This window comes from Heterocephalus glaber, unplaced genomic scaffold (assembly GCF_053883595.1).
Source record: "Heterocephalus glaber isolate CG9 unplaced genomic scaffold, H.glaber_assembly_v1.0 deba00001773, whole genome shotgun sequence".
Classification (NCBI taxonomy): domain Eukaryota; kingdom Metazoa; phylum Chordata; class Mammalia; order Rodentia; family Bathyergidae; genus Heterocephalus; species Heterocephalus glaber.
Window position 1 is genome coordinate 12447880 of NW_028258463.1, and position 120082 is coordinate 12567961.

The window sequence follows — 120082 nt, forward strand, 5'->3', positions numbered from 1 at the left end:
ACATAGTGAGTTCAAGGCCAGCCTGGAGTACTTAGCGAGATCCTGTCTCAAAAAACAAAAGACACACGAGAAATACTACAAACTGGGACCTCATCTTAATAAAAAGTTTTTGCACAGCAAGAGAAACCACCAACAGAGTGAAGACACAGCCCACAGCATTGGAAAATTTTTTTATCAGGTATTCATCAGACAAAGGACTATTATCTAGACTATATAAAGAACTCAAAAAACCAGACCCCCTAAATTTAAAGACCCAATCCAAAAATGGGCATCTGAAATGAAAAGACACTTCTTAGATGAAGAATTAGAAACTGCAAATAAATATATGAAGGAATGTTCAACATCACTGGTAATTCTAGAGATGCAGATGAAAACAACACTGAGAGTCCACCTCACCCCAGAAAGAATGGCTGCTATCAAGAAATCAACCACTGGGCGGGGGATTTAGCTCAGTGGTTTCCACTGCCTGCTGCGCAAACACAAGGACCCGAGTTCATTCCCAGGTACCAAAAACAAACAAACAACAACAACAAAAAGAAATCAACTCATAACAAATGCTGGCAGGGCTGTGGGGAGAAAAGGATACTGCTCCACTGCTGGTGGGAGTGCAGACTGGGGCAACCACTGTGGAAATCTATGTGGAGATTCCACAAAAAACTAAAACTAGAGGTTCCATTTGACCCAGCTATACCTCTTCTTGGTATCTTCCTGAAAGAATTCAAAGCATCATATCACAGCAATGTATGCACACCCATGTTTATAGTGGCACAGTTTTTAGTAGCTAAATCTTGGCAACAGCCCAAATGCCCATCACCTGACGAGTGCATAAAGATGTGGGATTTTTTTTATATATACAATGGAGTACTACTCTGCCATAAGGAAGGGTGAACTTCAGACATTTATCGCTAAATGGACAGACCTTGAGACCATTCTCCTAAGTGAAATAAATCAGACACACATGTTTAAATACTGCACTGCTTCTCTGGTGTGAGAAACCTAAAGTGGAAATAAGGACTAAGATGTCTTACTGAATATTGGGAAATGGAAGAAAATGTTCAATTGAGAAAGGTATCAAGGGAGGAGGGAAGGAAAGGACAAGAAAAAAAGTAAAAATAGAAGGAAAAATGGAAACAAAGCTTCTGTACATAGGGAGGGAGGGGGCCTGAGGGGGGCAATGGGATAAAATAAAATTTATTTTAAAAGAAAAGAAAAAAGAAACAGGAAGTATGGCTGCTCATGTGAGGCTGCAGGCCCTGGGCCCCTGAGGCCTGTTGGGACAGTGAGGACAGGCATGTCACTGTCTGTTTCCCGGGTCCCCTGACCCCAGGTGCTCAAAGGAGGCAGAGTGGAAACGCTTCCCACCCGCACTGAGCTGCCACCTTAAACTGGGGCCAAACTTTGAGGTCTGGTCCAGAGCAGAAGTCAAGCATGGTAAGAGCAGGGGAGTCCACTTCGTCTATCAACTGGGAGGTCACGGCACGGTCAGGGCCAGCGTCCGAGGAGCAGCAGCACCTGGGTCAGAGCAGGACTTTGGAAGTGGTGGCTGCTCTCTGCAGGCACGTGGCTGTCAAGGGGAGCAGGAGGGGATGAGGGGTTGAGGGAGACTTTATATACAGGAGAGACATCAGTGTTGAGGAGAAGGAGCTGATGTGGAATGAACAGCTAAGGGTTAGTAGAGAAGGGTTAGTAGAGAAGGGTCCTGGTTACTTCTTTGTTGCTGGGACAAAATACCCAACAGCCACAAGTTAAAGTAGGAAAGGCTCATTTTGGTTCACAGTTTACAGAGGTTTCACTTCAGAGTCAGCTGGCTTCGTGTCAGGACAGCCTGGCAGAGGAGAAACGCTCATAGAATGGCAGGCAGGAGGCCACAGCCTTCGCTCTGCTTTCCCTTTTTATTCAGTCTGGGCCACAAGCCTTAGTTGGTGCCACCACACGAGGGTGAGTCTTTTGTCTTTAGTAATCCATTCAACCACACCCAACCATGCCAAGACAATCAGCGGACTAATCTAGGATCCCACACCCATGATCCAGTCACCCCAGAAGCCCCGCCTGGGAGCGCATGAGGCTTTGGGGGCACATCCAGATACGAGCTGGAACAGGGCTATCAGTGAAGCGAAGCTGCTGAGAAGGTGGGAGTAACATGATCACATGATCCTGCTCTGCCTGGCCACACCCAGGGGCTCTTGGAGTGCAGGAATTCAGTTTGAAGCCAGGACAGTGTGGACAAATGAGGTCGGCCAGGATGCAGAATATCTGGGCAGAAAAGCAGGTGAGGGGACCCAGCAGGGGGGACTGTGATGGAGCGCCCCTTTGGTGACTTCTGGCTGATCCATGAGGTAGGAGAGTGTCATGGCTGTGTCTAGATGTCCCCCAAAGCCTCATGTGCACATAGGTGGGGAGTTTCGAAGGTGGCTGAATTAGGGTACATGAGTGTGGATTAGGTGTGATGCTGGGATTAAGGGTGTGGATAATGGAAGCCCCACCCTGGGTGTGGGTGGCACCAATCCATAGGCTCACAGCCTGGATGGGATATAAAGGGGCAGAAAGAGGGCAGGCTCTGCCACTGCTGCTGCCTGCTACCTGCTGCCTGCCACACCGTGAACTGTTTCTCCTCTGCCAGGCTGCCCTACCTTGGAACCAGCTGACTATGGACTGAAACCTCTGCACACTGTGAGCTGAGATAAATCTTTCCTTCTTTAACTTTGAGTGATGGGTATTTTGTCTCAGCAACGAGGAAGTAACTGAGACAGAGCTGTCTCCATTCTCCACCTCCTGCCCTGGCTGAGCTCGGTAAGCACGGCTGGAAGAGCTGAATGGAGGAAAGGGGTGGGGGTTTGCAGGTCAGGCACTCTGGGCGAAGGCTGGGAAAGGAACTCAGGATGCAGGAGGGCTTGAGGAGGAAGCTCTGGGAGCCGCAACTGGAAGAGGAGGGACAGAGCTGGATGGGGCAGCGGGGGCGCGAGCTGAGAGCCTGGAAGCTGCAAGGGTACTTTGTCCTGAGCAGGGACCTCAGCCGGCCACAGCAGCAGAGTGCTGGGAAGGAGGCAGGACGATGAGCAAGGCAGCTCCCAGCTGTGGGCAGCAGCGACGCGGAGGACAGGCTCTGAAGTCCTGGGGAGACCTGGGTGCCACCTGCCAGGGCCATCGCAGGAGGAAGCACTGAGGTTGGAGGAGGGGCTCCAGGCAGGGAAGGCTGGTCAGAATGGGGAGAGCCACCCTTCCCTTTCCTGAGGGACCGCGCAGACTGTCAGGAGAGCTGTGCCCACAGTGGTAAGCCACGTGACTTCGGGCAACTTAGTTCCTCTCTGTGCCTCCATTTTCTTTTTTTTTGTACCGGAGATCGAACTCGGGACCTTGCGCTTTCGAGGCAGGTGCCAGAATCACTGAGCTAAATCCCTGGCCCGGTGCCTCCATTTTCTTACCAAAAAATAGGGTTGGCTATGTGAACTTCCTCGTGGGATTACTATGAAGCTTGAATGAATGAACGCATGCAAAATGCATTTATCCTTGAATGAATGAATGCAAAATGCACAGAGCAGTCCATCACGCAGATGCCGGTCTTATTGCTTAGCAGTTGGCAGAGGTGAGCACATATGCTGACCTCCAGCTCCAGAAGCCCCTGGACGAGGGGAGAGCCCCTCACCTCAGGGCCCCAAGGCTCAGCTTCAGCAACAACTCAGAATGCAGCCTGAGGCAGGTCCTGAGGGACACACACGTGTCACAAAATCTTTCCAAACACCGAAAAGTAAGAGTAATGCAAGCCCCACTTGCCCCAGCTCCCTGGAGCCCCTCGTTGGCGGTCAGTGACACCTTCCCCACCCTCAAATGCCACTGTGTCCTGGATGTCTCTCTGCTGTCCCTGGGGGCCCCTGGACTCTGGCGGCTTCTCATCCATCCCTGTGTGGAGCAGAGCAGAAGGGTGTGCAGGCCCTGGGATGTCCCCATGCTCCTACCCAGGTTGAAGGCTACCGAGCAGAGGTGGAGAATCCACAAAAGGACCAGAGGACCCAAGACTCCATTTCCTGGGTGCCCCATCCTAAGCCTGCCCGGGGCCCCACAGTCGTTTTGGGGTTATCAGGGTAGAAGAACAGCCTGGGTATCTTCATTTTCTTTATGATCGTCTCTGTCCCAGACATTGAAGTGCAAAGAACTTTAAGTCATGGGGCTCAGGAAACTTGGGTTACAATAAAACACATTGGATTTGTCCTCATAACATACAAAACCAGAACATGTCCTCATCTGCTGCCTTATAACACCCTGCAAGTAGATATTTTATTATCCAGCCCCAGGCCCATTTTGTAGATGTGAAAACCGAGGCTCAGAGAACTGAGATGTCTTTTCCTGATACACTGAGCATGCTCAGGACTTGGACTCCGTTCCTCTGTGTGTGTGCGTGTGTGTGTGTGTGTGCGTGTGTGCGTGTGTGTGTGGTGCTCAGGACAGGACCCAGTCCCCTGTGCATACTAGGCAAGTTCTGTACCATTGAGCTACCTTTTTAACATTTTGAGACAGATTCTTGCTAAGTTCTCCAGGCTGCTTGGAACTTGGGGTCCTCCTGCCTCAGCCTCCCAAGTAGCAGGCTTGTGCCAGCTTGAACTCAGGTCTTCTGCCTCCACTTCCTGTGTGTCAGCTGGGTCCTGCTGTCTCTGCCCTGGCGCAACCTGAGCCTCCTGGGCCTTAGTTTTTCCAGCCGTGTATGGGAGCTGCTTGCTCAGCGACTGATTTTCACTCCTGGCAGCCAGGGTGAATGGGTAGCACAGGGAAAACAGTGGGGCCGTTCTCCTCCAGCCCCCAGCTGCCGCCCTCAGAAACCTCCACCACCTTCCTGTGTGGACCTTTCACTTCCACTTTATTATCACCTCATTTGTAGGATTTTAAGGTTTGTTACCTGGAAAGGAGACAGGAGCTTACACTTCCGATTCCACTTCTCAAATATACCTTCCTCACTTGTGAAAATAACCTTATTAGCAGCATCTAAGCTGCTGCAGCTTTCTCTGAGGGGCACTCAGATGAATAAGTACAGGAAGAACCAGGGCAGAGGAACAACGTGGCTGGCTCAGGTAGTGAGGCTGCCAGGGTCCCAGGATGCTGTCTCAGGGTTGGCAGAACTGAGCAAGGGGCCTGAGCAGCCTTAAGCAGCCGGCCCCCTCCCATGGGCCTTTGGCCTGTCCAGGAAGCATCTCCCTTGGCCAGCCCAGCTCCCCATCGCCTGGCCCCTTCTCTGGATTGATTCTCTGGGCAGCTCCCCCTCCGAGCAACAAATGAAATATCGGTTACCAGGAGTGAGGCGGGAGCCAATTAACCCCCAGACCTCACCACAGCAGATGCAGCTGGAGGAAGCTAGAGGGAGCGCCACGCACACCTGCCTGGTCTCCCTTCGAAGTCATCCAATTAGGGCAGCCCCCAGCGGTGGCCCTGTGGCCTCTCTGGTCCCCATCACCCCGACGCCAGGGCAGCTCCCTCCTCACGTCCATCCTGGCAGGGACATTATTCACTCATTCACCACTTCTTAGGGGCCAAGCCACCAGGGGAGGCTTCTGTTTCCTTCCACCGTTCCTTTACCACCCCCGACCATGCCCCCTCTGCTCCTGGAGACTCCGGGCTGGATCAGGGAGCGAGTCTCTCCTTCAGGGAGTCCCCAGCCTGTCCCCTCCTCTCAGCAAGGCCCAGTTTAACAGGAATTGTGTCTCCTCCAAAGCACTCATGGGACCACGGATCCTACTCGGGGGAATCTTCAAGCCCTGCTGTACGGGGCACACAGGCTCCCGCCCCTCAGGGTACATGGCACAGCGGGAGCCACTGCTGCCTTGGAGGCCCTCGAAGGGTGGAGGAGACACAGCCTTGCCTTCAGGCAGCCTACAGCCCGATGGTGGGGACAGGTCTTGCCACCAGGTATCCCAAGTCCACGGAAAAGGCGGACTTGGCCCTTGGGAGGCCGCTGTGCAGGGTGGGGAGTCCTTTCCTTTGACCTCCTGAGGAACAAACAGCTGGCCCTGCAGGATACCCTGCAGCCCACAGGGGTGCACAGGGCTTTGGCTTCAGTCCCCACCCCAGCTGTGCCACAGCCTTCCCCCATGACCAGGAGCGAGTCACACATCTCCTGTGTATGAGTCCCTCATCTGCAAAATGGAGATTCTATCCCATCTCTCAAAACAACATGAGAATTGTCAAGTCACCAGGAAGAAGTGCAGGCAGCCAGCCACAGGCTTGGGCCGAAGGGAGTTACACGCACTGTATTGGGACAGCGGTCCTGGGCCAGGCCCTGGGGCCCGGCAGGGCGGGGGCCTCTGGGTGGTGGCCAGGTGGTTCTGGGCCAGTGTGACCATTAGAGAATTCACAGGGCACTGTGGGCAGTGCTGAGGGCCAGGAGTGGCTTCCAATCTAATCACTGCCCACGGAGCATCTAGTTCCAGCCAAGCCTGCCAGGGGTTTTATTGGGTTTGTGGGGACCCGCAGATTTCAATCTCCAGACCCCACAGGGAAGGAACAAGCATTAAGCTAATTTTATTAAATGGCCACAGCTGGCAGTGGGGGAAGTAGAGGAGAGAAGGGAGGATAAAGAAAGTCATTCAAGTCCGGCAGCCGTGACTAGGGTCCATACAAGGGTTCTGGGCAGGCGGGAGGCCACCGTCCTTCCTGTCCCTCCAGCTGAGCCACGCTGGGGAGCCAGAGGGGACGTTTCCTCCTGTGGAGCCTGGGGGTTCTCCCAGAGCTGCTCCACGGCTGCCACGCCAGGGCAGATGCCTCTAAACACATTAGGCTTCTGCGGGGCCGGGTGTGGGGCATCCAACGGCAGCCTCAGTTCTGCCCTGGCGACGCCAACTCTATGAAACGCAGCGCACTGGGGAAGAGCATGACCTTTGGGTCAGACATCGGCATCTGCTGTTCCTAGCTCAGTGGACTTGGCAACTCACGACCTCTCTGCACCTCTTTACTAAGAGCCGACAGAGCCACGGGCACACCAAGACACCTGTGTCCCAGCATGGGGAGGCTGGCGTGGAGAATTACTGGAGCCCAGGGGTTCAAGACCAGCCGGGGCAACATAGCAAGACCTTCGTCTCCAAATCAATGAATGTATAAAAAATTAAATGGACAAAACCGCCACGTCCACATTACAGGGCATGAGAGCATTTCCCACAAATCTGCTTCCCACCCACACAGGCACCCTTGAGAAAATGCCTGCAGGGTGCTTCCCCGGCATCCAGCTTCACTACACTTGGTCACCCAGGAAACCCTCACTGCGATGGGGAGACGTCGTATCATGGATTCAGTGCAGCCACAGAACTCAGCGACCACAGCACACGAAGCAAGCTCTTTATTCTCCCCAAAGATTGAAGTCCACCCATCCGACTACAGCAAATGCTGAAGTGGTGTATAAATAATAAGAGCTGTTTATTGAGCATGTCCACAACACCTCTTTTCAGCCTCCTCAGTCTGCATCTCACTGAGGAGAAAGTAGACCCAGGGGTGAAGCGCGTGGACCAAGGTCAAGCATCCCTGTGCAAAGCCTGTTCCTTTCTACGGCAAGCCCTGACCCGCAGTGGTGTCCCAGGGGGCTGATCGCCCAGCATCAGTGTCACAGGGACCAGAACCTAGGTGTCCCCCCTTAGACTGTCGCAGTGCAGCAGTGTGCACTGGAACTTTGCACCCCGGAGGGCGAGCTGGGGCGGGCTGCTTCCCACCAGGCTGCCCCTGCATGGAGAGCAGGCCGGTGCAGGGTCCCCGCTGCCCTCCCCAGGGCACAGACGATGGTGGGTGGAAAGGTTTTTATTATCGCTTTGGTCAGAGGGGGCGCAGCTGGGCCAGGGCTTGGGGTGCTGGGGTTGGGCAGCTTCTCGGGCACGGGCAGCTCAGCAGCCCAGGCTGAGGCGCCGGCGGTGGGTCACTGGGGACAGTGCCTCGGCCTCAGCTCCCTGGTCAGGGCCACACGCGGGCTCAGTCAGAGTAGATGATGAAGCCGGAGAAGGTGCTGTACTTGTTGCTGTTGCCGCCATGGGCTTTGCCGCCGTCCAGCTTGATGAAGACCTCGTCGCCCGCGTCCAGGTGCAGGATCACGCTGTTGCTGGCGTAGTCGTAGTTCTGGTCCGCGTCCTGGGCGATTGCACTGGCCCGCACCTGTGGGGGAGGGGCGTGAGGGCTCCCACCCTCGTCCCGGAGAGGCCCCTAGTGAGTGACGAGCCAGACACCACGGGTCCTCGAGGGGAGAACAGGACCTGGCTGGGGTTCAGCATTCGGGCTCAGAGCCTGCTGTCCCTTGGGGGGGCCCTGGCTCTAATCACAGCTACTGTGGGGTGTGCAGTGGGGACAGGACACCCCCAACACCGACCGCCTCTCTAACAGCCCAGGCAACCTGTGGCCTGAGCCTGAAGATGGGCCATAGAGGCAGACAGGAAGAGGCCAGGGGACCCGGCCTCTGGCAGGGCGGCGTCCCCTCAGCCCTCTCTCCTGCCCCTTCCTGGAAGGCAGCACTGCTCCAGCCCATCGCTCCCAGGCTGGTGAAGGCAGGGGAAGGGGCCTCCCCCTGCTCCCTGCAGGAGACAGCGGAGGTCTCAGCAGCAACTCTGCCTGCAGGAGAGGCCCTGCCCGCACACGGCCCTCTGCCACAGCCTGGTCTCCATCCTCCATCCTCCGTCCTCCGTCCTCCGTCCAACCCCTCTGCCCCGGCCTGGGAAAGAGCTACCCTCCAGGCTCAGCTGGGGAAACTCGGGTCTGGCTGAAGGTGGGCGGGACAAGAGGAGAAGGTACTGTCAGGAAGCTCCCTTCCCATCTCACTGCCATTCACCACAGCAGCTCTGATGGTACCGAGAAGAAAGGTAAATCTTGAGGGGCCTTGTGCTACATGGGAAGAGCTGAAAGCAAGCAGCCAACTTCTCTATGGTTCCCTGGGCCCTAATCCCAGTAGTATTTATTAGTACACATGCATTTCATTATCTTTGCTAATAAATTACTACCAATAACAATTATTTTTATTACTAGATTAATTTAGCCTTAACTCATTAGAACAGTGTGCTCCGTAATAGCCAAACCCATTAGAACCCCGTCATCTGTCATCAGGAATCTCCCAGTGACGTGACAGGCGTCAGAACTGTTCTGCTTGTGTTTATTCATCACCACGACTGTCGCTGTAATTGTCCTAATTATCTGCAGAGGCAAGGGGGATTGATGCCCTTCCGTCCTCGGATGCTGGGGGACCGTGGACGGAACCCCGGGGTCCTGGTTCTCTGCCGGGTTCTGGAAGCAGCCGAGGCTTCCAGCAGCTCCCGGGGGCCAGGAGTGTGGGACTGTCGCCGGGGAGGGAGGAAAGCAGTGTGTGCCTCGGCTCGAGGGGACAATGTCGAATTGTCCCTGCAAGGTCTGCCAGGAGGGGAAACCGGGCAGCGGTCTGGCCAGGAGAACTGGCTAAGGGGCCCCGGGAAGCCTGGCCCTGCCCCCTCAACACTGGGGCCCTGCAGAGCTGGGGTGGGTCTCAGTCTGGCCTGCAGGGGACGGTGGTTTTACCCTTCGGTGGGCAATGCTGTGCCAGGCTCTGTGCTGTGGGGGTGCTAGGGGCGGGTGGGCACCCTCCTGCCCCACGTGAAAGGTGACTCCAGCCTGGTCCACACCACACATGCAGCACCACTCCCGAGCAAGCCCTCGTCCACTGGGGAGCCTCACACCCCAAGTGGCTGTCCCGGGTGGGCAGCACACTGACCACCGCCCCTCTTTGTGTCCCACCCGGGTTCTCGGTATTGTGCCCTTCCCGCTGGGTCTGAACGTGGGGAGACACTGCAGGCATGGCCCAGGCCTCTCCGCAGGCTGCTGGCTTCCTGGGGATGGCTTGGAGCCCTCAGGGTGAGGGCGACCCCAGAGGGGCTGCAGCTGCTCCTCACTCCCGACCCTTCTTCCCCAGGGAAGGCCGGGAGCCCAGATTCCACTCTGCCTTCCCAGAGAAGTTCTGGAAGCTTCTGTAGGCAGCAGGCCAGGCAGGGCCAGCACAGGGCACAGGCAGCCCCAACCCTGAAGGCACAGGAGGCGCAAGCTCCTCCCTCCTGTCCCCACCCACTGCCCAGCCCTGCCATTTTCCGCTGCACACGTGAATGTCCTTGTGGCCCTCACCCTGGGGACCCGAGCTCGCCACTCTCCCCTAGCCAGAGCCAGGGCAGCCCCACATCGCTCCTCCCAGCTCACCCTCAACACAGTACTCACTGGGGGGTTACCTGCAACACTACAGCCCCCCCACCTCGTGGGCCACACAGACTGGGCCCCCTCCGGTTTTCACCAGGAGCTCAGCACCAACCCTGGAAGGACTGGTGAGATAACTGAGGTTCGTGGGCCATCAAGAGGGAGGAGCCTCAGGGGATCTGGGGTGTGGGCTGCGGAACCCACTGTGTCCTTGTGTTTTGGGGGTGCGTGGTCTGAGTGGCTGTTACAGTGCTGGGTCTTTGAAGACTCCTAGGCAAAGCCACCTCCTTTTTTCTAATACGCCGGGGTCCCCTCCCAGGAGCCTCCTCTGCCAGCCTCCTCCAGTACACCAAGGGCTTTGGGGACAGTTTCACACCAGGTGAGTAAGGCAAGTTCCTCAACCCCAACACCCACCCTTGCAGGCGGCACACAGTCTGGGTCCATGGTGGCCGAGCGGCTGCTTCTCCACCCCACCCTGAAGCCACAGCTTGGTGACAGCCCAAACTTTCTTTGGGAAGGAAGACACTGTCAGTGCAGGCCACACTGTGTCCCTGCTGGTGATTAAAACGGGAACTGTGGGCTGTCTGCAGAGGAGCCCTCACAGGGCGCCTGGCCTCTCGTTTGGTCTGGAACCAAGGACAAAGAGGAGAGAGACACCAGGAAACTAGAGAGACACAGTGATAAACAGAAAAGGGCTTGGACCCTCGGGACAGAGACCGGAAAGCTGAGGGGACACAGGGAAGAGATGGATGGGAGGCACAGAGAGAGGAGAGACAGGGTCAGGGACAGGCAGAAACCAGGGGGCAGAGGCACAGGCAGGGGACAGGGGAAGGGGACACACTTCCAGCACGACAGCTACCTGTAGGCCCTTCCCCTTCCCGACCCTAAGGCCAGCAGAGGCCAGGGTAGTGCTGCAGCAGGGTTCCAACCTGGTCTTGGTCTCCAACCAGGGGACCTTCCTTCCAACTCCCTCCAGCCAGGGGTCCCCTCCTTCCAGGAGAACTGGAGCCTGGCCATACCCGGGATCCCCAGGTCACCCTGCTGGGAACCTGGGAGGGAGGTGGGATCCGAGCTGGGGGGCCGTGTCCCTGGGGCGCAGTGGGACCCAGCGGTGCCAGGTGGGTGGTTCCACCTGCACCCGGCAGGGACGCTCCGGCACACTCTGGGTCCGCAGAGGGTTCCACCACCTGGGAGTCAGAAGTTGGACCTGGGAGGCTGCGGGGAAACTTTTCCCGGGAGGCGCCCGGCCTCCTAGCTGGGAAGGGACTGCGCATTTCTGGGCTTGCGAGGGTGAGGACCGCCGGAGGGGCTGCTGCGGCTCAGGCTGGCGCGGGTCCCTCCGCAGGGGCCGCCCGGAGCGCCTCGCCGGCGCCTGCCCATCCCGCCCGCCGGCCGCCCACCTGGCCGTTCTTGCACAGGTCCGCCCACATGCTCGTGCCGTCGCCGCCGCGCATCAGGACGTGGTAGGTGAAGAAGTAGGTACCCGGGATGCTGCACGTGAACTTGCCGCTGGCGGCGTCGTAGCTGTTGCCCAGGTTGGTGACCACGTCGTCGAACTTGAGCACCTCGTAGCCCTCGTGCGGGTTCTTGAGGCCGGCGTAGAAGGCCACGCGCGGCACCGTGGTGTAGGTGGCAGCGCTCACCGCGCCCGACGCCCCCGCTCCGGGCAGCCCCGCGGGGCCCGGCGGCCCCGGCTCGCCCCGCAGCCCTGGCGGCCCCGCAGGGCCCGGGGGGCCGGGCTCTCCGGGGGGACCAGGGGGGCCCGGCTTGCCCGCGCGGCCCGGCTTGCCCTGGGGGCCCTGGACCAGCGTGGAGGGCGGCGGCGCGCTCTGCTCGGTGCGGGCGTCTCCGGCGCGCGCGGGGTAGGGGTCACACACCATGCGACAGGTGCCCAGCATCTCGTAGTGGCCGTCCGGGCCACCCGAGCTCACCAGCATGGGGATCAGCACGACCAGCACGAGCAGCATCACCACGCCCGCCGCGGCCGCCAGGAGCGTCTTGCGGCCAGCGCGGAGCCGGGGCAGAGCCGGGCCGCCCGGCCGCGCCGTCGGGGCAATGGTGCCGGCGGGCGGGGGGCGCGCGGGGCGCCGCGCTCAGGGGCGGTCTGGCGGGGCTGCGGGCATGGGGCCGGGCGAGGCGCCGCTACGGCCTCGCGCCTCCCTCCCGCTGCGCCGCCGGACTGAGCCCCGCGCCCGCCGCTCGCACCTCCCGGAGCCGGCCCCGCCCCGCGGCCAACTCCGCCCCAGCCGAGCGGCTCGGGGACGCGAGAGGTGGGGCCGCGGGCGGGGCCGGCGTCTGATTGGGCGGTGGGCGGGGCCTGCGTGGGGGGAAGGGGCGGCCGAGAAGAGGCCGGCAAGGCCGGGAGGTGGGAGCGGCTTCGAGTCCGACCGCGGGCGGGTCTGGGCCGCTACAGCCCGCCCAGGGGAGAAGTGAGGGGCGCAGCCAGGTGCGGGGACGGCGGGCGCTGCCGGGGAGGGCGGGAGAGAGCTGCCTGAGTCTGGGGCCGGCTCCCCTCCTCGCCCTCCTCCCACAGGCCGCCCGGTTCCCCGCCCAGACTGGGTGGGCGCACGTGGCTTCCTGCGCCGGCCCGGGCGGCCCCTTTTCCACCGCCCTCGGGACTCCAGACCCCCCTGTCCTGGGCCCTCAGTCCTCGAGTCCGCGAGGCGCTGGGTGCGCCCGGAGAGGGGTCGGCCAGGCCCGACTGCTAAGGGACGGCGCCCTCCAGCGCGGAGAGAGGGGACACCCGCACCCCCAGAAGTGCAGAGGAGGCGGCAGGCGGCGTTGGATCGGGGCCGCGGTTGGGCTTTGCACCACGGACGGGGATGAGGGCGCTGCCACCTCCTCCCAGAGAGCGCAGCCAGGACTTGGGGACCGGGTCAGACCCGCCGAGGGGCCGTGGTGTGCGAGACCCGCCGTGCACGGGGTGGGGGCTCCTCAGCTCCGCCGCCGCCGCCTCGGGGTCATTCCGGGCACCCCGAGTCTTCCATTTCCCAGGCGGGGGCCCACTCCCTCCCTCCACCGCTCCTTGGGCGCCGCGCGGCGTCTCTGTCAGCCCAGCCGGATTCTCCCCGCTTCGCTGGAGTGGAAAATAACGGCTTCAAACTTTGCGTGGAGGAGCCCGAGCCAGCGCTTTAATTAAAAGCTCGCCCGGCCCGCAGCCCGGCCCGCCCAGGTCCCCAAAGAGGCCGCTGGCCGGCACACTGCGCCCCTTCCCGAGGGTGGGCCTGGCAGGCTGGGCCTGGGCTGCATGGTGGGGCTGAGCCTAGAACCCGGTGGAGTGGACGCTGGGCAGCGCTGCCCAGCCGGTCCACTCCCACACTCCCCATTCCCCACGTCTCCCCTGGAAGCCAAGAGCTGCACCCAGCCCCACCTGACCTGCGCCCCCAGGTCCTCTGAAAAAAGGAAGGTGGAGGGTTGAAGGAGATACGACCTGAGTAAAGCTCAGGATCTGACCTTATAATGCACTCAGCAAGCATTGGCCAATATAATGATCGACCCCAGCGAAGGAGCCCCCGTTCCAGCCCGCCTTCCTCCTGCAGTTTCCTGCAGATTGCTGCCGTTGGCACCAGGAGAGGGGGACAGGGGCCTGCACCCCTGGGCTCAGCCTAGACTGGTGGCCTCCAGGACCCTCCCCCGCTGTCCACTCAGGGAGGGAGGGGTGGCCCCTTCAGGGACAGTGGTCAGCACCCTTCCAGGAGTGCGATGAGGCTGGATGCTGGGTGTGTGGGGAGGACACAGGGAAGGGGTCTAAGGGTCTTCACTGACACACACCTGGGCTTAGGAAGGGGCACCTGCCAGCAGGTGTTTTGAGGGTCTCTGAATGAATTGATTGGGCATGGATGTGTACAGACTGTAGTGAGCTGGGCTGTGGCTTGACTCCCCACCAGCTGGAAAACTGCATTCATTTGTTTTTGCGTTTACTAAAACACCTTACCAGGGGCTGCAAGGTGGTCAGGGTGCTGGGTCCAAACGGAGGACCTTGGCAGTGTCCCCTGGAGCCACTGTTTGTCAGAGACACAGGTAGAAATTATTATTATTATTATTATTATTATTATTGGTACCCGGGATCGAACTCGGTACCTTGCGCTCTCAAGGCAGGTGGTGGAACCACTGAGCTAAATCCCCGGCCTTACAGGTAGAAATTATAAGGGCTCTGCTAATTTTTTTTTTTTTTTTGTACCGGGGGTCGAACTCGGGTCCTTGTGCTTGCCAGACAGGTGGCAGAACCAACAAGCTAAATCCCCAGCCCTCTGCTAATTATTATAGCGAATGTTTTGATTTGTTTTGTTTTGGTACCAGGGATTGAACTCAGGTCCTTGCGCTTTGCACAGCAGGCGGTGAAACCACTGAGCTAAATCCCCGGCCCTATTATAGCGAACATTTATTGAACACTAAGTGCAATGTCCCATTCTAAGTACCTTACATGGATTACCTCATTTAAACTTAACCTATTATCATGAATTTAAAATTATTACAGAGCTTATGCTCTTTAATAATAAAAAGTGTGCGACAGGCTTCCTCATTTCACAACTGAGGAATCTAAGGCTTGGGTAGAGATTTGTACTAGGTGTTAGGAAGCCCAGACAGAGTGGCCTTCCCAAGAGAAGCCCAGGGAGACCGAACAGAGGGGGTGTTGTGTTTCCATCTACCCACCTACTCATTCACCCGCCCAGCTGTCCATCCAGCCATCTATCCACTCATTTACCCACCCACCCCACATCCACCCACCCATCCACTCATCTGTCCATCCACCCATCATTCCACCTGTTCACCTGCCCATCTGTCCACCCACCTATCCGTCCATCCATCCACCCTTCCATCCATCTACACATCCTTCCATTTATCCATCTAGCCAGCCAGCCACCCACCCATCCACCCTTCCATCCATCTACCTTTCATCCATCCACCGGTCTGTCCACCCATCCGTCCGTCCGTCCACCCATCCGTCCGTCCGTCCTGTAAACCCATTTGAACTGACTGCTGCTTCAGGTCTTGTCACAGGACCTAATGAAGAGCAAGAAAGGCCCTGATGCCGTGTTTAGCATGTCTCAGGAAGCTGGTCTGTTAAAGAGTAGGTGCCAGCTGGCCTGCCAGTGTGCCACAGTGGTCGTGTGAGGGCTGTGGGAACATATGGTGCTGTCACCTGAATTTATGTGGAGTCTAGAGTACCTCAGAGCCTCCTGGAGGGGGTGGTGTTGCAGGAAGTTCTGACGAAAGGCTTTAGCAAGGTGAAGAAGGCAGAGAAGGAGGGAGGATGGGAAGAGAGAGCAGCAGCTGCTAAGGACCAGGCTCGGGGGCCCTTGTGGGCTGTGGCTAGGATTTGGAATTTATTCCGAGGATTAGGGGATGCTGAAGGGAGCCAGGCAGGGTGGCACACACCTATAATCCCAGCTCCTTGGGAGGCTGGGGCAGGAGGTTCCAAAGAGCAAGACCAGCCTCAAGACCTTGTCTCAGCATTAAAAAATAAAAAGGTCTAGGAGTGTAGCCAAGCACTCCCTGGGTTCAGTCCCCAGTACCACAATACAAACAACAACAAACCCCTCCTGAGGTTGAGGGGTGACATGAAGGGTTCTGCACGCTGGAATGGTTGCCCTGGTGCCTGGGGGAGGGAGGAGCCTGCGGAGGAGGAGTGGCTGCATCCACCAGGGCTCGCAGCTGTGGGTCTGGAGTCTGGCGCGGCCCCGCCTGCTGGGTAGACAGTTTCTGAAGGGTCTGGGAATGCCCACGGGGAGAATGGAGAATGAGTGGGTGCTGCTGCCCTTCCCTTGGCACCTGCAGGCTCTGTGCTCTGTGTGCTGGATCCTCCCAGGAAGCCAGGGCGCTTTTGCTAACCTGCCCGAATCCTGCTGCTGATTCAAGGAAGAGTCGGACTTGAACTTGGGACTGATGGCAGGGGCACCCCTGAGGCGAGGACGTGGACAGGCGTGTGTGGGCCAGGCCCAGGAGTGGGAGAGCAATGGCCCGGCTTGGCCAGGGTGGAGGCAGAGATGGCTGTCAAGGCCGTTAGGCCACCAGCCCACCCGGGTTCGGGATGTCTCCCCACTCCGAGGGCCGCCGCTTCTCCAGGGCTTGGTCATTGTAAGGGCCGGCTCCGAGGGGCTGTGAGTCTTCCGTTAAAGGCGTCTCCCAGGGGCCTCCACTGAAGATGTTAGAATCCACCGTGACATTTCCGGCAGACAATTCCTGACCCTTGGTGGAAGGCCCTCCGTTCTTCCTGCCCGGTGGAGAGGGGGCGTTTGATCTGAGTGTGGGAGCGGAGTTGCTGAGTGGTGACTTGGGGCTGGGGGAGCAGGCCCATCTGAGTGGTCCAGGGGCAGGTCTGGGGCGGTGAGGGGTCCTCCAGACCCCTGACCCCGCCCCAGCTCGGGAGGGAGGGATCCAGGAGCTGGGCCCCAGTCCTCAGGTTTCTTAGGCCTTTCTCAGCACGGAGGACGCTGGGCCTGGTGCCTGGGGTTCCAGTGACTCACTGGATGTCCGCCCCTCAGCTCTGCCCATCCGGGACCCAGCTCCAGCCTGGCAGCTGGGAAGGGCCCAGGCCGGGGCGGGCAGGAGGGGTGACTCCCTCAGCTGGTGGCTTCTCCAGGCTGCATGTGTAAGTGATGAGGTACTGCGGCCCCAACAGGAACCAATATAATGGCAGGTGCACAGGGTCAGCCTGAGGGACAGATAGAAGGGGTAGGAGTGACGGGCGGTATGGTTACTCAGAGCCTGGAGCCTGGGCCTGCCGCTGAGGCTCCCTTCCCCTCAGCCCTGCCCAGCCAGGCACGGGGAGCAGACCCGGGCTTCCTGGCTTCCCAGTCTGGGGCAGCAGCACCAGGAGAAGCCTGGCTCCCAGGTGGCTCCAGAAGGCGTTCTCTCTTGGAGCACAGAGGGAGCCTTCTCCCTCGCGGGCTACCCCAGGGCCATGGCTTTGGGCATGGAGAGGTCTGACACCCGAGGACAGACAGGGACCGGGGTCCAGCTTGCCAGGGGTTCAGAGCCAGGGAGGGAGCCCATGGCAGAGGCTGGGGTCAGGGCCCCATTTTAATCGGGTTGGGGTCACCCAGCCCTGCCGTGTCCAGAGAGGGATCTTGGAGCACTCTGTCTCCTTGTGTTTGAGGAGGGGTGCAGGTTATGCAGTGTGGGCGCCTGGTGAGCACGTGCCAAGAGCCCCTGAGCAGCTGGCTCTGCGACTTCCAGGGACTGAACTTGGCTTAATGCTCTGCTCTAACCACCTGGAAATTCTTAGCAGTGTTTGAACAACAGAACCCACATTTTCATTGCATACCAGGCCCTGCTGATTCCGATTATGTAGCTGGCCCTGGCCCAGAAACAGAAAAGGGCTTTGTTCCTGGAGGGCTCCCTGACCCCTCCTTGCGTCCCACAGACCCAGGGAAGCTGAGATCCGATGGGGGCCCCGCCCCTCAGTGGTGGCCACAGTGTGCGTTGGGGGACAAATGTGGGCCTGGGGCCCATGGGCTGGGCCTTGCGTGCAGCGCCTTCGCGTGGCCCCCACCCAGGCCAGGGTGCCCCCTGGGATTGGGGTGTTTAGGGGCTTCATTGGCAGCAGGCCGGGCAGGAGGCAGTCCCTGCTGTCAGTCTGCACCGGGAGAGGCAGGAGAGGCAGGAGAGGCCTGCCGGCTGGCTCGGGCTCTGGCTGGGCTCTTTCGGAATATTCTTAGCCCTTCTGTGCCACTGCCACTGTCAGACCCGGTGCAGCACATGGGCGGCTCCAGGCTCCCCTCCCTGTGCCTGGCAGCAGAGAAGGCCGCAGTTCCCGGGTGCTGGGAGTTGGCTTTTGCACAGGAAAACTCGCGCCCTAGGCTCGGCTTTGCCCTGCACCTTCTCCCTCTCCACCCAGCACGCTCTGGATGAGGAGCGGCCCTTGAGCAGCCCCAGACCTCTCTGGTCCCCAGCTTCAATGCCCCAGGGCTTCTCTTCCACCAAGGCCTCTGAGGGGTGCAGCCAGGGCCCCTCAGCCTCCTGGGGGCTCCCTCTGCCTCCCTTTCCTCTCCTCTCCCTCCAGCACCCGGGTTCCTGGACCAGGCTTTACCTGCCAAGGAAAGGGGCCCCACGGGGACCAGGCGGGCTCTGCGCTCTGCAGTCTGAACTTGTAGCAGAGATGGGAAGGGGGTGTCTCGCTTTATCCGGGTTCTGGGGCTCTTGCTGGCTTTCCTAAGGTGGGAAGCCCAGGACATTCGGGCCTTGCAGTGCCTTCTGCCACCATCGGGAGCTGGGGACACTCAGCTTGGGGACCCAGGCACAGGGCATGTGGTGCGCCAGACACCGTACTGGGCACGGGGATAGAGGATCCACGATCAATAATTGATCTCTACACCTGTGACCCTGGCACTCTTACAGGCTGAGGCAGGAGGATCTCAAGTGTGAGTCCAGCTGGGGCAACTGAGCAACTTAAACACTGTCTCACAATAGATAAAGGGAAAGAGTTGGGGATGGAGCTCAGTGCAAAGGCCCTGGGTTCAAATTACAGCACCACACACACAAAATACCAACAATCCGTCATCTCCCTGAGGCTGGTTCACGCGGACATCTGACCACCAGCCCGGACCCGTAGTGGTGGCTCAGGGCAGGCAAGTGTCCCACAGGGCGTGTAACTCTCCCCGCAGCCCCACAGCTGCCCAGTTCCACAAGTCCCTGGCCTGCCAGGGCAGAGGGAGTTCTTTTTTTCAGAGGCCTGGGCAGCACCTGGAACTGCACATCTGCCGACCTCCAATCCAGAAAGAGCCAGAGGGATTTATCAAGGGGTCTGGCACTCTTTTTTTTTTTTTTGGTACCAGAGATCGAACTCGGGACCTTGCACTTGGGAGGCAGGCGGCGGTACCACTGAGCTAAATCCCTAGCTCATTGGCCAGGGGCCCGGTGGATGATTTTGGGTTCAGGGAGATAGTAAACACCCTCCAGGGGTTCTTGGAGTATTTTGGGTCATTTACAAAGTAGGAAGACCTGACTTCCTGTGCCCCTAATTGGGGCCATGGATAGGAGGTGAAGGGTGCCCCTCCTTATGAGGTGAAGGGTGCCCCTCCTTGTGAGGTGGGGCGGGGCACCTCCCTGGGCTGTTGTGGGGGGGGGACAGCCTGGGGTGCAGGGACTCTGCAGAGCCAGGCGCTGATGGGTCCCGGGCACCCAGTCTCCCCACAGCCAGGTCCTCTAGCCCCTGCCACGGCTGCAGGCTGGGAGCCCCAGCTGGCGGAGGATGGCTGCTCCCTGGCAGCTGGGATTTGTAAATATTTATAGGAACACGAACAGATCAGTGGCTGACAGGGCCCGGCCACAGCTCAGCACCCCCTGCCTGGTTTGAGGGAGCCCAGGCGACAAGGAGGGGCAGTCACGCGGGGCGGAAGCGCCGGGCTCAGTGTCTGCAGCGAGTCACCCTCTCCGGCTCATCCGAGAGTCGACTGTCAAGGCCACCCTGACCCCTGCTCCACACGCATCCTGTGAGCTCTCGCACCTTCCCTGCCACACTCGAGTATATGGCTCTCGAACTCTCGGGCTCAAACCTTTGCACACATGAGTTCACACCGCAGGTCCCTGGCTGCCCGGGCCCTACCACAGCCACAGTTTTCACTCGGGTATTTCCTGAGACAGGGAGCGTGTGCACGCGTACGTGTGTGTGTGCATGGAAGGCCTGCAGGCAGAGTGAGGAGGAAGAGGAGGGTGCAGAGCAGGGTGGGTAGGCTGGGGTCCAAGGCTGGTGCCTGGCAGGGATCGATGGAGGGCAGGGCTGGGGACAGAGCCCCAGCCAGGAGCTGTCACTTTGCTGCTCCAGTGGCCTGTGAGACCAGCGTCACCCTCGGAGAGGGCCTCTCCCCCTGGACCTTGTCACTGCCGCTGTGCTTTGCTGCTTGGGCAGCCGGGAGTGGTGGTGAGCAGGGACAGGGCCCAGGGCGCCCGGCCCGCCTGCCAGCTCAGCTCACCGTCAGTGCCCATCTTGTCACCCCGGGCCCCGAGGAGACCGGGGCGGGCTGGCTGCCTGCACCTTGGGGGGTCACAGCTGGGGAGGGCAGCAAGGTGGGCAGTGCTAACCAGACCTGGCCGAGGGACCAGACCCCCCCAGGGGGGCGCTGGCCGGCAGCCGGGACCTCCAGACATGCGCACAAGGCAGAGGCTTGGAAACTCCTCACTTCATCTGCCTCACACTGCACACACCCCGTGCCCCAGGAGGTGTGTTTAATAATCGTCCTTTCCGCTGCTGGTCTGTCTCAGGTATTAGTTCTGGGGCATCAATCATCGATCTGTGAGGCAGTCTGTGAGCCACCATTTCTACAAAATCAGAAAGGCAAAAAAAGAACAATAATGAAGTCGGGAGAGTTGCGTCGCCTGCTGCCTTCCTGTTTTCCAATCGTCAGCGCAGCTCTCCGCCCGGGGTGTTGACGTCCTGATTGATTCGTGCCTTTGCGGGTTCATTCATGTCTTTCTCATCCGCGTGCCAGGCCCTGTGCCCAGCGCAGGCCCAGCAGCAGGGTTCTCGCGGCTGGTGTGGGGAGGTGAGCGAGGTGCCTCCTTGGGTGCTGGGAGCAGGGTTCCCGAGCCCAGCCGGGCACATGCTGTGCTTCCCGCTGACTGCTGGGACCCAGAGAGGGACCCAGAGTCCCTCTGGCCCGGGACCAGCACCACCTGCACCCTCCTGCAGGTCCCCTCCCTGGCAGCCAGGGTGGGCGTGGACCTGAATCTCACCTTGGGCACTCGCTGGCCAGATGGCCGTGCACGAATCACCTCATCTCTCTGTGTGCCAGTTTCCTTCTCTTAAAATGCAGTAACAGCCAGAAGCTGTGGTGATGCCTATCATTCCAGCTCTCTGGAGGCTGAGGCAGGAGGGTGGGACATTCAAATGCAGGCTGGGCAACTTGGCCAGACTCTATCTCTACGTTTTTTTTCAAAAGTTTTTAAAAGGGCTGAGTATGTGGCTCAGTGGTACAGTGCTTGCCCAGCATGTGTGAGGCCCTGGGTTAGAGCCCCAGCGTGGAGAGGACAGGTAGTGATTGATTTCCATCACTGGGGCACCATCGGCATCAAATATGCAAGCACCAGAGCCCTGCCTGGTGCATGGTAGGGCCTCAGCGAGTGCTGGCCCCTTTCCTGGCCCTTTGGCGCTGAGGCCAGTGAGGGCGACCTCTTTCCTGGATGGCAGGGGAAGAAGCTTGGGGGTAGTGGGTGCAGGAGGACGCCAACTGCTCTAAGGAGTCTCTCGCTCCTGGGCCCCCTGCATGCTCCCGTGCCCCACCATCTGCTCACTCGTGTTGACAGAAGCATGTGGTGTGTGCGGTCGCCAAGGGGTGGGGGTGACAGGCAGTGATGATGGTGACCGAAGAGACAGTGTGACGTGTCTGTCGGTGCTGCTGCAGGTGTCGGTGGTGCCGGTGTCAGTGGTGCTGGTGTCGGTGGTGCTGGTATTAGTGGTGGTGGTATTGGTGGTGCCGGTGTCAGTGGTGCTGGTATTGGTGGTGCCGGTGTCAGTGGTGCTGGTATTGGTGGTGCCGGTGTCGGTGGTGCCAGTGTCGGTGGTGGTATAGTAATTTTGGAAGTGCTGGTGCTGGTGCTGGTGCTGGTGGTGGGAGGGTTGTGGCAGTGGTAGAGATGGTGGAGGTGGTAATGGTGGTCCTGGGGACTTATTTCAGAACGCTATGCCCAACTTCTAGAGCTGGAAGAGAACCATTTTCAGCTCAGCCCTGAGGCCCTCACTTGGTTTTCACAGCAGTCTTCTGAGAGTATGCTCTCCTTCTTCAGATGGGGATACTGAGGCCAGAGATAACAAGTGAACTGCTGGAGGATGGGGAGAGATCTAAGCCCTGGCCCTTTGACTTCTTTCTCTGTGGGATCAATGAGCCACCCTCTCTTCACAGGAGGGGAATGGAGACCAGGGAACCTTGGCAATTTTCCCAAGACCACTCCCCAGTTAGAGGCAGAGCCTGGCCGTTTGTTTACATATCTAGGTCTCTGCAGCCCTCATGCGTCAGGGCTGGGTGCTGAGATGGACAGAAGGACCACAAGCGCAGCACATTGTGCTCCAGAGCCCTGGCAGCTCAGACCCCTGTGTGCCCCAGGGCAGACTTGGCCTCTGCTATGCAGACACTCTGCACTGTCAAGTGCAGTCTCCTCTCTAGCCTTAGAGTGAGAGTGACGGACAGCACAACTGCTGCCTGACCCGTTGATGGCACCTCCTCTCCCGTGTTGACGTGGGGCTCCCTGGCCTGGAGCACCATGCTGCCACAGCTCTGCTTGGTGCTGAGGGAGAGGGATGCATCTTGCCCCGATTCTTGTCCCTGTCTGAGCTCTGAGCTGCTGAGTGTAGGGACCCGTTCATCTTTTTTCCCGGATCCTTCCCTGGTCTTTGACTTTAGTTTCCTCTTCCAAATATAAATAGGGTAGCTCCACCTCAACGCAGCAGCTGTTAGTGAAAGGGGAGCAGAGAATTACCATGTTGCTGGGTTCACATTGTCCCCAGGCTGTCTACCCCAGGAAGCCTTCTGGGACTTGGCCTACCAGGTCCATCCCTCTGACCCTCTGCACTTCCCATCCATCTCACAGCTACGCCACTGGCCCGCATCTGGGGCATGGTGATGGTGATGATGGTGGTGGTCATGGTGATAGTAGTCATGGTGATGATGGTGATGAGGTGGTGATGGAGCTGTAGTCTTGGTTATGGCGACAGTGGTGATGCTAGAAACAATGATGGTGGCCTTTAGCTGGTCAGAGCAGGACCTCCAGGAGGGAGGAAGGTTGTCTGGTCACTTCCTTTAATAACAGCCAGGTATATTGAGAGTCACCCGTAGAACAGGTGATGTGCTAAGCACTCCTAATCCCTCAGTTAATACTTGACAGCCCAGTGGAGCAGGCACTCACATCTCAGCCGTGGGAGGTAGCTGAGCAGAGAGGCTAAGACCTTGCTGAAGTCACACAGCTCCAAATGGCAGGGCCGAGACTCGGCCTCAGCCGCGGCCTGCACAGAGCCTCAGCTCCTGCCCTCCTCTGCAGAGCCCCATCTAGGGAGGACCCCGGGAGCTCCAGTCTTGGGATTTCCATTCTGTCTTCCTGCCTCCTGGATGGAACCTTCAGCTCCGACAACAGGGTGGGGGGGGGCTGGGGGGGGCTGCAGTCCCCTGGGGTGAGCGCTGCCCTGCTCACCTCCAGCCCTGTCCTGAGTCTCCTCCCTGCCAGGCTCGTTATGACCCTAAGAGAAACTGACAGACACAATCTCTTACTCTGCAGATATAGTTTATTCTTTCAATAAAGCTGCTGCACAGGGGAATGTTTAAGCCCACTCTCCCCAGAGAGCCTCATTTGAATTTCTAAAGTCTTTAGCTGGCTCCTCCAATGGGGCTGCGGGAATGGAATCTCCACAGCCCTGAGAGGATTCATTTCCTGTCTGGTCCGCGGGCAGCAGCAGAGCTGGACAGGCCAGGGAGCTGTGGCTTCCCTGGGTCCTGGGGGCAGGGGGAGGGGCCAAGGTCAGGGCCCTCAGTGTGGCCTGTGCACCCAGGTGGCTGTGTCCAGCCCTTCCTGCTCAGGTCCCAGGGGGACAGTTCGCCCCAGGGTCCCTGGACCCGGCGTGGAGACTGCCCGGCGACCCCTCCCAGGGTCCCCATGTGGGGGGCGGGACGGCAGGTGCTCCCCTCAAGCCCCACCCTATCCCTGGGGACCCCCCCCCCAGTGTCTAATTAAGGGGCCGGCACGCCCCTCTGGGACTCATTAGGCCCGCTGTGTAGAGAACATTTAATCATTGCTCAGCACATCGATTGGAAAATCAATTTCTTTGTCTCTCCGCACGCAGCACTGGACGAGTGGGGAGCGCTGACCTCCTTCTGCTGCCATGTAAAGTGCTGCGCATTTAATCAGGGAACAGAAATCAATTAGCCACTTACGAGGCTGGCTTTAGGTACCGTGTGGCCAGGCCATGCCACAGCTCACTCTGACAGTGGCGAATCTCTCGCCTGGCCCCAGCTCCTGTCTCCGTGGGTCCCCTCCTGCTGTGCCCCGACACCCCCAAGAAGCCCCAGGAAGGTGCCCAGCTCCCGCTCACACCTGGACTTTGACAGGCTGGGGCCTGCGCCGTCTGGGAGGCCCCCGAACTCTGAGACACTTTGTGCCCGCTGTACTCATACCGTGTGACGCTTCCCACGACACTGGTGTGTGCTGGAAACTCAGAGGGGTTGCCTTGGATCCAATGAGAGAACGTGGAGCCGGCAGAGCACTGTCCTCACACCAGGGGACAGGCAACTGTGGGCCGGGCCTCTGCGCACCTCCTCAGGACAGGGACAGCGGGCCCAGGGCCTCTCCTCTCCCCTCTGCCCAGACCGTGGATCCTGCGTGCCACTGCGCCCTGGGCTGTGCCCTCCCTGTCCCTCCCGCCGCTCGGCAGTCCCAAGCAGTGTCCCACTCCAGAGAGTGCTCACAGCCCGCTGCCCGTCACACAGAACTTCCACAGCTGCGCCCGTGCCTCGGTGCCACACGTGTTGCACACCCTGCCTCTGCTCCATGCACACATCCTGGGCTCCAACCCAGCACGCACACGGCAGCACACACGTTTGCACACGCATGTTCGTGCACTGGGCTGTAATAATATTAGACATGCCATTTCTTTTGCGTGACAGTTCCAGTGGAGACGCACAGAGCTGTCACTCGGATGAAAAATAATGCATAATCCTGGTCTTCCTTCCTTCCCTTCCCTCTCCTTCTTCCCTGTTTAATGAGCTCCTAAAAATATTCCTTGGTGTCTCGCCGAGGAGGTGGGGCAAGTGTGAGTCAGGCCTCCAGTCCCCTCCCGCCCACTGCCTTCCCGGCACCTAAGGCCTCGCCCCGGCCGCCTGCCCCGGGTGCCACCGGTGCTGGGCCCCAGGGGCCAGGGAGGAGCCCAGGTGGGAGCAGAAGAAAGCAGACTTCACCCTGCTGCCGCCACTGGCTCCAGCCAGGGTCCTTTACCTGGGCGCCCACTTCATTCACCAGGCTCGGCGGAGGGCAGGGGGCAGCTGGGCCTCCCAGAGCCCCAGCATCTTCCCACACCCAGCCTGGCCTCCCTGGGGACACTGCCACAGCCGCAGCCTTTCCAGTTGGTCCCTTGTGCCCAGGTCCACGTCACCGCCTCCCTGACGCCTGCCTGGCTCACACGGGAGGCAGCTGGTCGCTGCACCCAGGGACACACTTTGGAGGCACTTTGGACTTGTACGTCATGCCCAGGGGTGCCTTCTCTGCGGGACTCTCCCCTGCGTGTGGCTCCTTGTCTTGGGGGTCACTTGCCAGTCAGATTGCTGGGCCCTGACCCCCAGCTCTGGCTGAGAGCTTGCATAGCGGGAGTGACCAGATAGGGGCTGGACAAGTAGGTGGAGGGCGGGAGGGAGGGAGGGAGGGAAGGAAGGGAGGAGATGCAGGCAAGGACCCCAGCTCAGGCTTCTGGCAATCTTCCCTGTGACTCGGGAAGGCCACGCCCACGCCTCGCTGGGCCTCGGTCTCTGCATCTGTGAAACGGAGAGCCGGGCCACTCTGCAGCCCTCACCCTGCCGCCTCCCAGCCAGTCTGCAGCCTCACTGGCCCCGCCGCGCTCACAGGCTGGGCAAGCCTGGTGCGGACAGGAGTCCGCCTGCTGCCCTGGCCTGCCCGGTCCCTCCCCAGCCGCTCCAGGCTCCTCCCGCCTCCCTGAGCTTCCCATCGCCTTTCCAGCTTTCCTGTGAGGAGCCGCGTGCCTCCCGCAGCTCCAGTCCCGAAAGGTTAAGCTAATAGCAGCTCCGCTCTCATCAGCTGCTCCTGTTTGCTCTCCATAATTGCAGGAGAGGGGCTGGGAGGGCAGGGGGCCTCCGTGCCTCGGGCAGCTGCAGCTGCGCAGCCGCAGGCACCGGAATGGGGTCCCGTGGCTCACAGAGGGGCTCACTGGACAGGAGGCGAGGCTCCAGGAGGCGACACTGCTGCTGCAGTCACAGTTGCTAAATGGTGACTTGAGAGGGGGCTGCCAGGGGTCAGGGCTGCAGGGACCCGAGAGGCCGTCAGGCCCACACCACCCGTGTCCTGAGGGATGGGGACAGGGGTGCTGCCGTCACCCGCGGTGTCCCCACCACGCTTGGGCTGGGGAGGGCCGAGCCCGTGGCCCTCTCCCGTGAGGTGAGGCTCTCGGATCATCAGGGTGGAGGTGTGGCAGGGCATGTCCACTGCAGGGCGAGCTCAGCCCTCTGGGGCTCCGTGCACTCCGCTGGGCATGGGGCCATCTCAGGTCGGGTCCCAGTCAGGACAGCTGCCCTTACCTTCCTCTTGAGTGGGGGCTCACTTGGGACGGGCCAGGGCGGCGCTCAGCCATCAGACTGGCCTCCCAGGGTGGGGTCCGGGCTCCCCAACCCGCTGCCCCCTCTGCTTCCTGAAGTGCCAGGCCTGGCTCTGTCCTGAGCCGCCCTCACCCCCACGCGGTGGCCCTGGCCCTTCCTGTCTTCACAAGGAGCCAGAGCCCCCGCCCTGGGACTGTCCTGCAGCCTCCCAGTGCTCCCTCAGCCGCCTGCCCGGCCAGGTGCCAACATGTGGGCCTCCGGCCTGAGTCTGCTCTGCAGCCCGGGCGCCTGCCCCTCCTGCTGGGCTCATCTGTATTCTGAGCTGTGTCATGTCCTCCGAGGAGCCATCTTCTCCCCCAGCGCCATCTTTCAAACTTTGTCCAAGGAGCATCAATAATGGGAATCGATTCATCAATGGGCCTCCTGCCTCCCCGCCCGGTGCCTGTGAGCTGCACGGGGTCCTGAATGCTTCAGCTCCCTACACTCTGCCCAGAGCCTGGCATCCAGGGCCCCACCCTGCCCCTGCCCACCCCTGCCCACCCCAGCAGCTTTGCTTTGGCCCAGCCAGGAGCAGAGCCTGGGGCGTGGAGGATGGGGCAGGAGCCAAGGCCGAGCTGGTGCTGCTGTGCCTTAGCCAGGGCCAGGTGGGGGCGCCCATGCCAGCCTCCAGGCCTGACTGCCCGACTGCCTGGCCTTCCGAGTCCCGCTCGCCCACTGACCCCTCGGCCACCGACACAGAAGGCCTGTGCCCACCCGCGGCCCGGCGTCCACCCGCTGCCCCGTAGCCCAACAGCAGGGCGCCAGTGCAGCTTCTCACCCTGGCTCGCCACAGCGTCTGTGCCGCCCAGACCCAGCAGGCCCTCACTGAGACCTGAGAACTCCCTGAGCTGCCGCTCCAGCCAGCGTCACTGACAGTCTTGCTCACTTTCTTTCTTTCTTTTGTTTTTTCTGGTACCAGGGATCGAACAACTTCGGACCTTGTGCTTGTGACACAGGCATGCCACCACTGATCTAAGTCCCCAGCTTTCAATCACTTTCTTGTTGCTGGGACCCAACACCCGACAGCCACAGCCGAAGGGAGGGGAGGTCGATTTTGGCTCTGCTTCAGGAGCTTCTGTCCATGCTCTGCTTAAACAGCGTGGTGGGCGGGCCTGGCAGAGGACGGCCCTTGCCAGGCAGGGGTGGGGCGTGGAGACAGGAAGTGAGCCGAGAAGGAAGGTGACCCCTTCCAGGTCAGGGCTCAGGGACCCCTCCTCCTCCGGCCAGAGCCCCCTCCTAATAGGAAGTGGGCGGCACTCACCTTCCCGGGTCCCGCCATGAGCACCCAAGCCCTTTGGGCACCGGTCTGGAGCTGCACACAACGCTGATGGTCACCTGGCGCTTTCCTCAGGCGGCTGCTGGCCCTGGACTGGCTACTCAGGACTCCAAGGGCCTGTCTGGCTGGCCCTGCCAAGCTGTGGGTTCTCCGTCCTGTCCCTGTTCTCAACGGCCCCACCAGCCAGCAGCTGCATAGTTGGGGTGGGGACACTCTCACTGCCCTGGGCTGTCCTTGAGCAGGCCAGCTGCTGCCCGAGACTCCTCCATCACCCCTGTTCCCCGAGCTAGTCACGAAGAGTGACGTCCCCGGCGAGCCACAGCTCTGCACTGAGATGAGCCCCAAGATCACCACCCTTGATGTGCGCCAACATGGGCAGAGGGGCCTCCCTGCCGGCCTGGGGAGCCAGGCTGGGGTGCAGGGTTCCAGGTGAAGCCATCGGGGAAGGGAAGGCTGGAGGAGTCTGCAAGGGCAGAGAGGGAGCAGGGGCCTGGGGCCGGGGAGCTGAGAAATGGCAAGGTGCATGGGGTGCACGCCTGTCATCCCAGCACTCTGGGAGGCTGAGGCAGGAGGTTCACAAATTCAAGCCCAGCCTGGGCAACTTAGTGACTTAGTGAGACCCTGTCTCAAAATAAAAATTTAAACAGGGCTGAGGGAACAGAAAAGAAAAGGCATAGGCAGAAAGGAGGATGAGGGGTGGGCAGGGCCTGGTTCTCTGCTGCCCACGGCCTGACCCTCTCGGCTCCGGGTTCACGGGCTCAGCAGCACAATGGCTCCTGGCCCCATCATCAAGGACTCGGCCCAGGGCCATTAATTAGAGGAGGGAGCAGCTGCTCTGGGCCCCGGGGCCAGGGACAGGAAATCGCTGCATCTTGGAGGGTCTGGCAGCCCTGGCCACAGGCCTGGGTTTGTCGATGCTCGGCCTCCACAGGGCCTGTCAGGGATCCACACGCCAGCTGTGACACCTGCCTGCTGCCAGCCCTGGACCCAGCCCAGATGATCCCGCGGGCAGAGAGGGCACTGGCTGCCTTTGTCCTATCCCCGCCCTGGCCTCAGTTTCCCGTCATCCCAGTGAGGAGGCATGGATCCTCCTCAGAGGGGCAGTGCCTGAGGCCGCTCCCTGCCGCTGTGCTTTGTCCTGAGTGGACAAGGGGCCCAGCCCAGTAGCCATGGCATTGCTGGATTCTGACCCTTTTCCTGCACTGTCGCCTGGTCCTCCGGACCCAGGGTCGGCACCACTTCCCTGGGGGCATGGCCAGAGGGGGTGGGCTTGGGAGCTCTGGCACTGTCCAGGCCCTTTCCCAGCTCCCTCCAGAGGGCGAGAGGGGCTCCTGGTGACTCGGGACTGTCCTTTCATGGCAGCTGTCTGAGCTGGCTGGGGAGCGTGAGGCCCGAGGTTCTTCCAGGTTCGGGAGTCTGGAAGGCTGAGTCTAAGACTGACCCGCCACAGCCATGGGCTGTAGGGTGGGGGAGAAGGCATGGGGTGCACACCTGTCATCCCAGCACTAGGGAGGCTGAGGCAGGATGACTGCAAATTCAAACCCAGCCTGGGCAATTTAGCAAATTAGTGAGACAGAGCTAAAAAATTAAAATTAAAACAGGTCTGTGGATGAAGCTCAGTGCAAAGGTCCTGGATTTTATCCCCTATGTCACACACACATGCACAAACCTGTGCCCCTGATGGCCAGGCACTTCCTGTCCAGTGCAGGTGGGACCCCTGTCCAGGAAACCACAGGAAGATGGCGTCCCCCAGCTGCAGTGTGGACACCCACACACCCTGTAGGAGGTGCTGCACAGTTGCCAGAGACCACAGGGCCTGGGGCGCTTGGCAACCTGGGAGGAAGCTGGCCGGCGGTGGCCTCGCTGGGGCGAGGTTGGGCTCTGACCTGATCTGTGCGCGGCCTGGCTGGGCACCTGAACACAGCACCCCGGGGCAGCAGGCACTGGGGTGGACCCTTTTCTCCTGGTTTTCCTCATCTCCTCCGACCCCAGCCATTTCCAGGAGCCCACATCGGAGGAGGAGGGGATCAGTCTGTAGAACACCAGGCCCTGGCCCCCCGGGGCTCTGGCCACTCCGCCCTTCCACCTGCCCAGGTAGAGTCCGCCTTCTGCCTGAAGGACGGAAATCAATGCACAGTTTGTCGCGGTTTGCTGCTATCTTCTCCCTGTGGCCCCAACTCCACTCTGGCCCTGCTCACCCTGCTTGGACAGATGGCCTGGCAGCGTCCCTGGCCATGGGGCCCAGAGCTTGGATTGGGTGGGGTCACAGCCCCAAGGCCCCCCCAGGGACATGTCCTCTGCTTGGGAAACTCCTGAGAATCCACAGGAAGTCAGGACAAGGACAAGACCCAGGAACCTGTGTGTGTGTGTGTGTGTGTGTGTTTGTGTGTGTGTGTGTTGGGGGTGTGTCTGTTTTTTGAGACAGGGTCTCACTGTGTAGTTCAGGCTGGCCTCGAAATCACAGTCCTCCTGCCTCTGCCTCCCGAGTGCTGGGATGACAGGTGTGGGGCTCCCCTCCCCGCAGGAGTCCAGGAGGCCCCAGTGGTGCTGGTCTGAGTGGAGGGAGCAGCAGCCCCGGCTGTCCTGGGACCTCGGCCCGCCCCTTGCCTGTGCCCTCACTGCTCAGCCTGGAGCAGTAACAGGAAAGATGGGCTCAGGGCTGAACTAGAAACCTGGTGCTTAGGGCACGGTGGTGCATGCCAGTAATGCCAGCACCCTGGGAGGCTGAGGCAGGAAGACCGAAAGGTTGAGCCCAGCCTGGGCAACTTAGCAAGACCTTGTCTCAAAATTAAAATCAGAAAGAAGCAACAACCAAGGGCTCGGGATGTAGCTCATTGTAAAATCCATAGGTTCAAACCCCAGTACTGGAAAAAAAAAAAAGCCTAGTATTTAATAGACAATAAATGATTGGTCACAACAGCCAGGGCTGGGCTCCTCTGGGGTTTCTTGGGTCACTAGGTGTCACGGTGAGCCCAGGACCAGCCCCAGAACAGAGCATCTGAGCCCCTCGGCCGGCCGTCAGGTGAGAGCCAGTGGTGAGGCCGAGGAGAGAGGGCTGCCTCCCGCTGGGACAGGCAGTTGGTTCTAAAGAACCACAGAAGCTGCCTCAAAACTGCTAAGCTCTGCTCCCTCCAGAGAAACAGGTGCAAGTCACAGCTGTGGCTTTGGCTTGGTTTCCCTTTTCAACTTTATTGAAATTAATTTTCATACAATAAAATGCACACGTCTTAAGTGTTCAGTGTGAAGAGTTTTGACAAATTTATCACATGCACATGTGGCCACACATACGATCAAGATACAGAACATTTCTGTGGCTCCCAAAAGCTCCTTGGTGGCTCTTCTGGTTGATCCCAGCCCTGGGCACCCACTGATCTTCTTGCTGTCGCTGTAGATTAGATTTGTCTTTTCCAGAGTTTCATATAAATGGATTATGTTACATGTACTCTAGCGTCTGGCGCTTTCACCGAGATGATGTTCATGAGGGTCCTCCGTGGTGTTGGGTCACTGATCACATCGCTTTACCACCAAGCAGCACTCGGGGTGGGGTGGTGAGACTCAGTCACCTGTGGGTGGACTTCAGGGTTGGTCTCTGTTCGCCGTTTTGCTTGTTGAGAATAAAGCTGCTATGGACAAGGATGTGCAGGCCTTTGTGTGAGTGTGTCTTCATTCCTCTCAGGGACACCTGGGTGCTGTAGTCATCGTGTGCTTTAATTCTAAGGGGGACAGGCTGTTTTTTGAAGTGGTGGTACCACTGCTCACACCCACCGGACATGTCCCCCTCCTGTCTGAGTTCCTGGGCTGTCAGCCCCACCGACAGCACAGCCACCTCCCAGCAGGTGTGCCTGTCTCTTTTCTGGCAGAGGAAGGTACCGGGTCGTTCATCTTTGGACCCCTATTGGGGTTGTGTCTTATTGAGTGGGAAGAGCTGCTGGGTGCCAGTCCTTTGTCACTTGTGGATTTTGCCTGGGCTGTGGCTTGCCTCAGGGATTCTTAGCTGTTTCAGTCTTGATTCTAGCAGTTCCATGTTGTGCTTTCTCCAGCAGTCGCTTAGTTTTCCTGACCCTTTGTCTGCTAGACAGTAAAGTGAGGTGCATGGAGGTGCAGAGATCTGACCTGGCTCGTGTGTGCAGAGTGCCGGGCAGGGAGCTCCTCCACGTGGGGCCAGCCAGGCCTGCGATGTCCGCAGCACTTGCCAGTTCTCCCCGATGCACTGCTGGCCCCATGAGGCGCTGTCTCCCAAGGACCCCTTGGGCAGGGTGTCCCATGGTCACCCTGCTCACCCTGCACCAATCACAGATGTGGGGCCATTCGGGCTGTGCCTGGGTTCCACAGCCGGGAGCCTTGGACGGGCAACGCCTTGGGGACTCAGGGCCTGCGCACACCCGCAGCCCCTCAGTCTCGGCGGCCACAGGCACAGGGGCAGGCACGTGCCCGTCGGACACTTGCAAGTGACAGCCGCGTGGCCACTCCCCAGCCCCGCCCCGGTCAGCTGTGTGGGCTCTGCCAGCCAGGCCATGGATAATTCAGAGGCTTGGCCCAAAATAGTGCCCTGCAGGCGCAGCCTCTAGGACAGGGATGGAGTGTGCAGCATGGCCCGTGAGACCCTGTGTCTGCCTCTGTGCACCCGGAGCTGGGCAGCCACACCACCCTCCCTGGGGACCCGGTACCCGAGGCTGAGGATGTGGCCCCGCACGCCGGTGGGGCCCTGACGGCTCCCAGGCCAGGCTGAGGGGCACCGCTGCGCCCTCACTGTGCTCACCTGGGCTCCCTGCCCTCCCCTCGTCCCCACGATGAGTCCACGCATCCCCTGAGCATGCTCAGGGCAGAGCCGGGTCCCAGCACGTGGGCGGGACAGCTGCAGAAAGGTCAGGGACTGTGGGAGGGACAGGCCACGGGATTCGGGGGGACACGGTTTCCGGCCAGGCCTGGCTGACCCGGGGCCTCGGGGCAGGTGTGGGCCCAGGAGCCGGCGGGGGCAGAGGGACGAGGCGTGAAGCTGTGGACGGCTAAGGGCACCGAGGCCCCAGGCCACGGCCCCAGGCTCCAGAGTCCTTCAGCCTGGGTGGCTGTGACCCCCAAGGGCAGGGACTGGGCCACGCCAGCGCCTGGCTTTGCAGCCATTGCACGGCTCTGAGACCCAGGTGCAGGTGGTCGTGGAGCCCCCTTCGTGGCTTTGTGGAGGGCGGAAGCAGGAAGCGGGCAGAGGGCCCGAGCCGAGTTCGGGCCCTGTGTTGCATCTCCCTGGGCCCTTGCTGGCCTCGAGACAGTGTTCCTGCCCGAGGGTAGACGGTGCTGCTGGGGAGAAACCCCCAGGCTTCCCACCAGAGGCCTCGGAACCCTACTGGAGCCACAGGCCAGGCCCCAGACACCAGCAAAGCGGGCTACGGGGCCTGTGGTGGGGCCATGTTGGCCGGGGCACTGTGCCCTGGGAGAATCCGGTAACCCCTGCTCCGCACTCCACTCTGGCTCACTGCGTCTCGTCTCTGCCATCCTTGCTGTCTCTCCGGCTCTTCCTGGACCCTGCCTGCGCTCCCCTTCTCCTGGCGCCTCCTGGCTCCCGTCTCCCCAGGGTGCCCTCCAGCCCTCTGCCCTCCGAGGCCAGATGAGGCCAGGACCCTGGGCCCAGCCGAACTGCTTGGGGGATAGCAAAGCCACTTCCAGCCTCGACAGTGCTGCTAATATTAGCCCAGGACAGCAGCTCGATGATGGATTAGGAGAAATTAAGAATTCAAATTCTGTAATTTGAATTGGAGGACTGCTGCCTGCTGACAGCTAATGCTTCCCCGAAACTAATGAGTGAAGGGAGGATGGCTGGGCTGGCTTCTCCTCTGGGGATGGAATCCCCCCAGGGCCCATGCCTTTGAAGCCCATCCCCAGGCGGCCACTCGCATGGGCCAGGGTCCCGTGTGTCCTGGGAATTCCTGGGATTGGCCTCGTGCCCTTGGCCCCTCTCCTGCTTCCCCATGCCAGCCTCCAGGAGCCAAACTCTTCCATCCCAGGGGCCCCAGGCCTGCTGCCCACGCCTGAGTCCCCGTGCACAGAGTCTCGGGTTCAGGCTGTGTCTGGATGGGGGTGTCCTGGCCCCCACATCAGCTTGTCGGCTCTGTGAGGTGGCCCAGGCAGGTGCTGAGTGCCTGGTGTGAGTGTGACCAACACCTTGTGCCTCACTGCCCGCCCGCTGTCCCTCTCCCAGGGCCAGGGGACCTGGAACCTGTGCTGTGAGGCACTCTCTCCCTCCAGAGTGGCACCTTTGTGGTGACCTTCCCAGGTGTCACTGGGGAGGGGAAGGCGTCCAGAAGCCCTGGGCAGGTGGCCTCCTCAAGCTTCCTCAAAGCCCTCTGCCCAAGTCCAGCCCTCATGCTCTGCCTGGCACCGGGTAGGGGTGATGTCCCAGCTTCGGCACACAGGCTCTCTCCCATAGCACCGGCCACTGAGAGCTTGGTGCCAGAATCCTCCAGCCCCACGAGGGCCAGGGCACAGGAGAGCCACCTCAAATGGTTCCTTCGTTGTGGAGAGGCCTCAGGGTCACTGGGCCCAGCTCGGCCTCTGACAGATGGGAGCCAAGGTCCAGAAGCACACAGGAGATTGAACTCTAATTACCATTCAGCAGGGAGACAGTGGGCAGGTGGTCCCGGAGCAGACAATCCCAGGGCCCTCTCCGAGGGCTGCAGGATTCTGGAAAATCAAACGTTCTACCTGACTCTGCTTCCTCTGGCTGTGTCTGAGCAAAAATTCACTGCAGAGGTGCTGGGGCTGCAGGAGAAGGAGACTGGCAGGAAGCTCACCTTTGGGGCGCCCCACCCCATGTCCCACCCCAGGGTCCCCTCCAGCTGAGCCCCTGGGGTCCAGGGTGGGGCGCTCCCTGCTGCAGCCCCCACTGCCCTTGAGGTGGGGCGGCTCCTGCCTGGCATTCCCATGCTCCCACCCCAGCGGCCCCTCTGCACAAGTCACCTTTCCCAGGTCCAGTTAAAATGGTGTTTGGAGCAAGGCTAAAATAATCACAGAACCACTTCCTCCAGCACTGCTACTGGCTGGAGCCGGATTTGAAAGCTGAGCCAGTAATTGAATCAGAGGGGCAGTGACAGCAGAGAGATGCCGGGTGGGCAGAGGGGAGTAGGGGAGTGGGGACTGTGCAGGACTCATCATGGGGAGCAGAGGTTCCTGGCTGTGACCTGCCTTTCCACTGCCTGCTGGGTGCGTGTGTGTGCATGTGTGCGCATGCATGTCTGTGCGCATGTGTGTGCATGCGTGTGCATGTCTATGTGTCTGTGTATGTCTGCGTGTCTGCATGTGTGTCTGAGTGTGCGTCTGTATGTGCACGTCTGTCTGTGTGTTTTCCAATCCCCCTCCTCCCACTGTCCAACACCACCACACGTCCCCTGGTCACAGAGAGGTCCCTGGGGCTGCAGGACAGGTAGAACATGGGAGGCCCACGGGCTCAGTGGCCCTGCCACGTACCAGTCTCCTGGTGACGCCACCCACTCGGTCACCCAGAGGGGCCAGATGCGGCCAGACTCCAGCCCACATCTCCGATTCCCCGGCTGGTGCCCTGTCTCTGCCCTAGGGTTTCTGTCTCCCTGAAGGAAGCCACAGACCCCAGAGCCACCCCACATGCCCTGGCCACTCCCTGCCTCCCCAAGACCCCAGCTGGCCCACCTTGTCCTCCGTCGGGGCAGGCAAGGTGATTACTGGCCATGCGTGCTCACGCATTTCCCCCACTTCCTCTCTCAGACCCATCCTGGAGACAGGCAGAGGCTTGGCTGAGGGACGGCAGCCACTTGAGGCCATCGGCAGGTGGGATGAGTTGACTACGCACAACACAGGCCAACCTGCAGTTGGGGCACCTGGGGCTTCGTGCTTCAGCATTGCAGAGGGCTGTGTCCCCTCAAGACCCATTCAAACCCTGGGATGGTGGTGCACACCTGTCATCCCAGCTACTTGGGAGGCTGAGGCGGAGGATTGCAAGTTTAGGACCCCAGATTTAGCTCAGTGGTTCCACCGCCTGCCTCCAAAGCCCAAGGTCCTGAGTTCAATCCCTGGTACCAAAGAAAAAGAAAACAAAACAGAACGAGCAAGTTTAAGGCTGGCCGGGCTAACTTAGTGAGACCCTGTCTGAAAATAAACAAGGGCTAGGCATGTGGCTCAGTGGTGTTTGATCTGCAGCAATGAAAAAGACTAAATGTCTGCAAAGGCTGGGCCACAAGAAAGAACCAAGTGTGACCCCAGGCAGACCGAGGTCTTAGCTTCTCTAGAACGGACGCCAGACGTACAGCACTGTGCTCACTGCTTATTACTGTTAGCAAGGGGCTTACAGCTGGGTGGAGCACGGGCTGTGGCAGGACCACGGTGTCCCCTTCCACGTGGCCCTACCTCTGGGTGCACAGTTCCAGGGGCCAAGGTGGGGCCTGGTCCCCCATAACTCCCAGCCAATCAGCGTCAGCCCTGTCCCCACTTGGGCCCAGCTGGTGGGGTGATCCACTTCCCAACCTGGGCGCTCTGCAGGAGACCTAGGCCCGGACCAGCCTCCTGCTCCCCACCAGCTGTGACACCCGCCGCTGGGCTTCCTGCCCTCAGGGCTCCCTACGCCAGCCCGGCCGGTGGCTCTGCTGCCCTTCCTGGCACCATGGCCACCCGCCCGGTCAGCAGCTGCAGGGTGAGTCACGGCTCTCGGTAGAGCTTAATTAATCAATTGAGTTAATCAGACGGCTGGGATGTGCTGTGGCTGCAGGGCGGGGTGTGGCTGTGCCTCAGTGAGGCACTGCAGGGCTGAAAGGTGCTCGGCGGGGTGCAGGGCCGAGGCACCACTGTTTATCCCGCCCTGTGTCTCTGAAGCTGTCTGAAACCCTTACTTGAATGGAATGGAAAAGAGAAAAAGACGGACAAAAACGTAGGTCCCCTGTCCCGGAACCACAGGGCCAGCTGTGCGGCTGGGCCGCTGGCTTGGACATCCGGACCGGCGAGGGGGGGCGCTGGGGCAGCAGGGGTCACGTCGTGCTTTGCCATCTCCTCCGCACGACCCACCCTGGCAGCACCTTGGGCACAGAGAAGCGTGGGTTGGAGATGCCGCCCGGGACCGGCGAGTCGGGGTGCAGGGCCGGTGCGGGGAAGGGCTCCAGCAGGAGAGGTGTGGAGAGGAAGGCGCAGGGCGGACCCTGCCGGGACGGCCCGCGGGGAGAAGGCGCGGGGCTGCGGCCGGCCAAGGTGCCTGACTGCCCGAGGAAGAAACCGCCAGAGACAGCTCCAAGACGGCGCTGCCTGTTCGTGTGGGTGTGGGCCCGTGCGCTCGGCGTGAGGCTGCCGCTGTCGTGCGTGCGCGCGTGACTGTGGCAGCGGGAGCGTGCCCCTCGGGTCACAGATCCTCCCAGCGCCCCCAAGCTTGGACTCTCAGCTTGGAAGGCATGCGGTCGCCAGGGTTTGCTTTTGGCGATGGTGACACCGGGGACTCAAAGACCACAGGGGCCCACGTGCCGGGCCCCAAGGTTTAGACCTGGCCCTCCGGGCCCCTGAGGTACAGAAGGGCAAGAGGCCGGACTCGGGCAAGGCTGCAGGAGACGGAGAGCCCCCACCCAGCCCGGGAGCCCTGCCCCAGCCCGTTCTCCCTGCCCACCCGCAGCAGCAAACGTCCAGCTGCTGACTGCGCCCCCACGGACGCCCTTCCCCTTGCCCAGACCCCAGAAGCTGGGTGGCCCCTCCCCAGCCCCGGGCCGGCTGTCCAGGGCCTGCTGGCCGTGGGTTCCCATGTGGCCCTCAGGGAGCCGCACCCTCCCGGGCTCCCTTCCACCCCTCTCCAGCGGGAGCTGCCGCTGTCCCAGGAGCCTGTCCTGGGGAGGGCAGCCCAGAGGGACCCGGATCCTCTCTCCACCCTCCTGACCTGTGCCCAGGGCTGCAGGAATGCAGGGGGCACCAGGGACTGATGACATCCAGGGCACTGCCATGGGACCGAGAATCAGAGAGAGGAGCTGTGTCCTGCCCGAAAGCTGGGGACCTATGTGGGCCTTCGAGGGTGCCCTGCTGGCCACTGTCATCCTTGAGGAAAGGGGCTCAGCCTGTCCAGTCACAGGGCGGGAGCCCTACCCTGCGGCTTCTTACCCCAGAACAGTGCTGGCCCATATGGTGCTACTGCCAGCCCACCACTCCTGAGCACCTGAATGTGACTAGAAGCCAAGCCTGGTGACACACGCCTGTAATCCTAACACTCAGGAGGCTGAGGCAGGAGGGTCAGCATGAGTGTGAGGCTGACCTGGGCTATGTGTTGAGTTCAAAACCAGCAGAGAAAAAACCCCCCAAAAACTAAAACTAAAAAAAAACAACCAGCAAGGGGGGGGGACTAGAGCCACATGCTAAAGTGACAGTATTTTAGATATGCTGGGTTAAATTTTAAAATACCATTTGGATTAGTTTTACATGTTTACATCTTTTCCTTTAAACGTGGCTGTGAGAACTTTTACAAGGCCCTGCATTGAACACCCCTGCCCTGTGCAGAGCCTGTGCAAGCTGGGCCACCTGCCCCCAGAGGAGAGGGACCCCCGAGGTCAGGTGCCCTGCTCAAGGTCAGAGCCCGCCAGGTGGGGTGGGTCTAGGGTTTCTGCACCCTGTCCAAGGTGCCGAGGCCTCTCCCCACCTTGCCGCCGCCCTGCCAGCCTCAGGATCCATGTGGACACCAGAAACGGCCCCCGACCCCTAGAGGCAGGGGTCTCCCGCCCATGCCCCGCCCCACTTTGGGGCCGATCCCCTTAGGTGACTGCTTCTTTAATCTCTCCCCCTGTCCATCCCTGGAATGTGATAAAAATACCCAGCATTGATCTCTTTTTCTTCCCCTTCTGCCAGGATAATGTTTACCCAGGTGTCAATCAAAAGGAGGATTTGGCTTCCTAATTTCTCTCCTCCTCCCTGGGGGCCTTGCGTCCCCGCCCCGACTGGACACTGAGCTGAAATCAAGGTTGCTAATAATCCCCAGCACACACAGCCACCAAGATCATATATTAAAGTCACATATTGATTTATATTTTCGGGTCCCTCTGCCTTTCTGCCCAGCCTCAGCCTTTCTTCCTGCCAAGAAGAAAAAAGAATTACGCAGCTATATTCATCGCCAAGATGTTTAGTGTGAAGAGCATTGTGTCTGAAGATAATCCCTGCCCTTCCCCACCTGCTCCGGGGTATTTTTTAAAATACTGTGGTGTCACCTATCTGTAAACACTTATTTTTTTGCTGTTTGTCCCTTAAACTTTTCCCAGAGGAGGCAGTGAGAGATTTAAGGTAGACTGTTAGGACCTCCTGGCTTGATGAGGGCACTCTGCATTGCAGGTGGGGTGGGGTAGGAGCTTGAGCAGAAGGCGGGCTGAGGGTTTCAGTAAACTCTAGGCGTCACCCTCCAAACAGCACATCATGAGTAGTGGTTTGCGGCTGGTGGACCCACTTCACAGCTGGGAAAATCGAGGCAGGGGAGTGGGGTGCTGTACTCCTGTCAGCCTCAGGATCCCCCAGAGCCCCAGTTTGATGCCTGGCGGGAGTCCTGGCTGGGGAGGGGTGGCCAAGACCCTCCTGTGTTGGAAGCCTGGAGCTTGCACCCTCTCACCCCACCCCAGAGCCCTGCCACCCTTAAAGTGCTAAGTGACTCCATGGCAGTAGGATGGAAGGAGGGGCTCCCCGTCAGCACTGGCTCCTCCTCATGTCGGGGTTCCTCTGCCACGTCACCCCTCATCACCCCCCTCCCCCGGAGGCAGGGTGGCCCTTCCCTCCTTCCTGGCTGGAGCTGTGGGGTCCCGACTGCCTCCCACCCTCGGGGTGGACCAGAGCTCTCCCTCAGGGCCTGGCCTGCTGGGGGCACTGGGCCATGGCTTGAACTCTAGGTCCCCACCCCGGTGAGAACTCGCATGGCTGAAGCCACCATGGGGTCCAGGCTGGGGTCCCTCCCTGCTGTCGGCCCCACAAGGTGACCGCTATGGCCACATACAGATGGCAGTCCTGGCTCAGGGAGCACAGAGGACTCCCCAAGGTCACTTGGCAGGGAGCTCCTGGGAGCGGGCCAAGTCCTTTCTTGGGGACCCTCCTCCACCGGGATCTGTGCCCTGCTGGCCACATGTGATGGCTCGAGGCATGACGGGACTGGGCGCCACACTGATTCCGCAGCCACCCCAGGCTGGGTAATTGATCTGCAGGTGCCAATTTGCAGCAACTAAATATTTGGCTTCTCCGGCTGCCTCTCAGTGCTCTGCTCAAACAAACTCCAATTAAAAGAGAGCAGTGAGGAGGGAGGCGGCCAGTTGAGCCAGCGGGCTCACTCTGCCCTGCATGTCACTGAGCCCAGGCACCCGGCTCATGGGAGGGACCATAGGAGCATCTGCTGCGGGGCACTGAGGCAGCACGGATGGTGACCACGGGTGCAAGTGGAGGACATGTCAGGGTCGTCCCACCCCTCAACCCTGGCAGAAGCACTTGGCACCCAGCCTCACCTCTTCCCGTGCCCAGATGCTGGGCAGGGGTGCGGCTCCTCTCCCTGCACCCACCTTCCCCCCAAAGGGGGGCTTGCCCACAGACTCCCTCTGCCGAGGAACTGAGTAACTGTGGGAACCCTGGCAGGAGCCCTGGGACCCAGGGCTGCAGATGCCTAGCTGGGCCTGGTCGGGTACACGCAGCCCTTTTGGGCGCCTGCCCTTCAAGGACCCGCATACAGGGCCAGGAAGGAGAGCTGCTGGCTGGAAGGCAGTTCTGGGACAGCGAGGGTGGGGGCATGGGGAGGGGGGACTCGGGTCCTTCCACTGGGTGGAGCTTGCATTGAACCAGGGCCTCATGCACACCAGACATGTGCTCTCCCACTGAGCTATGCTCTGGCCCCTTTTACTTATTTATTTTATTTTATTTATTTTTTGGTACCGGGGATCGAACTTGAGTCCTTGCGCTTGCGCAGCAGGCCGCAAAACCACTGAGCTAAATCCCCGGCCCACCCCTTTTATTTTTTTGACAGTCTCACTAAGTTGTCCAGGATGGCCTTGAACTCATGATCCTCCTGCTTCAGCCTCACAATAAGCTGGGAAGCCAGGCACCAAGTGAACATTGCTTAGGAGCCAGAGGAGGGACTTGAAGGCAGAGGAACTGGAAGGTGAGTAAGGAGGACCCTGTCCACGTGGGGGTGCAGGTCTTACAGGCCCCTGGCTTCCAGGCCGACTGCCCTGCAGGCTGCAGCAGGTGCCCCCTGCCCTGCTCCTTGGGGTCCAAACAGGCCTCCCTCCCCTGCACACCCCTCAGTCCCTCCACCCTCAGCCCCCAGTGTCTTCCTCTCTCCCGCTCCTTCCCCTCTCTCTGGCAGCACAGGGAACAGATGCAGTGCAGACCCCCCGGGCTGGGCATCCTGGGGCCCTCACCTCCTGCCAGCCTCCGTCTCCCGAGGGTGAGCACTGAGCGGTGGAGCGGAATGATTTCCTGTAATTGGCCAGCACTGTGTGACTGACTTGTTCTATCGACGTGCTGGTTAGCTGGGAATTGCACTGGAATCTGAGTGGTGAGGGAGGAGGAGGCGCTGGCCCAGCCAGCCGGGTGCAGCCTGGGCTGGGGGGAGGCAGGAAAGGGACGGTGCCTTCTCCTCTGGCTCCCGTCCCTCCTGCCACCCTCAGTGCCCACCAGGCCCAGCCGTCACCACTGTCCTTGTGCCCACCCGTTCCCAGCTGCCAAGGGTCGTCCAGGGGTCCAAGCCTCCCCCACTCCTTCCATGTCCTCCCAGGGAAGGAGGTGAGCACCTAGAGTGGCCAGGGGCTGCCCAGTCGTCAAGGTAGGGGTGTGGGCAGTGCAGGCAGTGGGGGCCACCGAGCTGGTGGCCACCTGTCTGGGGGCCACTTGGCACAACCGTGCAGACCTCAAGGATGGTACAAGTTTGTGAACTCCCTCAGGCCAGCTGGGCCCAGCACACATGGTTCTAGGGGCCTAGGGCCCAGACAAGGTGCCCAGGACGGGGCAGCAGGGGGACAGAGGCTGAGACTTGCGCTGCCCAGTGGGCTTCAGCCCGGGTGCCTGCTGCCACCTGCTGGCCACATGGTGGCTTGGGAACAGTGGGCCACCCGGGCCCAGCTGCAACCTTCAGCTGCAAACTTGGTATTCCTTGGGGTTTTAGCTACCGCGGGTTTTTCTGTCCTCCATGTAGGAGGTCCCATGATGTGGGCATCACAGAGCCCACTTGAGAGCAGACACCCAGGGCTAGAGGTCACAGCACAGCACCCAGGAGACAGCTGCCCCCCCCCCCCGGCCCTGCTGCCCCTAAGAGGTTCGGCGCAGCGCTGTGATCCACGTCGAGTCCCTCTCTCCAGGGCCCAGCCTCTCCACCCCCCGGGCTCACAGGGAGTTAATGGACTGTCTCCAAGGTGTTTGAAGCGCTGGGAAGGGGCATTACACGTGGCCACCCTGCAGGCACATTCGTCATGTTCACTTCTGGCCTTAATAGGCAGTCAGGCAAAGAACCACACATCAGCAGGGGTCAGGCACTGCCAGGGTCTGAGGCCCACACTGGTCTGACTGGGCTGGGAGGCTTAGGGGCACCCCGACGCCCTCACAGGGGTTCACCGCCCCTGGCGGGTGCTCCTGGGCCAGGGCCATGGCACATGAAGTGGGCAGGGGGACCCCCACCATCACCCACCAGGGCTGCAAGCTCGGTGTCTGGATCACACTTTATTGACCACCCCAAGGGCCCAGCTCAGCACAGGAGCAGCATGAGGCCCACAGGCTGCAGAAGCCAAGGCTCCACGCTGGTGACACCCATGGATCACGGGAAACAGGGCAGAGCGGCTCCCAGAGCACCCGGCCAGCCAGGCTTCAACAATGGGCGCTGGGTTAGACACTGAGGCAGGCAGGATGCATGGCATTGGGTGTCCCAGGCCAAGCCACCTGGAGGGAAGCACAGGGTGAGGAGCAGCAGGGCCTGTGGGTGCCAGAGCTCGGGCTGGAGTCAGTGTGGGGAGGCCTGGGGGCAGCCGGGGGGCGTGGCGCCTGCCCGTCTGCCTGGCCACAGCCTCCCTACCCAAGAGTGGAGAGGGGAAGCTCTCATCCAAAAGGGTTTTCCCCAGTCTATGCAGGTTCTGCTGCGACGGGGCCGGGGCAGGGGCAGGGAGGACTCAAACCCGGAGGCCTTGGACCCCAGGAGGCCAGGGAGCTACAACCCACCCCCCATCTAATGAGCGCAGCCTGCACTACAGGAGCCAGAATGGGCACTGGGCAGGAAGGAGGGAGGGCTGGCCAGCCAGACCTGGGCGAGCAGCGCTGCACCCGGCTAAGGAGAAGGCAGCAGGCACCGGGCAAGCAGGTAGAGGAAGCTGGTGATGCTGGCCAGCCCCACAAGCACGCCGAGCCGCAGCGGCAAGTACTCCAGAGACCGCTCGAGCTGCGCGTGCAGGAGGATGGCTTGCCGTCGCGTGTCACTCCACTGGCCTGAGTTGTCCAGCACATGGTTGGCCATCCGGACCTTGTCCTTCAGGGGCAGCTGGGCCTGGATGCGGGCCTCAGCATCCTTGAGGCTCAGGCCATTCCGCTCCATCAACCGCACCAGCTGTGTGTCTCGATCGCTAGGGACAGACAAAGCGGCACTGTGGGCCCCAGCGGTCCCTACCACCGGCAGACAAGGCACTGGGGACAGGGTTTCCCCTCCAGGGCCACCCTAGGACCCGGCTAGAGAGGGTGGGGCTCAGGGAGCTCTGGGGGTTACCTCCGCTTGGGCCAGTGAGGAAGGTGCTATTTTCTGCCCCCTGGTGGGTCCCCGGGTGCAGGGTGGGAGGCCTGGATCGATAGGAATCAAGGCCTCCCAGGTCCCCGGATGCACCTTCCCTTAGGCTCTGCTCACCCCCTCACACTTCCTGCAGGCCCCAAGGCTGCCCTGCAGTGTCCACACCCGTCGGGGCCACAGAGCCCTGGCCTGGCCCCTGCACACTGAGAAGGGAAGTGGGGACTGGCAAGCCCAGGGTCTCTGGGGGTAGCAAGGACTCTGAAGTCTCAGGACAGAATCAGGCACTGCAGACTGAGTGGAACACTGCAGGGCTTGCAGCTCCAAGGCAAACTGGAGACGACCTCTTCCACCACCTGACACTGCCCCTGTGCCGCTCCTCAGGAAGCCCCTCTCCTGCCTTTGCCACCCAGGAGACACTCAGCTTGGTGGCCACAGCCAGCCCTCCAGACGGGTCCCCTGGAACGGTCCTCTGCCCCTGATCTGCCCGGCCCCTCCAGGGCAGGAGGGGATGGCTGCACAACTGTTTTACCACCCTCGGGACTGAGCTTTCCTGACTATGAAACGAGAGCTTTTATCACTCCAGGTCAGGCCCTGCCTTCTCTGGGACCTGGCCAGGTGCAGTGAGGCTGCCCTCCATGACGGTGAATGTCCTGTTACAGGAGACGGGGACTGTCCAGGTCCTGGGAGGACAGGATCCTATGTAGCCTTCGTCAGGAGCACACACTCTGCAACTGGGAACCCAGGTGGCATGGGTCGGCTGCAGGCTGAGGCTGTGGTGCCTCTTGTCCCAGAGTCTGGAGCCACACCCTCGACAGCCCTCCCTGGGCAGCTGAGTTAAGGACTGGTGCCTAATGTGGTGCCGGGATTCCCACCCATGTACTTACTCTGTAACTGTCACAATCCCTCAACAATGTGAATCATCAGGGCTGGGGAAGCAGCTCAGGGGAAGTGCTTGCCCAGCGTGCAGGAGGCCCTGGGTGTTGATCTCCAGGGCCATTAACAAAGTCATCGGGTTTGGGTGTTGCTATTCTGTGGGAAATGCCCATGTCATTCAAATGTATCAGGTGTGACTTGTAGGCATCATGTGGATCCTTTGGTAACAGCAAACAATCACTCATCTCTGGCCTCTCTCCAGGGTCCAACCTCCTGTGCTGATGACAGGTACACCTGGCATCCAGCGTGACTGGCACCCAGGACTCTACTCTGCTTCTCTCTACTCTGAGACCCAAGGTCCTTGTTTCTGACCGCTGCAAAAAGGTCCACTTGTGCTACAGGCACAGAGCACCTGAGGATGTCATGGGCACCCCAGCCCCAGAGGACGTCATTCACAAGAAGGGTACAAGAGCATGAGGTGCAGCTTTACGGGGTGGGGGGGCGTACAGCCCTAGGGACCTGAGGGCACACCTGCATCCCCAGGCTGAGCTGCAGGGAGGGTGGGGGACCCAGGGCACCGAGCAGTCAGGCCCTGCCTCCAGGTGCCCCAAATACCTGTAGTGCCAGTTGCCCGAGGGCACCAGCCAGGAAGTTACGCCCTGCAGCCTCATCTGCTCACACCCTCGGGACTAGGACTCATGTTCTCTGCCAATCAGCCTGAACCTCCCTGCTCACCAGACCTGCGCTCCTGTTTGCTTCCTGGCCTGGGGGTTCTGAGAACAAGGCTCCTTCCTTGGTGGGCTCTGACAGCCCCCTCCATGCAGCTCTCTGCTCACAGGCATTGCCAGTGGGTGACCCCCGACCAATCTCAGGGCCCCGTGTGTTCTCTCTTTCGTACCTCAGAAGCCCGATCCTGCCCTGGCTACCTTACCCTGAGCGCACAGTGGATCTGTTTGGAAAGCGGCCCCCACAGCCAGAAGGGGGTGCTAGGGCAGTGGAGGGGCGGAGCCCAGGCCGGGACCTGCCCCAGGTGTGCCTGACTCTGGCACAGGAGCTATTTCCACAGGTTTAGGGCGCTGCCGCCAAGGTCCAGTCTCGGCCACCCTCGTGGCCCCCAGAGGGAAGGTGCAAAGGACCCAGGCCAGTCCAGGCTCACCCCCAAGGGCTGCCACACTCACCAGTACACCACAATGACGCGCTTCAAGTACCTGAGCAGCTTCCTGGTCTCGAAGAGCAGCGGGATATCCAGAATCACATATCGGCGCCCTGGGGAGAGGGTGGGGCCCAAGGTCAGCTGTGCCAGCACACAGGAGCACGGCTCCTATGCTGGGCCACTGCCAGGCAAGAGCCAAGGAGGGGCCGCCAGCCGCTCCACGCTACTCAGAGCAGAGGCTGTGAGGGCCTCAGGTTGGGGAGAGCCCTGAGGGCGGCACGGAACTGGCTCTGAGACACCCAGCAGGGCGCAGGGCCCTCTGGCCATTCCCACCCAGGGCTGCCCAGACACAGGCGCAGCCCCTGCTTCTCTACCCTGTGTGCACACCAAGGCTGGAGCACAGGGCACTGCCTCTGCCCAGGCGCCTGGCCCGGCGTCCACTCTGAACACCTTCCACCACAGAACCCGATGTCCACTGTGGGGGTCCGGGGATGCTGCAGGGCACCCTCGCCTGAGGTGATGCAGGGGAGGGGCTGCAGCTGCCAGGCCCCACATTTCCCAGAACCCTAAGAGAAGCTTGTAGTGGATGATGGGGTTCAGGGCCAGGCTGCTGCTGGTACCCCCACTTCCTGCCTGTGACCTGGCCCTTCACGAGCCTCACAGTGGCCTATAGGATGCTGGGAAAGGTGAAATGAGCTCTGCCTGCACGCACCCCACTTACACCCCAGCCGCTCACTGAGTTCTGCGGATGGCTGTTCCTGCCACTGTCCCCCAGGAGGAGGCTGGCTGTGCAGGCTCCCGCCCCCTGCCCCAGCTCAGAGCAGGCATAAAGACCAGGTCCCCTCCAGGCCTTATCTCTCCTCCAAGCCTGTGGTGCTGTCCTTTCTCCTGCCCCTCTCGGGAGTGATGGCCAGGCTCCGGTCCTGGCAGGGGGCTATTCAGCTGTCATCCTCCTCTTGATAAGCCCTGTGCACACCCGGACTCTATGAAGATGTCGTCTGCCTGCGGAGACCGCCCTGGCAGCTGGTGATCTTATCTGACGTCTGATTATACCAACTTTGACAGTTGTATTTGTTATACTCATCAGGGAGAAGCCAGGGCTGTAGAAGCCACAGCTGTCGTCCCATTTTTCACCTTATCGAGCTGAAAAGAGCTTTCTGGCTTTTATTTAAACAGTGGCGGGTGGGGAGGCGGGAGGCTGCTGGGTGACACTGGCAGCACTCGGGAGCAGGTGACATTATGCGACACCTCATTTTGGAGGGGGCCCTGGCCTGATGGCCTGGCAGATGTGCTGGTACCCGGCCTGGGAACGAAGGCAAAGGGCAGGCATGGGGGCCAGAAAGCTCTGCCCACGGGCAGCGCGAAAGGGACCTGCACAGGCGTAGGAGGAAGGAGAAAGGCTGAGTCCAGTGCCTTCTTGGGGAAGAGGAAGAGAGGTGCTGCTGGGACGGCGGGCACAAAGTGGCCCAAGCAGCGGGGCTGGCAGAGCACGGTAACAGCATGGGTGTCTGACATTTGCCCCATCTTCTGGAGGGTCAGCTGAGGGAGACAGGGCTGGGGCACTCCCCACTCAGTACAGAGCCTGAGGTACGACAGAACAAGGGGTCTGGCCACGGCTGTGCGTGAAAACTGGGAGCCTAAAAGGCTCGAGGGCCCTCAGGAAGTAAAGGCTCGAGTTGTGACTGCCAGTGGGAGACAGGCGGCCAGGCCTTCAGCTTGGAGGCCTCCTATCAGGCGCAGACAGGGGGTCTGCCGGCCCTGGCCAGCCGTCCCCCGCCCGATGACTGACTGAGTGAGTTGGCCCTCCCAGCACAGTGCAGGGATCGGCCTGAGCCACTCGTGTGCCCCTGGAGAAGGTCCGTTCCGTCTGCTCACAGGCCCCTGCTTCTTTACTTTCTTTCTTTCTCTTTCTTCCTTCCTTCCTTCCTTCCTCTCTCTCTCTCTCTCTATGTATTTATTTCTTTCTTGTCCTGCTTCTCCAATGTCCCCCTCTCCAGAGCCTGGCACAGTCCGGGGTCCCTGCAGCCCTGGGGGCTGATCCTCCACCTAGAGCTCCGCCCTGGCCATCCCCAACTCCAGTGAGCCCCAAGCCATCTTGAGGCTCCCCAACTCCGGTCTGCAACCCGGCTTTCCCAGGAGGCTCAGCTTGAACTAAAGCTGCCTCCGACTGCAGCTATGCTTGTGCGATAGTCAAGCTGCCAACATGGACACCAGGTCTCCTAAGAGAGGACCAAAGCTGGTCCAGACGCAGGATCAGACTGCAGGCCCGGACCCTCAGCGAAGCCCTAAGACAGAAACCATCAAGGTCACGACTTGACCTCAGGTCTGGGACTGCATTATCCATCGGCTGTCTCTACTCCTGTCGCCCCTGGGATCAACTCACTTCCTGGGGTCACCGGGAGCCTCCGGGGTCTCTTCACTTCCTTGAGAGCTGAGGGACTTGCGGTTCTTTCCCCTGGGACTCTGTCCTCGCCCAGCTCACCAGACCCCCCGCACCCCGCAGATGAGCCCCTCCGCGCAGGCTCAGCTCTCACCCTGGAGGAAGCACTTAAAGGTCTCCTTCATCATTTCCTTGCAGATCTCGGGGTGGGTGATGGCATTAAGCAGCTGCCGCTGGTTGGGCTGCTTAAAGATGAGGTCCCCCAGGACCTTGCGATTGATGTCGCCGTTCTCCAGTAAGACCTCAGGGCCAAAGGCCTCCACGATGCGCCGGTGGGCAGGGTACCCTGGCTGGACAACTGTGGGATGAAGGGGAGACTGTCATTCCTGGAGCCGCATGACTCCAATGACCAGAGGCGGCGGGTGGTTGGGGGGGGGTGTGTTTGCTTCTTTTACATGCAGCAAAGATAAAGGAAGAGAAGCAGCAAGGGAGGATGGACCCCTCCTGCTGGTGACAGGGCCAGGAAGGAGGGCAAGATGGCTACAGAGCAGGAAGAACAGAAGAGCCAAGAGGGTAGGACTCAGGCCAGGGCTGCGAGGCAGCCCCTCTCCCCGAGTCCTCAGAAAAAGGAGGGTGCAACAGAAGCTCCCTGCACTCACTGTGGCGGGCGATGACATCCACGTCGATCACTGCGCAGCCCAGCTGCTGGAAGAGCTGCAGCACAGAGCTCTTGCCTGAGGCAATGCCCCCTGTCAGCCCCACCAGGAACATCTTCCAGGGCCAGGGAGGTCGGCCAGACCAGGAGCCAGGGGATGGCCAGGGAGTCACCAGAGAACAGTCGAGGTCAGCACCGGCAGCCCACAGGACAGGGCCAGAGGACCTGCAGGAAGAAGCAGGCAGGCCTAGTCAGGGCTGGGCCACCGGGGCTGGCAAGGGAGGCAGAGGAAGGGAAGGAGACCCCGCCCCAGGCTCCGGGACTTCGGGGTGACTGACAGCAGCGCCTCCTCCTCCTCGCTAACAGTGTGCCGGGAAGCTGGTGAGTTCATCGACCAGCAGGCCCGTGCTGTTCTGCAGGGTTAGCGTCCCCAGAGAAGGGGAAAGCTGTCGCTTCCCAGCGAGCCCAGCGGACTCCTCAGATGCCTCCTTTGTGCTCTGCGACAGGACTCTGTGGGTTCTAAGGCAGAAACGGGCTCCTGCAACCCTCAAGGGAGCCCAGATGGAGGGCTCTTCTGCTAAACACCCCTCCCACAGGGGGCTCCATGGTGCCCACCAGGATGCCTGTCCAGTCTGAGGAGCCATCCTTGCCCCTCAGCAGGAAGCAGCCATCGAGGGAGCTCGGAGGGAGGCCTAGACCCGAGGCCTGGAGGAGCACGGAGCTCGAGGGATGTGGAGGAAAGGCCGAGGGGTTAGGGAGCAGGTGATGCAACCCAGAGCTTGGCATCAAGGCCTGCAGCCCTTCGGAAGGAGCCCAGCAGCCCAGCACACGGGCCAGGAGCCCAGGCCATTTCAGACCCAGCACTTTCATTTTCATGGTACTGGGGATCAAACCCAGGCCTTCACACCGAACTCCATCCCCGGCCCTCTTTTTCTTTATTTTTGAGACGGGGTCTCGCTAAGTCACTAAGTTGCCCAGGCTGGGCTTCAAATTGGAATCCTCTTGCCTCAGCCTCCCAGAGTGCTGGGCTGACAGGCGTGCGCCACCTTTCTCTTAAATGCTGTGTGGCCCTGGGCAAGTCACTTGCCTGTCTGAACCTGCATTTCTCACCCCAGAAATGAGCCAAGCAGATCTGCCCACAGGGAGGGCTGCCCTGAAAGGGTAAATGCTCTTCAGCCCACAGCACCCTGCAGAACAGTCCACCCAGGAGATGTGCTGCGCGGATGCTGGAAGGCACAGGAAGAGGCAGGCTGTCAGGGATTTGCATCCCACTCCTGCACACGTCTCAGCAGTCACGGTGCTTTCAGCACCAGCAGGGACGCCCCAGGCTGGGAGCGCTGATGTCACCGGTGGTGCCCCTCCCTCCCTGCAGCGCAAGTCACTTCTCCTGGACTGAACTCACTTCAGCTCTGTCTAAGCCTGAGGTTTCCATCCACAGCCTCTGCCACACCCAGCCCTAACTACAGTGTTTACCCTGAGGCTGGAGTCACCCCCAGGTGCGCTCTCCAGGGTATAGGAAGAGAAGGACAGAGTTTAACTGGGAAAAAATCAGCCTTGGGCCACTTAGCTGCTGCTCTGCACTGGGAACTGGCAGCACCCTGACCCCAAGGCAGCGAGGGCTGCAGCTTTTCCACCCAAGACCAGTCCGGGGACAGGGAGGGCCAGGCCTGCTCCCCACAGGCCCCTGCCTGCAGCCCCTGATGGCGAAAGACCACCCAGTGGCCCTCAGGGCCAGGCTAGCCAAGAGCCTAGAAGACCTCAGCCTGCCGAACACAGCCGGACGCTCTTGGGCCTCGGAAGTATTTCTTTCTGGTGTTTTTTGTTTTTTGGTTTCTTTGGTACCAGAGATCAAACTCGGGACCTTGCGCTTGCAAGGCTGGCGGCGGCACCGCTGAGCCAAATCCCTGCCTTCTCGGAAGCATTTCTGAGGTGAGGCTTGAATGGATCCCAACCCTTTACTTAAGTGCGGCAGGGGTGAAGATGGGAGGGAAAGGCCCTGCCCAGGCCACAGCCTTTCCAGGCTCCTCCCCCTGGGCTGGACCCCAAGTACCAGCACCGGGGATCAAACTCAGGACCCTGCCCTTCCGAGGCAGGCACGGTGCCACTGAGCTAGATCCCCGGCCCCGGCCCCCACCTTAAATGTGCTGGGGGAGCGAGAAATTCATTCCCTCAGACTAACAACACAGAAGGCGAAGGGTGGCTCTGAACTAATGGATCCAGAACAAGAGAAATGACCGATTCGTCACAATGTTTTCTTTCTCCTGCAGAATGGGACACGGGGGCTTGTATGCCACTACGCAGGCTCCCAGGGTTGCCTAACGGACGGCTTCCCTTTCTGGAGCCCTGGAGGGCCATCTGCGGAAGCAGGCTGGCAGCTGCGTGGGCTCGGAGAGGACGGCTGAGGGGACGGAATAGCACATGCGGGGCGCTCCGCAAGACTGTGAGAACAGCTGTGCCGGCAGCTCCCAGGCAACGGCACAGTTGACCCCTCTAAGGCTTCCTCCTGCCCTGGCGAAGCGTCCTTCCTGGAACACTCCACAGCCACTCATGCCAGTGCCATGGCCGTGACCCGAATCCTCCAGGAAACAGTGAAGCACCAGCCCACTCTGCTGAGCCCTGGGTCCCAGTCCCTCGCTTGGCCACAGAACTACCCACAGTGCTGCCAGGGGCCACTCAGCAGGGTGGCACAGGGTGGCAAACACCAAGCTCCAAACCTCTCCTCCTCTGCCTCAGTCTCCCCACCTGCAAAGAGAACAGGGCTTCTAATGCAAAGGACAACATCAGACACGAGGGAGCAGGGCCTCAGGGTAGCTTCCTCTCCTCACCTGGGCACCAAGCAATGACATGACCAGTGGTGACCTAGGCCTCTGGTTCCCCAATACAAATGCCACTCACGGCCCAGGCCCGGCCCAGGGCAGGAACAGGAGGCTGGTGCTGGAGCAACCACAGCCAAGGTGGGGCTGGGAGGAAAGCCAGGACTCAGATCCGGGCCACGGCCAAGGCCCTCCCTCCCCTTGTTCTCCACAGGGTGCAGAGACAAGCACAAGGGTTCTGAGGTGGAGGCAGCATCTGCACCCCAAGTCTCCACAGGCCCAGAGGCTGTGAGAGGAGAACTGGGCCTGCTGTGCTCCACCACAGTGGCTCAAGCCCTTCTCACTGGGCAGCTCCAAGCTACCTTTCACTTCTTCCCTCCTGGGTCCCATTCTCCCAGAGAGGACAGGCGGTGGGAAGGGTGAACCCCTGCGAACCTCCCGGCAGCTTCCTCCCAGGAGAGTTACAGCGGGCTGTGGGCTGCCCACCGGCCTTCACGGGCAGGCCAGCAGAGGACCTGGCCCTCCTGCCCGCACCAGGCTTTCCCCCAAGGAGGGCAGGCTCCTGGCCTAGGGTGTCACCTCATCATGTCACTCCCCGACGCATTCAGTCCTCAGCACTGCCCAAAATACCAAAAGCAACCACAGTCCTCACTGCATTCTTCCCTTTCCCGCCTGTGCTGACCTGGGTCCCTCTGCCCAGCACTGGGCCCCTCACCTGGCTTCCCTCTGTCCTAGCTGGAGCTTGCACAGTTCCCCAGTCACCCCACCCTGCCCAGGCCTGGGGCCCCGGTCCCCGGCCTCAGGAGGTTCCCCACCTGAGAAGCATGCTGTTCGAGGGCTTCCAAGGACGAGGACGGGCTGTAGTTTTGGAGGAGGGACCCGAGAGGTCGCTGGTCAGGACCTGAGCACAGCTCCCAGTCCCCTCCCAGCAGCTTCGCTGCACCCCACCCACATCCGGCTGCATCGAGCACTGCCGTTTGCTTTCCCATCTTTGTGCCCAGAACTTTGTACCGTGAGTTCGTGTGGTGATGGGTGGGGGAGAAATGGGCTCACTCACTGCCAGGTGGGCCTTGAACTGGGACCCTCCTGCCTCCACCTCCCCAGTGCTAGGATCACAGCTGTGAGCCACCACGCCCTAGGGAAGGGAAGCTGTTAATTTTTCTTTTTCTTTTTTAAATTTTTCTTATTTTTGCAGAGGATGGAACCAGGGCCTCTCACATTTCTAAGGGCTGAACACGGAGTCCATGAGGCTGTCACCCAGCGACTGTCACCTGTTGGGTGAGTGACAGTGGTCAAGTTTCCTCACCAGTGAAATCCAGCTAACAACACCTGCTTCTCCAGCTGCTATGAAGAGCAGAGCTGAGCACGGAAGGTGCTTTGGGTGGTACCCAGAACACACTGGGCCCTGGGCTCTCTGCCCTCTGGAGGAGGCTCTGAGAACTCATTTTTTCTTGCAGTGCTGAACCCAGGGTCTTTGCACTGAGCTGCATCCCCAGCCCTTTTTATTTTAGTTTATTTTGGTACTGGGGATCAAACTCAGGACCTTGTGCTTACGAGGCAGGCTTGGTGCCACTGAGCTAAATCCCCGGTCCCACCTTTTTATTTTTTGAGCTTGGGTCTCCCTAAGTTGCTAAGTTGGCCAGGCTGGACCTGGACTCACAGGATCCTCCTGCCTCAGCTTCCTAGAGTGTTGGGACTGCAGGTGTGCACCGCCATGCCTGGCTCTGATGACCATAGGGTGAATGAGCAAATGACAGGCCTAGGAATGAGTCCCGAGGAGGAGAGGGGAAACACCTGGGGTCACATTCTCCCATCAGTAGCAAAGCAGAAGCTGGAATCAGCCTCCTGCCTGCCTTCCCTGCATCAGAACATGCCACTTGCTGCTAGTCGGGAAACAAATGCACCGTGGGGGCCGGGGATTTAGCTCAGTGTTTCTGGTGCCTGCCTCGCAAGCGCAAGGTCCCGAGTTCGATCCCCGGTACCAAAAAAAACAACAACAACAAATGCACCGTGGGTCAAGGAAGGAATTGGTGTTTGCATGGTCACTCTTTCTTCCCTGGGAGCGCCCAGGACTGAGGTGGAAGGCAGGCTCTGTGGTCTCCCTATGGCAGCCCAAGCTGTGGCTCAGGGCTGGGTGCAGCTCATTAGCCTGCAGCTTCCTCCTCCGCAGCCTTACAGGGTGGCACGGATGCCTGGGTGCTGGTGTTTCTCCTTTGAATTGCTTTCCAAAGGGGATGCATCCATTTCCCTCCAATGATCAATATAATCATTCATGAAAATGAGTCATTTCTGTCTTGGGACCCAATTATTTTCTTGTGAACCAATAGTTACAAAAATATATTGTTTTCCAGTTAACTATTAAGTGCTATTTTTATACAGTTTTCCCACTCCTGATCTTTCATTACTGGTGAGTGGTTGCTGCTTAAACAGCCAAGTCCTCCAGGCTGCTGGGCCTATTAAGCCACCACCTCCTTTGGGCTGCCAATTACGGGAGGGAGCTGCAGCTGGGCGTGCGGTCAGTCCCGGCACAGAGGGAGGGGAGGGCACAGGTCTCTTTACTGCAGCTCTGTCCAAGCACAGACCCCACTACAAGAAGTGGCTGGGGATGGGGAGGGATGCCTGGATGTTGTCCTGCATTGGGGGTGATGCTGACAGGGGTCACAGGGAGCCCGTCAGAGGTGAGGAGTCAGAGGGCCCTGCTGGGATCTCAGCTCTGTCCCTGAACCAGCTATGTGGCCTTGGGGATTTCCTTCCACTTCTCAGCTTCTCTTCCTTTGAGTAGAACGTGGGATTAGTGATGACCACACACAGTGGTCTTGTAGCATCAAATAAGGCAACAGAGGTCGTAGTCACCTCATTTGCCCCATTTGGTGTGTAACATGTCACAGGCAGGCTGGTCTACTCCTCCTGCTGCACAGCACCAGGCCAGGAGCAGGGGGAGCACTTGTGGCCCCAACCACGGGAGGCATGGTAGGAGAACTGCTGATGCCCAGGGGTTCCGGTTCAGCCTGGGCAGCATGGTGAGACCTTGATTCATAAAAGAAGACAAGCAGGGGTGGGGATTTAGCTCAGTGGTTTCGCTGCCTGCCTTGAAAGTGCGAGGACCCGAGTTCGAACCCCGGTACCAAAAAAAAAAAAGAAGCCAAGCAAACCCAAACCACTTGCCTAGGCCAAAACCCTTGCACTTCCTGTTTTCCTGCTTACAACCTGTGTGCACCAGTGCCCCCACCTCACACCTAGCCAGACACCAGTTCCACAGACACTGCCATCCTGCTCTGGATCACCAGTACCGCTGGGTGGTCCCCACTGCCACCTTGGGCTATGTGGCTCCCTGAGAACAGCTAGTGTGGCCCTTCAGAGTCTAATCAGGGAGGTTGCCCCGTGCTCAAAATCTTCCAAGAAGTGGGCCAAGGTGATGCTCACCTATGATCTTAGCTGCTCAGGAGGCTGAGGCAAAGGATGCTGTTTGAGCCTAGCCTGGGCAACCTATCAAGATCCTGACTCACAAGAAAAAATAAAAAGGGCTGCGCATGTAGCTCAGTGTGAAGACCCCGAGTTCAACCCCAGTACTACAAATAAAACAAAACAATGAAGCATGAATCAAAGCATCCTGCTCCTAGGTGAGCGGGACTCCACCGTAACTATTTCACAAAGCAAGAGGATAAGGACAGTCTCCCGCCCATTTTCTTCAATCCCATCTGATCAGCACAACAGCCCAGTGAAAGCAGGTCTTTGATTGATTCCCATTCTGAAGCGAGGAAGGCAAGAATGACACACTCTGGAGTGAGTATTTTCCAACTCGTCGGTCAGAACAGACTGCCCAGGAAGCTCCCTGCAGACGCTCCCTTCCTAGCTCCCACCCCAGGTGCAAGGCTGGGCTGCCCACACCTGCTGGGCTTCAGGAGCACCCCGGCCACAGGGCAGCCTCCTCAAATGCCACAGGGGTGACTCAGTGCGGCTGCCCAGAATCACTGTCAGAGGGCTGTCAGAAGGCGGTGGCTTCCAGGCCATTAATCAATGGTTGAATAACAGATCACCACGTGATTTGCTGACCTGTAATTCAGGACATACTCAAAGAACTGAGTGATATTGCCAAAATAATACATCTTCAATTTCTGTGCATTTAATTTACAGAAACAAACTTTTTCAATGTATACAGCTATTAAAAAAAAAAAGACAAGGTGTGGTGATGCAGGCCTGTAATTCTAGCACTGTGGGAGGCTGAGGCAGGAGGATCGTAAGTTTGAGGCAGCCTGGGCTACCTACAAACTACACAGGACTTGTCTAAAAACACAAAAAGAAAGAAAAGAAAAAACTCTTCATTCTAGTAAATATACAAATACGTATACATGGGTACATGGATGCATAAAACAGAAAAAGAAAAAAGATAGCTGGGCATGGTGGTCCACATTTGCAATCCCAGCACTGTGGGAGGCTGAGGCAGAATCAAATTTAAGCCCAGAGTGGACAACTTAGGGAGACCCTGTCTCAAAAAGTAAAAAAAGAACCAGGTATGGTGTTGCACGCCTGTACTCCCAACACTCAGGAGGCTGAGGCAGGAAGATTGCCATGAGACCATCCAAGGCTAGTGAGTTCAAAGCCAGTACCATCCTGTCTCAAAAAAGAAAAGGAAGAGAAATAGGGAGACAGAGAGTCAGGAAGATTAAAGAAACAAAGAAAGAAAGACAGATGGATAGACTGGGGATGTAGCTCAGGGTGAAGGCCTTGGGTTTGATCCAGTACCCCAAAAAGAAGAGGAGGGGAAGAAAAGCTCCACTCACTCATTAAAAGAAATATTTGAAATAAAACTTTTTGGTTAACAATTATCAAATTAATGTTGTTTTGATCAATAGTGTATTTTGGTGGGGGTTTTTTGTTGTTGTTTTTATTTTTTGGTACTGGAGATCGAACTCAGAACCTTTCGCTTGTGAGGGAGGCAGTGGTACCACTGAGCTAAATCCCCGGCCCAGAACATTTTATTTATTTTTATATATTTATTTACTTATTTATTTTTGAGACAGGGTCTTGCTATATAGTTCAGGCTGGCCTTGAAACATCTGTGTGGAAACAAAGTGGAACTAGGAGAAGGATACAGGGAGGATGTGAAAGCTTTATTTTAAATGTCAATATTTACAATAACTGTACGTCATATCCTGTGCGACTGTTTAAGCTTTCAGAGAAAAACTGTAGCTGTCAATGTAAAAATGTGACAGCCGGTTGATTTCTCGCGCTCGAGTGCAGCGATGAGCCCTACCCCTTCCTCCGTTAGGCTGGCACCCTTCAACCCGGCACCCGGGAGGGCAGAAGAGACCTTGCCAAGAGAAGACAGAGAGGCTCCGGTGGGGCTCGCCAGTTTTCTCTCATCGCCCCATCCCTAACCCATTCCCCAGGTTGGTCTTGGCACTGCCGCGCCACGAGACTGGTTCATTCAGGCGGAATCTGCCCCCTCCCGGCCACAAAAGCGCCTTTAACACATCGCAGGCTTCTCGGTCCTCGCCTTGAGATGCGGGGCGGACGGGCTTCCCAGTTCCCGCTGCGGCACAGAGGTGGGCCTGGGCCTTCGCCGGTGTCCTAGGCCCGGGATCTCCAGAGCCCGCCCTCCCAGGCTGTCACCCTTCTCCATCTCCACGGCGGAAACCGGACGAGACGCGGCTTCCCGGGGCGCTGAGCAGACCAGAGGCGCCCACTCGCCTGGGGCGTCGACACGGCCGCTGCCCTGTCAGCCGTCGCCGAGCCTTTCCACAACGGCTCGCGTCGCGCCACACCCCGCCCCGCGCCCGGCCGCCGCGTACCGCTCCGCAGCGCCCCGCTCCGCAGCGCCCCGCTCCGCACCACGCAGGCCGCCCCGCCGCCGCAGCCTAAACTCCGCGCCACTTACTGCGGCGGGGACCGTGATAGGACCGGAAGTCCGGTCAACGGAAGGGGCGGGGCGGAGAGGCGAAGTCCTCGGGCGAGGGAGGCGGTGGGCGGGACCCGCGGACGGGAGGGGCGGGGCTCGCGGACGCCCAAGGTTTCGCCGACACGCCTAGTTTGAAACTCAGCCATGACGAACGTAATCGTCCTGTCTCGCAAACATGTACTAACAAAAACTAAATAAAGCAAATAAATAAGTTCAGGCTGGGCAGTGGGAACCCAAACGCAGTTAACAGCGCACGCTCTATTTCCGAGGCCTTTTGTTTCTTTTTGTGGGGCTGGGGATCCAACCCAGGTCCCCGAGCGCTCCACCTGGGAGCCGCAGCCCCGCCGCAGGCCAGGGTTTGTGAGCGGTCACCAGCTCCACTTCGCACGGAAGGCAGCTGGCGTTGGAGGCGACTCTGCTGTGCGCGCGGACAAAGTCCTTCAACTGCAGCGCACACATTTGTCCACACTCTCTTGCCCCTTAGCCTCTCCCGTCTCCTTGAGCGCGGAGGATCAACCACTGCTGTCCCGCGCTCAAAGAGCCGGAAACAGGAAGGGTCTCAGGAAGCGCCAGACGAAGCAAGGGTGAGCTGCTCCCTGCCCCACTGGACCTCCTCCCTCTCCCTGCAGTGTACCTCTGCCCTCCACTGCTTCAGCCCACCGAATACCAGTGCCTGGGGCACGACAGCGACTCAGTGTGCTGAAGTAATTTAACATCTTTCTCTGGTCACCCTAGCCCCTGAAGCTTCCTCTGTTAGAGTCAAAGATACTTGGTGCCATCACCCAACGATTAAAAGGGCAATATTTGGTCCAAACACCCTGTTGCTATCTTACTCTCTCCCACATCATCTCTGCCATCTATACTTGGGTATGTCCAGTGTCAGGTACATACTGCCTCTCAAGACAGCTCCAAAGCCCACATCCGTAATCCCAGCTACTCTGGAGGCTGAGACAGGAAGGTCCCAAATTTGAGGCCAGCCTAGGGAACAAAATAAAAATTTTAAAAGGGCTGCGGATGTAGCTCAGTTGTGGGGCACCTGCTCAGGACGGACAAGGTTCTGTCCTCAATCTCCAGCACCATGGAAAAAAAGAAAGAAAGGAGCAAGTGAGCGAGCTGCATGCTAGCTTTGAGGTCCACTCCTGGCATTTAGGAAGTTCTTGGCTGGATAATAGCTCTCCTAGTTCTAAACCCTGGAGAACAGACCTTAATTCTATTCTACAGAGCTAGATCTAACATCTCAGTCCTCTTTGGTGACCAAACAACTTATGCAGAACCTAACTTGGTGGCTCTCAACCTTTCCCTGCTCCTGGGACATCAGGGGGCCAACCCAGCCTCCCATCAGCTCCTGTAACAGTGCTAGGTGGTGGGAACATGCCTGCCCTGCTCCTCCCAAGTTATCCACATCTTTCCCCAGGGCACACCATTTGGAAATCCTCCAGATAAACCAGCTTTACCATATTCTGCCTTATGGGGACTACTGGTCCAAGTGAGGACCTTGTCACCAGGCAGTAATCCTGCGGTCCAGCCTGCCTTCCTTGGGAGAGTCCAGAGGAGAGGTGAAGGGCCTCTTCAGGGCTCTGAGCCAGGCCCCTCCTCAGTACTGAAATTAAGCCTTAGCAAAACATCGTTTTCCTTTTTCTGGCAGTACTGGGGATTAGGACCAGGCCTTGAGGATGCTAAGCAAGTGATCTACCACTGAGGCACACCCCAGCCCTCTCCCACTATTTTTTCTTTCTGAGGCAAGGTCTACATTGTCCAGGCTGTCCTCACATTTCTGATTCTCCTGCCTCAGACCCTCAAGCAGCTGGGATGACAGCATGTGCCACCATACCTGTCCTGTAGTTATAAGGTGACCCCATCAAGAACCTTTTCAACTGACACAAACATTTTCTGTTATTCAGGGCAGCAACAATAACTTTCGCGCTGGCTCTACCTGCTTATACAACAGTCTCATTTCATCCTGACAGGACTTGCATCTTAGGCCCTGTGCATCCTCACATCAGCATGAACCTGAAGTCTAGAGCTGCCTCAAGTTTTGCTCGATGAACAACTCTCTGAATCCATTACAAAGGACTCCTTTGACTCCTGTGTCTTAAAACAAAATTTATTTTCCATATATTTGTTTTAAATAAATATGAATATGGAATTAAATTTACACCACACTTCACAAATACCATTAATATTTATACTTTAAAAGCTTCCAAAGTTAGGTGTAGTAGCTCATGCCTGGAATTCCAGCACTCAGGAAGCTGAAGCAGGAGGAACACAAGTTCTAGCCCAGCCCGGGCAGTTTAGTGGCCTAGGAAGACCGTGCCTCAAAATAAAAATAAAAAGGGCTGGGGATTTAGCTCATTGGTGTCACTGCCTGCTTTGAAAGCACAGGGTCCTGAGTTCAATCCCCGGTACCAAAATAAAATACAAATAAATGAATAAATAAAAGAGTCTGAAGATGTAGCTCAGTGGTAAGGCCCTGGATTCACTATCCAATACTAACAACAACAACAACAAAAAAGTTCTCTAAAAGGGCCGGGGATTTAGCTGGTCCTCACACTGTGCAGCACTGCAACCTCAAGACAAACCACGGAACTTCTGTTTCTCATCATAAAACAAGAATCCAGTGGTTTCACCGCCTGCTGTGCAAGTGCAAGGACCAGAGTTCAATCCTTGGTACCAAAAAACCCAAACAACAACAACAACAACAAAAATAATAATAATAAAAGTTCTCTAAAAGCTGCACATGGCGGTGAACACTTCTTGGGAGGAGCCAAGTAGTTACTGAGGTAGAAGGATCACAAGCTCAAGGCCAGTCTAGGCAATTCAGTGAAATGCTATCTCAAAATTTTTAAAAAATAAGAAAAGGACTGGGGCTGGTGGCACACACCTACAATCTCAACACAGAGGCAGGAGGATCATGAATTCCAGGCCAACCTGGGCTACGCCCTGTCTCAAAAAACTGAAACAAACCAAAAAGGGCCAAGGTGGAGCTCAACAGTAGTGTGCCCTTGGGCTGGATCCCTAGTACCACAACACACAAACAAAAAATAAAAAAATTTAAAATGCCCTCAAAATTAATGGAAAAGCCCCCACACAGGTCCTCTACATCTGGAGGATGAAACCTAAGCCCCTGAGTCTGAAATTTGAGGGCCTCCGTGACCGGAGCGGATCCCTACTGCTGGCACCCAGCTCACCCTGTCCCCTGGCCAGGGGAAGAAAGGAGACAGTCTAGTTACCAAACCTGCCTCAGCGCTACAACATCCAGGAGGACTCTGGTCCTCACACTGTGCAGCACTGCAACCTCAAGACAAACCACGGAACTTCTGTTTCTCATCATAAAACAAGAATCCAGTGGTTTCGCTGCCTGCTGTGCAAGAGCAAGGACCCGAGTTTGATCCCCAGTACCCGAAAAAAACCAAACAACAAAAAAACACAAAAAAACCCCACAAGAATCAGCTGGTGCAGTGGTGCACGCCTGTAATCCCAGCACTCGAGAGGCTGAGGCCAGAGGATTGCCTCAAGTTTGAGGACAGCCTGGGCTACATAGCGAGTTCAAGGCCAGCCTGAACTACAAAGACCTTTGAGGCTCACTGGTTCCGAGCAAGCATAGCAACTGAGGTGGAGGTCAGAGGAGAGGCTATGCCAGCCCACCCTTGAGCAGTCCCGCAGCAGCATCGGAGGTCGGAGGCTGTGTTCCTGCTCCCACCCTCTGTTCCGTTTCCCACCCCAGCCTGGAGACCTCATCCCCTTTCCCATCATTAATTAATTCAACAAAAAACTTCTGTGGTCCCGAGGATCAAATCCAGGGCCTCATGCATGCTAGGCAAGTGTTCTACCACTGAGCCACATCTGTGCCCTGTTCTTTGATTTTTAAGTGCAGCTGGTTTTTCTGATTTTACCTTAAATGACATCTGGCCAGGGAATAGCTGGCACAGTCTTAAAACCACATTAGCAAGCAGGAAGCTGGGCCCACTGTGGTCTCAGCTCGAGTGTCAGGTAGCAGAGGTTCCTTCCTACAGGTGAGTTCCAGGGAACACAAGCAGCTGCCCACAGCCGTATTCCATTTCACATTTAGCCCACTAGCCCAGTTCTTCCGAGGGAGAAAACCCTTCCTCCCCATGAAGCATGTTGCACTGTGACTGCAGGCCGGGTGCCTACACACCTGGAGAGAACCCAGGGCAGGGACTGTGGGTCCTATGCCTGGTCCTCTAGCTCCTCCAATGGCCCTAACCTGTCACGGATGCTCCAAGACGTTGTATAAATGACCACAGCCTGGTTTGTGCCTTCCTGGGCCCACCAGAAGTGTATTTATGATAACACTGAGTGCATAGCAAGGACTGAGCTCTGAGCAAGTTTTTCTTTAGTTACACAGCAGCAATGCTGAATTCTTGGAAGGAAAATATTTTGTTTGTTTGTTTGTTTTGGGGGGTTTTTTTTTGGTACCAGAGATCGAACTTGAGACCTTGCGCTGTGAGGCAGGCGCTGGAACCACGGAGCTAAATCCCTGGCCCTTGGAAGGAAAATATTGAGTATTGACTCTGCCCTGACATTACTATCTTAGAAGTATTGTGCATTAACCAATTGTGCCACTGGGGCCACACACAGACATGTTCCTAAATACTCTACACGTGCACCTCATTTTATAGACAAGGCCACTGGCGCTGAGACATGAGAGGGCAAGTGGCTTGGTCAAGGTCACTTACCCAGGTCAACTCTTGCGCGAATTAATCAGAATTCAGGCAGGAGTTAGGCTCCAGGGATCAACCCAGTGGCCTGCACGCTTAACCTCTGTGCTCCACTGCCACCACCAGTAACAGGGTGAAGGGGCAACAGGGGCCTCTACATGAACAGCAACTCAGAATCCGTGTGGCTCCACAGCCTTGTCCCTCAGCTGCTCTTTGAGCACAGGTCCTGCAAGGAGGGGTGGGTAGCAAGAACCAGCAGAACCACAGGGGAGAGTCCTGGTATTCTGGCCACGAGCTCAGGAGGCCCAGAATGTGTACCTGGGGGTGGTGGTGGTGGATATGTGTGTGTTAAGAACAAGATACTAATTGTAGAAAATGTAACAATTATCTACAAGGACACAAGATTATGTATTTCTGCATATCTACATAAACTGGCCACTCTTCACCAATTAGAGCTGAGAGTGGAAAGCTGTCTCTCACAGTGGAACCAAGAGAAATAAACACAAGGACCCCTGAGATCAAGAAAACATCTGTAGACTCAATTTGGAAACTCACTGCTTTGTTTGGAGTGAGTTACATTAATGTGATTATAAACCCAAATGCAAACCTACACATGGCAGGGCTGGGGATGTGGCTCAAGGGACTGCACTTGCCTAGCAAGCATAGGGTCCTAGGTTTGATCACTAGCACTGCCAAAAATAAATAAATAATAAAAAGAAATCATATATACTTAGTATCGTACAATTCAGTTTTACTACAGAGAAATCACAGATCCTGCAAAATCTAAGGATAACTTAAAAAGTCCTGCGACAGAGGAGTGAGTGCCCCTCAGGGTTTTCTCTTTTTTTTTTTTGAGACAGGGTCTCAATGTGTGTAATTTAGGCTGACCTCTAACAGGCAGTGATCCTCATATATATTTTATACCCGGGATCAAACTCCGGTCCTTGCACTTGCACAGCAGGTGGCGAAACCACTGAGCTAAATCCCTGGCCCTGTGGCAGTGATCCTCTTGCCTCAGCCTTCCGAGTGCTGGCTTTTCAGATGTACACCACCATGCCGGGCTCCTAGGTCTTTTCTTTTTCTTTCTTTTTTTTTTTTTTTTGGTACCGGGGATCAAACTAGGGTCCTTGCACTTTCGAGGCAGGCGGCGGAGCCACTGAGCTAAATCCCCGGCCCTCCCAGGCTTTTCTGACTTGCAGACTCTCAGAGGTGTTGGATTCCAGAACTCTGGGTTTCCACAGCCTCACTGCTTGCCTACCTCCAGAAAGGCTCTCCACCAGGCAAAAACTGCTCAGTTTGCATTAAACAATCAGGCAAGGTGATTTGCTTAAGCTTTGAACTACAAGGGTGGCAGGGCACACAGAAACCTTCATTCCCTATAGTTACTCTTCCTTGGTCATGCTCATTAGCTTCCCTTCAACTGCTGCCTGTCTGTGGGAAAAGAGAACACAGGGCTGGGATGAGAGCCCCAGCTGTCAGTTTTGGCCTGAGCTCTTCAACTGGGTGTCACTGATATTTTGGGCAAGCATACTTTTCTGAAGGCCCCTTCCCTGTTTACTTCAGAAGGTCGTATTAAATAAAGGAGTGAAACATTTAGAAAACTTAATGGCATCTAACATATACAAGGTTTATTATTATCTCTGGCCTTTTCTCCTGCAGCTGCAGAAATGCACCGTGTTGATAACAGTCTGGCCCCAGAGAGGTGAAGGTAGGTGACAGCTCTCAGCCCAAATGGACAGCCCTGACCGCCTTCCAAAGTCAATAATTGGGGACTATCTGCAGCTTTAGAGCATATTTACTTTTCTATCACTGATATAAAAAGAGCTGACTATATTTAGCACTATGTTTTATTTGGTTTTCTTTCCCTGAGTCAGATTGGAACTGTTTCTTCCCACCCTACCCTTCTTCCCAAGTTGAGAGTTCCCCAAAGGCAAAGATCGCTTCCCTTTTTGGCCACGCAGCTCTCTAAATGCGTCCTTCCCTCAACAACCACCGCACCCGGCCGAGAATAGGAAATCTCGAAGGATGGGAACCACGTCTTTGGGCTCTCTTTCCACGCCTCAAGTGAGATTACTCAATGGAGGGGAGGCTCAATGGAGGGGAGGCTCAATGGAGGGGAGGCTCAATGGAGGGGAGGGCCCCCCCAAGGGACTGAAGCATTCAGTAAAGGCCAAAAACAAATTAAAATGTCGCAGGTACCTTCTAATAACTGATCTCCTTAGATGGCACGTGCATCAGACAATGGGACTTTAGTGGTGGTAAAAAAATTCAGAGCACCAAGGGGCAGAAAGATCCAGATTTGTATACTGATTTTTGTCACCTCCTAGCTATGTGACTGTACTTCACTTTCCAGTCTGTGAAATGGGACCCACCTCAAGGCTTCTTGTGAGGACAGAACGGGCTCTGACACGAAAGCATTCCCCGGGGCCTGCACGCACGCGCTCACTGAGGGGTCGTCGCGGAGGCTGGGGGGGGGGGTGCGGCGGGCGCGGCGAACCCGGGGAGCCCAGTACCTGGAGGGGGAGGCGGAGGCGAGGCGACTCGGGGTCGGGGAGTCCGCCGCCTTCTCGGAAGCCGGGGCCGTCCTGCGGCCCGCCGAGGAAGGCCCGCAGCCTTTGGTTTCTCACAGAGTACCCGGGATGGAACGGTCCTTAACGGCAGCCGTTAACGGCTCCTCTGCGGCCCGGGGAGGACCAGCGGCGAGATGAAGACAACTGACCTGGACCCTCCACGCCCACGCCCCGAAGCCAGAACGTACTACAACTCCCGGCAAGCCCCGCGGGCGCGGGCCTCTTCCCTTCAGAGCAAGGCCGTATGCCGTGATTCCGCGAGTGCGCCTGGCCTCATTGCCTTGTGGGTATTGTAGTTCACCTTATTCAGGTTTCCAGAAATGAGCCACGCTCTTTCCCCTAGAAAACGACAATACCCAGAATACAGCGCAAGCCACCCTGGCCCAATAGGAGCGCCCCATGTAACGGGGCTCGGAGCCCGGCGCTGGCAGCTCAAGATGGCGGACGACAGTGAGACAGCAGTGAAGCCGCCGGCACCTCCGCGGCCGCACATGATGGAAGGCAACGGGAACAGCCATGAGCACTGCAGCGATTGCGAGAACGAGGAGGACAACAGCTACATCCGGGGGTAACGAGATCCTCGGATTCCAGTTCCCATCCAGTCTCCCACAGTTTGGGTGTCAGGGTGCGGGGAAGTCACCGGGAGCTTAGTCTAATCCCACCTCCATATTCTTATTGGCTAAGACATTAGGATCCTGCCGGGCGATTGGTTGGTGCCTTTGTCATTTACCAAGGGTGGGCGCTTGGTATATTGAGAGCCGGAGACATTCTATACTTTTATTATATAAAAGTTCTTCTGTGTGATGTTCCACTCGTATTCTTCAGGCGCGTTCAGGGGAAAGAGCATGTTGAACGATGTTTTTCGGTCGCACTGCGCGGGCAATCTAGTTTAACTACAGTCCTGGGGGAACGTTAGTTACAGAGGTGTTGTGTGAACAACGTGACTAGCAGTAAACGAGTAATAAAACATTTCCCTGGAGTTCACTTTCAATAAGGAGATTCACCAGGCTGTACAAACATGTATGTAATTATGTTGTAAAGTATCACAGAGAATCCCAAAATACAAACTCACCTTATAAACAGTGTAATTAAGCATATGATAATGTTTTGGTTTATACGAGGTTGCCCCAGATAATCCTTGTTCCCTGAAAAATATATAAGTAGGTCTTGGAACAACTTCCTCTGTTAACTGCGAAACCTTCAAGAAATTGATCAATGCTTCTTGGACAGCGTTCAGTGCTTGCGGGTTTAATACTTGCACGTTAGGTTCTTGCCATTAGAAACTACTCTTATTTGTAACTCGGGGAGAAAAACCACTAGACATTTGAGTGTTGAGTATTTTTTTTTTCCAAATCAGTTTTAACTTTTGTGAGCCACAGCTTAACATTCATTTTCATATTGTTAGTATTTAGTGCTCTCTCTCTTGCTTCCTGTCTGTATTTACGTGTGTGTGTGTGTGTGTGTGTATATATATATATATATATGTGTATGTTTTGGGGTTTTTTTTGTACAGTGGATTGAACTCGGGTCCTTGCGCTTGCGAGGCAGGCGGTGGAACTACTAAGCTAAATCCCTGGCCCTTGCATGTATATTTTAAAACTGAAAGCCATGAGATACTCTTGCTGAGTCTGTGGTGACCTGATTGTTATAGCTAGCTTGTTGTTCGAAGTAACTGCCAACTCATGGCCTCCTCCCAGCTCCAGGTAAAGAAGAGGCAAAGGTAGAAGGCTAAAGTCTTTGGATAAACTCTTTTATTTTGTTTTTATTCTGCTACCTTGTAGAGATGGGAAAGAAAAGGATTAAGTGGTTAATAATCTGCTTGTGGTGAATGGTAGAATAAAGGATCTAGCATTCTTATTCTTCAACCAGCATGAAAAATCATAAGAATGTAGAGAAAAAGGAAGCTTACCAAATTTGGTCTTTGTGACTGTTCTGTTATAACTCAACAGGTGCAGTGTAACACAAGCCTTATTTTTAAGTTTGATATTCCTAAGAAGGGAGGAGCTGAGAAATAGGAAGTAGGAATGGGAAGAAGGGAAAGGCAGCCCACTTGGATAGATACACACATCAGAGATGAATTGTTGAAGGTGAAAGTCATTTCAGAAGTGAAAGTATGGCCTTTTCTTGCCTCTTTATGTAATTGTTTTTATTGTTCTCTACTAAACTGTTGGCCTGATCGATGTCTACAGTTCTTTAATAGGTTTTGTTTCCTATGAACTGTGAATTACTTTGCAAAACTGTTTGCCATGGCTGGTGATGTGGCTCAGCAGTAGAGCATGTGCCCAGGATGTGGAGGCCCTGGGCTCAATTCCCAGCACAAAACAAGAGAGGGGCTTCGGTTATAGCTCAGGTAGGGTGCTTGCCTTGAAGGCACAAAGCCCTGGGTTTGAGCCCCAGCACTGTAAAAACAAAACAAAGAAAGAAAGGAAGAAAGAAAGACCTGTTCCCAGAAAGTTCTTTGTAGTACAACAACAAAATGGTAACCAAAAAACAAAGCAAAATGAAAAAAGCCTTGGAAGTGGTTTGTTTTCGTTACTGTATGTGATTATGTTTAGGATGAGCAAATCACATTTATTAGCATCCCACATCTAGAGGGTTGTGAAATGGAATTAGGAGGTGGCAGGTGGAATGCAGAGAGCACAATCTGAAAGAGAGTCTGATTCTGGTGCTTACATTCTGGGATAGGATCAGCATTTTCTCTTTCACTTTCTTTTTTTTTTTTTTGTACCGGGGATCGAACTTGGGTCCTTGCGCTTGCGCAGCAGGCAGCGAAACCACTGAGCTAAATCCCTGCCCTTCTCATTCACTTTCAACACTTTCCCTGTTTTGGGAAAAAGCAAAAGCAACGTGGCACTTTGGGAAAAGTATGGATTCTGGTTTGAAAGCCTGGTTCTGAAGCTTGTTAGTCCTGTGACCGTGGGAATACTACTTAACCTAGAGTCCTTGTACAGATTAAATGAGCGAAGCACCTGTAATAGTTTCTCCCTGTTCTTTCTTCTGCTTTTCTGTAGTTTTCCTATAATCTTTCTATAATCTTTCCCTTTCCTCTTATCACATTCTGTATTTTTGTAGCTTTTCCTATAGCAATAGTTAAATAGTACATCTGATAATTTTATTTAATGTGTCCAGTCCCTGCCTGACTTGACCATTGTATACATGAGCACAGAGATTGTCTTCAATGCCTGGTGCTTAGTGGGTATTAATGAATATTTGTTGGGTAAATGAATAGGAAATGTTAAAGTGCCTGGCCCTGTGTTAGTAGAGTTTCATTTCCGATCACTGAGTGAAGGATATTAGTTATATTTGTCTAACATACACACTTTCTTTCCATAGCAAGCCTTACTATAATTTTTGTGAGTTGCCTATAGATATCAAGCAACTTCTAGTTTGTTGTAGAAGTCCTCCACTGTTTTTTTTATTCTTGAAATGTTTTTGTCTTTACTTAATATTATTTAATATGTTTTCAAAAGTCACATAAGAACTGAAGCCGGGTGTGGTATCACGTGTCTATAATTCCAGTATTCGGGAGGCTGAGGCAGGAGGATCAACATGAGTTCAAGGTCAGCCTGGACTACATAGCAAGAACCTTGTCCAAAAATCAAAACAAGATAAAAAATAAAAATTGAAGGGGACTTTTCCTTTCTATGCTAATGATTCTAAAATAAAAACGTAATAAAAGTTATGGTAGTTAAAGCTAACTCTTTTTCTCTTAGGCCTCTCAGGATGGATTCATAGTGCTTTATACTAATGAGGTCATGTACTGAATAAATAAGAAACACAACTGTGCTAGTTATGTTTCTTTGTGTCTGAGTTTAGTTTTTGATGTTTGCAGTTAGTATGTTTCCTCTATAGTTAAACAAACATTTGGTGAGTATAAAACTTTGTATATATATACATAAATACGTACATGTACACTTGGGCACATACACATGTGCCATTTGATACATCACAAGTGTATACATCTGTCTACAAGTGTGTATGTCTAGTCCAGGCTGTCTACATCTGTCTAGTTTTTCTTGTTTCATTTATTTTGATACCAAGGTTTTTTTTGGGTTTTTTTGGTACCAAAGATTGAACACAGGTCCTTGTGCCTGCGGGACAGGCGGTGGATCCACTGAGCTAAATCCCCGGCCCGATGATACTAAGAACTGAATCCAGGGGATTCTCGATGAGCTGCCTCCCTAGCCCTATTTTTACTTTTTATTTTGAGACAGGGTTTTACTACATTGCTGTGTTGCCCAGCCAGGCTCAGATTTGACAATCCTGCCTCAGCCTGGGATTACAAGTGAGCACCAATATGCCATGCTCTGTCTACTATTTTACTATGAACTGTTTTAAAACACACACATTTGTGTCTAGTATGCATAAGATCCTGGGTTCAGTCCCCAGTACGGCAAAGGAAACCAACATACTCAACAGAGGAAAACAGGTCAGCATTCCCCCAGTTTACTTGCTTGACATAAATTATCTTGAACAGGGGCCGGGGATTTAGCTCAGTGGTTCGGGTGCCTGCCTTGAAAGTGCAAAGTCCTGAGTTCGATCCCCAGTACCAAAAGAAAAAAAATTACCTTGAACAACTGAAAGGGAAGTCAGACTAAGATGATCTTTGTGCAGCATCCCTCTGCAGTTCCTAACGTGTGTATATGGTTTAATCTGCCTTTTCTCCCCCCTTAGTTCATTGAGAGTGGGTCTCACGAGGTATTCCAGGGTGACCTCAAGCTCACAGGATCCTCCAGGTGCTGGGGTTACAGGATGCGCCACCACACGTGGCTCACTTTCCCTTAGGGGTGCAGTATGAGGGATGGAGCCCAGGGCCTCATGTGCTCTGTCATGGTGCTACATCTGTACCTCCACTTTTTTTTTTTAAATGAAAGGCTTTTCAAGAAGTACTGCTTATGAACAACGATCCTCAGGAGCTTGTGGTAGATTTCAATTTTGGGGGAGCAGATAAGCAAAGTATGGGGGTTCTGGAAGAAGAAAGCATTAGACTGTTGTTCCTAGCCTCCTTTGGGACTTACTCTGCAGTGTCCTGAATGAGGGTTTGCTGCTGCTGGCAGCTCTCGTCCAGCCCCTTCCCTGCTCCGTGGGCAGCTTGGCTTTGTCCTTTCCAGTACTGGGGTGGAACCCAGGATCTTCTCACTCAGCCGCATCTCCAGCCTTTTTTAATTTTTAAATTCTGAGACAGGGTCTCATTAAGTCACTGAATGACCTAGGCTGGGCTTGAACTTGGTGAACCTCCTGCCTCAGCCTCCTGGAGTGCTGGGCTACAAGGGTGCGCCCCCACACCTGCCTTAACCTTAGACGTCTCCTCATTTCCAGTTTGTAAAATATCCTCACCTATTAAATGCCTTCTCAAGAAGAGGTTTCTGAAAACAGATCCCATAAGGCTGCCCTTCCTTGCTTGTTTTCTTCAGATTCTCCAAGAGTGGCTCTTTTCATGTTTATATGGTGGCTTGTGATTACAGTAACTGCATTTAGCCTTTGGAAAGAAGATGTTTTCTTTAGTCCCTTTTTCTTCATTTCTGCCTTCAGCTTTTGGTTTTTGAAAACTAGATCAAAGCAGAGATGAAAAGAGAAGCATCATCACTGCTATCAAGTAAGTGTTCTAATTTTGTTTCCCGATTAAGTGGCAGTCAGAGGAGACTGGAAAGCAGAGGAAATGGGAACAAGTGAGCCCATTTAAGGGAGAGTGCTGCTCATGGCAAACTAGTCTTGCTGATTTTTCATGTTTAGGTGGTATGCTCCCCTGAGTTTCTCAGCTTTACTAAGTCGCAGTAAGCCCTCTTCCTTTGGAGCCTAGAGCTGTAATAACTTCAGTAATAACTTTAGTTCCTTCCCTAAGTTTTCAAATGTGAGATCTACTCCTTAAGCCCCCTCTAATTCCTCAGAGAAGGTGCCCTTGGATTACAACTAAGGAACACAGCATGTGGCGTCCTCTATTGAGAACTCTGTTCAGACTCTTTGACAGGGTCAGGGCTCGGTTCCAGGGCAACTGACCCAGGCAGCTGAGGCTTGGCTACCTGCGCCCTCCCAGGTCGATCCACATGGCTGGGCATTGTGCCCGGCCCGGCCCAGTCCATTTATCCCTGACCCCACTAGCAAAGGTGTAGTTTTTGTGGTGAACTTGGCATTTGCCTCTCTCCTCCCACCCCTCTGGGGGCAGAGGCCAGGCCCTGCCCTGGAGGCCACAGTCCCTGGCCCTCCTCTGACATCTTGGCGGACCCATTTTGAACTTGGTGGGTGTCTTTCCCTGCTGAGTTGCCTTCCGCGTCCGTCCTGAATCTGTAGCAGCATGAGTCCTGTTTCTGCATCTGTCCAGCAACCTGTGGACGTTCCTATGGAGAGGACAGGCCCCTTTGAGCTCTTCTACATAGAACAGTGTTCTTCACGGGCCGGCCCAATGTGTGCCTTGGCTGCCAGCATTGAGTTGCTGCTCACAAAATGATTTTTATGTATTTGTTTGCTTCTTTCTTTATTTTTGCAGTACTGGGATTAAACCCAGGGCCTTCTAACTGAGCTACATCCCTAGTCTAAGGTCTTGCTAAGTCACTAAGCTGCCCAGGCTGGGCTTAAATTCATGTTCCTCCTGCCTCAGCCTCCAAGAATGCTAGAATTGAGACCTGCCCCACTAGGCTGGGTGAAAATTACAGATAGTGCTCTTTGACGAACATTTTATTTGACCTTGGAGTGGCCAGGTCACAAGCTAGGTCACTAGACCAAATCAAAGGATGCGGGGTTTCCAGGTATGTCTCATTTCCATCCTGAACAGTTATATCATCACTCTTGTCACAGCCAGAAACCTGCAGCCCTCCACGAAAGGACTCCGAGGGAGGGCAGAGGTGGCGGGAAAGCGTCTCTCTGATCCCTGCACAGCTGCTATTCTCACAGGCACCCAGGCACCCTGAATGCAGGATTGCAGTGCTGCATCTCCCACATTTAGGGTTCACAAGCAGGCTTTTTGCTTTTTTTGGTTTTTTTATCTCAGTAACCATTGGTGGGGATGTGCAGGGTTTGGGGTATTGAGTCGAGTGATCCTGAGCCACAGCGACCAGAGCACAGGTGGTGGGCCTGGTTCCTGCCATGTGGCTTCCTCCTGGTGTCCTCAGCCTGTCTCTTTGTTCTGGGGTCTCTGGCGTTGTGAGGACTGGTGGGGTCCCTGGTGGATGCATCTCCCTCAAGAGTGAATAATTTTGTAAAAGGAAATCCTGGTGTCTAAAAGTGAAGTTAAGAGGTTGGGATTTACTTTACTGAGTTTCTCTGGAAAATTCAAACTTTTAACACAAAGAGTTAACGTTCAGTTTTTTAGGGTAGAAAAGTACAGACCAAAAATTGTAAATTTTATTTTTTTCATTTCATTTCTTTTAATCACATACACCTGTGGTCTGTGTTTAAGGCACTGACACATTTGAAATAGTTACAGTAGAGCTTTTTTGTTTTAGCTCTTCTAGGAGCAGGACAGATCTGAGGAGGAAGAAAACAGTGAGGAATTTGAACCCTGGAGTCTGAGGCAGGCAGACCATGAGTTCAGGGCCAGCCTGAGCAGCTCCCTTCCGAGTTCGGGGCTGGACTGGACCACATGAAGAGTCCTGGTCTCAAGAAAAGAGAGACATTTGATTTTCCCCCTGGCAGCCCAGGGGTTGAATCCAGGGAGCACTGAGCACATCACCAGCACCGTGTATTTAATTTTGAGGCTGGGTCTTGCTGAGTTGCTCGGGCTGGCCTCTGACTTCCGACCCTTCTTCGCCTTGGCCTCCTGAGCAGCTGGGATTACAGGGTGGCCTCCCCTCCAGCAGAAAGTCAGCAATTTAAAATCTCAGCCAGCCGCTCACGAGAGCGCAGCATTTCCCCTGCTTTCTGAGAATACAAACAGCTGCCCTGTGGGACAGAAATAAAGATGAGTGCCGACCTCCTTTGGGCGCAGCTTTTCAGCGTCTATTCTAGGCTATTAGGCCTAGGAAGCGCCCGCCAATCATGTGATCATTAAACTCTTAGCTGTGTGCTGTGCACAAGTGCAGAAGCTAGGGGACAGCTGTACAAGGTGTGGGCCCCATTCTCTGATTTTTATTTTATTTTGTATCATGGACGGAACCCAGGGTCTTGCTCTGAGCTTATCTCTAGCCCTGTTTTTATTTTGATTGTATTTTGAGATAAATTCTCACTAAATTGCCCTGGCCAGGCTTGAATTTGTGGCCCTCCTGCCTTAGCCTTCCAAGTAGCTGGTATTGGAACTGTGGATGACCGTTCCCAGCTAGGATGTGTGTGTGTGTGTGTGTGTGTGTGTGTGTGTGTGTGTGTTTACACCCAGGGCCTAACAGTGGGCAAACGCTTTCCCACTGAGTTACGTTCCCAGCTGTTTTTATTTTTATTTATTTATTTTTGGTTTTCTGAGAAAAAGCAAAAACAAGAAAGAAAGCAGCCTCCCCTTGCACTGTGGCCCTCTGCTCCTCTGTTTTATTTGAGATGGGGACTCTTTGTAGTTGTCCAGGCTGGCCTTGAACTTGTGACACTCCGCTTCAGCATTTTGAACCCTGTAGGCAGGGCTGGAAGAGTCAGAGGCAGCTTTCTGGCTTGTAACGCCTGCTTCTCCCACACAGAAAGAGGCCTTGGGTGATGGAATGATAAACTTCTGCCAGGTATGGTGGTGAAACCTGTCATCCCAGAGCTCAGGAGGCTGAGGCAGGAAGGAGGATCGCCTGAGTTCAAGGCCAGCCTGGGCTACATAGTGAAACCCTGTCTCATAAAACTAAAAAGGGGGTGGAGGATACTCCTCCGGCTTTGGAGGCTTCTCAGATAAAGCACTGCAGGGGTGGACTGCAGCAGTTGGGGTGGGAGCGTTTGCAGATGGGTAACCGGTCCTTAGGTCCTGATTGTTAGTTGGTGGCCCCCTTCTCACCTTGGTTTTCTCCTGCACTAGAACAGCTCGGGCTGGAGACTCCGACTCCTTCCAGCCCCCAGGCCCGTGGACATGCGTGGGACAAGGCTGCAGGCCGCCATGGGCCCTGGGCCGCCTGACCTCTGTCCCCTGTCCTGGCTGTCCCGCCTGCCCACGCGGGTCTGCGCCGATCCCTTCCAGCCCCAACTTTACACAAGAGCGTTCACGGGGGTTCTTGCGTGTTTGAACTTAAAATTGTAGACCTTCATGTGGTGCTGGGGATGGAACCCACTGAGCTACATCCTCAGTGCTTTTTGTTTTTTAATTCTTTTTATTTTGAGACAAGGTCATTGAGTTACTTGATCTGAGCTCAAACTTTTGAGCCTCCTGACTCCAGTTTTGTTTTTTGGTTTTTTTTTAGTTGCCGTTTTCCCTGTTCCTGAATCTGTCACACTGTTGACCTGTCCATATTTACTGGGTTGGTCATTGGTGACTTGAGTTGATCTATTTGTATCAGAATGCAAATTCCATGGCTGGGGGTTTAGCTCAGTGGTTCCGCTGCCTGTCCCACAAGCGCAAGCGCAAGGACCCGAGTTCGATCCCCGGTACCGAAAAAAAAAAAGAATGCAAATTCCAAAATTTCTAAAGAAAATTTCACTTCATCTTCTGCTCCTATTTTGGAATCAGATGGAACAAGTTGACTTTGATTTGTACTGTGGGCTCTGGTTCTGAGATTCCATCTGCAGAGTACCCAGGTGACTGCTGGGGCCATCTGAGCAGCTGCATCCTGGTCTCCATAGGATGCTCCCCCAGGATTTCAGGTCACTTTTTTGTCTTTTCTTCTTTTTTTGGTAGAGACCGAGATCTCGCTGTGTTACCAGGCTGGCCCCAAACTCTTAGGCTTGCGAGATCCTCCTGCCTTAGTTTTCTGAGTGCTGTGACTACAGCCACACAGCATTGAGTCTGGCCTCGGGTCCATGTAGAAATGATACAGAAGTCAGAAGTGGTGGCACACACCTGTAATCCCAGCACTCTGGAAGCTGAGGCAGGAGGATGACAAGTTTGAGCCCAGTCTGGGCAACTTAGTGAGATCCTGTCTCAAAATAAAAAATTAAGAAAAGGACTGGAGATATAGCTTAATGCAAAAGCCTTGGGTTCAATCCTCAGTACCAAAAGAAGAAAAGAAAAGAAACAGAAAGAAAAAGGCAAAGCCTGGTGTGGAAGTCTGTCCCTATAGTCACCCGAGGCTGAGCCAGGAGGGTCACTTGGACTGGGAGCCCAGCCTGAGCAACATGAGCATAGGGAGACCTTGTCTCCAGGAAAAGCCAAGTCTTTTAGAGGACTAGCCTGGCTTTGGTGGATCCTGCACTTTATTTTTCTCCAAATCCCAGGTAAAGCTGTTCTGTGATCTTAGCTTCCTGGGATGCTTCTCTTTTTTTCAGCCTGGCTTTGAACTCTGTGTAGCACAGGCTGGCCTTGGTCTGGTGGTGACCCTCCTGCCTCAGGCTCCTGAGTGCCGGGATGATAGATGTGTATGTGCGCCACCATGCCCAGCTCATCAGTCTGTTTTTAACCCTTACAACACTGCATATGATCCTGAGCTTGGTGAGGGTCTCTCCAAGTCGGTCAAGTAGAATTGTGACAGCTGCGGTGGGCCTGTGTGTCATTAGGAGGAGAGGTAATCTCAGCCTGGGTTCTGTTCCTTGCTAGGGTGCTGGGGTTTTGCTGGGCCTCTGGCTCCAAGGAAGTGCTTGTTCCCTCTTCTTAAGTGGTACCAGTGACCCCCGTGGTGCCGCCATGTCTCACTAACAGAGCACTGGCAGGTGCCTCTGTGTCCAGACTTCGAGCCCTTACACTGGACCAACAGAGACCAGCCTCTACTGAAGAGAGCTCCCAGCATCCCAGTCTTTCTGCACCACCCTAAGTTATATGTGCCAGGAACAGGAAGACATGACTCTGAAGGCATGTTTTAAAAGCACGTGGTAAGCACTGGGGTAGAGTGCTTGTCTAGCCCTGGGTTCATTCCCCAGCATGGCAAAAAAAAAGAAAAAAAGCAGTGGTAAGCTGGGCATGGTAGTGTAGCCCGTACTCAAGGTACTTGGGAGGCCGAGGCAGGAAGATTGTGAGTTCAAGGCAAGCCTGGGTACACAGGAAGTTTGAGACCAGCCAGAACTACATAGGGAGGCTGTCCCAAGAAAGAACGAGAAAGGAGCCTGCAGCGGTGGTTTTAGATTACCCTTTGTGGCCCTCAGGGATGCTTGGCAAGAGCTCCTCCGCCAAGCCATATCCCAGCCCTGATTCTAGTGTGGCTGAGGACCCTCCGCTGCATGGTCTGAGGGACATCCCTTTGTCACCTGCCCCCACCTGCACTTCCCATGTCCCCTCCCAAGGCAGGAGCAGCCAGGGCCTCCTGTGTGGTTTCATCTTCTCGGGACTGAGCACCGTGCTCGCGTTGGCATTCACACAGTCTGAGGCTCTGATGCCGTCCTTGAGCCTGCTTGGGCGTCTCCCGACTGGCCATTCCTGACACAGGTCATAGCAACACCGACCTGCCCTTTCCCATGCTGCCTGTTTGTCAGCCAAGGTGGAGACACTCGGGAAGCCTTGTGCATTTCAGGAAGGCAGGGAAAGCTGGTAGGTGACACAGACACTCTGTGCTGGGTGTGTTCCTGTGGAGAACGCACACCCAGCATTTAGGAGGAATGCTGCCTGTGGCTGTCCCCCTTTAAATGGACGTGCGCCGTGGTGCTGCTGGCCCAGCAGTCTAAGGGAAAGAAGCACAGAAGCCTGTGAGGCCGAGGCGGGGCGAGGGAGGCGTGAGAGGAGAGCTGTGCTCACCCTGTCCTCCAAGTGGCCCCTGGATGCTGGAGCCTCCAAGCTGTCTGAAGTCAGCGGCTTAGGAGGGATGGGCCACTCCACAGAAGCCCTCTGTCCTGTGGCCCAGGGCAGTGACCTTGGAAACCTTGCATCATTGTTGGCTTTGTCTTGCAGTGGTTTGAGTCCAGCCAATGACACTGGAGGCAAAAAGAAGAAAAAGAAACAAAAAAAGAAGAAAGAAAAAGGCGGCGAGACAGACCCAGCCCAGGATCAGCCTGTGAAGGTAACAAGGAGGCTCTGTTCTCCTGCTGCCTCTCCGAGCAGCGTGCGGGCAGTGCAGAGACAGCGCCTGACACCACTCTGGGGTGGGCAGGGGCTCAGTGCCAGCCCTGCTGCCCCGGACCTGGTGAGCAAGTTGCTCTTGGCCCCTAGAAGACACAGAGACTGGACACCCACTCCCGGGCAGCATAGTGCACCCTGCATGTGTGCAGGGCCCGTTGCCATGAGCACAGACCGGGCGGCAGCCCTGGCTCCTAGAGCAGAGTTCTCAGCGCTCTGCCTTGGTCCCCACCTCTGTCTGTAGAAAAGCTCTGCTGTCCTTCTGCTCTTCCTCCCTCTCCTCCTCCCCCCTTCTATGGTACAGGGATTGAGCCCAGGGCGTCATGCATGGTAGGCAACCACTCTACCACTGGACTATATCCCCATCCCTTTTTATTTTGAGGCAGGGTCTTGCTAAGTTGCCCAGGCTGGCCTGGAACTTGTGATCCTCCTGCCTCAGCCTCCCAGAGTCCTGGGATCACAGGTGTGCACTACCAGGCCTGGCTAGCCCTCTTCTTCTTCTTCTTCTTTTTTCTTTTGGTACCAGGGATCGAACTTAGGACCTTGTGCTTGCGAGGCAGGTGGCGGAACCACTGAGCTAAGTCCCTGGCCCCAAGCTAGCCCTCTTCTGAAGGTAGACCTTTACCCATCTGGAAGCATTCTCTCAGTTGCCATGGTGATTGTCATGAAAACCAGGAGTTCCCAGGATCCTAGGGTTCTGCTGGCCCAGAGTACACACACTAAGACCAGTACACCGGGGTGCAACCCAGAGGTAGCAGCAAGGGCGGTTTTGTTCCTGAAAGAAGCGACGTTGCATAGCCTTGTATTTCAGGCTAAGTGTGGTCCTCTCCAAGGTAGGCCCCAGGGACATAGTGCAGAGCGTAGCTGCCAGGTCCTCGTGGAATCACCGGAAAGCTGCTCTTTCTCCAGTGTGTTCATGCTGTGCTTTGTGTCTCAGATGTTGAGTTCTGAGTTGAGTCTTCTACCTACTGAGGCAGCTTCCGGTAGTTTTTGACTGTTTCTGATCCCAGCCCCTCTCCCTGTGGACCACAGGGCAGCCATGCTCTTGCCAGGCCAGCCTGAAGCCTTGCCGTCCCTGCGTGGCGGCGCCCTGTGCAGCGGGCAGGCGACTTCCCAGTCGTCCAGCAGCTGCTCTTCCCGGCTCTGGGCTGTAGGGTGTTTCTGAGTGTTTCTGAGCCTCTGGGAGTGCGTGTTTGATGACTCCATGAGGACTGCAGCTCAGCCTAACTTTGAAATGAGGATTTTTAACTGACTTATTTTATTCATTTTTCAATGCTGGGAACGAAACTCGGGCCCTTGCACGAGCTAAGTGTGCACCGTGCTACTGAGTCACATCCCCCAATGCATTTTTACCCAGACTCTATTCACACGGCTGCTCTTCTGCTTTCTTCTCTATCACGGTGACATAGTTCATTGTGCAGAGTATATTCTGTAAAAACATAGCAAGAAGAAGAAAAAAAAATCCCTTGTATGTATTCATGCTCACGCAGGCTCTGTGTGTGAGTGTGTGTGTGTGTGTGTGTGTGAGCGTGTGAGTGTGTCTGTGTGAGATGGGGATAGACCCAGGGCCTTCCATGTGAGAGCCAAGCACTCGCCATTGAGCTGCAGCCCTGGCCCATCCCTTTTCTTTACAGCCTGAAGTGGAGTAGAACTGGTCATTATCGTAAGCCAGCCATAAGACCCAGGAGCCATGAATGAGTAGGGAACTCATAAAGACACAGTACCACGTTTAACCAATGAGTGAAAGGTGCTGAAACTCAGAGTGAAGGACACTAACATGGAAACATTTTTCTCCTGGATTAACAGGGTTGTTGTTTGGTAGACCTAACAGCGAGGGTCTGGGAAACTTGTTCCTCCTGTGCTGGTCATTGAATCATTTGATATTCTCCTTTTAGAGAGCAAGATAATGATACATTTTATAGTTTAAGTACCAACCCTTTGACCCAGCCAGCCTGCTTAAATTTGCCCTACATGAATACATATCACAGTGAGCAAAACTAGAAGCACAAGAAAATTCCTTGCAGCATTGCTTGTAAAACTAAACAGCAGAACCACCAAGATGCCCATCAGTAGAGGGCTGGTGGATACATAGAGTGGGCTTGGTTGTTAGGAGGGGCTGATCTGCATCCTCACCTGGAAGACTCTAAAACACAGCGTCTTTTCAAAGCCAGTGCTAGGATTGAACTAGGCCCCTCCCCTGCGAAGCGCAAAGCACCATTGAGCTATACCCTACCCCCTCTGAATTTTATCTTGCTAAATGGCTGGCTGGCCTTGGACTTTGGCTCCTCCTACCTTCATCTCCCATAACTTGGATTACAGGCCTGCACCTTGATGCCTGGCTCAAGACATGATGGTTTTTTTGTTTCTGATTTCCAGTACTGGCGATTGAGCCCAGGGAGCACTGAGGTATACATGCCAGCATAACCCCCCTCCAGGGTTTTTTGTATTTGTTTTGTTTTATAATGCTGGAGATTGAACCTACAACCTCGAATATGCTAGGCAAGTTCTATACCACTGAGGTATACCTTCAGCCTCTGCCCAGCTCTTTTTATTTTTTACTCTGAGGCATGGTCTTGCTAAGTTCCCCAGGTTGGCTTTGAATTTGTGATCCTCTTGCTTTGGCCTCCTGAGTCGCTGGGATTACAGGTAGTGTCACATACCTGTAATCCCAGCACATGGGAGTCCAAGGCAGGGGGATCACCACAAGTTCGAGGCCAGCCTGAGCTACACAGGGAGTTCAAGGCCAGCCTGAACTACATAACCAGACCCTTTCCCCCCAAAAAAATCATATTTGAGGGATGGGATTGTTAGGGTTACTTTCTGTGTGTCTTACACATTTCTGTGTGGTTTAAAAAGTTTCCCTAAGCATGTGTTATTTTTGTTATCAAGCAACAAAAACTTACTTAGGAAGGGGAGAAACCGAGGTGGCACCATTAGCTCATGGTGGCCACTTTCTCAGTATTGTATTGGACCTCTGTGACTAGGGCAGGGGAACCGTACCCCTTCCTTCTTGAGCTCAGTGAATCAGAAGTCTTACTAATGCAGTGGCCCTTTCTGCCCCAACTTTGTCTTGTGCAGATGAACTCTTTGCCAGCAGAGAGGATCCAGGAAATACAGAAGGCCATTGAGCTGTTTTCCGTGGGCCAGGGACCTGCCAAAACCATGGAGGAGGCCAGCAAACGAAGCTACCAGTTCTGGGATACGCAGCCCGTCCCCAAACTGGGTATGAGTGTTTCCCCCAGTGAGGGGGAGGCGCATCCCTGTTGCTGTGCGGTTCAGTGCTGCGCTGCGGGAGGGCAGGAGAGGCCCACAGCTCTTTGGTGGTGCTTTTAGAGTAGTTAGGCTTACAGAGGAGACTGGTGTCCAGAGAGCTTACTGTGTGCATAGCAGCACACACTGAGAACAGGTAACGGCTCTTTGGGTCCCTCGCCCTCCTGCATCAGTCTGCGGAGAAGAGCCGTGCATCAGATGTGCAGAGTGGAACTGTTTGCCTGGGGCTGTCTTCCCCTAAGGGTTCTGGGACTACCTCGTTGGTCTCACAGTGTGACCGGGCAGATCCCGGTCTCCTCCCCTTCTCCCAGCTGGCGCGTGCTTGCTGCACACACAGCAGTGCGAAGCTTTACTCAGCCGTGCTGGTTCAGCTCCTGGAGTACCATGTATGGGATTCATCAGGAGCCTGAAAAAGCTCGGCCGAACCCAAGCAGAAAATCCAGAAGGGTTCCAGAAGGGACTGGGCTCCCGGAGTCAGGGGTGCCTGGTAGGACCAAGCCACAGCTAACCTGAGGACTTACTCTGGGGACTGCAGGTGACAGGATGTTTCTGGAAGGTTTGAATCATGTTTCTGGGCCCGTTGAGGGTTCAGTTCTCCTTTCCCGTATGGCTGGGAAAGTGTTTCAGAAGCCCATGTCCCAACACCTGATGTGAGTAACCGGCAGATTGCTGATGTCTCTGCGTCTCACCAGAAGCATGGCAAGACCTGACGGGCTGGGCCAGAGCCTGGGAGGGAGAAAGGCAGCTATGGCAGGGCGGTTTCTCTGCGGAGGCTTCTCTGCCGAGCATGTGCACAGGCACTCTTCAGTTTACTGTGGCTTAGCGTCAGATACACCGAGTCAGAAATGCATCGACTGCCCTGAGCATCACTGCTCAGCGCTCTTGGAATATCACTTCCTCCTTGGGGTTGTCTGGCTGACCGGAAGCTGCATCACCAGGGAAGGATTAAAATTCACAATGTGAAGTCAGGTTCTGTTGAATGCGTTTTGCTTTTGCATTGTTGTAAAGTTGAAAGATCCTCAATTGGGGATAGGCAGGGTGAGAAAGGTGGGAGAGCGCGTGGACATCCTCATGGCAGACCTGCAGGTCCGCAGCTGCCGGGACCGACGTCCACGGGGACCCTTGGGAAGCCCCACAGTGGAGCAGATGTACAGCACCAGCTTCGAGGCCACACGGGGTCACGGCCCTGCTGGGCGTGTGCATGGGGCTTGGATGCAGGCCCCCGTCCAGAGGCTGGGCCAGGCTCAGCAGGCATTGGGACCACTGCTGCTGTCTTCAGGGCAAGGTGCCAGAGAACACTGTTCTCCTGAGGGGAGGGAAGGGGCAGGCGCCACTGTCCGCCAGCACAGGCCTGCGTGCTGCTGTGGCACTGCCCCACCGCATGAGCTTGCAGGCCTGGCTTAGGCTTTGGCTAGGCTCTGTTCACTGGGAATTTGCAATCGGAAGGGCTTACCCTGGTCTTCATAGAGAGGCAGATTGGGACCAGTGGGGTTCAGTGCCTCTGCAGTCTCATCGCTTCCCACCTGGACGTGGAGAAATCTGCAGTTTGTGTCTTAGCAAGCTCACCAGAAAGCTGCAGTGTCATTCACAGGCCTGGTGGCCTCCTGTGCAGCCTGCAGGGGGACCCTGGCCGTGAGGTGGCCTGCGGGAACTCCTGCCTCTGCCTGCGTGGAATTGGGCAGTGCTACCTCCAGCTGCTTCCCTTAATCTTTCCCCTGTGGGGCCGCTGGTTGTGGAACTTGCAGTTGTTAGGGCCCTGTGTCCATGGCACACCCACCTTCGTGGGAGAGCTCTGACTCCACGTTCGTGTGTGTGTGTGTGTGTGTGTGTGTGTGTGTAACAGTCGTGTGCCTGAGGAGCTTGTGTCCCCCTCCCCAGGTCATGCTGTTCTTTTTGCTGTTGGAGAAGAAAGCAGGAACTTTTTTTGCCTCAGCTCAGCCACTCTTGGAGTAGTTTTAAAACAGCCATCACAGGGAATGAGGGCTCACCTTTGGTTTCTGGATCTGCGAGAGAAGCTTCGCTGTTCTCCCAGTCTCCAGGGTGTGCTCCTTCGGTCTGAAGTTTCCCAAACCCTTCATGGGTGCACTACAGTGCCTGGTTTGGGTCTTTGATGTTGGAAGGTAGAGAAAAATGTACAGAAGGAAACCCACTGAAAGCCAGGGGTTTCTTTCCTAAAGCATTCCAGGCGCCTTCCTCAGTCTTTGCTGGCCGTGGCCTCGAGATAACTGCATGCTCGCTGTGCTTGCTGTCCAGGGCCACCCTCCACCCCTCGCATTGCTGGGTGTGCAGAGCCCTGGGCAGTAGAGGACAAGGCTCACCCCTGAGTGGGCACCCCCAGGTGGGGCACACTCTGGGAGGAATGACCAGAAGTCGGGATGCAGGGCTCAGAGGAGACCTCTTCAGAGCCTGTCTTGGTGTTGTGGGCTCCATCCACTGCGAGACCAGAGGGGCTGCTGCTTCCTCAGTGTCTCCTGAGACTGCTTTGCCAACTGCCCTGCCAGAGCGGGTTTCTCACAGGAGCACCGTGTGAAAGCTTGCTGTGTGTCGTCAGCTGACAAGCACTCACTGAGTGTTCTGTGCGACATGCATGTCTGAAGGTGTCATCCACCGTGCACTCCTCCCAAAGGATTCCCCCAGCCCTGAGTGCACTCCCTGACCAGCCTGGCTGCTCTTGGCTTCATGTGGTGCAGCTTCCCCTAGGCTCCAGGCGCCCACACACGCTCACAGGACAGGGGGGGCCTTCCCAGCAGCACCGTGCAGTGCTGACTCAGCCTGAAGGCACTTGAGGACTCGGAGCACCAAGGATGGGAGTTGGCAGGGGCAGCCCCTGGCCCACGCTGCTGGAAGTCAAAGCTGATGGGGCCAGGGTTGCGCCTGGCGCCTGGAAGCCACTGTCTGGTTCGGGAAGGCACCGGCACATTGTGCCTCCTCTTGACACAAAGGCAGCCTTGTCACCACTCCTCTCGACCAGTTGGACCAGTGCCTAGCTAGGGCAAGGCAGCACTCTTCACAGACCCCGAAGGCAGGCAGGCAGCCAGGGAGAGTTAGAAGGCTTCCCAGAAACGAGCCTCCTTGGGTCCGGCAGTGGTCGGCAGTGGTCCCGAGGCCTTGCCATGCACTGGCGCTCAGCTAGGGACAGGCTGGCTGGAGAGTGGCTCCCGCTGCGAAGCACAGAGTGCGCTCAGATGCAGGGCCCTGGGGCAGGAGGGCTGCCTGGCCAGGTCCTGAGCTGAACTCTGCCCCAGGAGGCAGGCCAGAGGCTCATGACTCTCCTTCTCCCAGGTGAAGTGGTGAACACTCACGGCCCCGTGGAGCCTGACAAGGACAATATCCGCCAGGAGCCTTACACCCTGCCTCAGGGCTTCACCTGGGACGCCTTGGACCTGGGTGACCGGGGCGTGGTGAGTAGGCACAGGCCCTCCTGAGGGCCCTTGGAGCTGGGCCTGGGAGGCCGAGGGGAACCTGTCGCTCCTGATATGGGCGCCTTCGTTGTCGGTCCTGGGAATTGAACCCAGGCCTTCATACGGAGCTACAGCCCCCGCCCATTTTATGGTTGAGACCTGGTCTTGCTAAGTCACTCAGTTGCCCAGGCTGGACTTGAACTTGGGTCTGGGACTCCAAGCATGCTCTGCCCTCCTTTTTTCCTGCCTCTTTTTTTTTTTCTCTTTTTTAATCACTCATTTATTCCCTTGTCTCACTTCTTGTCTGTCTCCTAATGAGCTGGGCCTGTTTATTGGGGTCTTTCCTCCCCTTTCCACCATAGCCTCCTGGAATCCCTTCTGACACGAGGGAGCTGTTTTCCCCGTAAGGGATGATGAAAACGTGAACAGAATTTCCTTCAAAGAGCCAGTGTCTTGCTTTGCTGCCCAGGCTATGCAGGCACATTCCTGCTGCGGTGCCCAGTCCTGGCATCTGAGCAGCACAGTGCACTGCAGCCCCAACTCCCAGTCTCCTACCCTCCTGCCTCAGCCTCTCAAGTGCTGGAATTAAGGTGCTGAAACCAGACATGACTCGTGAACAGATTTTTTAAAAAATTTCTTGGTAATGCTGTGGCTTGAACCCAAGGCCTTACCACTGTGCTGCATCCCCAGCCCGTGCACAGAATTTAATAGTAAACTTGGCCCAGCAGATGAAGGCAGCTGGGAAGGCAGAAAAATGTTGAAAGGCCTTTGTTTGGGCCAGGCAATAAAAACCAGACGTGTTGGGGGCCAGGGATTTAGCTCAGTGGTTCTACTGCCTGCCTCACAAGCACAAGGTCCCAAGTTCAATCCCCGGTACCGGAAAAAAAAACCCAGATGTGGTGGGAAAAAAATGGCAGCTTCTCCCTTGACTATCTCCAGAGCAGCTCACAGAGGTTCCTGCTGGGACAGAGCGGGGCCTCAGCTGCCACTGTGTGATTCCACCTGCGACTCCACCCTCCAGGGGCTGTTTCCCATCAGAATCAGGGTGCATATTCCCGAACAGCCCCTGCCTGGCCCGGGGTGGGTGAGGTTTGAGAGTGTAGAGGGAGTGTTCGGTGGTTTGCTCTGTTTCTGAAAAGCTGGGAGCCACAGGACACTAGCCTTGGACCCCTGGCTGAATTCCCGTAGTGAGCGCCCCATTTCTCCACAGCTGAAAGAACTGTACACCCTGCTGAACGAAAACTATGTGGAAGACGATGACAACATGTTCCGATTTGATTACTCCCCGGAGTTTCTCCTTTGGTGAGTTGTGAGGCTTTCTCCTGGGTGGTTGTTTGTTTAATGTACCAATAATAGAAACTTATTTCTTTGATGTTTCTGGAAACTTCAAAGTCCACAGTGAAGGCACCAACATGTTTGGTGTCCGTTGAGGCCTAGCCCCTGCTTCCAGGATAGCTCATGTGAGGCTGCGGCAGAGCTCAGAGCAGGCGTCCAGAGGATGCCAGAGCCTGCACCCGGCCAGGACCCAGCTGGAGCCGGCCAGTGAGTGCAGTGCTGAGCGCCTATGTCCACAGCAGTCTGCTCTCAGTGGTGCCAGAATGAGATCTTACTTCAGACAGACTGACTGCCGAGGAAGGCTCTTGCAGAACTGATACGCAGGATGAAAAGTGCATCCGCTAGGTGGAGAGGAAGGGAAGGGTGGATGAGACCTGCTGAGAGTCACATGACATCAGATTGGTCTTTCTGTGTCCGTTTTCCATACTCTCGCACGCACACACGCACGCATGCAGGCATGTGGCAGTGGATTTGTCTGACTGCGCCCTCTGCCTGCCCGAGCCACGTCCACATCTAGGAAGACAGAGGCTAGAGACTGTGTGGGGAGGGACTTCCTGAGGGGGGATGGACCAGGAGAGCGAGGAGCCAGGACCGGAGGAGCAGACGGATCACAGTTCCCGGGCACCAGTCTGCCCAGCCCAGGCCTGCAGGTCACACTGGCAGAGTGGACACAGACGGGTCAGGTGTGAAGTCCTGAGCACAGCCTCGGATGGGGTGGTGGGGCCTCATGGGCTGAGCAGCAGGAAGTCGCTGGGAAGTCTTGGCCCTGAGAGAATTCAGCTGCTCATCCCAGGCCGGGAGGGGCAGGGGCAGCATCAGGTCAGAATCTGCCCAGGCAGCCCGCTGTCACACGTGCACCGTAGCCCAGCCATGTCTCTTCCAGGGCTCTGCGGCCGCCTGGCTGGCTTCCCCAGTGGCACTGCGGGGTTCGAGTGGTCTCAAGTCGAAAACTGGTTGGCTTCATTAGTGCCATCCCAGCAAGCATCCACATCTATGACATGTAAGCACAGCACCCACCCGTCAGCACCATCTCCTCCGTGGAGCCGAGCTGTGCAGTCTCTGGCAGAGGACGGGCCCACAAGGCACCAGTGCTGGCACCGGGGCTCCTCACGGGGCTTCGTGCCTCCTGAGTCCTGGTGGTGTCCACCCATTCCTGCTGTCCTACCCCAGTCACAGGGACAAGCTCGAGCACCCCGGCCAGGGGCTGGAGCCAGGGAGTCCCAGGCAGACGGCCACTGGGACCTCTGATGTCCGCTCTTCCTTCCCCTGCAGTGTCGCAGCTCTCTGCCATGGCTTTCTGGCTGAGCTGTGGGTTCCTGTGGGATGCAGATCCCCGGGACCCTAGAACGGCCCTGACGTATGGGGGTTTCCTGTGCTGCTTCCCTGCGAGTTGCAGGCTGGACGCTCGCCACATGTGGGACGCACAGGGAGGGGCTGGTGGTGCCTTCAAACACGTGTCCTCGGGCGTGGCCTCCACTGCAGCCTTGCTGCCTGTGCCCTTCCCCTCAGAGAGAAGAAGATGGTGGAGATCAACTTCCTATGTGTCCACAAGAAGCTTCGCTCCAAGAGAGTGGCGCCAGTCCTGATCCGAGAGATAACGCGGCGGGTGCACCTGGAGGGCGTCTTCCAAGCTGTGTACACTGCCGGGGTGGTGTTGCCAAAGCCCGTGGGCACCTGCAGGTAACAGCTCTTGCTGAGCCGCCCTAAGAGCTCGAGGCCCAGGCCCTGCGGGGACCTGCGGTTCTGCCCCTGGGGCCCAGGAACGTCCTGTGCATCTTGGGTCTGCTGGGATGGGCCAGACTGGAAGTACTGGCCATCCTCAGCTCCTGCCCTCCTGCCCTGAGAGGGAGACAGTCCGCCTGCTGTTCTTTGTTTTGGAGGATGAAACCAAATCTAGATTTTTATGGGAAATTCCGAATGTTTTAAACGGTTGGCTCGGTTGTATCTCGAATGTGGTGGGGCCCAGAGCTTGTCTGATCCTGTGCATCTTGGGGACAGCTCTGCCTCCAGGGTCACCAGAAACAGCGGGTGACCCCTGCTGGAGAGGTGACGGGGAGCACCGGTGGATGTGGCAGACAAGGGCCATGGCAGAGGAATGGCTCTGGGGAGAGCAAACCTAGGAGCCCCTGTGCAGCCCTGTTCCCCGGGTAGCCTGGCTAGTGGGGCCTGGTGCTCTTGCACCACCTGCTGGCCATCTGGAGGTCTCCCTGCTGCTGTCCTCTAATGAGTGGAACTGGCCAGTGAGTGTCCCCTAAAGACAGGGCGTTTGTGCACCCTCAGGTACTGGCATCGGTCGCTCAACCCCCGGAAGCTGATTGAGGTGAAGTTCTCCCACCTGAGCAGGAACATGACCATGCAGCGCACCATGAAGCTCTACCGACTGCCGGAGGCCAGTGGTGCCCGGACATGGGCAGGGCAGGGCGGGGCGGGCCGGGCTGGGAACACTGCTGTGGCTGGTGTGCCCAGAGTGCGCCAGCAGCCCTGCCTTTCTGTGCCACTGTTCGGTCTGCTCGGGTCTCAGCCCGCTGTGGGACAGATGCAGGAGCTCCTGGCCTCGGTAGCCACAGGCTGAGCGGGGCATCGCTGGGAAGGCGCAGTCCGTAACTGACACTCATTACTCCATTCTGGAGCAGGGACACAGGCTCGCCAGGCTGTGGGAGAAACGCAGCTTTCTAAGCCTGTGTTGGGCTCTGGGTCTCAGCCTGGCTTCCCCAGCACAGTGCCTCAGGACGGGAGGCGGGGTCTCTCCACCCCTCCCTCCGCTTGGGGTTCTTCCAGTGGCTGTCTGCTCAGTGCTGCCGCTGGCTCCCTGCCACCAGACAGGACTGCCTGCCTGCCTGTCACAGGGCCGTACTGTGCCCTGAGGGGCCCGGAGCCCGGTGGGTGTCCCCCTCTGTGCCAGGCGCAGTGCCTGTGTCGGCAGTGAGGAGCAGCGTTGGGGCACTGAGGCGTCCGGCGAGTCTGGATTCCCACGGGGAGAACCCAGGGCAGCTGTTTTCTGTACAGGCCTCCTGGTGTCCCGGGGGCTGCGTGCAGAGGGAGGTCTCATGTGTTCTCCGGGGGACTGGGCCAGCGAGCCATTGTGGAGGGCAGGTCCAGGCCAGAAGTGCATGGCAGCCCCGCTCCTGGGGAGCAGCTAGCAGGCAGCACCCAGATCCCAGTGTGGCTGAGCCCCGTTTTTGTGCACCGAGTCTAGGGAGGCCCAGCAGTGTAGTACTCGCCCCCAGGGTCACATACTTCCTTCTCCTGAAGCATTTTCCTAGGACATAGCAACTGTGAGGCAGGTCTGAGCTATAGTCCGGGGTGTCGGGTGCCCGATCACTCCTTGTTCCGGGACGTCCTGTACACCATAGATGCTGAACAGACTCCCTCCCCAACTGGTGGTAATCAGAAACATCTCCAGATACTGGCCCGTGTCCCCTTGGGGACAACATGGGCTCTTTTCAGAATCACGGGGCTGGAAGGACTGGATGTCCTCGGGCAGAGCTAGAGCAGCCGGCCGCCCTGCAGGGTGGGAGCTCTCAGCTCAGGGGCAGTGGAACTGGGAGGCAGGACAGCTGGCCACAGGGCGAGGACAGGCCCAGGTGACAGGCACATCTCATACTGTCCCTTCCATCTTCCATCCAGTCTCCCAAGACAGCCGGGCTGCGACCAATGGAGAAGAAGGACACTCCGGTAGTGCACCAGCTGCTCACCAGGTACCTGGAGCAGTTCCACCTCACGCCAGTCATGAGCCAGGAAGAGGTGGAGCACTGGTTCTACCCCCAGGAGAACATCATCGACACCTTCGTGGTGGAGGTGAGTCAGGGCTCGCTGGGGTGCGGCCCCTCCTGGAGCCCAGTGCCAGGGCTGGGTGCAGGCACCTCAGCTTCCTGCTCTTCCTGAAAGCCGGGCTGCAGCTCGAGGTCGGTGAAGGTGTCCTCTTCTGGGCTTGAGTGAGCCCATGAGCCCCTCTTCCTCAGGAGTCCTGGCTTACACCCGAGCTGTGTCTGGGGCGCGAGCCACAGGAGAGGTCCCAAGATGGCCAGCGTGACACATGCCTGTGGTCTCAGCTACGTGGGAGGCTGAGCCAGGAAATCACTTAATCCCAGGAGTTCAGAACCAGCCTGGGCGACACAGTGAGGCTTGGTTTAAAAAAAAAAGCAGAAGAGGAAGTCAGAGGCAGTGCCCAGCGGGAGAGGTGGCCCAGCACCTGCCCAGCACCCAGCCTGGCTCCCCCCGCTGCCCTGAGCTGCTGTGTCCCCTCCCCGTGCCCTGCTCAGCGGGAAGGCACGGCTGCTGGACTGAGGTGCACATGCGGAGAACAGCTTGTCCTGCGCCCTGCACAGCTCACCGGGACGCCACCTCTTCTTTGTGCCCGCAGAATGCAAACGGCGAGGTGACAGACTTCCTGAGCTTTTATACACTGCCCTCCACCATCATGAACCACCCGACCCACAAGAGTCTGAAAGCTGCTTATTCTTTCTACAACGTCCACACCCAGACCCCTCTTCTAGACCTCATGAGTGATGCCCTTGTTCTTGCCAAAATGGTGAGGAGCGGGCTAGGCTTTCAGAAACCCTGGGCACGTGGTGGGCGTGGTGGGCACAGCTTCTGGGGCCATACCCTCAGCAGGCTCCCAGTGGCCCGGCTTCCTGAGTGGAGGCTGCCTGACCTCTGTGCCCCAAAGCTTCCCTCTACGTGGGGAGCCTTGGGAAGTGTCCTTGTCTCAGCCTTGAGTGCTGCTCCCGTGTCCCACGGTCACCTGTGCCCCACGAGCCTGTGAGCGGTGGGCTGGTGGCAGCCGGCGTCTCCACGGAGAGGCTGACCGTGCCATCCCCAGGGGCTCTGGGAGGTGTGGGGCAGTGGCAGCAGGGCGGGATGCTGAGGATAGGCGGGGCTGTGGCCCAGGAGACCTGCTCGGGTCAGTGGTAGTGGGGACGGGAGGACTTCCTCACCCATCCTTGCTCCCCACTGCCCTGCAGAAAGGGTTTGACGTGTTCAATGCACTGGATCTCATGGAGAACAAGACCTTCCTGGAGAAGCTCAAGTTCGGCATAGGGGACGGCAACTTGCAGTATTACCTGTACAACTGGAAGTGCCCCAGCATGGGTGCCGAGAAGGTGGGTGCTGGGTCTTTGAACCACGATCCTCTCCTCCTGAGGGCCGGTCTCACACGCAGCTGGCCAGGACGCTGCAGGGCCGGCCCTGGCCTCGGGAGCCAGGCAGCGAGCCACTGTGTGGCTGGGGCAGGACAGTAGCACCGGGAGGGGGCTGGGTCCAGCTGCCCTCCCACCTGTCCTCCCTGGCCCTGTCTGTGGGCTCCCTGGCCATGAGCGTCCACTGACCCTGCGCCTCTGCCTGGGTCTCCCAGGTGGGGCTTGTGTTACAGTAACCAGTTGTGTGTGAGATTCTGGATAAAGCCACTGAGGATTCCAGCCGGCAATGGAAGCCAGCCCCTGTCGGTCCAGTGTCACAGGCCTGAGCATCCCTGGAAGGGAGCAGAGCCGAACCGACTTTACACACCGCCAGCGGGCTCAGTGACTGCTGCTGTGGCGCGGGCTGCCCAACGTCACTCCGGCCGTTCTGGTCTCCCTGTTTTCCAGTTAGTCACATCCTCATGCAGCCCTGATCAAGGGAATGTAACTGCTGAAACTAGCTCGTGATTGGCGTATTATGGAGTTAACGGGTGAATAATAAAAGTATATATATTATATATATAAATATTTTAAATATCTTTCATGTTCCACATGTGCGAGGATGTTTGGGCTCTAATGAAAGGCTGACTCCCATCGTCCTCAAGTTCAGAAGCCAAGGACAGAAGCAGATGTCGTCACCCCTGCTCAGTGCCCGGGCGCAGGAGATGATCTGGGCCTGGGCTCCCCGCACATTGGCTCTAGGCCGAGGGAAGCTGGAGGGGCCTGCGTCTCAGAGGCTCCAGGCGGGTGATGCTGGGCATGGATGGTGGGAACGGGGCCCGCTGAGCACCTTCCATTCATGGCCTGCCTTGCAGGACGCCACCCTGCCCAGCCATTGAGGGGCTCCTGTCTCCCGAGAGGCTTTGCCTTTCCAGTGCCAGGGCCCTGGCAGTCCGAAGGGGACCCCTTTTCTGGGACCTCGTGGAGACCACGCCGTGCCAGCCCTGTGCAGCATGCCTCAGAGGAGAGCCCAAGGCCACAGCTCACCCTGCTCGGTGTGGTGAGAGGCAGATCTGGACTTGGCAGCAGGCGCGGGGTCACGCTGCCGTGGTCTGAGCTGGCTTTCACCAGTGCCATCGTGTGGACTTGTGTGGTGGTTGTGCCGGTTTCCCGGGTCCCTGCGCCCAAGCACGTGCCTCTACCCAGGCATCTTCAGCTGCCCACGTCCAGCTTCGACGGAGCTTGCCCTCATGCAGCCGGGTGACAGCACGCCATGGGACAGTGGTCTTCACTGCACTGGCTCTGCTGCTCAAAGGGGAAGGAAGCCTCTTCAGGCCAGCAGGGTGTGCATAGCCTGCAGACCGCTGTACTTTGCTGGAGGCTAACTGTGGTCTGCAGAGCTGGAGACGTGTCTTGTGTGCTTGGACGGGATTGTCTTGTCGCGGGAATGCAGGCGGCTGCACCAGAGGCTTCCTGGGCCTCGAGCCCCACTGTCATCACTCTCCGGCGGCTGACCTTTGATTCCTCCACTCTAGACTCCAGACCAAAGAAGCTGCTTCGCTCGGCAGGAAGTGCACGGAGAGTTGGAGAGGCGGTGCTGTCAGCCCCTTGGACATCAGGTGCTGCCTGGTGACGGATATCACAGGACAGAGTGCTCACATCCTTCCTACCTTGGGCAGCATCTCACTGTGCGGAAGCTCCTGTCAGACCTGATCCTCTGGGCCAGGTCCCCATTTCACATGCTGCTGAGCTTTGGGGTACACAGTTCCTTGGACCAGGCTTTGCTTTGTTGGCTAGAGTCATGGAATGAGTTCCGTGTGGCCCAGGCTGCTTGGGAAGAAGCAGAACTGGCAGGGCCCAGTGCCTCCCTTTCCACAGTCAGGGCTCTGCACCCTGCACCCTGATGCTCTGGGGGACCCCACCCAGGGCCATAGGGGTCGGCTGGCTCTCTATCCTGCTCAGACTCCCTGGTTCTTCACTCAACTCCTTCTGAGGTTTGGGGCCACGGAGCAGCATTTCGGGCTCAGGCCCCCACAGGAGCCCTGTAGGACGGGTACTGCAGCAGGCTGGCACCAGCAAGGGACCACAGGCTCAGGCTGCCTGCCTTGGCGGCTGCTGTCACACCTGCTGCCCCCAGGCCCCCTGGCGGGTGCCCTGAAGGAAGCATCCTCTCCTGCCTTGGGATGTCTGCCTGACGACGGGTTCCACCGTGTAGGAAGAGCTGGGTGCACGGGCTGAGCTCCGGCCAGATAGGGCCAGGCCACCCTCACCCTCCAGCACTTGCTCTCCACAAAGATGTCGGCCTTGCCTGTGCCTCGCTTCTGCTTCTTGGCAGCCTGGGGCAGCCACCTGTGGTCTTGAATTCTTTCCGCAGAGGACCAGCATTTCACTAGCCAAGGGTCCAAGCCTTGGACAGGCTCCAGAGCTGCCATCTAGGGGCCAGGGACTGTCAGGCCAAGGTGGGGGACAGGGTTGTCTGGGGCCAGAATGGGAGGCCAAGGCTCCGTTCCGGGCGGCTCCCAGGGAGGTGGGCAGGGACGGCCCCATTCGGTAGCTCTAGGAATCGCCGGGAGTCCTTTTCTTTGTGCTGGGATGTGTCCATTTCTAGGCTCGGGGAGGAAATATCAAGTGAGTTGTTCCACTCAGTACATCACACTGTTTTTAATAAAGGAAGCCGCTGGACAACCCCTGCCCTGGGAGTGCTCTGGTCAGAGGCGCATGGACAGGCAGGGCGCGGCTGCCTTCCTTCCTCCTGGGACTCCGCCGCTCCCCTGGAGGCCTGGGCACTATGCACACCGCTCTGCCCAGGCCCCACACCCTTTCCTGCCCCACCAGCTCTGGCTCCCTTGAGTCACCAGGGCACTTTCTGGGTTTTTGGTTTTCTTCTGTTGTTTTTTGCAACACTGGAATGGAAGCCAGGGCCTCGCTCCTGCTAGGCCAGTGCTGCCTGGGGCTATGCCCTGGCTGCTCGGGGCCCTTTTTAACAGGCAGATTGCTGGTCCCCGTCGCCCCGCACTCTGACTTCCCACTCCCCTGTTGTTGTGCTTTGAACTTCTCACCCGTCCTGGGCCCACGATCTCTGCCAGGCCCCTGGATGTGCCCACACCCTGCCCAGCATGCTCTGCCCGAGAAGCACACTCTCCAGCCTCCACTCCTTTCCCACACCTGCTGTGTTCAGTTCTGGTCCCTTCAGTGAGGTTTCCCAGCCCTGGCCTCATCCTGGCCACCAGCCCAACCAGAGGGGAACACAGGATGGGCCCAACCAGGCCCAGGGCAGGCCCAGCGGGACCCGGGCCAACCCTGCCCTCCCGACAGCCTGGATTGAGTACCCAGTGTCAGAACCAAGCCCCACTCCCCAGAGGAAGCTGTTACCTCCTGCACAAGAAGGTGCCGCTGCCCAGTCCCGGGCCAGCTCCAGGCCTAGCCCGGCCCTGTGGAAGCCCGGGCAAGTCTTGCCCCATCCAGTGGTGGCTACCGTGTGTTGTCCCCTGCAGCCCCTTCTGACCGGTGTGGCGGGGGCTCCCGGCCTGCGTCACACTGCACTGTCCAGAGCTGTGGTGGCAGGGCTGGCAGGTCCCTTAGAAGTCACCCTCCCACTCCAGGCCACTGTGACCTTGGGAACTGGTGTCCTCAGCCTGAGCAGGGTCAGGCACAGTCAGGCCCTGGGGAGAGGCTGCCCTCAGTGCCCACCCCTAGGTCACGGAAGTGCCGGGTGCGGAGGAAAGCAGCTTCTTTATTAAAATAGACGCCTCTCTACTGCCCTCCCAGGGCTCTCCTGGGACCCAGTTGCCAACCTAAGGCCAGGTTTCTGGCTCCACCTTGAGCTTCCTTCCTGCTTGGCAGGAGGGAGGAGGCGGGGCAAGCCTGGAGGGCTGAGGGCTTGAGGCGCCACCAAGATGGGTAGGGGAGGGCCTCCCAGGAAGGGGGCTGGGGCAGGTCTGCAGGGGCCCGGGGCTCAGGGTCACCAGCCCCTCAGGTCCTGGTGGCAGCAGCCCCTGCACCAGCGCAAGCTGCCCCGTGTCTGTGCCCTCAGGCCAGCAGCCCGCAGCACCAGGCGGCCAGGTGCGGGGAGGAGTGGGCTCGCTGCTGGACACGTCCTGGGTCCTCAGCCCTCAGGAGTGCTGTGCGCAGACATGGATGAAGAGTGTGGCGGGGGACAGTGGGGCCCCGTCCTTGGCGAGCAGGTGGATGTGGCGGTACCCTGTGGGAGCGGCCAGTGTCAGGTGCTCAGCCCCAGCTCCAGCCCAGGCCAGGTAGGCAGCTGGGGACAGGGACCCACCTTGCTTCAGGCTGCTGAGGGGCAGCGTGAACTGGCCCACGAAGTCGTTAGGGGAGGCCGTGTCGTAGTCCTCCACCACAAAGCGCACCAGGGCCAGCTCCGGGGCCCGCAGCAGGAACTGCAGGGTCTGACCCCAGCGCGGGTTGAAGCCTGGCACAGGCGCGGCACGTGGTCAGAGCCAACACCTCCCTGCCGCCCCTGCCCGCCCCCGCCCGCCTGCCCAGGTCGCCACCGTTGTTGAGCACGTGGCTGGTCTCCTGCTGGGCGCAGTCCTCAGGGACTCCGTGGATCTCCACGCGCACCAGGGGGTCCACGATGGAGCCGGGCTTCTCAGTGTTCAGCTTGGGCAGCTGCTGGGCACTGAGCACCTGAGGAGATGGGCAGGGCTGCCCGGTGCCCACTGGCCACTCCTGCCCTGCTCCACGTGAAGACGCCCAGGCAGTCCCTGGCCCCTGTCGCCCTCCGCCTGGACCACTGCGTCTCCAGGGCACTCCTGACCCCCGCTAACCTGGATCGTTAGTGTGGTGTTGGGGGGTCCAGGGCGCCCTGGGTCAAATGCTGTGTCTGGCTGCCGCAGGCAGAGGGGCTTCAGGACGTAGCCGCACCGCCCATTGACCAGGAAACGGCCTGTGTTGAGGTCCATCTCATAGCCCGGAGTCTGGAAGTTCAGGGCCACTGTGGGCGGCAGGGATGAGCAGGGGCTATGGGTGCCCGGGCCCTGCCGCTCAGATCAGGGCCAGCTGTGGCGGAGAGGGCCTGGCCCTCCCCAGGGACCCGCCAACTGTCACCTGCACCTCCTCCCTGCTGTCCTTCAGGTGCGCTGCAGAAGGCCCTCAGGATAGCTGCCCCACTGCCTGCTGGGCTTGCCCAGAGGACACCTGGCCAGCGCGGAAGGGCGGGTGGCTGTGGGGGCCACAAAGGAGGGGCTTCCATCCTGTCTTCACAGAAAGCTGACTGGTGTGGACGGCAAGCTGGCCCGGGCTGGCCTCCCACTGCCCTAAGTGCCTCTCCACCTCGGGAGGCTGTGTGGGCCCCCCACCCTGGCTCCTGCCTCTGCGGGCCACCGCTCACCCAGCTGACAGCCCACGTTCCACATCTCCTGGGGGCTGTAGTTGGCCGAGTTCACGCGCAGTCCCAGCGGGTACACGCGGGTCAGCTGGCGGGTGTTGTGCCGGACAAAGCTATTCCCTGGGGCAGAGTCCAGCAGGACTGGGATGGGGCGGTGGCCTGGGGACAGAGGCTGAGGGGACTGGCGGACGGTGCTGGGGCCCGGAGGGGGCAGGGGTCCTCCCCGCACGGCCTGGCCTGGACCACAGCCCTACGCCCCATGCCGTGCTCCCTCTCAGCAAGGCCCTGTGTCCTGAAGCTTCACAGAGGTCACGCCAGGCCCACGGAAACCTGTTCCTCCTCCGGGACACACGCCTTTGTGGAGCTCGCCCTCCTGCTGGGCTCCTGGTGTGGCTTCAGCTGCGGGTGGCCCCACTCCCACCGAGCCCCTCCTCGGGGTCCCCACCTCCTTGTGCCCACTGACGCCCAACACCTGGCTCCTACCTGCCTCCCGCAGGAGCTTCCGGGCCTTGCGCTCGCTGAGGGAGCTGACCTGGCAGGGCTGGGCCGGGCCGGGGCCGGGCTGCAGGGTCTGCAGGCGGGTGGCACAACAGTACACAGCCAGGGCCGACAGCTCCGGGGAGATCTGCCCAGCCTGGGGCCCGGCCTGCGAGGGAGCCCTGTGCTGTGCAGGCCCCACAGCCTCCCCGTCCTCCTCCTCCTCCTCCTCTCTGTCCGACACTGGGCGGCTGTCCTCGCCCCACGAGCCCGGCAGCTTCTTCCCCTTCACCAGCACCCGGCCCTTCAGGTGCTGAGGAGGCAACAGGGTCAGGTGAGGCCTTCTGCCCCCCGCACAGCCCTCAGTCATTCAACCACCCGGGAGGGGCTGGGGGGCTGGGGGCGGGAAGGCGAGGCGAGGCGAGGTGAGAGTGTCCCCAGGCCTGGGATCCACCCGGCCCAGCCCGCAGGTCTTTGAGTGCCAGGTGAGCGGGTGTGGCACTCATCAGGAGTGGAGAGCCGGGGACACTGGGGACACAGGGCAGCTCCAGGGAACCCTCGTCCCCAGGCCCCAGAAGCGTCACCTCCGGAGACGGCAGCTCCTGGGGATCCTGGGTGCCCAGCACCTCTGTCACCAGCTGGTCCCCCAAGATAGTCCGCAGGTGGTGAGCCATGACAGCCTGCTGCTCCAGCCCACAGTGGTTCTCAAGGGACAGGATGACAGGGTAGGGGGACCGCTGTGGGGAGGGCAGTGCTCAGGACAGTGGGCACCGGCTCCACAGGGCCCCAGAGGATGGAGCCCACGGGAGCGGACACTCGGGGACTTCGGGGAGGCCGTCCGGGAGGCTGAGGCTGCAGGACACCTTGTTCATTCATCTACAGTGCTGGGGATCGAACTGAGGGCCTTGCACTGAGCTGCATTCCCAGCCCTTTTTATTTACTTTTTCAACTTCTGAGACAAGGTCTCAATAAGTTGCCAGGCCTTGCCTGGAAGTTGCAATCCTCCTGTCTCAGCTTCTCCAGGAGCTGGGGTTACAGGCCGGGCCACTGTGCCCGGCTAGGGATGCTCTCTGTGTTAATGGCGTGGACTGTTGGCTAAGCTGCAAACGCCCCATGATCACTTGGGTGGTGACCTCCCAGCACCTGGGCAGAGTGCAAGTGTATAGGGTGCCAAGGGAGGTCGGCAGGGTGTTGCCTTCGCCTGTCCGGGTGCTCCGGGCAGCACTGGGGCATGAGGGCTGCCCTTGGGGTTGGGTTGAGGACCAAAGGCCCTGGGTGTGGGTGGCCCAGGCTTACCTCGAAGGCGTGGTCATGCACCGCCTGGACTACGTCTCGGAAGAGGATCTTGGAGGTGAGTGTGTGGCCGTGGTAGATGACAGGCTCGCCGCCCGGGCCCTCCCAACAATCCAGCTCCACACAGCGGCAGCCCTGGGAGAAGGCCCTGTGCATGGACAGGTGGACAGATGGACAGGTGAGGTGTCGGGGTGCAGAGCAGGCGGACAGGCCTGTACCCGAGTCCCTCCTGGGTGCGGTACCGGATGTAGGCCTCGGTGCTGCTGAGGCCCCCGATCTGGGAGTCGGTCAGGTAGGTGTTGTGAGAGGAGGAGATGAAGTAGTGTGTGAGGGGCTGGCCCATGTCCTGGAACACTAGGGCATGTGCGGGGTCCAGGGCAGCCCCCTCGGGTGACAGCAGGTACATCATGAAGCCGTCCAGGGTCATCAATTCGTGGCGCTTGGCTATGGGGAAGCCAGAGAGGTGTGGCCCAGGGCCCCATCCCTCCCCCAGTGCCCCAGGTGTGGCTCACTGAGCCCTGGAGACAGCAGAGGCCAGCCTTGCCAGGCCGGGGGCAGATTCACCCTCCTACCCGCCGCCCACCTGTCTCGTGGAGCTCATAGGTCTGGATGAGCTGCCTCGCGTGGGCCAGCGTGGCTCCTGTTTCGCCCTGTGCCTTCAGGAACTCTAGCAGCTCGGAGGTGCTCAGCACACGATCCTCGCCAGAGAACTGGCAGAAGAGCTCTTCTAGCTCTGGGCGCTTGAGCAGCTGCCGCACGAACTCCTCGATCTCCCCACCCTCCAGCCGCTCGTCATTGGACTGGTCACACGCCTGGGGCACGGGGGGACATGGGGAGACCAGCCCCACTGACACCCCAGGCGCGGTCACACCTGGAAAGTGGGGCCTCATCCTACAGTGGTGGACACGGGGCTAGCATTCTGGGGGCTCTGAGAATCAGCACCATGGCCCAACCCAAGAACCCAGGTGCTGCTGGGGCACAGTGACCCGGGCAGGGCAGGGATCCTTGCCACAGTGCAGCTCTGTACCCTGTGACCACACTCACACTGAGTTCACACCTGGCCAACAAGCAGTGACCGAGAGCTCACACGTGTGCAGAGCCAGGCCTTTGTGGCTCAGAGTCCCATGCTCAGCATCCAGTCTCTGCCATGTCCCCAGCCGGCCCATGCTGTGTGCCCTGCAGTGCACACAAGGGCGGGGGGGCACACGGACACAGGAGGGCCCTTGGGACGTAGGGTGTGCACCTGCGTGCCCTCCCCCAGCCGACACTGGCGGAGCTTCCGAGGGGAAGGTCAGCAGGCATTTAGGGGCAAAGTGGGGACATGGAGGAGGCCCGCAGCTCACCTTGAAGAGACGGTAGGCATACATGTCGTTCACGTCCACGTTGACCATGCACAGCAGGCTCTTGATCTCCTTGAAGCTCATCTTGCTGTCCTGGTTGGAGTCTGCCCGGTGCAGGTAGAAGTGGATCCAGGTATGTGCGCTCAGGAAGGGTCCGGGAGACGTGGGCCCCACCCCTGCCCCACCCCAATGGCAAGTAACTGATGGGCCAGTCCCCCCATCCAGGCAGGGGGTGGCAGGCCTGTCCCCACCCCCAGGGTCCCTGGAAGGATATTGGTCCAGGCGCTCCCACTGGCTCATGGCCTCCAGCCGCACCCGCAGCTTGTCCAGGCCCCGTGCCCAGTGCTGTGCCTCCTCGGCTGACCGTGCCACCAGGTCCAGGTTCTTGCGTCGGCCGCGGAAAGTGATGGTCAGGCAGCGTGCGGGTGGGAAGGCGGCTCCGAAGCGCCGCAGGCCCTCGGACTGGTGGCCCTGGCGCACGGCCTCAATGTGCTGCACGAGGACTGGCGGTGGGAGTGAGGGACGCTCTGGCCCTCACCCTGACCCGACCCCCACCCAGTCCCTGACCCTGGCCGCCCCTGCTGCTCACAGATGTGCCTTGAGGGCGCATGCGGGAAGCGCCGCTGAAACCACACGCTGAGGCCGTCCTCCTGCAGCCGGTACAGCCGCTCCTTCTGCCACGTGTGCGAGCGGATCTTGCACAGCTGCGAGCCCCGCAGCATGGCATGCACGTCCTCGTCCTCTGTGAGGCCTGCAGGAGTGGGCATCAGGGCCCTGTCAACCTGGCAACTGTATACCAGGTCCCTGCAGGCTGCCCAGGCCTCCCTGGAGCTGGTGGGACGCTGGTCTCTCTATCCAACTGAATCTGCGTGCTGCAGCCCAAGCTCCTGGCTGCAGCTTTCCCAAAGGCGAGCAGAATGGCAGAGCTGTCTGTAGGGTGCCGGCCAAGGAGGGCAGGCCAGCTGCGCCCTGCTGACCTCATCCTCCTGGCCCACTCAGGGCACAGCCCTGGGCCGTGGGCACTGGGCACAAGCAGAACTTGAGCTCTGGGATCTGGGTGTGGCCTCCCCACTCCGTCCCAAGGGCAGCCGGCCCAGGCAGCCCTAACTGAGACAACTGCGCCTGTACTGAGCCTCACGCTCTCCATCCTGGAACGGAGATGCCAGCTGCAGATCCAAAGCCCAGCAAGGGCTCAGGGGGCAGGGGTTTCAGCACTGGGCCTGAGAGGCGGGGCCGCCTGACCCTGACACCAGGGGCAGCTTGGCCGGAGTCCACACCACAGGGCTCCCAGCCAGAGGACGAGGGCACGGAGCATGCCAGGAGCCTGAGTCCTTAGACGGGGCACAGCCAGGGCGGGACCCGGGTTCTGGAGCACAGGAATCTGGACCTGTGTGAAGCGCCACATTTTTGAGTGTTCCAACTGAATCAAATTGAAGAAACAAAACACCAACACCATGCACGGGCCAAACAGAACCTGACATAGCCTCTGCCCTCTACTTAACCCCTCCGATGCTGGGCTTGGCTGTGTGGCCCCAAGGCAACTGCCCAACTGCCCAATTGCAAGCTCTGATCCAAGAAATCACATCTAAAGCCCGGGCTTCACCCCTGCCCCTGGGAAATGGTGCAGGGCCCACCCCGTCTCTTCCAGCTGAGTCCCTCGAAGACTCTCAGCCCCACCTCCTCCAGGAAGTCTTCCTCGATTTGTCCTCAAATGAGAGCTCTCCCTCCCTGACCACCAACAGCACTTTTCCCTTTAATCAAGAAGCAGGGCCAGGTGCAGTGGCGCACAGTTGTAGTCCTAACACTCTGAAGGCTGAGGCAGGAGGATCACCGAGAGTTCCAGGCCAGCCTGGGCTACACAGTGAGTTCAAGGCCAGCCTGAAGTACATAATGAGACCCTGTCTCAAAAACCAAAACAAAACAAGAAACATTTGGGCATGGTGATGGATACCTATAATCCTAGCACTCTGGGAGGCTGGGGCAGGAGGATCACAAATTTGAGGCCAGCATGGGCAGTTTAGTGACTTAGCAAGTCCCTGTCTCATCAATCCACAGAGTGTGAAAAAATCTCTGCCAGCTGTTCAGATAAAGGACTATTATCTAGAATATATAAAGAACTCAAAAAAATCAGACTCCCCGAATTCAAAGACCCAATGCAAAAATAGGCATCTGAAATAAAAAGACACGTCTTAAATAAAGAATTAGAAATGGCAAGTAAATATATAAAAAAATGTTCAACATCACTGGTCATTCAAGATGTAAATTAAAACAACGCTGAGATTCCACCTCACCCCAGAAAGAATGGCTGCTATCATAAAATCAACCAGTAACAGATGCTGGGGGGAAAAGGAACCCTTCTCCACTGTTGGCGGGAGTGTAGGCTGGTGCAACCACTGTGGAAATCTGTATGGAGATTCCTGAAAAAACTAAAAGTAGAGGTTCCACTTGACCCTGTTGGTATCTTCCTGAAAGAATTAAAAGGATCACAGCACAGTGATATATGTGCACCCGTGTTTATAGCGGCACAGCGTATAATAGCTAAAGCTTGGAAGCAGCCCAAGTGCCCATCAGCTGACGAGTGGATAAAGAAGATGTGGGTTTTTACAAAATGGAGCACTGCTTTGCTATAAAGAAGGATGAGCTTCAGACATGTGCAGCTAAATGGATAGACCTCGAGACCATACTCTTAGGTGAAATAAATCTGACACACGTGTTTAAATATCGTGTTCTTTCTCTGGTGCGAGAACCTGAATGTGGAGATAAGGACTGAGATGTATAACGGATGTTGGGAAATGGAAGAAAATGTTTACATGGGAAGGGGAACAGGGAGGGGAGAGGGAGGAAGGAAGCGACAAGAAAACAAGTGAAAACGGAAGGGAAAAATGGAAACAAAGCTTCTGTACATAGGGAGGGAGGGAGGGAGGGAGATTGAGGGAGGAATGGGAGAAGAGAAAAGAAAAGAAAGGCCGGCGGTGTAGCTCAGTGGTGCCATCCCCTGCCTCGAAGGCACGAGGTCCCGCCTTCCATCTCTGGTACTGCTGTGAAAGAAGACAGGAAGGAAGCTCAGTGGTTCCGCCGCCTGCCCTGCCAGGGGCTGGGATGCAGCTCTTCGTTTGGGCCCTTGATGCAGTCCCCAAGAGCACATACACAGAGAAGCAACAACAGGTGGCTGAGGCAGCAGGAGGGCGAGCCCAAGACCTGCTCGAAGTACAAGTGGGCTCGGGGTGTGGCTCGGCGGCAGACTGCTTCCCGGCCCAGCTGCCCCGAGTTCAGGCTGGTGGGCCTGGCTCAGGGTTCCTTAGTCTTAGCTGTGCCAGGAGTCAGCTGGCAGCTGCGGGTGGGAATCGGGCATCGGTCTGAACTCTGCTCTGCTCCTGCTTGTTTGGTTTGGTTTGGTTTCCGAGACAGGGTCTCACCCTGTAGCTGAGTCTGGCCCGGCACTCGCAATCCTCCTGCCTCCGTCTCTTGGGCGCTGGGATCACAAGCGTGCATCCCCATACTTGGTGGCAGAGTGTTTTAGACTGCGGCTTGGGTAGTGGCCACCGTCAGATTCTCAGGGGCAGGAGCAGGACCGTACCCCTCAGGGGTCGGTGGTCACTGCTGGGGCGGGGCCCAGACGCTGCCCTTGGGCTCAGGAAGGTGGAGCCCCTCTGTTCCCCAGCTGGGCTGAGGGACTCAGCCAACCCTGTTCCAGAGCAGCAAGGGAGAGGCTGGGCCCCGCAGGACCCAGGGTCCACAGGCTCCCCACACAGTGGGCCACCCCAGCCGCCATGCTCGTCGTGGGCAGGGCCGGAACAGGAGGCCGGCAGTGAAGATAAGTGAGTCACAGGGACTCCCGGCCCCACCCTAAGGGACTCCAGGCAGCATGTGGGGGCCACGCTGCTGGGCAGGAAGGGCCTGGCTCTCCCAGGCCACTGGCAAGGCCAGGGTCCCGTGGGCCCCACACGGAGGCTGTCCCCGCCCACCCCCCAGTACGCAGGCCACACCTGCATCACCTCCGGAGTGCGTGGGGGAAACCACAGGGTGGACAGCCAGGGTCAGGGACCACCGAGTGTCCCCCACAGGAGGACAGACAAGCAAGACATGGTGTGGATAGAGCGGGCTGCATCCACTCTCGGGAGAGAAATGCGGGAACCCAGAAAGCACCATGTGAAGTCCAAGAAGCCAGAGCCCAGTGAATCCCACACACCCCGTGGTTGGGCAGAGCCAGACAGAGGCAGGTTGGACACTGCCAGGCCAGGAGGGAGGGGGAGTCACTCCACCAGGGCCACAGCGCTGTTGGGGCTGGGTTAGTCTTGGAAGTAGGTAAGTGATGGCTGCCTGATGTCAAATACTCAGTGCCAGTGAACCCACCACTCACGACGGTTAGAATGGCCAACTGCACATCGCTTTTGTGGCACGGAGGCCCAGATCCAGGGCCTCTGCCCTGAGCCACAAGCCGAGCTCTTTGTATTTTACACTTTGAGGCAGAGTCTTGGCAAACTGCTAAGTTTGGTGACCAACTGGTGACCCTGCTGCCTCCGCCTTCCAGAGTACTGGGATTTCAAGTGTGCCAGCACCCGGCCCAGGGCTATGTCATGTGTACTTTAGCGCAATTTAAAAATGTAATGATACACTGGGAAGCCCTGTGCACTTTCAGTGGACGCATGGCATGGTAGGTGAATCAATATTTCAGCAAAGTAGTGCAGGGCACACAGGGGGGCGGGTGCATCTGGGCTAGAGCAGGGGACAAGGTGGGCGGGGCCAGCCTGCCAGTGCGACAGTGGGCTGCTGGAGAGGCCGAGGGGACGCAGCAGCTTCCCTGGTGGTTGGGGTGCCAGGCTGCCCCTCTCCCCGCCGTGGCTTTGCAGCAGGCAGCCCCAGCACCGGGTCCCCGAGGCCACCACAGGCAGGTGGAGGGGCGCGCTCAGTGCCAGAGTCCGAGAGGCTCCCGGGCCCCTTCCTGCCAGGCCAGGGGCAGGGTCAGGTGTGGGCAGTGGGCGCCATGGGGCCATGACAGCACCGGCCCTCCAGCCCCACCCCCACGCGGGGACCTGTGGGCTCAGGGTCCCTCTGAGGACCCTGCTGCGCTCCGTGGGGCTGGGTGTTGCTCGGGGCTGAGGTGCTGGGGATGTACACAGAATGTACACAGGTTCGTGAGTGTGTATGTTCTAAGCTCTCTGTCGTTCCTCTGAGAGTCACACTTACCTGGGCTTCCTGTGTTTTATCTGGACCCCAAGGCTGCCAGGGCCCCTGGTGTTAGGAGCTGGGTGTGATCTCGGCTACTTCTGGCTTTGCCCGGGGGCAGCTGTCAAAAGTGCTGGGCCTCACTTTCTTCCTTTGCAAAGAAGGCTCTGGGAGCACCCAGCTCAGATGACAGCACTGGGGACACTCATGCTCGGTGCCTGGCGCAGTCCTCAGCATCTCTGGACCCCGGGCTGGGGTGGCCAGGCCACCATCATGGAGGCACCCCGCCTGTCCCAGTGCCGGTTCTCTTCCCTGTCCCCAGCCTGCCCTGCTGGCCTGGGCCCAAGTGGCCCAAAGGTCTTTCCTGTCCTCAGGCCATACCTGCCCTGACCAGAAACCAGCTCTGCTTCCTGGCCTGAGGGTGTGGTGGACGCTGGCCAGGTCCTGTGGGTGGCAGCCACCTGTGTGGCCAGCCTGGCCGGGGGCCCTGACACCTGGCTGAGTCTCCACCCTGCCAGACGCAGACTCACATTCCTCTCTCCGAAGTCAGTGCGCCTACGAGCCAGGGCAGGAGGGAGGGTGGCCAGGGTGACACTCGTGACTGCATAGTTCCCGACAGTGTCACCCTGACGGGGCTCCCTGACACCCCTCCGGCGGCCCCCGCCCATGGGATGGGCAGGCTGTCAGGGGCTGGTGGCTCCCACCCTCCGCACTCTGCCCACTCAGCAGGGCTGGTCCCTGGAAGGGGCCCTCCTCCAGGCCTTGTCCCCGGGTTCCAGTGTGCCCTTCTGGGGCGTCCCGGGGCAGGGCTGTGTGTGTCCTGTGTCCTGCTGGAGCCAAAGCACAGCACACCACGGGCTCCCGAAGAACCCCGGCCAGGCAGGACCAGACCACGACACGGGCCTCTCGAGGGACAATCAGTGCCCAGCGGGCTCTGGCTGCCTGAGAGGAGAGGCAGCCGGGAAGTAGCAGCGGTCACTGCCGAAGGTCGGAGCAGGTTCCAGGCAGCCCAGCCCGCTGCTCCCTCGCTCCACATTGACAGGCGGTGCTCACCCAGCTGCCATGGCAGCGCCAGTCACTGTCTCAGGTGTGCGGCTGGCCCTTCCTCCCTTCCATCCTTCATTCCCTTCTTCGTTCCCTCTCCACCACTGAGCTACATCCACTGTCCTTTTTTATTCTTTAGTTGGGACAGAGTCTCACCAAGTTGCCCAGGGGGAACTCAGACTTTCATCCTCCCGCCTCAGCCTCTGCAGCTGCTGGACAGGCAGCTGTGCTTTATGTTTTATAAAACGCACCCAGGTTGGGCCGGGGATTTAGCTCAGGGGTTCTGCCGCCAGGCGCAGGGTCCCAAGTTCGATCCCCAGTACCAAAATAAAACCAAAAGCAAACCAAACCAAACCCACAAACAAAACGCACCCAGGCACCCTGGCCCTGCACCCTGCTGTGCAGAGATCCCGGGTCCCAGCCACGTGGCAGGCCTGGGTGGCCCACACGCTGTGCGCTGGGACAAATTCCCAGCCCGAGGCCCTGGACCTGCAGTGGGGTCGCGGCTGCAGGACTCTCCAATGTGGACCTCAGCCCTGGGCCGGACCGGACCGCTTCCCCCAGACTTGTTGGGGACCCTGGGCTCTCGGTGGTGTCACCAGAGACTCCAGTACCCCGGCGCTGCCCTGCTCGGGTCCCGGGCCGAGAGAGCATAGCTCCCCCTGCGAAGGTACGCGGAGGAGGCCAGTTCCTCTCGCGACCCCTCTGCGCCCCGCGGGCGCCTCCTAGTGGGCGACCCCGGCTGAGGCGGTGCGAGCTCCGGGCCGTGGCCCATCAGGTTCCCTGTCCCATCCCTGCGGTCCCCCACTAACCCATCTTCTTCAGGGCGCGCGACCCCGGCCTCGGGGCAGTGTGGTCCGGCGACGGCGGGAGCTCGAGGGGCGCAGTGACTCTGGCGGGCGCCGGGGACTCCTCGGACGGGCGGCGGGCCCTTCTCCAGCGGCCGCACAGCATGGCGGGGACAGGCGGACAGAGAGGCAAGGGACAGAGGGACAGCGCTCCGGCCCGGCCCCGGCTCTGTGCGGTCGCGAACGAAGGCAGCGGAGCCCGGAGAATCGGGAGGAGGGGCAGGAGGCGGGGCGAGGGCGGGGGAGGGAGGGACGGGGGTGGGACGGGGAGGAGAGGCAGGGAGGGGAGCGGCAGAGGGACGGACAGGGGGGCGAGGGACGGATGGGGCGGGAGAAGCAGGGCGGGGCGGGGCCATGCCCGTAGGGGCGGGGAAATGTTCATAGGCGGGGCCTGCCCTGGACTCTGGGTCACCAGCCGTGCCTTGAGTGCGAGAGGCGCAGCAACCCCCTTCCCGCCCCCTCCCGCCCCCTCCCGCCGGAGGCCTGGGCTGGACCGTGCGACCCGAGGGCGGGGCGGTGACGGCCCAGAGGGCGGGCCTGGCCCTGACCTGGAGCCTGGGATCACGGGCCGCGGTGCGAGTCCAGCGAAAGCCGTGACCTAGGAGACCTGGGGGCCCCGCCGGACTCCGAGACCCCGCGCCAACCCTACGGTCCCTCCCCGGGGTGACCTCCCTCCGCTTTCCCGAGTCCCCAAACTCGGCTCGGGTCAGAAGAGCCAGGTTGGGCGCTCAGACAGGCGGGCCCGCGTCGCTCCACTAGGGGGCGTGAGGACCCGCGCGCTCCGGCGCGTCCACTGGTGGCGCTGTAGCGCGGGACCCCTGCTTGGCCTGGCGAAAGATTTGCATAATCTTGAAAGGGCCGTGCTGAGTGGTTGCTGCCTAGAAGCCGACTGTGAAACGGTGCCTCTCATTGGCTGAGCTTTCCCGGCGGGACCCGGCCGGTCCAGGCTGGACCCGAGGCCCGCTGGGACCGAGACCAGGCGCCGGGGGTGCCGTCTCGGGGCGGGGCGGAGCCAGCCGGGGCAGTTTGGGCGCCTGACGCCCTCGCTCGCTCTGTCTCGGAGCTGGAGATGGGCACCCGAGCGGCTCCGTCGAGGACGCGTCTGGACCTGCGACCCTTGACACCTGCTCCCGCGTCCTGAGGCCCCGCTGCCCCCCGGGAAGAGGAAGGACGCGGCCCGCGCACGGGCACCAAGCGCATGGGCACCGAGCGAGGCGGCCCCGAGCCTGCCTGCCGCGAGCAGTTCCGGGCCGCGGTCAGCGTCATCCAGAGCCTGCCCCGGACAGGTGAGGCCGCGGCCGCCAATGGGGTCGCGTGCAGGCTGTCCTGGGCCAGATGCCTCGGGTGGGACCCCAACATCTGCCCCCCAGTGACCCCTGACCGTGTCCTCGGGCCTGGGTGACGCAGTGCACTGTTCCTCACCCTGCGCAGGCTCCTACCGCCCCTCCTACGAGGAGATGCTTCGTTTCTACAGCTACTACAAGCAGGCCACCCTGGGGCCCTGCCTGGCACCGAGGCCTGGCTTCTGGGACCCCATCGGACGCTACAAGTGGTGAGCACCCCGTCCCTAGTAAGTGCACCCTCCGCTGGCCGCCTCCTCACTGCTCTCTGTCCCCAGGGACGCCTGGCACAGCCTGGGCAGGATGAGCAGAGCGCAGGCCATGTCCGCCTATGTCGCTGAGGTGAAGCTGGTGGCACAGAAGGTGAGGAGGGCCGGCCCCGTGGTCCCTGCGCTTCCGAGGCGTCCCCCACCCTCCAGCGCCGCCTCTCCGTCCCCAGCACCGATTCCCTGGGTCACCGCTTGCTGCTTCCCCTCAGCCTGGCCTGCCTGGTGGCCAAGGGTGCAGGGGGTGTGAGACAGGGACAGGCGGGCCCTTTCCTCATGAGGGCCCTCCCCCAGGTGATTGACACAGTGCCCCTGGGAGAGGTGGCGGAGGACGCGTTCACCTACTTTGCACCCCTGTACCAGGTGATCCCGAACATGCCGAGGCCCCCGGAAGCCTTCCTGAGAAGGGTCACAGGTCAGGTCCCAGGTCTCAGCTGCCTCAGGTGCAGGCTGGGTGTGCTCGGTGGGGGCTGGGGCAGAAGGCTCTGACCATGTCCTGGCAAGGACCCCAGCCAGTCCTGCCTCTTGGGGACAAGGGACTAGATCTCACAGGCAGTGCCAGCCTTGTCCTGGCCCCAGCCTTGTGTGCTGTGCCTGCACAGGCTGGAAAGAACAGGTGCTTCCCAGTGACGACTTGGCTGTACCAGGGCCTGCCTGCTTCCCCAAGGAACCAGCACCCCCAGGCCCAGGTCAGTGGGTGGGCAGGAGGGCCAGGCCCAGGCTGGGGCTGAGGAGAGGTCTGGGTGCCGTGCTGTGCCCTCTGTGCCTCCTGCTCCCAAAGGTCAGGGTCAGCCTGAGACCCCTGTGCCCAGTGGAGCAATGCCCCTCCTGCCTCTGCCCAGCCACACACACCCTCCCCAAGGCCCCTCTTGCCAGTGACCACCTCCTGCTCCCCAGAGTCCCAGAATCCCAGAGACCTGGACCTGGAGGTTTTCTGTGATTGCCTGGAGCAGCTTGAGCCAGACCTGGTGAGACCCCCCCTGCCTCCCCCTCCCCAGCCCAGGAGCTGCACCTGTTCCACCTCACCTTGTTACTCAGGTCTGGACCCAGCAGAGGGGAGCGGCAGGAGGAGACCCTGAGACCGGGACCAGCCCTGAGCCCCCCATGGAGAAGGGTGAGCTGGGACCTCTCACCCCCTGCCCTTCTCCGGGCCTCCTTCAGCGCCCTCTTGGGGTGAAGGCGAAAGTCCAGCATGGGCCCTGGGGGAGCAGTCCGACCAGGCAGGGTTGCCAAACAGTAGACATCGGCCTGGATGGACAAAGTCTCTGCCCTGCCCCTCCCAGAGCCGCCCTGGGAGAGTGGAGTCCTTGGGTGCTCGAGTGCTGGGCGGGGACCGCATGTGCCCCTCCGAGAGGCCAAGGATGGTGATGAGTCCTGCCCTGTCCCCTCTGGAGAGTCCTGAGTGCTGAGTCCCCAAAGGGGACTTTCATAAACGTTAAACCTTCACTCCTCCTGGTGGGCAGCCCTGCAAGGAGGACAGCATCTTGTCCACTTTTCTGTTTAGTCTCCTGTGGTGCTGGGAGTGAATCCAGGCCTCCACCTGCTCTGCTAGTGTCTGCCGCCGAGGGGACCCCAACCCCAGAAGTCACAGATTTGCCTGAGTCCCCAGCTCATGTGACCAACCCCACCCTGGCAGCCCATCGCTGGCCCTGTTCCCTGCCCTGTCCCCATGCTGACCCACCCGTGCCCTCATGAGCACTCTCTGAGGTCCCCTTCCCACATATCTGTTCTGCAGCGGAGCTGGGGGGTGACCCACGGGGGCCCCAGGAGTTGGACACATGGCTGGTGGGGACAGTGCGGGCCCTGCAGGTGAGCATGCAGGACGTCCGGGACCGGCTGCACAGCCTGGAGAGCAAGCCCCGCCCACCTGTGCAGGTGAGGCCTCCCCTCCCCCTCACCAAGCCATTTTCGTCCTTGTCCCTGTGCTTCCAAGAGCCCAGGGTTCCGTGGCTTCTGTTGGGGACAAGGAGGTCAGGGCTGGTGGCCCCCAGCCTGAGGAAGGGGAGGAAGGGGAGGAAGGGGAGTCCTCGCTGTCCCCAGGTTACCCCAACAGTCCAGCCCCTCCTGACCCTGACACCTTGGCTCTGTGGACTTGGTCCGAGCAGCTCGTGCTAGGGCCCTGGCAGCCACACGGTGGCCTGGAGGTAGATGGGTCCCCTCATCTCCCTGTGCACATGGGGAAACTACGCACCTTGACGTTGAGTGACTCGAGTCGTGGCAGGGTTGGGATAGTGCAGGCTTCGAGGTTCCGGGCTCGGGGTTGGAGGGTCCAATCTCACGCTGTTATTATTATGAGCAGGAACTGCTGGGCTGGGGTGGTCCAGGTCCCGCTTCCCCTTAGCCAGACTTGGAGGTTTTACTCTTTTTTGTGTGTGTGTGGTACTGGGGATTGAACTCGGAACCTTGCACTTGCGATGCAGGCGCCAGAACCACTGAGCTAAATCCCCGGCCCTTGGAGGTTTTATTCTTGAGAATCCTGGGGTAGCTGGAGCAGAGAGGGCCAAGCTTCTGCTGGTGGGGTTCTCTGGGACCCTGACCTGCTGAGCACCCTGGATGAGCCGCCGAGGAGGGGGTTCGACACGGCCCCCCACTTCCTTTCCTTTCCTTCTTTTCAACTTTTACCAATTTTAAATGCCAAAGATTTTAAATTAGATTACAGATACCCTGATGTTCCATCCTGAAATACTTGGGTTTATATCTCTCAAAATAAGAACATTCTGCTACCTAGCCAAAACGTTTTAAGGCTGGGCATGGGCTGCACACGCGTCATCCCAGCACTCAGGAGGCTGAGGCAGGAGGATCAGTGTGACTTCGAGGCCAGTCTGGGCTACATGGTGAGTTCAAGGCCAACCTGAACTGCATAGCCAGATTCTGTCTCAAAAAAACCAAAATCAAGAAAAAAATGAAAAACAAAAACTCATGACATTTTGTACCACACAGTCAATTCTTAAATGTCACTTAGTCCACATTCAGATTTCCTTTCTTGTCCTGAAACTGCCTTTTCCGGCTGCTGTCTGTCCAGTCGGGATGCTGCCCTGCGCCTGGGCCCTCGTCCTCGGAGGTCCTTCATCGATGTTGTGTGATGAGGAGTTGCGGGTTCAGGACCAGGGCCAGACCAGCTCTGTGCGAACGAGCCCCCCCCCCCCCCGCCGTGTCCCTTAAAACCAGGCCTGTCCCTTGCTGCTGGCCTGGTGGCCGGCTGGGCCAGGCCCAGGACAATGTCTGGGCTTCAGGGTACGCCCCCACGCATCCTCCGGACAGGGCCCTTCCTGTGGACTGGACACTGGATTGGAGCGCGGGTGTGGTCCAGCCAAGTGCTCTGGCCCGGCCAGCGATGGAGGCGGCTGCCTGTGGCAGGGGACAGGGATTCTGGCATGCGCTGGGTACCAAGGGACAGGACGCGGGGTAATGGAGCCCTCATCATGATGATGTTCCTCATCAGCCTTATGTCCCACAGTTCTTGTTTCTGGTACCGGGGATCGAACTGTGGACCTTGCACTTGCGAGGCAGCTGCCGGAACCCCTGAGCTAAATCCTTGGCCACACAGTTTTTGACAAGTGATGATTTTTGTCTGAATCATTTAGTGGCTACAAAAAGATGTTGATTTTTATTTTGTTTTTGTTTTTTGGTACTGGGGATCGAACTCAGGACCTTGCACTTGTGAGGCAGGCGCCAGAACCACTGAGCTAAATCTCCAGCCCAAGATGTTGATTTTAAAAATCTTATTACATATTCCAAAAAAAAAAATTCCTATTCTTCTTGTAACATTTATTAGCCCACACTTTCTTGTCGTTTCCTTGGTCACCTTGGGTTTTCTTGAAACACTGTCCTTAGCTGGGTGCAGTGGCGCACACCTGGGATCCCGCACTCGGGAGGCGTCTGAGACCAACCTGGGCTGCACAGTGAGTTCAAGGCCAGCTTGAATTAGGCAGTGAGACCCTGTCTTGAAAAACAAAATGTGCTTCTTCATGGAATGATAGGATAATGCCTTCTTTTTTTTCCTTAGGGTCCCCCCGCGCAGGGATCAAACTCAGGAGCTTGCACTTACTTGCAAGGCAGGCGAGGTGCCACTGAGCTACATCCCTAGCCCTAAATGCTTCTTTTTAATGATCTTTTTATATGTGTGTGTGGTGCTGGGGATGGAACTGAAGGCCTAGAGCCATGCTCTGCCCCTCAGCTACGCCTTGACCCTTGATTACCTGTATTCTTCAAGTGAGGAACTGACTTAAAAGCCTCCTCAACTTTGTAGTTTTATTTATTTTTGAGAATTGTTGTGGACTCTTGAATTTTATTTTATTTTTTTGGTACCGGGGATCGAACTTGGGACCTTGCGCTTGCGAGGCAGGCAGCGGAACCTCTGAGCTACATCCCCAGCCCAACTCTTGAATTTTAGATTCAGCATTCCAGTCTGCTGTACAGAGCTGCTTTCTCATATCACAACTTGGGCTGCTGGGAGCCCATTCACCTCAGGTTGTGTGTTCTATGGCGACCTCACTCATCTTGAGAAGCTGCCCTGCTTTCTGGTGCCAGGTGCCTGTGTCCCCCACCTTCCTGGCCCCTGCCCTGGGGTCCCCACGAGAGACGGTGCCACCTCTCCCACTCAGGGCCTTGGGCTCCTCCAGAAGGGTCAGTGCCTCCCTGCAGCTCCAGGCCCGACTGTCAGGACACAGGGCCATGCCGGCTGCTGTGGCCAGGCGTGGGCTGGGTTCTGGGACCTGGTTTGGAGCAGGTCCCTCCAGTCCACTGAGCCAGTACCATCCCCACTCTCCTCTTGCAGCCAGGTCTGCGGCCCTGGCCTCTCAGGCTCTCGGCTCCCACGCTGCTCTTCTTCCTCCTGTGGCCTTTCGTCGCACAGTGGCTCCTGCGACAGCTTCGGACCCAGAAGAGGTGATCTCAGGAAAGGCCTCCAGCCATGAACCCCAGCCCGCTGCCCCGAGCTGCCCTGGCTTCAGGGACACAGCACCAGGAATGCCCACTGTGCCTTCCACTCCTCCCCTGATGGCCCCAGGACCTGCTGTTCCCTCGCCTCACACCTGCCCCAGGGTCACGCCTGCCCCATCGGCAGCTGGATGGCCCCGGCCCCAGCCCCGATGCTGCTCCTCCTCCCTGAGGCAGCCAGGCAAGTCAGGACTTGGAGTGGCCTCAGCCGGTGGAAAGGGCACAGCCAGTTGCCATGCTCAGGACAAATGACTGTTTCACCAAATAAAACAAAACTTCAGCTTCTGCCGTTAGGTTTCACAGAGGGTGGAGCAGGTGGCAGGTCACAGCCCTGTCTAGTGGTTCGTGTCCCCTCCTCTGGGCAAAGCAGGTGACCTCAGGGCTGGGGTAGGGGGTGGGACCCTGGGGCTTTGCTTCAAGACCCAGGAGGTGTTGGGTCCCAGAGCAGTGGGGATGACATGGAAGGGGCTGCCACCGCCCTACACCCTGGGCCCCAGAAGTGCCTGCAGCCCCTCCACGGCTGCTGTTCCCAGTGCCCCCAACTTTTTCATGGAACCCTGGCCTAGTGCCTCCTGCCTGCCAGGCTGCACTCTGCTGCCCCTGGGCTTCCAGGCTCCAGCCTGGGGTAGGCCAAACCCCACTGACCAGGGTCCCAGCAGATGTCTGAGGTCCAGTTCCCCCCAGCTAGAGACCCTCAGGCTCCTGGCCTGCCGCCTGCCTGGGTGTGGCCGTCCTAGCCACCATTCTCCTGGGCCTGGTGTTTGTCCTGGCCTCCCGGGAGGGTAGCCTTCAGGACAGACCCGAGGCAGGTCCTCAGGCACCCACGGCCACACCGAGGCTGAGTAAGCCCCTTGTGACCCGTGTGGTCCACAGGGAGTGGAAGAAGGGCCAGATCTGTGGGGGAGCTAGAAGGGCTGGAGCCAGTTCCAGACCTGGGGAAGATTCTGGATTTTCTCTCTCTTTTTTTTTTTTTTGATACCAGGGTTTGAACTCAGGACTTTGTGCTTGCCAGGCAGGCTCGGTACCACTGAGCTTCATCTCTGGCCCTTTTCCATATTTTTTTTTTTTACAGTACTGGGGATTGAATCCAAGGCCTTTGAACTGAGTTACATCCCCACCCCATGCCCTTTTAAAAATGTGAGACAGGGTTATTAAAGTGCTCAGTCTGAGATCAAATTTACAGTCATCCTGTCTCAGCCTCCCAGAATGATGGGATTATGGGTCTGTACCATCATGCCCCTGAGTGGGCAAGATTCCTCACTCTGAGCCTGGGCTGCCTGGTTTAGAAAGCAGATGCAGTCCTCCAACATGTGCAGCCCTGGGGTTTAACAGTGGCTGGATGTGTAGAATGCTTCAGAGGGCAGAATGTAGCTAACAGGCACCTGCCCAGCCCCTTGTAGAATTCTAGAATTCCACGGCCTGTCCGATTGCCTCTCCCCCAGATAACAAATCAGACCTACAGCTGAGCCCGGGCTGGTAAACAGGCTCGTTCTGCCACACCTTCCAAATCCCTGACTGGGAAAACTGAGTCTGAACCCTAAAACTCGGGGCCACAGTGGTGGGCTCTGACTTCCTGGGCAAGTTCCCACAGGGACCCTCTTCAACCCTTGCCTGCTGGGCGTCTCAAAGTGAGAGAGAAGGGCCAGAGAAGGGCAGGCTTTTCAGAAGCCATGGACACAGGCTGCGACAGTCACTCCCAAAGCAGGGAACGTCACCCCTGCTGCACCCACTGCCAAGAGTTCCCACCCGAGCTCCCGCTTCCTCCCCATCACTGGCCTGCATACAGGGCCTTTTTTGGGTAGCCTAGTGAGATGCACTCACATTCCCAGCTACTCGGAAGGCTGAGGCAGGAGGACTGCTGTGGCTAGGAGTTTGAGACCAGCCTTGGCGAGATGGAGACCCTATCTCTAAAAATTAAAGTAAAATGCCTTTCTTTGGCCACTGTGCCTGAAAATCCTTCATCCTGCAGAGGAGGGCAAGCAGCCTGCTCCCAAGCTCCCGGCCTTGCGGGAACGTCTCAAGCACCATGCTCGGCGGCCTGTCCAAGCAATGGAGGCCAGAGTGACAATTTGGTGACCGAGGAAGCTGGGCCTGCATTAGAGCGAAGCTGTCGGGATTGTAAAGAATCCAAACGGAACTCTCGGAAAACACAGGGCCTTGGGTTGGTGACAAAGAACGGCCTGGGGTCACTTAGCCCTGCGGCCAGCCGCCGGCGTCATGTGACCTTGGCCGAGTCACTCGGCCTTCCGCAGGGGCCGCGTGGGCAGCGTCGCGGCGGTGGGGACACCGGGGCCGCACTGCGCGAGCCCCCAGGTTCCGGGCGACGACCCTCGGCGGGAGCAGCCCCGCCAGCGCCCATGGATGCAGGAGGCACACGCCAGGCCCCGCCAGCGCCGCCGCCCCAGACCCCGGGCGCTCGCAGGCACGTTCCTCGGGGACCGGCCCTTCGCCCCGGGCCCCGACGCGAATCGCCCGCCGCAGAGGCCTGGGCGCCAGTCGGGCACCGAGCGCGGCCACGCTACCCCTTTATGGCGGCACTTTTTATTTTCATTTGTTTACTTCTGCGTGCGCTCTCGGCTTCTACACGACTGCGTATCCTTCCGCGGCGCCGGGCCGGGCGCGGAGGCCGCACCGGGCAGCACGGAAGGTACCTCCGGCCGCCCAACACCTCTCCGTGGGCTCGGTCCTCGTTCACGTTTCAGGGACTACTTTTTAGGAATGAACCATTTTTGCTCTCATTAAGAAGTGCTTAAGGCCGTCAGAACCCTTCCGCTGAGGACAGAATAGGACACAATGTTTAAAATATACCTTTTTATAAAAATATGCTGTTTGGGCTCACGTAGGCCGTGGAATTTCCTCGCGTTCCGAGGCAAAATGGTACGGTCCAGAGCCCGCCCCCTCCGCTCTGTGATTGGCCTCCCTCCTTCTCCGTGACGCGCGACTCTCGGCCAATGGTCACCCTTGTTGGTCCAGCGAAGGGCGAGCGGTGGAAAGCGGTGGCCCGGGAGACGCCCCCTACGCGTCCCGAGATTGGCTACGTCGCACGGCGCGCTGAGATGGCGGGCCTGAAAGATGAAGACTACGACTCCCAGCTTCCCGAGGCGGGGCCTCAGTTACACATGCGCACGGGCGGCGTGAGCGGTCTGCTGTATAAAAGGGGCGCACAGTGTTGGGAGGCAGCAGTTGGAAGTTGGCAGGTGGAGAGGCAGGTTGGGAGGGAACTCGGGGAGGAGGCGGAAGAGGAGCCGTCTGAGGGGAGGAGGGAGGAGGCGGAGGACTGAACGGAGCAAGCGTCGGCCAGAGGGAGATGAGTTTGTCTGTCCGCGGCTGAGGCTCTGGCCGGGCCTAGGGACCTGGGCGCGCGGATCGGAGCGACACCCGTGGAAGTGGGAGGAGGCGGTGCCGGGACTTTAACCCCTTGCGCGCTCTGCGGCAGGGGATTTAACCCTTTGTGGGCTGGGCTCTCGGGGCGGCGTCATCGGTGGCGTTAACCCCTTCGGGGCCGGGTCCCGCCGTCGGGCCGACCTCGCCGCCGGCCGCCGCCACCTCAGAGGGGCCCGGCGCAACGCCTGCGCCCGCGCGCGACCCCGTGCCGCCCCGCACCGCGCCGCTTGCCCCGTTCCCGGCGGGAGCGCCCGGGCGCATCCGGAGTTGTCAGGCGGAGGACGACTGTGCGGGACGCTGTGTGGGAGGACAGGACGAGCCTCTGCCCCGTAGGACCCGGCCCCGCGCGCGCCCCGCCTCGCGAGGAGACGCCGCCGGCCATGGCCGAGCTGCTGCCGTCGGAGCTGCCGCCCGCGGACGACCCCGGGGCAGGTGCCGGCGACCCGGGCCCCGCGCGGCCCCTCGGCGCTGACCCAGGCACGCCCGAGGGCGACGGCAGGTGGCGCTCGCGGGCCTCGCCCCCGGGGGGCACGGGCAGCCGGGCGCCCCTGCAGGACGCGGGCGACGCCGGTGCCGCCGGCGCGGACGGCGAACCCAGCCCCGAGCCGCCCGCGCCCCCGGGCCCGGACGCCGAGGCCCCCAGGACAGCGTGGGGTCCGCAGCAGCGACAGCTGGGCAAGAAGAAGCACCGGCGGCGGCCGTCCAAGAAGAAGCGGCACTGGAAGCCGTACTACAAGCTGAGCTGGGAAGAGAAGCGCAAGTTCGACGAGCGGCAGAGCCTGCGCGCCTCGCGCGTGCGGGCCGAGATGTTCGCCAAGGGCCAGCCGGTGGCGCCCTACAACACCACGCAGTTCCTCATGGACGACCACGACCAGGAGGAGCCCGACCTCAAGACCGGTCTGTGCCCGCGCCGCGCCGCCGCCAAGTCCGACAGCAGCGACGAGGACTTCGTGGAGGAGGCGGGCGAGGAGGACGGTGGCAGCGACGGCATGGGCGGCGACGGCGGCGAGTTCCTGCAGCGGGACTTCTCAGAGACGTACGAGCGCTACCACGCGGAGAGCCTGCAGAACATGAGCAAGCAGGAGCTCATCCGCGAGTACCTGGAGCTGGAGAAGTGCCTGTCGCGCATGGAGGACGAGAACAACCGGCTGCGGCTGGAAAGCCGGCGGCCGGGCGGCGACGAGGCGCGCGTGCGGGAGCTGGAGCTGGAGCTGGACCGGCTGCGCGCCGAGAACCTGCAGCTGCTGCGCCAGAGCGAGCGGCCCCGCGCGCCTGAGCAGGACTAGGGCGCCGGCTAGGGCCAGGGCCGCGGGCCCCGGGGACGGCGCGGGCGCGGGCGGCCGGCAGACCTCGCTGTGATGTAGCTTCGTGCTTCCTCCTCTTCTTTAATTATGTGAAACTGAAGGGTTGCTTTTCTCGTTTTTCTTTTAGGGAGCCTTTTTTTTTTTTTAAAGTGTGTAATTTGACCAAGTTAGAATGCATTTTTCTGTTTTAAAAAAAATCCCCTCCTTAAACGGAGCTATAAGGTGGCCAAATCTGAGAACCATTAAATTCATCCTAGTTATAATAAATTTAATATTTGTAAATGTAACGTAGTTTCAGTGTCATTTGTAGAGCTACTTCCCAAAAGATTGATTTATGCTAGGGCACTTTTGAAGACTGGCAACGAAATCGTTAAAGTGGTCAGTCTCAGTCATAAGTTTCTAAGAAAGAACTTATTAATTTGCCATTTTTTTTTCCTTGAATGGGTTTTAGTATGCTACAGTATGCAGTTCAGGCAAAATATAAAGATGTAAATGTGCTTGTTTTCTAGTGCCTTGTTTTTCTCCACGCTGGAGAAAGAGTATTGGGTGCTTGGGGAGTGGAAAGTGGCCACATACAGAAGCTTAAGATTCAGTTCTGCCTCTTGATGGCCGTTCAAGTCTATTAACAAAAGTATAGACCTAATCTGGCAGCTCACAAGTGGGGACAGCTGACAGCCGCGTTTCACCCTGCCTGTCGGTCTTCGGGGGAGTCCCCTTCCCTTCCCTCGAGGAAGGAATCCTTGGGAGCCCGGGGGGGGGGCACCTGCTGTTGGAGGAGATAGACTTGTGAGGCAGCTCTTCGAGGTGGGATTTCAGAGGTAGGGAAGATTGCATTTGTAAGGGAAATGGCAGGGGGATTCCAAGGAACTTGGCCTAACTGCCCAGTATTAAGATACTTTAAAAAGAGAAATGGAACGGTCCACTTTTCCATGAGGGTCAAGCTAAAATTAGAAGTGCCCCTCCCTGCAAATCAAAGGTAAAGCTGCTCTCCAGGGAGCAGGAGGGCCTGGGCCCTGGGGGAAGAGTGCTGCACATTTGTCCACAGCTGCCTGGCTGAGTTCTCATGAAAATGGCAGGGAGCTCTGAGAACCAATTCCTGGCCCAAAACCAAAGCTGTCGAATTAAACGACTGTCCCTTCCTGTCGCCATGGTCAGCCCAGCTCTCCTTCACCTGTGATGGGTCAAGTGTGTTCCTGGGCAGTCGGGTTGCTCTGGTCACGCAGGGAGTCCTTGACTTGGTGCCTCAGAAGCTGTAGGAGCCTTGGGGTCCACGAACCCTGTAAGATTACTGTACGTGTAGTCTTGTACATCCTGGGGAGAGGGCTCAGGAGACTTGAGGTTGTGAACTCTGAAGGCTGGAACCCCTTCTGGAGGAGGGAGCGAGCCTCGCACTGGGCAGCTGCTCCTGCAGCTGTGGCCTAGCGGAAGGCAGAGGGGCACAGATGAGTACGCGGCCAGGCCCTTCACAGCGGGCTGCTGTCCTGTCACAGGAGCCCCGCTGGAAACACTGTGTGACCAGTCTTAACTTTGGCCTAAAAACTAAATGACCTGGGTGGGGGATGTGGCTCAGTGGTGCTCTGCCTGCTTGGCAAGCTTAAAGTCCTGAGTTTGATCCCCAGTACTGGGGTGGGGAAGGAAGCAACTAAATGACCACTTTGCAACAGTTCCCTTGGTGATTTTAGTTGTCCTCCTTATGATGCCATGCTGTTGGGGGAAGGCAGCAGCAATAGTGCCCTCTGGCTTTTCGGTGTGGCTGTGCCTATGCCTCTCTGTTCCAGGAGGCCAGGTAATCACCTGGGATTTTACATCCTCCTAACGAGGATTTAACTAGGAGGAACTTACTTCCCCTACTGTTAAAAACATGAAATTTCCAAAATGAATCTTGGAAAGACTGAATGCATTTATCATCAGAAGAAGTATATGTTCTACTTTTAGAAGACATTCAGTGCAGTTTTAAAAATATATAGAAATATTTTTAAAAATACAAATACACTGTTTAGTTTTGCCAGGTGTCGTGCACACCTATGAGCCCAGCACTAGGGAGGCTGAGTCAGGATGGTAAATTTGGAGGCCAGCCTGGACTACATAGACCCTGTCTCAAAACAAAAAATTGGTTTTAAGTAACTCTTAACAGTAATAAAAAAGTGTCAGTTATTAATGTGATATGCTAATATGATAAAAGTACTAGTAAATGATCTTTACCTTGAGTTGTGCAAATCTGCATCTTACTTTCAAAGGCACTGACATTTTACTATATTGCATTTATGTTCTTAGAATGATGAAAGTTATGCAAAATCTGTTTCAACACTTTCTGCACTGAAACGCTTAGCCTCCTGCTCCCTGGCAGAGAGAAGACGCCAGGTTGCCTATGGTAACGGTGTGTTGCGATGACAAATGATCCCCAACCTCCCCAGCCTTTCAGTAAAGTCCTCTGCCAAACATTTAAACTGAGCTGCTCAAAAGATGGGCTTAAGGGCCGGGATTTAGCTCAGTGGTTCTGCCGCCTGCCTCAAAAGCGCAAGGTCCCGAGTTTGATCCTCGGTACCAAAAAAAAAAAGACGGGCTTATGAGTTAGCAGCTTCGGTTTGTTTTGTCTCACACTGGGGCTTGGGATCCAGCCCGGGAAACTGCTCTCCAGACTGACCGCACTAGCTGCCCAGGACTTCCGCCTCTGGGGCTGTAACAGCCTTCGGGAGATGGCACCCTTTAGATTCAGGCTTTTAGGGACAAAAGCCAGGGAGTTCCAGACTGGCTTAGTTCTGAAAAGTTGAGTAGATCACCTGGAAGGAGAGGACGCATAGTAACGGTCAATGGAGGAGGAGTAAGGAAATGAGGTCCTCCTGAAATCCCCTTGCTTCAGCCTCCCAAGTAGCTAGGATTACAGGCATGTGCCATCACACTTTGCTGTACAGTGGAATTTAAATTCCAGCGATCTTTGAAAATGTGAAAAATGACATTGCCCCTCTCCCCTCAAAACAACAAAACCCCACAAGCTCACTTGCCCTGAGGTATACGGGTGTGAGAGCTGTTTTAACTATGACCAGCTTTCCACTACACCGTTGGCAGGGCTTGCTGTCAGTATCAGGTGTAAGTGGCTAGGGTAACGACTACAGTATTACCTAATGTTTGATGAGGGATAGCCAGCCCGTTTTCTGAGGACAGACTGTTGTGGATTTTCTTTTTGTTTGTTGCTGGAATACTAGGAATTGAACCTAGGACCCTCACTCATGCCAGGCAAGCACTTTATCATTCAGTTGTATTTCCACTCTTTTGATTTCATTTTGAGACAAGGTCTTGCTAAACTGCCCATTTGGGCCTTGAGCTGCTGCTTGGGGATCTTCCTCCTGCCATCGAGTAGCTGGGATTACAGGCTTGTGCCACCTTGCCCTGCTGGCTTTTTTTTTTAACTGGAATTTTGATGTCAGACCTGTACTGTAGTCCCAGGACTCAGGAGGCTGAGGCAGAGGATCATGTTGAGTTTGAGGTCAGCCGGGGCTACACAGTACATTCAGTACCAGCCTGAACTACATACAAACCTGTCTCAAAAAAAAGGCAACCTACTTTCCCGTCCCCCTTCTGTCTCTTGGACAGAAGCTTTCTCTCAATAAATTTTTCTTACTCTTAAAAAAAAAAAGAGCCAAGCCTAGTGGCACACGCCTGTAATTCCAGCATTCAGGAGGCTGAGGCAGGAGGATCACCATGAGTTTGAGGCCAGCCTGGGCTCCATAGTGAGATCAAG

At 57.9% G+C, this 120082-nt stretch overlaps 6 protein-coding genes across 35 annotated transcripts; 3 read left to right on the top strand and 3 right to left on the bottom strand.

The window, feature by feature from the left end:
• Positions 1-7297: 7297 nt before the first annotated feature.
• Positions 7298-12311, bottom strand: C1ql1 (complement C1q like 1). Its single transcript, XM_004859185.3, has 2 exons — positions 11562-12311; positions 7298-8115 (listed from the first exon to the last, which is right to left on the bottom strand). The coding sequence occupies exons 1-2, from the start codon at positions 12126-12128 to the stop codon at positions 7936-7938; spliced, it is 747 nt and encodes a 248-aa protein (XP_004859242.2). The 5' UTR covers positions 12129-12311; the 3' UTR covers positions 7298-7935.
• A 30045-nt stretch (positions 12312-42356) lies between these two features.
• Positions 42357-64567, bottom strand: Dcakd (dephospho-CoA kinase domain containing). Of its 4 annotated transcripts, none has more exons than XM_087202474.1 (5): positions 64389-64567; positions 48489-48709; positions 47984-48187; positions 45505-45562; positions 42357-43265 (listed from the first exon to the last, which is right to left on the bottom strand). In XM_087202474.1, the coding sequence occupies exons 2-5, from the start codon at positions 48598-48600 to the stop codon at positions 42974-42976; spliced, it is 666 nt and encodes a 221-aa protein (XP_087058600.1). In that variant the 5' UTR covers positions 48601-48709; positions 64389-64567; the 3' UTR covers positions 42357-42973. The 4 variants fall into 4 exon arrangements, with proteins under 4 accessions (XP_087058600.1, XP_004859240.1, XP_087058601.1 ...); XM_004859183.4 differs by having other exon boundaries at positions 45475-45562; XM_087202475.1 differs by lacking the exon at positions 64389-64567 and adding an exon at positions 57090-57208.
• Nmt1 (N-myristoyltransferase 1) lies at positions 64517-92286 on the top strand. Of its 2 annotated transcripts, XM_004859182.4 has the most exons (13): positions 64517-64706; positions 64789-65013; positions 76309-76417; positions 79552-79696; positions 83026-83144; positions 84355-84446; positions 85363-85479; positions 85989-86159; positions 86760-86868; positions 88107-88277; positions 88843-89010; positions 89444-89581; positions 89833-92286. In XM_004859182.4, exons 2-13 carry the CDS (start codon positions 64883-64885, stop codon positions 89851-89853), a joined length of 1491 nt encoding a protein of 496 aa, XP_004859239.2. In that variant the 5' UTR covers positions 64517-64706; positions 64789-64882; the 3' UTR covers positions 89854-92286. The 2 variants fall into 2 exon arrangements, with proteins under 2 accessions (XP_004859239.2, XP_012933176.1); XM_013077722.3 differs by lacking the exons at positions 64517-64706; positions 76309-76417 and having other exon boundaries at positions 64825-65013.
• Positions 92287-93309: 1023 nt separating this feature from the next.
• On the bottom strand, positions 93310-105345 carry Plcd3 (phospholipase C delta 3). 10 transcript variants are annotated; one of them, XM_021240165.2, is made up of 15 exons: positions 105076-105345; positions 98643-98804; positions 98328-98556; positions 98057-98186; positions 97297-97525; positions 96956-97157; positions 96717-96861; positions 96005-96157; positions 95427-95733; positions 94947-95063; positions 94664-94753; positions 94384-94550; positions 94108-94243; positions 93876-94025; positions 93310-93797 (listed from the first exon to the last, which is right to left on the bottom strand). In XM_021240165.2, exons 1-15 carry the CDS (start codon positions 105215-105217, stop codon positions 93709-93711), a joined length of 2448 nt encoding a protein of 815 aa, XP_021095824.1. In that variant the 5' UTR covers positions 105218-105345; the 3' UTR covers positions 93310-93708. The 10 variants fall into 10 exon arrangements, 9 of the variants coding, with proteins under 9 accessions (XP_021095824.1, XP_021095823.1, XP_021095829.2 ...); XM_021240164.2 differs by having other exon boundaries at positions 94108-94261; XM_021240170.2 differs by having other exon boundaries at positions 94108-94261; positions 98328-98545; positions 105076-105344.
• A 283-nt stretch (positions 105346-105628) lies between these two features.
• Acbd4 (acyl-CoA binding domain containing 4) lies at positions 105629-111940 on the top strand. Of its 17 annotated transcripts, none has more exons than XM_087202287.1 (10): positions 105631-106397; positions 106543-106663; positions 106730-106814; positions 107081-107132; positions 107320-107406; positions 107615-107685; positions 107771-107831; positions 108453-108592; positions 111111-111247; positions 111495-111940. In XM_087202287.1, exons 1-9 carry the CDS (start codon positions 106310-106312, stop codon positions 111219-111221), a joined length of 816 nt encoding a protein of 271 aa, XP_087058413.1. In that variant the 5' UTR covers positions 105631-106309; the 3' UTR covers positions 111222-111247; positions 111495-111940. The 17 variants fall into 17 exon arrangements, with proteins under 17 accessions (XP_087058410.1, XP_087058411.1, XP_087058413.1 ...); XM_087202273.1 differs by lacking the exon at positions 111111-111247 and adding an exon at positions 109429-109551 and having other exon boundaries at positions 105632-106397; positions 107012-107132; positions 107768-107831; XM_087202272.1 differs by lacking the exon at positions 111111-111247 and adding an exon at positions 109429-109551 and having other exon boundaries at positions 105633-106397; positions 107012-107132; positions 107756-107831.
• Positions 111941-112134: 194 nt separating this feature from the next.
• Hexim1 (HEXIM P-TEFb complex subunit 1) lies at positions 112135-116630 on the top strand. The gene has a single exon (XM_087202290.1). The coding sequence runs from the start codon at positions 115420-115422 to the stop codon at positions 116323-116325; it is 906 nt and encodes a 301-aa protein (XP_087058416.1). The 5' UTR covers positions 112135-115419; the 3' UTR covers positions 116326-116630.
• Positions 116631-120082: the final 3452 nt, after the last annotated feature.

What these genes read in the sequence shown, in the direction of transcription:
- C1ql1 (XM_004859185.3), bottom strand. Translation starts at nt 12,128, where the DNA reads ATGCTGCTCGTGCTGGTCGTGCTGATCCCCATGCTGGTGAGCTCGGGT. An exon ending in ACCTGTGCAAGAACGGCCAG is followed by an intron (nt 8,116 to 11,561) that starts GTGGGCGGCCGG and finishes CCTCCCCCACAG; the next exon opens with GTGCGGGCCAGTGCAATCGC.
- Dcakd (XM_004859183.4), bottom strand. Translation starts at nt 48,600, where the DNA reads ATGTTCCTGGTGGGGCTGACAGGGGGCATTGCCTCAGGCAAGAGCTCT. An exon ending in CTTTAAGTGCTTCCTCCAGG is followed by an intron (nt 45,563 to 47,983) that starts GTGAGAGCTGAG and finishes CCCTCTCCCCAG; the next exon opens with GGCGCCGATATGTGATTCTG. An exon ending in CGCGTCATTGTGGTGTACTG is followed by an intron (nt 43,266 to 45,474) that starts GTGAGTGTGGCA and finishes GTCTGTCCCTAG; the next exon opens with CGATCGAGACACACAGCTGG.
- Nmt1 (XM_004859182.4), top strand. Translation starts at nt 64,883, where the DNA reads ATGGCGGACGACAGTGAGACAGCAGTGAAGCCGCCGGCACCTCCGCGG. An exon ending in CCCAGGATCAGCCTGTGAAG is followed by an intron (nt 76,418 to 79,551) that starts GTAACAAGGAGG and finishes TGTCTTGTGCAG; the next exon opens with ATGAACTCTTTGCCAGCAGA. An exon ending in TCGACACCTTCGTGGTGGAG is followed by an intron (nt 88,278 to 88,842) that starts GTGAGTCAGGGC and finishes TTGTGCCCGCAG; the next exon opens with AATGCAAACGGCGAGGTGAC.
- Plcd3 (XM_021240164.2), bottom strand. Translation starts at nt 105,217, where the DNA reads ATGCTGTGCGGCCGCTGGAGAAGGGCCCGCCGCCCGTCCGAGGAGTCC. An exon ending in CAGTGGGAGCGCCTGGACCA is followed by an intron (nt 98,187 to 98,327) that starts ATATCCTTCCAG and finishes GAGCGCACATAC; the next exon opens with CTGGATCCACTTCTACCTGC. An exon ending in ACACCACACTAACGATCCAG is followed by an intron (nt 94,262 to 94,383) that starts GTTAGCGGGGGT and finishes GGCACCGGGCAG; the next exon opens with CCCTGCCCATCTCCTCAGGT.
- Acbd4 (XM_087202272.1), top strand. Translation starts at nt 106,310, where the DNA reads ATGGGCACCGAGCGAGGCGGCCCCGAGCCTGCCTGCCGCGAGCAGTTC. An exon ending in TGAAGCTGGTGGCACAGAAG is followed by an intron (nt 106,815 to 107,011) that starts GTGAGGAGGGCC and finishes GCCCTCCCCCAG; the next exon opens with GTGATTGACACAGTGCCCCT. An exon ending in ACCAGCACCCCCAGGCCCAG is followed by an intron (nt 107,407 to 107,614) that starts GTCAGTGGGTGG and finishes CCTGCTCCCCAG; the next exon opens with AGTCCCAGAATCCCAGAGAC.
- Hexim1 (XM_087202290.1), top strand. Translation starts at nt 115,420, where the DNA reads ATGGCCGAGCTGCTGCCGTCGGAGCTGCCGCCCGCGGACGACCCCGGG.